This window comes from Pieris brassicae, chromosome 8 (assembly GCF_905147105.1).
Source record: "Pieris brassicae chromosome 8, ilPieBrab1.1, whole genome shotgun sequence".
Taxonomy (NCBI): domain Eukaryota; kingdom Metazoa; phylum Arthropoda; class Insecta; order Lepidoptera; family Pieridae; genus Pieris; species Pieris brassicae.
In genome coordinates, this window is record NC_059672.1 from 14,563,613 (window position 1) to 14,685,225 (window position 121,613).

The following is a 121,613-nucleotide window of genomic DNA, read 5'->3' on the forward strand; positions in this document are numbered from 1 at the left end:
TAGATATGGTAAACTATTCCATATATATGTACGCCATGTTATTATAATTTTTTCTTTATTTTGCTACACTGTTACTGGAAAGACTTAAGAACTGAAATACATTTTTCCCTACATCAGGGGCCTGGGACATTTATTTGTTATGTAACCTATGTTACATAACAAATAAATTTCCTGAGCGTTCATGTATATAATAATAATTTATTGATATCTCATAGGAACCGTTTAATTATTATAATATTTAACAGTTCGTTGAAAAAAACAAGTAAAATTTTAATAATAATAACAACGGAAGGCCTTATAGCTTTCTAGTAATATCGTCCACATAACTATTTTAAGGACAAAATTAAATATATAAAGAAACAAGAAGTGCAGAGCTAAAAGATACACAAAAACTTGAAGAGGTATGTGATGTGAGTTCAAAGATTCTTTCAAGCGTTGGCTTTAGCACCCAAGAACTTAAAATCGTTTTTGAGAAGCAGTTTTAGAATTGTAGAGGATGGAATAGATGATGTGGAGACCATCACACCGCTGACGAATGAGTAAGCGCTGGGAAAGCAGAGAGTTTCTTAGGCAAAATATTAAACGGATATAGAAATATATATTATGTATACACATTCTTTGAGCACATATACGTTCTAGCTTACAATCTACGACACATAAAAAAACGAAGTAATGGCTGGAAACACTTATTAAAATAAGTCCAAAGATGAATCTAATAATAACAGATTTGGAACAGTCTATTTCGTATTCGCAAACTACTCAAAACAAATTTCCCTTTGAAAAAAGTAAAATTCGTTAATTTAACATTTTTAATCTGAAACTTTTAAGCCGTAAATAAAAGTCAACTTTTCGACATGGTTTTACACTGTTCGAGCCTCTGTTTTAATTGAGAAGCAAAATATTTGCACTTTGCTTATATTTGATTATTTTATTTTTAATTCTTGATGTTAATTAAGGTTTGTTAAATGAACATTTTGCATGTCTTAATTGCACGCACAAAATCATTCAAAGGGAACTTTACTTTACACAATACGCGATTATTTCTTCCGGGTTTGTACGCTCGGCTGTTAAAGTATTGTTTGTCTCTTTGTTTAACCTGGAAAATGTGGGAATTGATAATGAAAATAATCTCAAGAAAAAATATGTCCAAGGTAATAGAATAATAGAAAAAGAACGGTTATTTATACTTAGTAATATAATAAGTACCAGTAAAGGTTCGAAGACCTGGACGACTATAAATGATCATCATCAATGGCTATACAGCTCCTTGTGAGTCTTAGCCTCCTCAAGTATATTTCGCCATTGCAATCTTTGTTGTGTTTTTTTGTGTTGAACTTCTATTGTTTCGAGGTCCTTTCCAACTCCATCTCATCAAAGCAGCCGCGTTCTACCGGGTTTTCTGGTTGGTTGCCACCAGGAGCCGAGTTCAGTAAGGACCTTGTGGAAGCCTAGCCATCCTAGTGTATACGGTGATACTTTAACCAAAGTTAATTTATTAAAATAAATTGTAATTAGTTTACTCTTACGTATAGATGAAACGAATAATGACATAAATAACGAATAAATGATACCTAACCAATTAATAGTTTAGCTATCAAAGTACATACAATACAAGTAAACGTCCGATCTTGGAAGCTTCAGGTAAGATATTGAACACTATATTGTACAATACCAGCTGGAGACAGGAGGCTATTAATACTCTGCTTGCAACGGATAGATAGAGGAAAGTGCATCGCTTTGATATTCTAAGCTATTGACCGCTTAGCATTTCATAGAGATATAGGTACATTTACGTCTTGCTAACTCACAAGTTGGGTTCACCTGGGTATAGGTTTGAGTTTTTAAATGTTGCTGTCAGACAACAATTCGACATAGGTATTACCAACTATATGCTAAACACTATACACAAAATGTGAGGTATACATGAACCCGAAGCGGTCAAATAAGAAGTTAATGTTTTTGTATCTAATCTCCCAGCTACGTTCCTGAGACTCAGTATACCCAAACACATTTGTTCCTTACCATTTAATGTATATTTACAAATGTTTGTTGTTTTGTTTAATATTATTTGCATGATTTATATTAATTTTCTACTATGAACAAAATCCTCGGGTACTCGTATAAACAAAATTCTTTGCATCTTTATTGCACTTATCGTTTCAACTTAAGTATGCACATACAATATTTTCCAAATCATCTTTGCTTCATGTCTTAATATATTTATAGAACAAAAAGAGATATAACAAAACTTTTATCACTTACATTTTCTTGGGTTAAAAGAGGGGAAATTTACTGATTAGTATAGACAAAGCGGTACGTCATTGCAACTGTTCAAGCTGTTTTATTTCCATCCTAGTGTATCCAAGGTATGTTAACCTAATTGAATTTTTCGAAATAATAGAAATGAGAATGAGACAATGTTAACGAGTTTTTCTTGTTTTGAGTTTTTAATTTAATGCTCCCAGCGTCAAAGGGCCACAGGGACCAAACTTTAATTTTCTTATTATTTATTTTTATAATTAGTATGTAGGTTACAAATGTAAATACCATATACTGATTGCTATGTTTAGATTTTAATAAAAGAGAAATTCTAATTAACTTAAGGTCGTCACTCGAATTATAAAATCCAATACGAATCATATCACAATTTATTACCGTTAAAATATATTAAACTATAATTTACTCACCAGTTTTTTATCGGTTCAGGTTAATAAAACCATTATTATATACATAACCATATGTATATATTAGTATATTTTTATATCAAGTTTACCTTATATTTTTATATACGTATGTATAGATACGTCGGTAGGTACAATTTTATTTATATATATTGTCTAACAAGCGAAATGGAAATTCTTGTTCTGTTTTCTTTCAGGAAAATAAGGGGAAAGTTTGTGTCGTGAATTCAATGCTGGTGTCTAATTTTAAATGTGTTGGAATGGGAAGTTTTAAGAGCTTTTTTATTGTAAGAAGTGGTAATCTTTTTATATGAACCTTTATTTTTATACCTTAGAAAAATACAAATGTTTTATTGCTTAAACAGCGGCACTATAATGATGTTCTAAAACTTTAAACGATTTTGCAGTTTAATATAATTTAACTAACATCCTCTAAAATTTTAGTACATCATTATAATGTCGCAGCTTCTAAATTAAGCTAAATAAATAAAGCTGTATATTATGTTACCCTTAATTTGTACCTTATGCTGACATTTAACTTGATATAAAGATACTGGATTGGATGTAACCATTATAAACGCAGTTAGTATTGAAGCATATATTAATGCGGTGGTTGATCGTTAACCTCAGAATACCTATCAACCTAACGTTTAACGTTCGTATCGTAATCGTATACATTAATTATTAAATTGGTTTAGTAATTGCTAAAAGTCTGGATTTAAATCCCAAATACTTACCATACTACTGTGTTCAACTGTTTATAAAATATATTATTGAACTACAATTATAAACCAAGTTACAATGTCACACGTAGTTAGACTGTACTTGAGGTTCTGTGTTCAAATCTTGGGTGTGCACTAATAAATTTTTACGCTGTAAGCTTTTGCTCGTATGGTGAGGCCCATAGCGTAGCAAGAGTGTATTATTCTTATTAGTAAGAAGTAATATTCGTAATACATGTAGGCGGTTTATTTAAACCAGGACCATAAAGTATGTTTTAATGAAATTAATGAAATATAAACATGTTCTTAAGAATCGTAATAGTCCAGTCGGCATTAGAAATAGAAAATAAAACTGGCTGTGGCACATGCGCCGAGCCAAGGTGACACCGCTCTTTAAATACAGCCTAAGTACACAAACCTATCCACTTGTTACACTTTTTCTCCATTCATCAATATATCATATACACCTATTGACACCTCTTTCAAATATCAAAGATGTGGTTTTTCATATTCACTTTTAACACTCAAAGGTCACACACTCGTTTTTCGTTATTGTAGCCAGCTCATTTAATTCCTACACCGCGAATGCAAGTATCACATGGTCGTCGGCATTTAGGAGACAGCTCCCATTTTCAATCCCCGCCCATTCTCTTTGATATCTTTCTGACAGTTATCTATGAATAGGCTAAATAGCAACGGGGAGGTAACACAACCCAAGGACTACAGTGTTTTTAAAACATTATTACTTAATATCAATATAATCTTTATGATTATAATTATAAAGGACACGTTAATATGTAACAAACATATTTTTATTACGATAAAAACGTTTTTTATTTAGTTTTATTAAAATTATTGAAAAATACATAAAACTCAACGTAGTACAATGAATAAAGTGTTAAGTACATCTTGAAATTATATATCTTGGTGAAAATGGCCGTAAATCCATATAATTGGAGGGGTCCGATCCAGGTGAGGTGGTGTGGTGCTTATGATTTTTTATGACCAACTTTATTGCTTCTTTCGTATTTATTCCTTTCGGATACCTTTGTTTTCTGACTTACATTTAGATGATATGGTTGAGGCGATTCGAAGTTTTGTATGAAAAATAATAATTATTAACGTTTTTGGTTTTTGTTTACACACGCGGCCTATCAATGGTGACAGAATAATTGTTACGCGTTGGTAGGCTTACAGGTAGACATAACTGACTATATCACCTACAGCTCAAAAAATTACTATGAAATCTCATATAATGTATAGAAGATTCCATCAAGACTTTAACGACAGAGTGAATTCTCAAGAATTCAGTATCGGATTAGTGGTGTGCCCCTGTCATCCCTGAGGTCATCCCGGCTATACACCAATGGACTACCAATGGACTGTCAATGTTCTATATAATTATTTATTTATTTATTTACACTTCGTTACACTACAAAATAAAAATAAAAATTAACATAATTAAATCAAAAGGAGGGCAACTGGCGGCCTTATCGCTTACGAGCGATCTCTTCCAGGCAACCACTGTGAGTAAAGAAAAAAGAAATGTATTAAATAAGATAGGCAAGTAGTGCAAAATACATGTAATACACAGTTATTAAAACAAAAACTAAACACGCATTGAACATTCTCTCGTTTGGTGAAGGAAAACATCAAATCAATTCAAACTAGTGTAACTAAATACGCCTAATTAATTAAGAAAAAGGTTTAAATTAACATTGATTACCAGTTCCTAAATCAAGGATTTATAACAGGTAAGAACCTATCTGCCACCCTTTTCAATCGCCTAGTTTTGATGAGCTAAGAAACTGTAACCATGATCCACTTGACATATTGAAACAAAAAGTCATCGTGAGGAAACCAGGATGCCTTAAACTCAAGAAATCGACGAAGTGTGTTAGACACAGACGGCTGAAAAGCTACTTGCTTATAAGAAAAAAAACAATTGATTATGAAACAGAAACACAAATGTGAGGCCTATACCTAAAAGGTTACATCGCTGACAGGAAATCTTCAACAGTCCGCTTCACTGGGCATTTCCTTTTGCAAAGTAGAGGTATTACCTAGGCGACACGACCTATTTAAATAATAGTGTACCCGTCAAAGGCCGGAAACGCACTCAATAACATGAGATCGGTAAGATTTTAGCTTCGCTTTGCCTTTTATCGTTGTAAGCTCATTTTATAAAAAAAACAACAAAATAGGTTAGTATATTCTACCGCTTTGTTCCTTCGTTAAAGCAATAAACATTTTTTTCAGAATAAGGCAAAATAATGTTTCCTATAAATCCAATGGAATGGACATGTCGAAGTCAACTAACTTATTTAGCCGTTTAAACGCCGTTTAGTAAAGAGGCTATGTTTACTAAACAGCGCCGTTTAACTAGTGGCCTGAATGATATTCAGCCGTAGAGTTTGTTACAACATTTAATAAACTGGCTGGTTAATGCTTAAACCGTTCGTAGGATAAAGTGACCGGGTGACAGAAATAACAATGATTAAACATCTGACATAAGCAATTCTTGATGGAATATGTTTTACATATAACATATTACTTTTTAAGAAGATAAGTACACATGTACTAATAATATTGTTTGTTAACACAAACACTTACATGGCATTAGGATCCGCAAAGAACTTTGTTTTGTCCATCGATAAGTTAAAAAGTTTCGGCGCTACCCGCTAGATCGCAGAAAGTGGAACTAAATTGAAATGACAGTCATCGATCCAAGTCTTTTGCCTAGCTGTTTGATGAAATTGCTGAATATCGTTCAGGTCGCTAGTTAATCAGCGCTGTTTAGATAAGAGGCTGGGCTGTTGATTGAACGGCTAATTTAGCAAGTTGGCTGCGACAGATATAATACATTTGATAGGTCTATCGATGGACGCTTACACTGCAGATAGTAAACGACAAATAGAAGGCTCAACAGAGAGAAAATAGCCAAAAAAATCCGCGACTCTACTCGGTTTATTATTGTTAATCACTGAATTAAAAGATATTGCACATGTCAAGTCTGTTTATCTGATAGAGCTTAATGTTTAGTGTCATTTGAAATATATTCTCGCTAAATTAATTTCATACAAAGATTCATCCATTCATCCATATCCACATCTTGCAATAAAAACAGCTCTTAAAACTTCCCGTACTAACACATTTAAAATTATACACCGACTTTGAATTCACGACACAAACTTTCCCTTTATTTTCCTGAAAGAAAGCAGACTAAGAATTTTCATTTCGCATTGTAGACAACATATATATTATAAAATTGTACCTAGCAGACGTCTGTACGTATAAGAAAATGTTAGGTTAAATTTGTATAGATATTAATAAATTTTACTTGTTATCTGTTAAAATGGTGTTTAATAATGGTTGTGTTAAATTATTAATCTTTACCTTCTATATTGTGAGATAAAGACATCTTTAATTTTGAGACCCCCGATAGGAATACATTTCTGCATCTGTTCAGGCAAAACCATTTATTCACAGAATCTTTTATAATAACGATAAATAAATAAAAGGCCTTAAATTGTGCTTTCGCGGTTATAATCTATTGTTAAATAAGTACACGCAAAGTCGCGGGCAACGTACAGAATAAAGGCGGTTTAAAACCGATAACGGAATCAGCTGAATCTAAACGATAAACAGAGATGTCTCGAGATATTTATCGGTAAATTATCCCCCCCCCCCCCCCTAAAAGGATCATAAAGTGGGAAATCCCCTTTCTTTCCTCTTTAGTCTTTTGCATAATGAGATCGGCGATCTACAATGGATTTAATGCTGAGATGGTTAACCTTTAGAACGCATTGAAATAAATACAAAGATACGTAAGTGCTGAGGGAATGTTAATCTATAGACAAAAGATATTTTTCAATACGTTATCAAATATGGATATATTCACTATGGATATTTTTCTATGTATAAGTCTTCTTTTGTGTTGTTTCAAGTAAAAATCGTCTAGTGTGGTTCGTAATATAATAATAGAACAAGTTTGTACCAGACTGATAGCTCAGTCGTATCCATTTCCATGCTGCTTTTCACCCTCTATGGCTTAGTATCCCGGAGGTGCTGTAAGGTAAGCCTTTCTAACTTCGTCCTGACCAATGTCTCTGATCGTCGTGCGATCTAAACTTTTGCTTAATTAAAATCATTTTTTCCAAGCCCGCGAGTGAGAATATTTGAAGCTGGCAGCTGTCTTGTCTAAATGACTATAAAAATCAAAGTTATTCCATATAATCATCAATTCTCACAATAACTCTTTCATAACTCATAAACAACTAGGGTTTAGATAGGAAATGGTATACCATATAAAATGTAATAAATATACGAAACAATAGTTCACAGGGTCCAGTATATTGCATGATGTTCCGGAGGAAGAACGTAGTTGAACAAAAGCTTGCCACAAGGTAGACCGCGCTTCATCTTGATATACTACATATTTCTGATTGTGGAAAATATTCCACTATTGTGTTCTGAATTATTATAGTTCCTTTGTTTTGAACGGACGAGCATTTTGTGTGCAGCAGAGCCATATCAGTAACGATTGTTTTTAATTACAAACCCTATCTCTTATCAACATCACCTAAATCTTATAATTTACTATCTAAATTTGTATCAATAACGTACACTAAACAAAATAACAGAGAACTACGTCAAAATTGGACTTTTCTTGTTCATTTGAATGAAAAAAGATGTATCAGAGTACTCAATAGAAATTAACATTATTACTCAATAGAAATTAACAAATTAAATTAACATTGGCAACATTGTATCCTAGGACTTTGAATATACAATTGTATTTATTGGCTTATTTTTACAGTAGCTACTAATACAATGGAAAATTTACTAATATAAAAATTAAACTAAAATCATAATATATTAAAAAAGAAACAAAAAACTAAAACATGCAAATATATTCATGGTGCGCTTCTATGAGTAAATTTGTACGCTTAAATATCTTAAATATGCAAAAACTAGTGTAAATATACTTGTAGCACCTACAAGTAATTAGTACCCCTAATGTATGTATGGTGGTTGTGGCCCTGCAGCGGCCTTATAAAGTGGCTTTTGAAGAAAAGATCCGCTATTTTGACATTCTTTGGCTTCTCAATTCTCCTAATCGTTAAATGTGTTCCTTAAGTTTAAAATATAGTTTCATGTAGACATAAATTTACTACAAAATAGTTCTCGGAACAAACACAAGCATTGAAATTACGTTATCTGTAACCAAATTTCAGATAGATATATATAACGCTTGCAAACCAAGAATTCTACACTTATATAAGCTATATTTCGCATTTCTGGAAATAAGACCAACAGATAATTGATAAAAATTTTGTTTACTTTACTAAATGTTACCATAACAGTTTTCACGTAAGCAATAACCACATACGACATCGAGTTAAAAGCTATTGCAATGGGGTCGTGCAGTTTCACCCACGTAAATGTTATGTTAGGAATATTTTAAATTACTGTGAACATTTTCATTGAAATATAAAGATACTTTGATGTCCAGTTTAATAATGATTTAAAAGGCGAATTTGTGGCCTTAGAAACTAATGTGTAATGTAAATGTAATAATAGATCTAATCATAAGTTTGAATAAAAAATTAAAACATTTCGATCGAGTTTTTTAATTATATAATAGTAAAAATTATTAATATAAATTAAATCTAGACACGAATATTACAATTTTTTTAACTAATTCATAATTTTTATTTAACTAATTACCTGAGGCGTCAACATAATTTCTTATAAAAATAATCATAGAATCTACGTATATGCTATTCTGAAGTACCGAGGGATACCAATGACAGTTGCAGATATAAAGAAATAAAACACTTTATTACACAGTACACTAGCCCGTACACCTGGATTCCCTGTGTCGTGGGCAGCTAGTCTCTTTGATTTGACATATTATTTCCATAGAACTAATTTAAATACGCCCCTTAAATAGGCCATGTTTGTTCACTTTAGTTAAGGTCAATGAAATTTTGTGAAAAACCGCTACTCGAATACGTCAAATATTAAATCCAGCGCCTACATAAAAGATTACTCGGCAAAACGTGACTAAGTACACACATATTTGCCTCTGAATTAATATGCTATCATTTTTAAAAAAACCTCACTGAATTTATTCAATGAAAAATGTGGAAAGTGTCATGATAAATGATGTTCATATACTGAATTTATGAGCCAAACTGAAATGAAAATAAAATGCTGTAGGTATAGATGAATTTAATTCATAGTTTATATTTGGATACCACCACTACAGATTTAAGACTCTAAAATTTTATATCAAATAACGATTTAAAATTTTACAAAAGCTTTACACTTTGGGAAAGGTATAATCATCAGTTGAATTAATTAATATGCAGTTATTTTATGGTGGTGAGTTAGGTTGTATGTCCTACTGAAATCGGCAACTTATGAGATAGACTGTACATATGTGTAGTAGAATGCTCATACGACACGAATTAGGGAAAACTGTTATCATGCCACCCGTAGCGAGTTGATGGGTCTGTTGGATTTTAGGGGGCAGGTTTTTATTGCGCCACCCGGACAGTTGCCCTGGCGCGAGTGTCTATAGATGGATTTCCCCAAGAACGTATTGCTGTCACAATATCTAATGAGTGTTAAAAGTCAAAGATACGTATGTTTTAGTGTTTTAGATTGTTACATTGTACAAATAAGGGATTAATATGAAAATAATGAAACAAATAAAAATTATTTCTTAAAAGTTTATTATTTTTACGTGTCAATTGCACAAAAATGACTTTAGTCATGTAATAAAAACCGCACGCGCTCTCAACTAAACTCCTAAACTATCAAAACACATGAAAATCAATTCCGTAACAGATTAAAAAATGTGAAGTGATTTTAGCCTAACATATTGCAAAATATTTAAATAGTTCAAGGATTTATTTCCTATTTTTACATAAATGTTCAGTAGAGTGTATTAAAATCAATTCCCTAAAAGACAACACATTAATGTTAAGTTCTTGTTTAAAACTTCTCTCTGTAAGTAACATCCGTTTTACATACATACTTATTTTGGCACTAATTGCTTATACAATAATAGTCATTAACACTTCAGTCCTCTGAATTCCATTAATTGTTAAAACCTATGCTTAAAAAACAATATTGTTATCTATGATGTTGTTTTTGGTATCAATGAATACTGCCTACATAGAACTTGTTCTATCGGATTCCTGCTCCTCTTTCAATGTGTATACAGATCGACGGAACGCACCGCCATTAAATTTAGACCTAGAAACGTGGTGCAAAACTTCTGGTAATACCTCTCCGTCTGAAGAAAGCATTGAGTCATCAGTTAAGTTCCCACTCTCATCCCGTCAGGATCTTTGCAGGAATTCCGGTGTCAAAACTTTTTGAGTAGCACTCTTCATAATTTTTTCATGATGTCTCAGTCGATGAACTATTTCATCGTGAAGTATATTAAAACACATAGCAGTCAGAGCGAGACCAGTTATAATGTAAATGGAACAGAACCAAACTGTTCCTGATGATGCACCGTTTCTTTGAGTCATACCAGGAGCTAAGTGACCGAAACCGATTGTACTCAAGCTCATAAAACAAAAGTAGATTCCATCTACTGGGCTCCAACCCTCCAGCTGGTAAAGAATGAGGGCACCGAAAGAAATATAAGTGAAAATAGCAGCTAGGCATAAAGAAATTGGAGCAAGAATTGAAAAACCACTTAGAGAAACCTTTGAATCAGTATCTGTACAACTCATAGAATCACAATCTCTGAGAAAGTTTAATCCCACATTTTTATCTTTTATAGAACTTGTGCTATTAGCTTGGGATGCTGATATAATTGTACCTGATGGTGATCGAACGTAATAAGGTTCTTGTAGGTGCAAGGTTTGAGTTCTATAATCTTCTGCTCGTCTTACTTTTTCCTTCCTTTCTTTTGATGTGATTGTATTTTCGTCGAGACAGCAGTACCCACACTTGACACAAAGACAGCAACACAGAGTTCTACTGAATATGCTTCTGGCTAATCTAGATAGGAGAGCTCCAACCACGGATAAATATAGAAGTGTTAAAGGTATACCTACAACGGCATATCCTATAGTGACTATTTTGCCTAATGCAGTTTTAGGAGCCACACTACCATAGCCTGCAACAAAAAATATACAGATTAGAACTCAAACATATATAATTTTTCTTTGTTAAAATTTAACATATAGCAAAATACTCACCGATAGTAGTAAGAACAGTTAGTGAATATAAAAATGCTTTAGAAAAGTTCCATTCGTAGTCATCTGAAACAAGAGCCGGGGCTGACTCCAAAGCTCTTGCACCTCCATATTGTTCAGTTACATCTGCAGTTACTCTGGCGACCAATTTATCTTGGAATCTTGCAATTTCTTGAGCTGCCAGTCTTGTCCAATTTTCTTTGTATAATATGTTTAGTGAAACCGTTATCTCCCATATACTCTCTACAGTTTGTGATCTTAATTCAGCTGATGCTTGTGCGATGCTATTATTTACTTTAGACAGGGTAATAGGTTTCTTACTTTCAGTAGCTTGGTAAGATGTAGTTGCTAACGTTTTCTGGTGTATTTTAGCAGCCTCTCCTTCGATAGCTAAGAAAATAAATGCCCCCAATAATGTATAAATGAGAAGAACTATGAATATTCCGAGATTTGTAATACATCCAGCTATAAGGCTTTTCTTTTTACTTTTTTTAGTTTTTATACAAAAACAGCACGTTGTTACAGTATCGTCACAATTATCTGGTTTAGTTTTCTTGTATTTTCCATTGACCTGACTCTTTTTCTTGGTCTTGTCCATGTCTTTAATTTATTCTGAGATCATTGTTTACGGTGTGTTTTACATGCGAATTCTGAAACAATGAAACACAATTTAAATAATAAAATACTTCATACGTTGTATACGTGTATAAGTCAATAACAACGTATGTTATTTGATAGAGGTAGGTAAAAATAGAACATAGACAAGAATAGATCGCATAACATAAACGTCCTATCTTTTAAAGTATGTATAACACTAAACTTATGCAATTAATATATTAACAAAATAAGTGTAATTTCACGTCACATAGAATAATGATTTAGCCCAGTATAATTCGTAAATGAAAACACATTTTTCTCAAAGAAAATAATCCACATGAAACCGTGTCTCACGTTACCATAGAGAAGAAATAATTCAAAGCATTTTGAATATTGGTGAATCTCGAATATCTTTGATGTCCCTTATACATTGCTCATTCAATCGTCTTTTACATTATTAATATTAAAATTTATTTCGCAAAAAAACATGAACGATGCTTAAATTTATTAAGCTTCTTAAATTTGATTCTACTTAGAGAAAAGGTGAATTTTCTATTAACAGGAATATTATGGTGGCGAATTTAACTCAAACGTATATCTAGTACCAAATCAAAAATTTACGAACATTTTCGATGCCAAATATAAATAAAAATGTAATTTAGTTAATGTGCATAAACGCAAAGAATAACTAAATTCACATTCACAACTCAAATCAAGGGAGGTAGAACGGACGACAAAAACCGACTATAAACGCCAAGTTAAAATTATCATTACCCATTAAAAATCATTATAATAAATTATTGCCTTTTCAATCACACTTGCAAGAAGTAATTTATTAAAATTGGTATATATTAATATAATTCAATTCAAAATCATATATTATTATAGGTAACACAATGTACACTTATGAACGTCAAAAACATAAATGTATATAAAATGCTTCTAATTTTACATTTACTGTCAGTTCTCAAATCAAGGGCGTAGAACGGAAGAGAAGAACAGGTAATAAACTCTCCGCCACTCCTTTTAATCGCCATGTTTTTGTGTTTCACAACGTTTGTAAGGAGCTGCACCCTTATAGCTTAAGTAATTAATAATAATAAAATAAATTAAAAACAAAGATTTGTCCTCTATCAGCTGGAGGTATGGTAAAATAGGCACGCACTTACATTCTCGTGAGAACAACACGCAAATACGTAGTCAAAATAACTACCATCAAACACGAATTCAAGTACGACCAGTAACCACAAGAAGTTCGCGAGTATGACGCATGGCCAACCATCGGCCCCCTCGCCATATTTTAGGGAGAGAGGCAACCCGACGCATGGACGAAATGAATAAATAATGAGGTCACTTATTGATTTTAAAAATATATGTAATAAAGTTGTTTAATTAATTTATCAATAAATAACAACAGTATGAACGTACCAATAAAATTCCACAAACAATATCGTAACTCTGCGTTGAAAATTTAATCATAGCACATTCTCAGAATTGCAAAACCGACTAAGTGCAGCATAATGTATAATTATCTTTGCTACAACTTGACCCAAGTACGTGGAAGTTTTGGTTAGTTTCCACTAAGAGAATACAATTGTATAATGATCGATTCTCTACTTCCTACAGACAATCATGTTCTGCATAACTATTTATATATTATCTGTACCAATCTTTAATTCTATTTGATATTATTGTTTGTACGGAATGCGGTGAAACTCATGAAATACTTAACGTAGTATTGATAATGAAAGCTTCTAAATGAATTCGTGATAGTGTATTGTTAGAATTATATTCATTCTATCTATCTATAATACATTTAGGACATGAGTAAAAAGAGTAAAGATAAATCTATTAATTGGAATAGATAAATTAAACGCACCGATGTGGAATTAATGTCTAGACATCTTTTAATATACTTTGATGTCGTTTACATCGACACATGAATGATATCTTGAATTCTTGAAATGCATCGAAGGACGAGATTTTGAGAGAGATTACAATTACATCCTTGCACCCAATTTCATGTTAGCATGGTAGCTCCAAAAAAGGCATAAGCGTCAAATTATAAATTTTATATAAATAATAAAAGTTAATTGTAAATACATACTTAGTATGGCCATAAATACTGTTACAAATGAATATTAACAAAATATTACATTTGAATTTAGAATGTAATTTTTATATCATTGTTCATTGGGTTTTCTGATTTTAGCGCCAATACTTTGTACAATATTTTGCAATATTAAAATGGAGTGTGGTGATATAGACAACCGGATCGCTGTGATTACACAAAGTAGGCAAATGCAATTTTTAAAACTCTCCATACGCTTGGGAGTAAAATGTTTGCATACCGGGCTATTTATAGGTACAACGAGACCTCCTCTGTTTGTGATAATAAATGATCTGGCCGCCCACGTAGTGTTCGTTTGAAAAAGGTGGTTAAAGCAGTAAGGGAAAACTTCGAAGAAATCCTGTCCGAAAGCAAAAGATTTTATCTCAGGAGATGAAGATAACTCCATGATTATGACCATATTTATGCTCAAAGCTCTAAATAAGCTTTCCAATTAGTCGACAGAGTGCAACGTGGGCTCTATCCGACTACAGTGATGGTTTGGTGGGGTATTAGCTATGAAGGAGTGCCTGAGTAATACTTTTATGAAAAAGGTATCTAAACATCAGCCCAAGTGTATCAAGGAACCATTCTTGAGAAGGGAATGAAGCCCCGTGTTTAATAACCAAGAATGGTCCTTCCAGCAAGATTCGACACCGGGTCATAAAGCTCGGTCTATGCGGTCTTGAAATGAAAGTTTCGGAGTTCACTGGCCATCGTCTACTCCCGATCTTTATCCGCTGGATTATGATTTATGGTCAGTTTTAGAGAGTACGGCGTGCTTTAAACGCCATGATAATTTGGAGTCCCTTAAAAAACAATCAGTACGATTGGTAATGAAGAATTTTCCGATGGAAAGAGTGCGTGCTTTTATTGATAACTAGCCTCAACGTTTAAACGACTTCAAATAAGCTTTTATATGATTTTATATTTATGTATTAAACTAATACTCTGTAAAAGTAATAAACGTTACTTGCGATAGATTTTATTTACTTTGTTTCAGTATTTATGGCTATACTAAGTGTACTGTAATCAACGACTTACTTTTTTTAGTCTGTCAAATGTGGTGACATTTCCAAACAACTAGATTTTAAACATTCCAAATTTTAGCGAAACCGTAGTGACTAAGATGGAGGAAGACCAAAACTAATAAAGGCCGCGAAACGAACTTCCTAACACTCTGTTTTTACCCTTTGGATTGCGACACAAGTGCCCCCAAGTTGGAAAACAAGAAACTTTGTCGACGTGATTACAGTCGCTAACTATCACTGTGATTCCACTTAGCAGGATTGTATTTCCTACATGGGAAAACGTCTTTATGAAAACTCGGGGGCATCTTGTTATTAGTTTCTGTAGGAGTAACACGATTCTAAATGTACCTCCTGACTAAGAATTAGTGCACGTACATTTTTATTGTTCGAATTTATTACAAGAAATGTGTCTCACTATGTGTTAGATTGGTTTCTAGGTAGTATAGTATAATGAAGCGTTTAGTTTAATATTATATACTCGTAATAGCCTAAAGCCTCGATAAGTTTACTATCCAACACAAATATAATTTATATTGGAAACAGTATAATAAACAGTAAATAGTAGGAATAAGCTTTATTCAAATAGATTTTAAGGACGATATAGTTGTCAAAATAAAATCCACATTAAATCCGTTATGCGGTTACTTGAAAAATATTATTGTGTAGAAAAGTTTCATAAAATGATATCGCACAAGTAGATAACAATGTTTGATTCCTCTTCTCCTTAGTAACACGTACTTTCATCTTTTGTTACACGTAAAGTAATGAAACGTGTTATTATGGATTATGGAATATTTAGACATTTACAAGTAATAACATTACATACTATCTAATCTAATCGATATACAAAGATATGTACTCGTAAACGAGAGGAAAATAAAAATTAATTTAAATAGGGTAATAAAATAAGATTTGATAAATTACTATTGCCAATCATGATAAATCAACGACTCAGGAAACGAAATAGAACAAAGTCAAACAATACGCACTTAATCCTTTTCACGTTCAAATTAAAGAGGTTGTGAATGCAAGTTACTAACGTCGATCGCTGGTTAGTCTTAAAAAAAGTGTTTTGCTTGGAAACATACAGGAATTGATTATTAAGTCGGAGTAATGGAATAGTTTGTATCACGAAGATTTCACGAGGTTAGTGGTGGAATTGCCTTTCAGGTTTTCAGGTTCAACCTATCTTTAAAAAAAAAAACATCTTATTAAAGGCTGGTAATGTTGCCACGAATGCTGAGGGACAGGGGGACAAGCAGGCTCAATAATCCCAAGTTAATATAAAAAATATCACAGAACGGGATTCTTTGTTCTGAATAAAAAATCCTATTTCAACAAATTAAAAAAAAATAAGAATATTATTTTCTGTCTTCAAGTATTCTACGTGTTAGTATTAACTGTGTTTACAAGAAAGTCTGTTTCGGTTAGAGTAGACCATTAGGAACCATTCACGAAGTAAAATTTAATTAATATAAGTGAGATATTAACACTAGCATAATTATTGTACAGAGCACACCATTACATGGCTGATAGAAAATAACAAGCCCCGTTATATCCTACTAAAATTTTATTATCAATTCGGAAATTTATGCTCACGAATCTCGCTTGAAATCCATTCGGGCGTACGCAGAGTAATGAAATAAGTCATTTAAATTGGAATAGAGATTTCAATGGGAACATTAGGCGTGGAAGGAGGCTAAAACGCGGTAATATTGGATTATATCACTGATTTATGCAAAATCTTTATCGGTGGCGACACTTGGAATTGGATTTTGGTATCGTCGCGATGTCCGCGCCAGGTAAGCGGGACGTGAATTTTCCTTTTTACTGAGGGATTTGTAATTTATTTCAGTGATTTTGTTAATCTTTATACCTTCTAAGAGATTTTAATCCGTTACAATTTCCGATTTAATTTAAAGTATTTAAAAGAATACATCTCAAATTAATTGTCAAATTAAATGTTTAAATACACAACAAATTCTATGTACATGAACCATTACCAAAATAATATATATACAACAGGATAAAATTGCTATTGACAACGTTAAAACTTATCAAGTTTCATTATCAATTTTGAGACTTAGATAGTTTTGAGACTTTGACGACTTGAGTATAGTCGTTGCTGTTTACGGATTTGTACTTTAAATCTTACTTATTATCGTTGATTAAAAGTGAACAACTAATCAAGCCATTCAAAATTTGAAGCACTTGAAAGAAAAAAAGTTTTCTACTATAGACCTACAATCGATCAATGATAAACTAAACAGACCATAGAAGACGACCAAGAGTACTGCGCTTTTTCTTTCGCATTAAGTCGCGTAATCGCGTCCGAAATAATCACAAAAGTTTAAAAACGTTTTCTTCCTCAAAAGCTGTTATTTTCTAAGGTAAAGCAACTTTTATTGACTTTAGTGAAAATTAAAACTGTTATTAAAGTTTCAAGTAGTTTCTGGGTAGCGATGCGCCAATTGAAGCGGAAGGCAGTTTTTGCGATTGCAATACTCGCATATGAATCGAGAACGAACCATTATTGCCTTGCGACGTGGGAAGTTGTTCTTAGCTATTAAAACCTTCTAATATTATGTTCTAATGGTAAATTACAATAATTAAATGCTATGTTCAGTCAAATAACAATTCACTTGTTTCCTAAGTGAACAATATTAAACGATTATGAATCGTAAGCCTACAAATTATTTATTTTGAACAATGAACATGAAGCTAATTTAAAGAAAATTCAAATAAACCTATTTTACACATGGAACAGCCACGTAACTATGAGTCATCATTCAAATCGGTTAATTCGACAATCACTATTTATATCGTCACACAACATTATTTTGAACGACCATGTTCATGGTAATTTTAATCGGTTAAAGCGTTACAAATATCGGTCTACAGACGGAGAAACTATGCTAATACGTACAAAAAATATACGCTACGAATCATAAAAGAAAAACTGGTTAAAAAGGCAACTAAATTCCTCTTCAAACAAACATAGATTGGAATATGCAAAAGGCTTCGTTATATCTACACCCGATACTGCACTCGATCAAGTCAATTAAATCAAGTTTTTACTTGAATAACACTCGTCACTTGTTTTTAATTAAAGTACTATATCTATGAAATACTAGGTAATTTGAATATAAAAGAAACTAAATCAGCTGTCATATATTGTTGTCCCAGTGTATTGAGCGTTCGTCTGTCAAACCTGAGGTAATGCGTTCGAATCACAGATCATTGAATTTACTGTGGCATTAACGCCCTTACATTGAATCGAATCATCGTGAGAAAACCGGCATGCCTGAGCCCCAAAAATGAAAGGCGCAGAAGGCTGATCATCTATTTGCCTAAAGCGGCACCGGTATAAATTATCTGTCAATGCAAACATTACCTCTAACTTACTAAATCAGTATTATTTATCTTCTGTAACTAAAGCACTGAACCATCTCTATCCATAACAATACGTAATTACACACAATTTGACTGAATGAACAAAGTTTGCTGACCACGACCGCTGCAAAGGACATTAGTAATATAATTTTCCTACTCCGTCGTCGTAGACTTTTTGGTTGACGTACAACAGTAGTGGTATCAATCAAATTATTGATTCTACAGTAGTCATATAAATCATCAACTAAATTAAAACATTCAGTTGCAAATGGAGGTTACTACTTAATTCCTTACTCTTAATAAATTTTTCTAAGACAGGTGACTGAAATGTTTCTTGATTTTTCCTCAAGTTAAAACGTTTTCAGTAAGCTGAAATGGGATTAATGGCCGTTTCAAGAGATTGTCTATCACGTAATAGAAAATTGTAATTTGTGTAAGTTACCCTCGTTTTCAAGAGGCTGAAATTTGTTTTCAGGCAGGTTCAAAACATATGTACAGTTGTACAAAACAAAAACTGTACAAACAGTGGTACAGTTTTCAGAAAACCCGTTTTCGGGCGTTTTCAGGACTAGTTATACCTCTTTGATGAAGGAATATTCTAGACCGAATATTCTAGGTGTGGGACAAGGACGAAATGATACATGAGAGAGAGGGAAGATCGGAACCTTTTGAAAGCCAGACTGAACACTCTAGAACGCCGTGCCACAAGGACAGAACAACGTGCGAAAGAGACAATAGTACGTACGTTCTAGAATTGTGCAATCGCTACTCAGTAGCAATTCCGCCTAGAGAGTTCTCAAACATCGTTCAAGATTATTCCCAGGGATATACCGAAACGCGAACAATTAATTCAGTTTCGAGAGCGATACCAAGAGACTAACATCGAAGTGATAATGTGTGGAATAGTGAAGACAAATGAAAAAGTACTGTGTGTATTTTTTTAATTGGTGTATTTTTTCGCTTTATTTGGGTCTTTTTAGTGTAAAAAATTCCTCGTTGATTTATTGGAAAATAAACACTTGATGAGATCTACGGTGTTTTCTAATGGATCCCCTATCTCGTAAGATTATTAATATATGTATGAAAATCTTTCACCCATACATTTATTAATGTTAGTTACATTTTATAATAGTACGAGTAAAACTGGCTGTATATAAATTTAATTTATTATAGCCATTTATTTATTAGAAGGTTAGTTTTATTAGGTACTTCAATTTATCGATTTTCCATTGATTTCATTAAAGTCTCCAATTTTACGAATCATAGAAATTGTAGATGAATTGATGAAAACTTGAATTGTGTTATTAGTCCGTAATCCTGTTGCAAGTTAAACATAAAGCTTACTCATTATGAGTCATAAATTTATGTACCTTATATGCGTAAGTTCTCCTCGCACTATAATCATAAAAATCTGTTTTAAAAATTGATACTTTAATAGCTCAAGGGTTAGTTTGATAAAAACGCGTTCATCTTAAAAGCAACTGGCTAGAATTAGGAAAAAAATGTGTTGTCCATTTATCAAGGGAGGCCAAATAGCATGACACTACTACCTACAGGAGCGCAGCATCAATGAAAAATGTTTCAAATACGGGAAAAATTATTCCGTTCCGTGCGCTGAGTAAACAATGAAAGGTTATCTTATAACAAAGTTTTGACTTCAATTTATGAGATTTAAAATATAAAACAGCATATGCGTATGCTAATTAAACCACAACAATATAAAAAAGCTAGTGGTTAATATTAGTTTTGCTGCTCCTGGGTGACAGCTATGTCATAACGTAACTATCGGCCTACGCGGCCATACTTCGCTCAAGAGTCTTTTGTTTCCGAGTACTTCGTCAACCGCTGGGCTTACTACGTTAGATTACGTATATTGTAAGCCCATTCTTCACAGTGCCTTAATTAAATGAGAATGTTCTAAGCTTCATCTAACCTTACCATAATATTTGATAAAGTTTTTTTTTATGTAATAGCAGGCAAACGGGCAAGAGGCTCACCTGATGTTAAGCGATACCGCCGCCCATGGACACTCACATTGCAAGTGCGTTGCCAGCCTTAAATTTGCTTATAGATTATACAGGACATTTGAAATTTTGCGTATGACGTTCCACTAAGAGAGTTAAGAAATTGCATTAAAAAGGTATATAACGGTTTAAATGTCTTATTTAAATATAAATAAGAATCATATCGTGAAGTTTCAAGATATACTTATGCGCTTCCTGTATAATAGAGGAACTGTAGTTTTACGTATCCTAAATCTTTTATTATGTAAATTAACGTATTCTTGATTTTTTGTTTATTTAATTTGCTTGCTTTAAATTAGAGGTTAATACGTAGTAGCAGTAAAATATAATACAAATTATTCAGCTAACTTTGAATAATGAAAATATTTTTGAAAATTTTCAGTGTTAGGTTGATATGTATATTACAGTGAAATTAGGTTTTTTCGTTCAACGAATGCAAACGAGAAGATAATCGAGAACGCTCTATTTTTAAATTTGATGATTTAAAGAGTTTATGGTACGCAAAACAATCTTACCTGGCCTCTGACAAATGCATAGTTTTTTAATCATAATTATAATTTCTCATTCCATATTTAAATGTATCTCCCTTGTTCCATTTATATTTCATATCAATCATGTAAGAAACTGTAACATCTTCAAATTGTCACTCTCATCTGTCATCACAATTATAATTCACAACGTTAACATAGTCTTCACAAACGCGTTTTAGTATTTAAATATAACTGTTGTCTAGTCTCCAGTTCTTTATAATTACGAATTTTAGTTCAAATAAATCGCCACACACTAGTCGTGTTTTCCGCCATCTTTCATTTTTGACGCATGCGTACTTATTATTTAATTGACACATGCGCTTTGCAAATATTTTTCACAGTAAGACACCATAGAGTATAAACGTAAAATTAATTCAAATAATTTTTCTAATTGGCCGAGTCTCAATACAGTTCTCTACATAGTCATCAAATGGGTTCAGAAATATCTGTAGTATTATGATTTGTATATAAATAAATACTTTACGTCAAAAAAATTAAGCAGAAAATATTTTCACATTCGTTACTTATATCAGATAATTTAAAAATTAGAACAATTTATTTCAAGATATTTAGTTAAAAACTAACCATGTGAATGTTATCACTACCTATTACTATAGTTTACACGTTCGAATTCATTGTCGAACTTTTCATGGTGGTTCAAGTTTTAAAAAAGTATCGCGGTTCATGCGGGACCACAAACCCTTTTATTTAACCAATAAAATAATGCAGAATTCTACCACTTTTTAATATAACATTTTATTTTATAGCAAGTAGGAGAAAAACAGTATAGTGTACCCGTTCGAAACCTTTATTTTTCGAGAATTTTTATTTTTGTAGAAGAAGATTAGAATAACCATACAGTTTTATGCTTTATTTCATGAGTGCAATTTACAGGTTTCTCTAGAGAACCTCTTCAAGTAGAGCTCTCAAGGCAGGGCACTGTCTCGATCTAGATCGCCTTGCCTCTTACTGCGATAAAGCGGTCAATCAACTACGATAAAGTTATTTAAAAGCTAGTTTTCCCGCCTTGTCTAAATGTGTGGGAGACAGGTGCGTATTATATTTCATGCTTTTTATTAGGATTAAAAATATTAAATTACGAAATTTACCTGGAAAAACAAGTTAAAACCCATGTTCAAAGACATCAAAAATAAATTCACTAGATATTGTTTAGGAAACCAATTGACGTATTAGCGCAATTGCAGAAACATTTGACGGTTCTGTTAAGCAGGTTTTTTTGTGACTTGTTTTCCATATCCTGAACATATGTTATATAACCACAAGTAATAGCTTCTTCTACGTCCATTTTCTAAGCTTTATCGAAACAGATTGACGAGCACTCGCAACGCGCATTAGCGCTTGTTATTTGAACTCTTTATACATTTTATCGCGAGTTTACCTGCGTTAAGGCGCGTTACATGTGAACAAGGCCTTAAGGTCAGCCTCATGTTCACAAGCCATAAAGTTTTATAATCACAATCAGCGGCTGTACAACCGACCGCTGTAACTGGCTTACTATGGCTACTTTGGAGACTCAAAATATCGATTTGCTATAATCGTGTGAATAAAGTAGAAACTATATGTACTTTTAACAATGATAATATTCAGCCACTTCAGCAAATCTTCGATGACAAAACATGATTGCTAAGCAGATCAGGTTAGCGACAACAACAAAACACGACAGATAAGCGATAACATTGAAACAATATATTGTGATGAAATATACAACCGTTTTATAAAATTTGCTAGGTGTGTATTCTATGACAACTTTTTAGAATTACCGTTTAAGATATTTACATAGATAATTCTTGAACATTTCTCTAAATATAACAGTTGTTTAAAAAAAGCAATTTTATTTAATTTATAACAGTGAGCCTATTATCAAGAGAGAGTGTGATTGGTGATATTTTCTTTATGTATTTTTCAACGACATCAACGTCCTTGCCGACAATCTTGAAGTCTCGTCCATGTTTACGTAACATCTGAAATAATGTTTTTTCATTTGTTTGAAACTTTCTAAAACATATTTTCATTCATTTATTTTTTTTTACTCTATAAATAGATTAGATTGACCTTATCATTACATTTACTATGTGTCATTAACATAATGGTTATGTGTATACGTTATATCTTGAATGTATTAAAATTAGTTCATTAGTTATAGTCGTAATATTTAAAACTATTAGGCAATATGGCTAATAGTTTAAAACATTACATCGCGATTTCAACAAATTAGCATGTAGTATTGTATTTCATTAAAATTACTTTTACACATTTAAAGAAAACACTTTTTCAATGGTCACGGTAACCACGCACGCTGTAAAACACGCGAAACGTCGGAAAAAAAATATGTAAAATAATTGTAAGTTTATAATAATACATAACTTCAATCCGTTTGTATGTTATGTATTATGTTTAAATGTTTTCTTTAAATTAGCATCTGTAAATATTTCTATAGGATCAATTTACGTTCTGTAATGTTTTACAAATCTTTCATAATAAATGCCAGCTAATAAATATTAACCCAACGTTAGAACTATATCAAAAGTCATTAACATTTATTATAAATCATTTTAATTTTGGTCAAGTATCAATGGGACGAAGGCATATAAACTAAAAGAAAAAAATACTGGTTTCCATTAATCATTTGGTGCCGTGTAAATACTTACGTCAAAAGTTCCTCCCTCCTTAATTACGAAATTTATCGTACTGAGCTGGTACTCCTTCTGTGGGTCTAACAGCTGATAATCGCCACCTTCCTTTACTAACACCTCCACTTCCGGTATTTCACCAGTTAAATTCAGTGTAAGTTTCAGGCCTGAAATATTGTATTAAAAATACATACTAAACCAATGAATAGTAAGATAACTTTATGTTGATATTAATACACGGCCACAGCACGACTTCTTCGATACTAAAATTTTCCACCAAAACTCGGAAGTTACTGAATATCCTGCAATATTGCGGGCTACTCGATTGTTATGACACTGGTTGTATCATGTAATATACACACGTGTATGTATTTTTAAAAATATATATTTGATCTACCCCATTTTAACATGTTTGTTGCTTTAGGACATAACATAATAAAGGATGTTTTTACTATACAACGTGTTTCAAACCTAATCACATTTATTTTTCTATTTAAAGGATATCAGTGCCAATTATATGCATATTAAAGTCTAAGTACAAGGAAAACGTTAATAATTAAAAAATCCATTTTTCCATACAAACAAATTGAGGTAAATTGAATAGCCTTGCAAATTCGTTCATACTGTCGTCGTTCATTCGTTCGTAGGATGAAAAGAATATCTACCACCGAGACGTAAATATAGCTAAGTTCAAGTGTGCCGAATGTATAACAATTTGTTTATGAATATTTTTCGTAAGAATATTTCAATAAATCTCAACTATATTTAATGTATGCCGTGTAGCCAAATAAATGTATCTTTGTAATACTTTCAATAGGTCTACGTTTGATTAAATTGGGTCACGTTATTAAACTTAATGTAAGAAGTAAAAACCGTTCGTAGCATTATGACTGTGAAAAAGCGGCGCTCGACAAGCTATGAACTACAGCTGTCGGTGACATCAAATAATTTTCTGCATTGTTCAAATTTGTTATAATAGTACAGATACCGGCAAACATCTTGAACAAATGTCCTTGCCTGCGCAGAAGCGATTTTTGGTATCATTGGCGGCGGGCGGTGGTGCGCGGCGGCCGGAGAGTGACGTGTCGATCGCGTGATTGGTAAATCAGTTGACGTTGCTGTCCCACGCTGCGCAAACTTTCCCCCACTCCCTTGTTTAATGCTCAAGAAGTTTGCCGGTATCTGTATAACCTATCTTAACTAAAGATTGTTTTGTGTATGGAAATTATTATTTTATGACGAACGAGTACTTGTTAAATAAAACGTAATCGTTTTTAGAATAAAATCAAATATGTACAATGTACATACAATATTTAGGTAAGAAACATACTGCTGTTTCCTAGAAGGTTTTTACTTTTTTTTGGGGGAATTAATTCATAAGTTTGTGTTGCATAGGGTTCCCTGAAATCGTACCCCTATCTAAGCGGGTCATACAGTAAGTACATTTTTGAGGAAAAGACTTAGTATCCAAAGTATAATTCGCACATTATAGACACGCATTTATACAGAATGTGTAAATGCCGCAGTAAAGTAGTTAAATCAGAGAGTTAATTGAATCTCTAGACAATAAATTTATTTAAATCAAAATACTAGCGACTTGATTGAATATCGATTTTTAATTAATTCTCTAGAGATTCAATTAACTCTCTGATTTGACTACTTTACTGCGACATAAATATGTTATTTAAAGGTAAATCGACTGGACCTTCGTGATGCTAAGTTCGTAAAGATAAAGACTGAACATTAGAAAGTTACTTCATTTGAGTTTGATAACATTTAAATGAAGAACATACCTGCTACCTGCGGTAACCAGGGTCCTGAGAATGGCTTTCTCACCCACGCGCTGGTTGTGCATGTTTTAAATGCCTCCAATATGTATTTACCAGGTATAACGAACGTCACCATATCGTTTGTAAATGGTAAGGTGTTGATTAGGTCTCCTCTCGATATTTCTGCAAGAAAGCAAATATATCGAAATAACCTTATGCTTATTAATTTTGATATAGCATTTAAGACGTTCATTTCTAAAATTTTGACTTCGTTGGACACAGATTATGTATTAATTGTTATGGTCGAATAAAATTTACATAGATCTTTATAAATTTATTAATTGGTTGTACAAAAACAATTCAACGTTAAGTTACTTAAAATATAGCAATATGAATTGACATACCTCCTTTGGAAAGAGATCCTCGTATCGTGTTCCTAAGTAAAAATGCTACATGTGTCAAATTACTATCTGCTATTTCTTTTCCCTAAAAATAATAATAATTAGGTTTTCTAATAGGCGGTGAGAATATTAGCATTGATACAATGTTTGCTTCATCGTTACTTAATTTTAATTATATGGCCGCCCATTGAAAGTGTGAAATGGGCGGTAGAAAGAAAATAATTTTTAATACCGCTGTAGGCCATTGTAGTTCGTATAGTATAAGATAAATAAAAACACTTATTTTAAATGTGAATCAGTAAAGTTCAATCTGGGTGACAATTCATTTCATTCATTGGTTGGTTACAAATTGATGGTTTCATAACCATCAATTTGTAACCAGTCAATAGAGAACAAGGATTACTAGAATATCAATTCGTAACCAGTCAATAGAGAACAAGGATTACTAGAATATCAATTGGTAACCAGTCAATAGAGAAAAAGGATTGCTAGAATATCAATTTGTAACCAGTCAATAGAGACCAAGGATTACTTACAATTTAAATAATACTTACAGCACTTAGCACAGCATCAGCAAACATATCTCCGATGGCACATTCTTGCCCACCGCACTCCGTCATGATTAAGTTATCATTTGCTACTCCAATGATTTCTTTCACAACAGAGTGGAGTTGTTCTTGATAAGGCTTTAACAAGGCCTTTATAGCTAGATCTAAAAAAAAACAATAGAGTTTAGTATATCTACGCATCTTAAAATACGAAATTAACTGGAATTTTGAATTTAGAAAAAATATTTATTTTTAATTTAAATTATTCTTAACTATGTAAAGTGGTTTACTTTTTAATTGTCTTTATCTGGAAATAATTATTTACGAAATACCTTCAGGAATATCTCTATCAAGAAAGACTGGCGTTCCTTCGAAGTTAAGTAAATCGCCGTTTCTGTTAAAATACGCTGTCAAATTTCCAACATATTTTGTGAATGCTGATGCAGTCACGATAGGAATCTATAATTAACATAAACTAAAATGAAAAAAACATCTTGAGCATTAAACAAGGGAGTGGGGGAAAGTTTGCGAAGCGCGGGACACAAACGTCAGTCGTCAACTGATTTTCTAATCACGCAATCGACACGTCACTCTCCCGCCGCCGCGCACCACCATTCGTCCCCCCCCTACCTACCTAAAAATCGCTTCTACGCAGGCAAAAACATTGGTTCAAGATGTTTGCCGGTATATGTATCAAGAAGAACCTATCTTCTCCAATAATATAGATTATATAATATCTGAACTAAAATTGATCGGCCTAACTAACCTAACGGCCTCGGATAAATAACTAGAATATAAGAAACAGAATTAACCTTATGTCCAGGCCGTAGCTCCGACTCAACAATAACAGGATAAGGCCCTGCAATCTCTTCGTGACTCGGAGATTCTCCGTTCCAAAGAAGACTGTGCGAATGACCACCAACAATTATGTCTATATTCTCACCTACCTGCTTTGCTATTTTCCTAAAATAAATATCATTGTATTGTCTTTTGTTAACATGGCTTTTACACATTAAGAATCCGTTTAAAAAGTATTTTCTTAAATATCATTATTTACTATCATTATAGCAACTTTTCGACTAAGTGTAACACTAACATAACGAAAAAAGCATAAAATATACAATAACTTAAAAGATGCAACATTGAAAACAAATAAAAGAAGGCTAAATCATATCTAAACCATAACAAATAATGGAATTTGCTCTTTTGTAAAAATCAATGGAGCTACAACCTTTTTAGCTCTGGGCCTCAGATTTCTGTATCCATTTCATGATCAGTTGTTAAACTAATAAGCAAGTAGGTGATGCTTCTGTGCCTAACGCATGCCATGTGGACTTTTTGTGTCTAAGGCAAACCGCTTTTCTCACGATGTTTGCGCATGAAATGCGCATGCAGAAAGAAAGTCCATTGGTGCACAGCCGGAAATAGAACTTACGACCTCAGGGATGAGAGTCGCACACTGAAGCCACTAGGCTAACTCTGCTATATTATATGTATGTGTGTATTATATACACAAATAAATATATATTTTCTCATATCGTGGTATGTTTTACTCTAGGTAGAAAACGATCTTTAGGTATCTGCATTACGCACAGACTGGTACTTTCTAAGCTATAAAATGAAAAAGCTCCAAACAAGTTAGGAATTTAACTCAAACAGTGCGTTTTGGGGCAGTTTAAAATACATAATTTAACGTGTAAACAATTTAATAAACCGCCTCCATGAATCAAACGTGAAAATGTCAATCAACCTTTCAATCTTTGTATTACGGGCAGAGAATTAAAAATATTGTAAAAAATATATATATATATATATATGATAGGGAAACATATATAGTGGGAGCAATGGCGTTAATGTCAGCTGTCATTGTCATTATGTCACGGATCCTTAATAACGTCAAAGTCAAATGAGTTCAAAACCGTTAATACTCGTAGTTAATTTGATTTGCCAATGTTGTTTGATCTATAAATTAACGACTACTTAATGATCAATAGTAATAGTGATTCCATAGTCATTAAGAAATTAAAATCATATATCTTACGATAATCTCTTTAGTAATTAAAGCAAAATAATAGTAATTAATTACTCAGTATAGCAACAATGAGCTAGTATTTAATAAAAATATTATGATTCGTCACAATTCAACACATTACATTGAAATCTTTCCGTAACGAAATTGATTCTAAAGGCATTTAAACAAAGTGTGACCTTCCGTAAAATATTAATTTCCAAGTGTAACATAGTGGTACTTTTTTAATTAGAATCATGTGTTAATATGAAAACGGTGAATTATATATTATCCTTATAATTTGGTCCTTATTTTGTTGCTAAGTTTGTTTACATTTTTGCTAGGCGGTTGATCCTAAGGCGAATCCAGGTTGTGGTCATGGTCAGCCTATCATAAATTTTATTGATGATTTTACAAAGCAGCTCCTGTTACTGAATATTTACAGATTCTGTACAAACTATCCTAATAAGTCCCTTTATTTGGGACCCGTGCAGTGAACTACAGTCAAAATCTGTTATAACGACGAAGGAACTACTCATATTTGGTCGTAAAAACCGATAGTCGTAACAGCCGATGACGTTTTTATTAAGTACCTAATACTTTTACCCGCCGGGACCTTTGATCTTGGTCAATATAACCGATGTGTTCTAAACGATGTCGTCGTAATATGTGTTTATTTTTTCATTTGACTAAGTATTAGTTCCAGCACTGGGGCTAGCTGCCAAATAATCACCTTAAATTTTAGCTTATAGGTTATTAAATAGATATTTATTTGATTGATTTTAGCGTATAAAAAACCAATGAGGTTGCACTATTTTAGGTCTCAGGCCGCGGATTTCTGTAACAGTTTCTGTTATGGTACAACAACCGCTTATATTGTTGGTAATGAGTGGCATTAAGTGGTCTGTGTTTTATTAGGTCTTGGTACAATTACAGTCCCTGATGCAATTACACTCTTAACTTACTTACCTTTTATAACCGACATATTTTCAATCCATGAATAAATTATATAAGTGATTGCAATAATAACAATTATTATTATTCTGATTAGGTTAAAGAAATTAACAAGTAATAGAACGAAAATAAACAGAATTAAGAGATAACATGCCTCGTGTACTTGAAGATTTTATATTATCCTTTCAATAGTGAATTGTTAAAATGTCCCCTATAAGTCGAGAGTCCCGGCTGGCATGTCGAGTTAGTAATTTGACAGGTTTATTGGAAAATATCGAAGCACGCCGCTGTCCTTGCATTTAAATCGACGATAAGTCAAACGTATGAACTTAAATATAATTTATTTTCTACATATTTTATCTGGTATATTCAAAACGATTTTTATTAAAAAAACATATTTCAAATATTACGTCCGCATTTTATTAGTCAAATACAGTACAATGGTAAATTTCGTGAAGGTAAAAGCCTTGAAACTAGATTTAAGGTCATTTTTAAAAATAGAAACCTTTTATTCCTAAAATAATATGCAGTCTATTTATACTCTAGTGACTAAATAAGAGACGACCAAGACAAACAGATCGTCCTGTCTCAATTGTTGTTATGCTGTGACGAAGAAGAACAGAAGCGTTAGTACAAACTTTACTATAGTTTCCTCATGATTCCAATGTATTTAAGTCTGATTTATCAATATTATGTAAATGATACTTACTTGTCAACATCCAACCCACAATGTGACAAAAGTATTATTATATCAACTCCTTTCTCAGTGAGTGCATCAGCCTCTGTCTTAGCAGATTTTATTGGGTCTAAGAATTTTACTTTACCGGGAGACGAAGACATCTGTAATTTAACTGATTGTTAAAAAAATAATATAATCTATCGGTGCAAAATCCAAGCTTCGAACACATGATCTCAACGTTCCATCTCACACTTATGCCAGCCGCTCTTAAATAGATATCGGATAATTTTTAAATAAAACGATAAAATTTTAGACATAAGAGTAGCTCAAAACCTTGATCGCGTTTATATCCGTTAAAAAAGTTTTCAGTAATATTGTACTACATAATCAAACCGCGCGTACTAGCTTACGTTTAATCGCGTATTATATTTACTTTACTCACTTGAGTTTCTGTCGTTATAAGGCCTATGATTCCTATCCGTCTGCCTTTCCTTTCAACCACAATGTGTGGCTTATAAAGGTCATTGAGAGCTGGTTCTTGACTGGTGTCGATGTTGGCTGCGACGACTGGGGCATGGAGTGCCGCAAGGTATGGCGCGAGTCCCGCTATGCCATCATCAAACTCGTGGTTCCCGATTGCCTGCAATTTGTTTCATTAGAAAATAGTTATTGTTTAAAATAATTAAAGTAAAAAGTAAAAACAATTTTTTACGGTTGACCTATGTGTATTGGTAATTTTTATTAAATGTTATCAATTTGACAGTTGACATTTAATCAAGTAATTTTTTAGCCATAACAATTGATACTACGCTCTTCGCGCCAAATGGTTTACCTTTCGCGCTTAGAAAGTGTTTTCAATTATGGTATACAAGTTTTCACATGTTACATTCTTTTAATTCGTAAATTTTGTTGCATATTTAAAATATTGATTTAAATGTGAGTGAAATCTCGAGGTTTAAAGCTGATTGATGATTTTAAAATAAGTTTTGTTTTTACATTAATACTTGTGTAAAAATTATTTTTGCTCAAAGAATATAAATTTTATAATAATAGATTAGTTCCTGAACTATAATCTTTTAAGACACCAATCGTAATAACCTATCACAATTGGTATGTAATTGTATACGCAGTAATTAGTTATGTAATAATGTACATAATTATTGTAATACTAACGTGAGCATCGTTAGGCAGCAAATTAATGAACTTCTGGGTAATGTTCCATTTCAGGAGAGTGTACCAATAAGTCCCTTGGAAGGTGTCGCCAGCATTAAGTAGCAAGGCCCCAGGTTTCTGTGCCAAAAGAGTCTTTATTTCATGGTACAATCGGGCATAGCCACCGAGACATTGTGAATCGTTCGTCGAGCATATTGGGTAGTGCACTGTAGTTTCTTCGAATCTGTAATAAATTTATAGTTTTTAAACACGACTCAAAAGTGTATGCAATAACTTATTACTATAATAATATAGATTGATAAAGTTAAAAAGTTATAAAAAATTTATAATTATGAGCTGAATTCGTCTTCATTTTTGAAGTGAAACTTCTTTAGAATCGTTGTGATTTCAAACCGGATGCAACGAAAAAACGACAGGTAAGAGACACAAATACAAAAATGTGTAGGATGAAGCCAGGGGAAAGAATGAGACAGAAATATACATACAATTTGTATATTATCGGTCTCTCCTCTTTGTGCCATACTTCGTAGCGTCCCCACTCCCGTCTTCTAAGCATAGTCGCCTGTAATTTGTGAGCCAGAGCGAGAGAGCAGATGTCAGTGTGTATGTATATTGCACACTGTTTAATACGTGCTTGTATTTGAGCATTTAACGTGTGTAGTGCATGTGAAAACTACGTGAGCTTACTGTACACTGTATGCGGCTGCGTATTACAGCGTTTTAGTAAGATAGCGTGGTGTGTTATTTTTTTAATTAAAAGTTTTATCCTACTTTTAGACATTGAAAAACGTCCAATTTACATATTATTAATAATAAAAACATTGTTTTTGAAGGTTTCACTTCTAACACGTGTGAATTGCACACATGCTTTTTTTTTCTTTGTGTTCCTTTCTTCGGATTATAAGATAATAACAACTATCTACCGTTGAATCTATTTTTATTAAATACGACATTTTTAAAATACAATACGCGTATAACAAAAATAACTATATTTGCACTAGCTTATTTATAAAAGTGAATACTACTCTTACAACTACATTACAATGGTAAAATAATAACAATTTGATTACAAATAATTATATATATATACAAACGTTTAATTAATTTAACAATTAATTTAATTAGCTATAAAATAAACTACTAATAATGGTCGAAGTTTCAAGTGCAGTACGAGTGATTATAAACGTATTGCATAGGGAATTATCATCACAGATCAAAATCATATCTATGACTGTTCTTGGAAATGGCAAGAGGAAATAAAAATGAGGAAAAACAATACAATCGAACCGATAGCCTCATACAAGTCCTTGATATGTCTTGTCGAATCTTGTATCTCTGATGATAATTGTAGTGTATATCATTTTTAACTTCCTATTGTCTTACATGTAATAAGATATCATTTCACGGCTTATTACTTGAATAGATATTTATTACTTGGTAATAATTAAGCTAAGAAGGCTTGATTTAAGAAAACTTTTTGTTTGTATATTTTCTCGTATTGATTATATAATAACAATGTATTTAAGTAAATACTTTTTATATATATTAGCGACAGTTATATGTGTGAATTTTGTTTCACTAGGTATTTACTAACAATCATTGTCTTTCACGCCTATTGTGTCGTTTCCAAAGAATATTTGAAGATGCAAACAAAAGATGTTTAAGAAAATATAATAATAATATCAAGCGGCGCTACAATCCAACGTGTCTTGTCCACAAATTGCATGTCTTTCTTTGATGATTACGATAAGCAGATGATTAAACTTCTAAGCTCAATGTCAACATGACATTCATTTTTGGATACAAGAAATTCCAGTATCCTCGCGATGTTTACTTTCACTGTACGAGAAAGTATTAAATGCACGGTGAAAACGGAATTTGAACGCATGACCTCAGAGTTGAAATTCAACACTTAATCCAAGCTTACACTTCTCTACAAGAACTAGTAATAAGCACAAACATATGTAGGACATATATTATAGTTCTATACATGATTGATATACGTAAATTTATACATGTTTTGCCGCTTTTTTCTCCATTTCCATAAAACTTGCTGTATCCGTACAATATCATTTAGGAACAATGCAGCTTTGTCGCGATGAAATACTTTTTAAAACCGGTTCAGCTGGTCAAAGGTTTTATCTGCCAACAGTCCCATAAACTTTACCACTATACAATATTAGTGAATATAACCTACCATAGTTAAAATCAGTTCGTTGATTTCAGGAATGTGACGAACATTAGAATTTATTACAGTTTCATAAAACAAATTGCCATATTTAATAAAAATGTGGAGATTTTCACACTTATTTAATAAATGCACTTTAATTGATCTCGCATAATAATAAAAACATTATTAAACGTAAATTTCAAACTCAGCTTTCCTATTATCATCTGATATGCTTAAGGTCAAATTCATGATCAATTACTGTACAATCAGCTGATTGTCTTGCTTTTACCGTTAGCGTAATATCGTTAGGTCAGAATACGATAAAATTTAAACAATGTTTAGTATCAATAATTTAATTTTACCATTATATTTATGGTTTTTTTATATTTATGTAAGTACTAACTGTACCTGGCATGGAAGTCATTGTAATGCACAATATCCAATCTAAATACTCCACTATTTATAACACTTGCACTAACACTACCAAATAAGGCACACAGTAAAACGTCCAGAAACATTTTTAATTCGGAACGCGTTACATCTGTCACATATCTGTTGATAAACTGCGCCCGCGTCAGGTCAAAAGGCAGGTTTATGGCACACTAATTTGTCTTTGCCTATTCATCTGCATATAAGGAGTGCAGGCCGTCAGCTCCGCCATTCAGATATATACTTAGTTCCTTTGAGATAGAGTGATATTAAATCAATATAGAAGTCCAAGGGTACAACGCAGACAACTTTTCTTTAAAGATTGCATCTGATTTATAAATTAAAGAACTAATAGCGTTGTACTTTTTAATATCATTTTCAAAGGTTGAAGTATTCAGAAATCAAAGTTCGTTTAACTCCCCTGACATCTGACTTCTAGCGAAACACCTATTTTTGATATGAAGTTCAAAATAAATATATTTGACTCATGAGCTATAAGTCTGTATTCAGTTCAAAACTAGGACTTTAACGCTTTGGCCTCTTTATTATAATATAGTGTTTTAATATTTTTAATTTCAAATTGGTAAACTAAATCTTACTTAACAAGAATGATTACCAAAATTATATCAGTCACGTACATTAGAATATTCAATTGTATTCTTAATGATATCTATAATTAGCTAATGACCGTGACACCGTACTGTGTTTAAGTTTCTAAAACACTTTTCAATAGTACGTGACTTTAACTACTTTTATCTTATAAGCACTAGCAAAGACATTGTTATAGTTTTAGGTACTGAATTTGATTTAGTAAAAATCCAAACCAAATGTAAATATAACAATAAACGTAAATTGAAACGTTCTATTGTTTCCACTATATTTGTTATATCGCAATCTAAATAAGCCATTACTAGTTTTAAACAATTCTTTGAATTATAACTGCCATAAATTTCTTAGCAAAACAGTTTCTTTATTATTTCAGTTACTATTTCTTGTCTGTAAGCCTTTTTGTATTCAGTATGACTATGGTAAGATCCTATAATTAAAGTAATGTTCAATCATATGACTTGATATTAAAAGGGATTTGTATGTCTTTAAAAATAATAAAAACAGTAATTACAAGTCGAAAATAGAGAAAGATTAATGCAAATGCCTTAAAAAAAATGATAAACATGGATTTTCATGGAATTCCGATCCTGAATATAAATACGTCTTAAAACTATTAAATGAATTTTGGAATATAAGTTTATATACATATTAATAAAAATATTATCTCTCAACATTAATTAAATATCACACACAAACCTAGACTAAAACATTTAGGTTAATAAACACAGATGTTCGTAATGTTTTTGTAACGCAAAACACAATCCTCCCTGAGATTTGCAGTCACTCTCATTATGCTTCGTTTCATTTGCCCGTTCCATTTAGTTCTCACTCTTTATTTTCAGCGAAGCATTCACACATTTCAATGCGACTACATTTTTTTATTCAGGAACAAATTTACTTTTATAAAGGATACATCGGCTGTTAAATTAATTTTTGTAACAATATTATTTTGAATTCAATCGGATAACCTTTTTTTAAATTTGTGCTAAATGTTTGTCATTCAGCATGCCTTTGAATATCAGCATAATTATAAACACAAGATCCATTATACACCTTCAACCGTTAGGGTACTTAATCTTGAGTTTTAAGTATCACCTAACATGAGTACTAAAAATAATTAATATACTGATTCTACTACAACAAACATTATATTTCCTACATTGTCACGTAAAAATTAACCCTTTTCATCATACTATTGGATTTGACAAACAAAAATTAAATCATTAATTACTATAATAAATATAACGTATATCTTAATATTAACGTTATTAGAGAAAGGCATAAAATATGAATGCCAGTCATATTTCATTAATTCATTCATAGAATGGCGCCAAACTTGCTTATCGAACACGTCCACAGATTGAAATTGTTATAAACCATAGATAAATAATTGGATCGAACCTATGACCAGTATAAATGGACAATATGATATTGGTAACTTAAATTATGTTATCTTTGTGTGTTATATATAACTAGGTATAAGTTCAGCCATAAGTTCTGTTACAAATGAAAATGCATTTTTTATTGTAATGAAATATTATTAAAATTTATACCTACATAATATTTATTAGTCTCAGCAAAAATAATAATCTATTCGAAATGGCCACCTTTGGCAATTAAATATTTCTGATGTTCATAACTCTGTATATTAATGATGTTTTGATTATAGAAAACATTCAAAGCACCTTTTAAATAATAAATCTATTAATGGTTTGCATAATTTCTTCGTATTATGAAATGTTACTTCTGTCCGCTCCGTTCGCTTAGGAGATTTTCGTCAGGAGAATAAAATAAAATCTAGAATCTTACCATTTATTATTTACATAATTTACAATATTTTTTATCAATTTTATTCTACTTAACATTGGTTTAGTTTATGATTTACCTCATAAACTCCACTACATAAACCTACAAATTCAAAAGAGTGTTTGTTATCGCATTTATTGTTTAATTAAAAGACCAAATCCATCAAAATGGGTTACATCTATTTATCACTAAATAAGTTTAATTATGTTGGTAATTTGCAAATTCTTGATATTTCGATATTTGAATCTATCTCTAGAATGGTTGGCCACTGCTTAGTGTCCATATTTTCTTAGTATGTCATATTAACTAGCTAATCAAAATTCGTCCTTCTATTTTTACATTAATAGACTTGTATGCTTTGATATATTCCCTCAAGCGATGTTGATCGTAGCCGAGAATTTCTACATTTTTCAAGTTATGCGAGATCATCTGAAAATAGTTCATTAAAGTATTTAGTAGCATATCTTTAAAGATATGACGTGTCTCGGAAGTATATCAAATAGAGATAAGTACACAGAAACAAGATTAAAATCAGTCGAGCAAAATGATTGGATTTGAAATTAGAATACCATGATTTTTCATATTTAGAATGTATTGCCAGACAATTAAATTTCAAATGTATTTAAGAACGGCAACCTTTTAGGGAAATAATTGTATCTTTATCCATATTTATGGACTGTGTTGACGTTATGATTTTACATATAATATTTTGATTGCCAATTGATCTTGGCCTTATATTATATGTAAGTGTTTACAGCCTTCTGAAGCTGACATCGTCGACTTTAGGGTTAAAATTTTTACTGGTTATTTTTTTATTGGTTCACAGTCACTAGACTATATTTAATTTATCCGTGTATTTGGATAAATTAAATATAGTCTTTAATAAGTAATTTACCGTATATCCATCTCCTCCATTAGCTAAATATATGGGCGCTACAATTTGGTATATATTATCCTTATCCAGAGGTACCGTTGAGAACTTCTTCTTAACATACGCCGAAGCTACCCTATTACCCACTGGCCGAGATATGTTGTATGTTACTTGAAGTCCTATAAAAGTATATAAAACATTAATTTATAAAAATATCTTATTGTATTGTTTTAATATTTTATATTCCTGTTTTAAAAACGTTATGTTAAAAAACCTGTAGGAAACTCTCAACAAGAAAACCGATAAGTAGCCTCAGACTTTATCCATTACAAATTAAAATTCAATTCTTTCATAAAATATTTAATTATTACAATTCTTAATTTATTCTCTTCCTCTTATTGTAAGCAATTTTATCTTAAAGGTATTTTTTGGGAGCTATAATAATACAAAACACGAATTAATTACCTGAAACCTGTAAAAGCCAGGGTCCCGTAAATCGCTCGCCTTTTATCAAATCACTTGCTGACCGTTCTAAGGCTTGATAAAGGTACTTTCCTTGTAATTCGAAGCTAGTCAGCAGATCCAAATATGGAAATAATTCCACTATGGAGCCTTCTGTTAATTCTGAAACATAATATTTTTAAAAATTTATTTCTCCCTGTTAGCGAAGTCATAAATATGCGTAATTAATTTGGCTTATGAATGTTAAATAGCTATTTATTTGTGTGTGTTTATTGTATAAGTTTCTCAATTTTATATTTTAACAAAAGCTTGCCAACGCTCGACACACACATTGATATTGATAGACAGATGAAAAATAATTATTAAATATTGACATATTGATAGACAGATGAAAAATAATACAAGGTTCAAAGTGACAAGTACTTATATTATGAATATTGAAATGAAAACACATTATAAGTATGAAAATTCACGTGGTTCAAATGAGGGGAGGAACTATGGATATCCTCGCTTGTTCATCAGAATGCTCAATCCAGCCATCGACAAGTTTTGACCAAAACAAAAGGTTCTTTTGAGAGGTGGGATAAATGCGGTGTCTGGACGCTTTGGGCATCCACGAAATTTTAATTTAGCTAAAAAGTTGCGGCAATCAATCTTATAAATACCTTAAACGGTATCGAATGCAATCAATTATCAACGGCCACAACATCTTGATGTGCTCTGCTCTATCGTTTGAAAGAAAAATTATAATACCTGTCATATTCGTTCTCGTATTTGTTTATTCGTTCACATTCGTGTAAAAAACTATTGATATGGAGTTGATGTGTTAGGCCTTATATTGTGATATATCTACTTACCACCTTTACGTATTATAGCTCTCATATTGCTTCTTTGTATTAGTGCAATGATAGGATATAGAGTCTTTATGTTTGATTGCGCCTGTAAATAATATTCAATACATTATACATTAACACTTTGCCCATACAGGATTTTAGTTATATGGAAAATATATATAGTTTGTGTACATTTATTTCCCTATTTAAATACTTCCAGTACATAATGTTTTGTTTGGTATACTGGACTACATTATCGTATTTCTTAATATAAAAGGCAATTTATTACACTCTGCTGTGCCCTAATATAATTTATTCAATTCCATTATCAAATTTTAATTTTATTTTAATTAAATTTTTTACATTCTTTTTTCTAGTTTGCTTACTTTCTTAAAATTAAAAAAATATTTTATTTGACTCAAAAACCATTACATTTTGTACTTACATTCTAAAGATTGTAAACATACAATAGGCAACGAAACTATTAACTTTTAATATTATTATTATTTGTTTCTACTGAATATTAGTTTCTTATTTGTTTTTTTTTGTGACTGAGGCGCAAACTACCTGCTGTGGTCTCTGGCAGAATGACCAGCGCTGTGGACAACTCTGCTCCTCAGCATAATGCTGAGCCAGGGCCAATTACAACCACAACATACACGCATTACACAATTAAACCTTTTTCTTAAAAAAAATTGTTATCTTTCTATTATTATTCTTATTTAATTATTTTTATTGTATCTGTTTCTGTGTGTGTGTTTTGTTAGTAATAAATGTTATGTATATCTCTATCATAAACTTACCGTATACCTCATCACATCAGCCAAGAAATTTCCCATCACACATTCACCGTGAACGCAATCTCTATGATCCATGGTTTTATCTATGTGTCCAATAACGTTGGCTGCAGCTGTATGTACTTGTTTGGCATAGGATGCAAGTTTTTTCTTAACGTTTTCGTCTTAAACAATATAGTTTATTAAACAAAATCCGAATGCGTTTATAATCAAATATATTTTTTTAGTAATTGTTAAATTTGTATCTGTATTTATGTTTACTGAAATTTTATTTTTGAAGGAATATCTTATTATTTTTGATGTAAATGGTTTGAAACGGTTATCCTTATCTTGGTGTCAGTTATGATTAAACATAAAATAAATGTGTATTTTAACTTTTTACTATAGAAAACTGACTTAAAAACCAAGTATATTTTTTGAGATTCTTATAATACTTGAGATTAATACATTTACAAGAATCACATAATTAAATTGTAAACAAATACTTCGGAGAATCGAACAAACTTATTACCTTCAGGTATTGAGTTGTCCAAAGCAATTGGCTCTCCATGCCAATTGAGAATATCGCCGAAACAATTAAAATTAATTGTAATGTTTCCAAGGAATTTAGTGAACGCATCCGTCTGGAGGACCAACACCTGTAAATAAAAACTATAGTGATATAAAACATTGCTTTTGTTACAAACAACAACGAAGCATTAGAAAAAAAAAATTACAAGAGCAGTAGATTTGTTAACATAATTTTATAACAACTCTATTATTAATGAGCGAGTTTTTCATTTAAATTTACATTTACGCATTGTGCATTAGAATTACTTCCCAAATTAAATGATTTTGAACCTATATTGATTAAATACCTAATTAGTACAAGTAAAGCTAATATGTTTTTAATATATTCAATGAAAGTCATCAACTTTTAAATTTATGTAATTGACAAGTATTTTCATTATAACCAATTGTTGTATGGATTCATTAATAAAGCTTTAATAATAATATTTAATTTTAATATTATTTTCATTAGGAACATATTTAGAAGCAATACCTGATGATTATCATCCCCTTTGCTGTTTACGACAGTAAGGTAAGGAAACATCACCGCTTTGTCTCTATGTGAGTGACCACCCACAACCAAGTCGATATACTGGCCATAATCTTGTGCTATTTCCCTGTTAAAAACGTATCAATCGATTTTGTTATTTATTAGGCAACACAATGATTTTAGAAATACAGTATATTATTAGGATATTTATTTATTAAAGTTTACCACATCACACATAGTACTAAATCTACTTTATTTGTTACAAATTCTTTTATCTTAAATGTATGACAATTTAGGTAAACACAAATGGTACAAAAAAAAGTTTTTTGTTAAAAAATTACCAGTAAAACAGCGGACTAGGTTCGACGTAGGCACTTAACAATGCTTTCTTTAAAACCGGTCAGGCCACCACCGAATATATCCAGATAAGCACCGTTTCATCCGTTAAAATAGTAAAGAATTTAAAAGAGAGTTGCCTGAACTCTAATGTTGGTTTTTGTAGAAAGAATTTGGAAACAAATATTTTAAATTAGGTTTTCCTTTTATGCTTTTGCATATTTAACTATATTGGCTTCATGTCATTACGATAAATAATATGTTCTGTGGAGTGTTATAAACTAAAAAAGGACTTACACATCGAGTGTGTACCCACAGTGTGATAGGAGTATGATGATATCCACTCCCATGTCACGAAGGTTCTTCGATTCTCGGAGCGCTGCCTCACGAGGGTCAGTGAACTTAACACCACCGGTTGGTGCTAGACCCTGTCGAATAGAAAATACGCAAAATAAACACGAAGGAGAATAAACTTTATTTAAACGTAAGCGTAAGCCGACATTATAAATTGTTAAATAGATCGCTTGAACAGCTGACAAGTCAACCAACCAAAAATTACTTATACTAGATTGAGAAAAATATAATGTATGGAAAATTTTATAATATTTATGACTTGTTAATTTCGATAAAAATGGTACGTCTTTATTCCTATGCCTTATATGGTTTTACGTTGGTAACACTGAAAATGTTTAGTTCTGGCAAGTTACAAACATTGCTTATGAAAACTTTTTTTAATTTCAATTTTGGAACTCTTCGGTAGCCTATTGTAGTATATTGCATTCATTTGTAATTTGTTTTTGTTAATTGGCGGCAAATCGATCAAACTCTTGTTACACGTGAAAATGAACCTAACGCGAGAAACTTTTCGGTCAATGATTTATTTTGACTTTCGCTGTGGGTTTACTCAACAACAAAACTATGATAGGCTTCGATTAGCATTTTCATTTACATATACATTACATTTCATGCCACTATTTACAATTGGTGTAACGAGTTAAGCATGGACGTAGCAATTTCAATGATGATCCGCGTGAGGGACGTCCTTTAACACCGACTACTGAAGATTACATCAGTGCTGTGCGACGCATGATAGTGGAAGATAAGAGACTGACCTATTAGCAGATACGGGCAAGTCTAGGCATTGGTATGAGTCATTAGGTAACATTTAGGCGTCAGGAAGCTTTATACCAGATGGATCCCCCATATTTTAACTGACGACCAGAAACACCTTGGACTGGTGTCGCCAAATGTTAGATAAGTTCAAAGGCGGTGACGCAAACGCTGTAATTGACATCGTCACAGGTGTTGAAAACTGGATATATTGCTACGAACCCGTAACCAAAAAACAATCAGCTCAGTGGGTGTTTCCTTTCGAGGATCGGCCAACTAAGGTAAAGAAAGGAAGAAGTCAAGGAAAAAATATAATTGTCTCATTCCTTGGTCGGAAAGGTCATTTCGCGAAAGTTGTGCTAAAACATGGAAGGACAGTTACTGCAGACTGGTATGTCCATCGCTGTTTGCCTGTTGTCTTGGAAAAAATTCAACAGCAGCGCCCTCGAAGCAGGATCCTCTTTGACCACGACAATGCTTCAGCGCACTCCGCAGAACGGACTGTGGAATATTTGATTATGGCAGGTGTCGATATAATGAGTAATTTGCCATATAGTCCTGACCCTGCGACTCTCATTTATTTCCAAGAACTAAGGATAAAATTTGATTTATTCGCTTTACAAGCCCTAAAGATGCGGTGAAATCGTACGAGAATGCCATAGAAGAGAAGGAAGAATGGGCCCACTGCTTTTCTCAGTGGTTCCAGCGAATGTAACGATGTGTAGAGAGGAACGGAGATTACTTCGAAAAACAATAAAAGTATTGGCAACTTGCTACATTAAGCCGTTTTTCATTTTCTAAACATTTTCAGTGTTTCATCTAGGTATTAGTAGTAAGAGGTGGCTCTTTATATTAGAAAGTGTAATATTTTCGACTTAAAAATTCGAGTTAATATTAGAAAATTAATGTTATTAAAATATACACATTAGCTTCACAGCTATATATCTTAATGCGTTCCGGTTTTCCACAGACAATAAAAAAGTGATAAAGTAGAAAATTAGCCAGCAATTACGATATTAACGGTAAAAAAATATGGATTTTTTCTGAATATTTTGTAACTGTAATTTATTTTACTGTAGTTATGAAGAAGTCCAAGAAAGATGTAAATTCAATGATAAATAAATAAAGCAAGCTTTTATCTGTTCCGGTTGAATTTCATGACTTAATTTTTTTTTGATTAATATATTTAAAGATTCCTTTAGTTTAGAACCTACCTTAGTATCCGTTGTAGTCACTCCAACGATTCCAATCATCTTTCCTTTTCTCTCGATAATTGTGTATGACTTGAACAACCCCTTGAGTCTGGGTTCTTCTGAAGTGTCTAGGTTAGCAGCCAACGCCGGGGCTTTCAAATTGGCTAAATATGGCGCTAGGCCATCAATGTCATCGTCGAACTCGTGGTTTCCGATTGCCTGTATAGATCCCAATGTATGGATAAATTGGAGTCATTTAAATCATGGAGTAAATTGATATCATTGTCAAAAGAGTTTAGGTCTCTGTAGTTATTGAGATATACGTCGAACTCGATTTAAATATGTATGAACGATAAATGCAATATAGTGATAACGGCTGAACAACAATATTTCTTGCTAAGTACTTGTACGGTGAAGGACAACAATAGAGGAACCAGAATGTGTATTTGTGTATAGAAGACTGATAACTTATTGCATATTAAGAACGTGAATGAACACGAAACAGATACTGAAGCTCTAGCCTAACAGGTTGTAGCGCTACTGGATTTTTAATTAGTAGTGAACATTTTCAAGTCACGCTTCACTATCAGTACAGGGAAAAAACCCTAATGTTTGCTGATTACTTATCAATTCAGCTCTCTCAAAACGAAATGTAATATGAATTATTATTTATTAATTAGTAAAAATTATTATCTACATACCATTATTAATTTTAACCAATTTGAATTATTAAAAAATATAAGAAAATGAGACATTATAATTATACACAAAAGATGTGTATTTATAATTACGACATTTACGACAAGAATTAAATGCAATTTTAAAACTAAGCCTTAATTAGCCTTATTTAATAACCCTCTTGTTTATTGTTGTAACAAGAAGCATGGACTACTACTACTACTAGCTATTGTAGTATATGTGTCATAAAAAGCAATATTTTATCATCATACTCACATGCGCATCATTATTCAACAAATTCAGAAAATACTGTGTCGCATTCCATTTGAGCAGTGTGTACCAATAAGTGCCTTGGAAGCTGTCTCCAGCATCAAGAAGCACAGAATCGGGGTGCTGTCGTCGTATCGCCTCTATCTCATAGAGAAGACGGGGTAGACCTCCATAGCACTTTTCTTTATTATGGTCACAGAGCAACGAGTCATCGGAGGTTTCTTCAAACCTAAAAAGCGGGGGTTAATTTAAAAAAAATCAACTACGGATATTTTTAATGGTGGTTTAAAAACGTAACGTTACACTATTAATCAAAACATAAGTATAAATATTCATACTTATTCGCTTTAATTATATATAGAAACAAGATGTTTAAAATAACACAAAATATAATTTACATACCTTGCATGAAAATCATTATAGTGAATCAAGTGTAGGGAGTAATCCTTACAATTGAACTTATAATTACAACCACAGTTAAACCACGCGAAACATAGAAATATAATTATTTTTCTCATCATTAAAACACGATGACACGCGTAATAGCAACATGAAGAAATGAAAAGGTGTTTTTTTCTTCACCACCTATATTTATTTGTTACCATTACATTAATGCAATTAAATACTCGTTTGAAGTATTTTGTGTAAGAGGCCTAATGAATATGTAATATGTTTACGCATTTTTGCATATTAAGGAACTAAAATATTAGGCACTTTACGCGACTCAAATTTAATCAGCGGATACTAGCACCCTAAATCCCAAGGTCAGCAACAAAAGCTTTGCCTTAAAAATTACTAAGTTTTGTATAAAGGAATGAAATGAAAGAATGAATAGCAGGTTGCCTATTTTTATTTATAAGACATAATAAGCAAACCAGATACTAGAAACCACACTAATTAAAATTATATTAGTAAATTATCGATTTATGATCTATTTTGATAATTAATTTATTTTCCATCAATGACTGGCGAACTAAAATGGCGCTCTACGGGAAACATAGAGTCAGGATTAACTTGAATAAAATAGTGTATTCTAATAATTTTAAACTGTTACAAATCCAAATAAATTGTTAATCGATCGTGTCCACGAGGGAGTAATAAAATTTTATTACAAGTACCTAATAGTAAATATATTGATTCGAGAAATCAATAACTTATTAAATAATCATTTTCATATATTTATGTGGTTTTTTAATACGATTTGAATTTAAGCCTCATAAGGCGTTTCAACTAGTTCGGCTCCAATCTCGGAAGGGCCAACATAATAAAGAAATTTTACAAGATCATTTCTAAGAAGCCTTAAACTTAGTATTCGATCTCTAAACTTTCAAATTGGCAATCTATAATTTTGGAAATGGCTTAAAGATTTTATCTTCTGCATTAACATAACATTCCAGGGTGATACAATGAAAGACAAAAACAGTAATAAAATAGTTTAATAACAATAGGAACTATCTAAAACTGAACTGATTAATGACTATCCGTCCATCTGTAGTCACATTTAAAGGCGAATGTGTTCTGATAAATACCTCTAGAACTTTCTCGTCACGTCCTATCACTTGCACGTTCTTTCGTCCTTCTGAGAACATCTGAAATGATTTTGAGAAATTAACCAACGCTTTCGTAATTATTTATATTTTTTCAAACCCAACCCACTCTATTCCAAACTAACAAAGATCATCTATAACCGGACGGACTAACGTTGATCATTTACTTGCTTTGCCTCATACTTTTGTAACTCTACCCCTATAGTTCGACGAATATACGGTACGATTATAACTCCGCAAGTTTCATTTTGCAGCTACTATCGTGCTTAAGAACGAGCCATCGTACGCATCGTGCGTACAATACGTAACATCCTTGATTATCCTAATAGAAAAGTAAATATTTTTTATGGAAAATATATATATAATAATATATAAATATTTTTATGGAAATTTTACAAGTAAACAAAAAGACGAACGTGCATCGTTAGAAAAGGGTTTGTACTATACCAAATATATTGAATTTGAATACGTTCGAGCTGTCAAAGTGAAATATCGTATTGAAGTATACAAACAATTGACGATCGTAACGTTCGCGTTAAGGCCTTAGGAGTATCTTGCGCATCTTACTACGAGGTGTGAGAGACAGAGACACTACAGAAGCATATTTGAATATCTCTAAAGCGAGCAGCGTCCCTTATTCCTTAGACGTAACATCCTTGTTAGTCCCCATCTCTAGTTCTCGAAAAAAAATAGTTTGGAAAAGAAGAAACAAATAGAGAGGTTCCAAGTATTCGACTATTTTTAAAAATTTTCATCTAAAATAGACTAATAATATAAAGAGATTTACCGAAAATCCATCTCCTCCATCAGCTAAATACGCTGGAGCAGTGACTTGATAGACCTGTTCAGGATCCAAAGGTTTCTTTGCGTCTCCAACTAGGACTGACGTCAGCCGTCCACCTTCAGGTTGCTTCATATCGTATGTCACTGTGAGACCTAAACATGGGTTAATAATATTAGAATTATGAAACGAATTCAGAAGTAAAAGTTATGGAAATTTTATTTAGAACGCTACACAATTCCCGGACATGATTGGTATTTAAAATTTAAGTTTAAGAATGTATATAAGTAGATATGTAATGTAAATGTTGTGAATGACTAATTAAAGTTTTAATAAAACAGAAACTCATACATCTTTTACTTGTAACTGGCATAAAGTTAAAATTATTGCCATGATATAAAAAAAAACTCATACATCTTTCTCATCCACAAGTTAGGACTGTTGGCAACTTTACTTATTTCAAATACCTAACATGCACCAGATTAATATAAAATAAGTATTTTATTTATTTATATTATAGCTTTATATAAGGGTGTAGAAGTGTGGGCTGAGGATGACAAATCGAAAGACGCAAGACGAAACGTTGCTCTCAATTGTGATTGGTCAAATGGACGTATCACGTCACGTGTCAACGCAAGTTGACCAATCACAATCGAATGAATAATCGTTTCTTCTTTCTTCTTCTAACCGCGCATGTAGATGTGAGACGGGAGATGCGATTATTATTACAGAGATCCATTTTATCCTAACTATTCAAACACAAACAACATGTGTTATAGTTAATTTTGTGATTTTCCAAAAACGTCTACGGCGATTAAGAAACTGTGGTTATGTGGTCAATATTAAAAATCTGTGTTAAGTAATTTGTTCCTTAGTTGGTGTTTTTTTATTATGACAAATAAACCAAGTATTAAACACGATACTTTTGATGACGTCATCAGCACATACCTAATAATAAATGCTAGTCAGAAGTTTTACCTGATACTTGTAAGATATAAGGCCCCTTAAAAGGATCCATGCTCCATCCATCTATGACACTTCTTTCAAGGGCTTTTACGATGTATGTTCCTTGCAGTTCGAAGGTCTGGATACGGTCATTAAAGGGAAGAAGCTCGAAGAGCTCACCTTTTGTAATTTCTGATAAAATATTATAACGACGATAAGTAGGTTAGAGTATGTAGACGTTTTTCACTTATGTTTTAATAAATTGAGGGTAAACTGCTATGTTATAGGTACATATACAGTGTATGCTATGTTTAGTGGGTACGTTGCCGGTTTTTATATAATGCTGTGTGCATTCTGCAATTGTGCTTCTTATACTTAATTTTTTCTGCATTTTTATTTTATTCATATTATTAACTTAAATATTACCTATTAACCTAATACTTATAATTAGTGGCATGGTATTTGGAAGGTGAATTTTTTAAACCTATCAGAGCTTATGAGCTTTTGATTGTGATATTTTTTTCACAATACTACATTATTCTAGTGAGACAAAAAAATACTCACGGCCATTTGGTATAGTCGATTTTATATTCCCCCGCTGAATGAATGATATGTAACTGTTTGAAGACTTATGATTCACTTTTGCCTGCAATATATTATTATTTTAGAAATTTTCTTAAAAGAGCGACAGATTCATCATCTGATCTTAATGTCGCTATTGACTAGTGCATTAAAAAAAATTATATATAAAACATTGTATACATATAGTCTAAAACCAAATACAAACGTAACACACGTAACAAGTGATACCTTCAGGTACAAAAAATTGTATGATGTGCTAACATTTTACGCAGTTGCACAGTTTAAAATGTAAAATTAAAATTACTACGAAATAGGTTTTATTGTGTAAAATAAAAATCTAAGCCTTTTATACATTGGATGAGTATTTAAATGATCCTAATCCTTGGGATTGATTTGCGTCAAACAAGTTGTATGACTCAAAACTTATCGATTAAAAAGAGTGGCAGTTCTTCATTCCCGCTCTACGCCATTCACTTGCGAACTGGTAGTAAATATAAATTTAGAATATATTTAACTTCTTTTCTGACGTTCTTGTTTACCTATATGAATAGTTATTTTGACTTTGAGTTTGACTCTTAATAACAATTTTTTATTTATTTATTAACACTTCGTTACAATACAATATAAAATAAAAAATGAACATAATTAAATCAAAAGGAGGGCAACTGGCGGCCTTATCGCGGCCAGGCAGCCACTGTGAGTAAAGAAAAAAAAGTATTAAATTACATACGATAGGCAAGAAGTGCAAAAATACATGTTATACACAGTTTAAGACAAAACTAAACAGGAACAAAAAAAACAAACTAAACTAAAAAGATGATTACATAAAAGATGATGACAGACTATTATTTATTTTAAAACTATTTATAAACCACTGAAACGTTATTTGTGGTACAATAATATATCGTATAATAGATTTATGATTTTTAACTGTAATTCCTTGATACACAATGATCATGCGCATATAATTTTATATTAAGTTAAGACTGGGACGGGACGTAAACAATAAAAAACAAAGAATATGTTTGAAAGAAACTACTTTTAGCTTACTGCTACCGCCTATTTGCATAATTTTATTATTCATTCGTTTTGTGTTATTATGATGTAAATAAAACGTTATTATTCTACAAGCGATACGCACAAACACGCTGCATATTACCAAGGTGTTAATAACTGTTATTATTATCTCTGGTTTACGCGACTACTAACTATTACCACTACTAAACTTTGTAACGAAAAATCGAAACTTGATACGTTTTTTTATATAACTTAGGGCAAACGGACAGGAGGCCTCAAGTGATACTGCCATACACAATCACATTCCCAGAGGGCTTGCTAGTGCGTGGCTGGCCTTTTATTAATTGATACGCTCTTTTCTTCAAAGACCCTAAGGTAAGCTTAGGTGTAGAACGACCGTCGTCGAGGTGATACGGGCGGAATGTCGTATCTTGTGATTTTCACCATAAATCGATAACCAAATTGTCATTATAAGAAAACATGTTACTGTCAACACATACGAAAATAACCTAATTGAAGAAATCATTATAAACAAACATGTTTACTTTTTTATAATAACTGAATTCAAGATTCGTACCGATTCATTCGCATTAATCGATGTCAAACTGACAGATGTCATGTAAATTGTCACTACTTAAATAATATCAAAGTCAATTGATTTTATTTTATTTTATAAATAGGCGTTTATATTCTTACATATTCATTCATAGCATCGACAAGTAAGTCTCCAAGCGCACATTCTCCATAGATACAGTCATCAGCATACAGAGTGTTCACAGTTTCACCGATCACCTCTTGCTCAGCTCTGTGGACCATTTCGGCGTATGGCTTTAGCCTGGTCTTGATATCCTCATCTGTAATAAGTACAGAAGTAAATTGAAAAACTTGTCAAGAAACATTTTCAGTTTAATATAAATCTGTTGATATTTTAAAGTACATATAATAAATGACCTATAAAAATTGTCGAAGTAGTTACTGTAACACATCTTTACGGGCTCTCAATAAATTCGCTTTTTATAATTACTTCTATATCATAAATAGAAATACTGTCGTAGATATTAGACACGATAAATAAAAAAAATCAATGGTTTGAAGAAGGTTATTGTGTCCCCCAACCCAAAGGAACCTCCTCCAGTAAAAAGTCTGGCCCAGTGTCTATGATCAAGAAGTTTATTTATTTAATATTCTTGTATATATCCTTAGCGATGGGAATTTGTTAGGGTATATGAGGCAGTTACCGAAGTGATTGTAGCCGTAAATTGTAGGTGTCGCTACAAAATCATGTTAGAATTAGAGTTAAAAAACATTTTTAATTCACAATAAATTTTTTTGTTTCAATCCTTCAGGTCTTTTAAAGTCTAAAAGACCTGAAGGATGATTATACCACCATGCATAGATTTTTTATAATATTAATAGGGACAGAATTTTTTCCATAACCCATGGCAAATTCTCTCAAATAGCGATAATAATTACCACTTATGAAAACAGATAGCGCTAGTTACACTTACTGCAGATATACAACATAATTTCTTTCATAGCTATAAAATACAATTACTAAATGTTAGTTTAATAAATCATAAATAATTAGAGATATTCTCTCTCAAGAGATTTAAACAAGGGTCCAAGGTTGTTTAAATTTTGCCATTTGACGCATGTCGCAACGCTGACTACGGTTGTTTGAATAAAAATATTTAAAGAAAACACATCATGGTATTGCTATTGTTAATTAAAATTATTTTATTACATACCTTCGGGCATCGATCTATTCAGGAATATAGGCCCTCCCTCCCATTTGACGTATTCACCGCGGTAGTCGAAAAACACAGACAGACTTCCCATGTACTTTGTGAACGCTGATGCTTGAACTATCAGCACCTGAAAAGTAATAAATATCTTTTTTTTTTAATACCACGGATTTCAGATAAAACAAAAATGCTGTTATGTGCATGTTGTCGTAATAAGCAATGCTTGCAAGGCAATACGTATTTGCGTATAACAGGAACGTTAAAGGTAAAAAAACTAAGATAGTACTATTGGAATTAAAACCGATACACATATATTATACAAATTTATGCATCTATGACATACTAATTTCCTTAAAATGTTTTTTTGAAAATTAAGTTTTGATTGTATGTAGTTTTGTACGTGTAGGTTTGAGGTGTATTTGATAGTATTGTCTTTTGTTAAAACCCCAAGACAAATAATCCACGAAAATAGAGGACACCGTGAGTCATTTCTGCAAAACCCATCATGTTTTAGTCGATATCAACTCCGGGGAAATAAATACTGGTAACACAACTTTCTCTACAGCTGTGATACTTTTGACATTCAACACCTTTTGTTTGCAGTCACCCTGACCATGCACGCTGTAAAGCACGCGAAACGTCGGAAAAATTGTAATTTATAATTATGTAAATAATTATAAGTTTATAATAATAATACATAGGTTCAATCCGTTTAAAAAGTGCTTTCTTAATGTGTAATTGATTTTTTAAAATTAGTCGCACGATGAAGTTAACACTGCTTAATAATGCACCTTATGTTTCTGATCAGCAGATTCAATGAAGACGGGGTATGGGCCGGCAACTACTTCGCCGCTCGGTGACGGCCCGTTCCAAAGCAATGAGTGGGTATGTCCACCCACAATAATATCTATGTGTTGACCGTAGTTGCGGGCAATTTCCCTGAAATCAAATGAATTGCGATTTTCTTTGAATATTCTTGTGTTTTGGAAAAATATACATTGTTTTCGCTACCGGAAAACCGATTTATAAGTGTAATTAATCCATCATCATAGTGCAAAATTTTAATATATAAGTGAAAATCTATTGTAGTTTCTCTTACTTCCATTTGAAGCTTATTCTTTAGTAATAAGATATAGGTATAAAAGGAGAAAAGTAAAAAAAGTCTGTTATTCTCTATTTTATAATAAAATATTATGATTCTTTGTTGTGTTTTGTGTTTTCAATTTATTTGTAATTTTAGATTCTCTACAATATTTGTGTGTATACGTGGGTAACACTGAAAATATTTAGAACTGGCCAGTTAGAAACATAGCTAATGAAAATTTTCTTGAATTTCAATATTAGAACTCTTTGGTAACCTAATGTAGTACATTGCATTAATTTCTCATTTGTTTTTGTGAATTGGCGGCAAATCTCTTGTTACACGTGAAAATGAACCTAACGCCAGAAAATTTTCGGTCAATGATTTATTATGACTTTCGTTGTGGGCTTACTCAACAACAAAGCTTTGATAGGCTGCGATTACCATTTCTTAATGAAGCCCCATCTCGTGCCACAATTTACAATTGGTTTAAAGAGTTTAAGCGTGGACGTAGCAATCTCAATGATGATCCGCGTGAGGGACGTCCTTTAACACCGACTACTGAAGATAACATCAGTGCTGTGCGACGCATGATAGTGGAAGATAAGAGAGTGATCTATCAGCAGATACGGGCAAGGTTGGTATGAGTCAAGTTCAAAAAATATTACAAGAACATTCAGGCGTGAGGAAGCTTTGTAACAGATGGATTCCCCATACTTTAACCGACGACCAGAAACACCTCATGGACTGGTGTCGCCAAATGCTAGATAAGCTTAACGGAGGTGACTCAAATGCTGTATTTGACATCGACACAGGTGATGAAAGCTGGATATATTGCTACGAACCCGAAACCAAAAGACAATCAGCTCAGTAGGTGTTTCCTTTCGAAGATCGGCCAACTAAGGCACAAAAAGGAAGAAGTCAAGGAAAAAAGATGATTGCCACATTTTTCTGTTGGAAAGGTGAACACAGGACACCGCCGCCAATAGCCCCTTTAATACCAGAGGACTCGCGAGTGCATTGCCGGTCTTTTAAGAACTGGTATGCACTTTTTCTGAAGGACTAAGTCGAATTCGTTCGGAAATACTTCAGTGGGTAGATGGATTCACATAGCGGTAGTACGTGGCAAAAACAGCCTTAAATAACACTCAGTTGTAGAACGAAAGACGTCAAGGTGATACGGAATGTATTTATTAAGATTCGGTGTTCCCTTTCTTAACATCAGTCGTGGCTAACGAGAGACCGTAATAATTATGTTAAATCATGAGTGTCTCGCGTTGACGGACCTTTATATTCACGGAATTCACATTAGCAACGATATATGTTCACTGTCTGCAAGTAATATCGCACTTCGGAGCCAATTTAGTTCACAATAGCGCTAAAAACGATTTTATAAGACGACCATAATTGCACCATTAAGTAATTGTAAGATCTACTACATCCGGTATTAATTTAAATAATACTTAGACCACTATGCTAGGATGATTCAAGGTCAAGGTATTAAAATATACTAGAATTATTTTTAAACAAATGAATATTACAAAACCTATATTAATTATTTTCAATTAATTGTGTATACAGTAATTATTCAGTCGGAAGAGACGATACTTATGATTGAACTCATTTATTGTCTGAGAATGCAACATTATTTGAAAAAACATGCACTAACGATAAAATGAGCAAGTTATGACTTGTGTATTATAAAAATGCTTGTTTGATGTTGAGACGCGATATATACTCTACTCTATTAAGAAATCAGTTTGACTTATAATATACCATTTAATCTATTTCATAATATTTGAATTTTTATTTTATTTATTGTGTAATATTTAAACTGGCCAATTGGCGTTGACATGTCTGTATAATATAGAAAATTAAAATAGATAGGTCTTGTAATAGTAAAAAAATATATTATTTTACGCCATCCACTGTAATCTGTTGATGGAAAGTGATAAAACCTTGAGTATTAAATCCGCTATACAGAGGCAAATAGTGGAGACAAGAGCAGGGTCTCCACGTGGATGGGCAACGCTAGTAACTATGGGAGAAAATGTGTGTGTGGATTGTGCAGATCAACATTCTTGGCAACTCAGGAATATGTACATGTAGGCGATATGTATGCGTAAACTACTATAAGATTTCAACACTCATAAATAATATATTTAGAAGATAAAAATTATTATTTAATGGAAAACCGTTATACGAAAAAAAGTTTTCGTTTTCGACAACGGTATCATTATTATGCATATTACTAAAGAAATAAATGTCTTACTTATCAACATCAAGGCCACAGTGTGACAGTAGTATGATAATATCTACACCACGTTCACTCAGCTCTCGAGCTAATCGTGACGTCACTTCCCGTGGATCTGTGAACTCCACTTCACCAGCCGACGATAGAATCTAAAAAAACACTGCTAGTAATTTCAATTAATTCAAAGTGCACTTTAAAAAATCTTATTTATTTATACAAGCTTGCCAACGTTCGGCTAATTGATATATTGGTACAAGAAAAATAAATAGTCCATTTATATAGTTAACTGATCTAATAGCAGACATATTCTTCGCTTGCAAACGACCATTCATTACGGTCGATCTTAGTCACCAGCTGTCTGGCCGATCGCCACGCACACTGGGCCATCGCCACTGGGACTCCTTAACGGCTTGGTTCGTGTAAAAATTGTTTTAATATAATCGGGAACCTATTTTTACAAACATTATGTGTATTATTTTAGTTTTTTGCAAATAATTAGTGTGATGCAACTGCGTTCGACCCGCATTACATTAATCTTTATCCAATTTTCTCATTCATTGCTTGTTCATAACAATCAACACGTATGTTTTTTACGTTTATATGGGACACACCAAGTACCGCGTGTCAAAAAAACCCGAAATAAAATATCACTCGCTTTAATGGTAGTTGACTTAGAACCATCATTTGATCTCATTGGAGACAAGTACTCGTAGATAGAACTTACAATTTACGCATTTTATCTCTATTTAGTGATTAGAGTAAGATATCTTTATGGCTGCTACACACCAATAGCAGTGTGTGTACACAAAAAACACACACATGCAATCGCAAATGATGGTATTTACTCAAAAAGGGAAATTGTATATAATTTTAGTTAAAATAAATAACAAAATTAAATTGTAAGGTAACAGATAAGCAGTAAAAGAGTTCACCCTATCGAGGCTTTATATTACAGTTCAACTTTCTTATCAACATAGTTCAATGGCAACGTCTCTGTCCAATTACATTGGGAACACAAAACATCGGAGAAACCAAGTCCAAAGGTCGAATAAAATATATGTAACACGAAGATAGTTTTACAGACTACGAAAAAATGCCTGTTTCAGAACCGATTAAGCATACATAAAGCAAATTGAGTAATACAGATTTAGACCTTAAGCAGAAACAAACTTCAAAAACAAAAAACATACTTTTAAATAAATAATTTAATTGAATTGATCCATAACGTAGTTCAAATAATTAGCGATTATCTGTTAGATACCCGTATATACATGTGAAGTGAAATGTTTTTTCATTTATAATCAGCAAGATGGCAACATAAAAAAGACATGGAAATTAATTTAACTCATTACGCTGATACATATTATATTGTATTTTTTTTACTTACGTGTGAGTATGAAAATATATCCTGACAGTCTGGCCTGATATTATTGGGTAGAAACAAAACATTCGAATCAATTTAGCCAAGAAAGCACCTTGTAATAAAATATTTATAAATAATTCGAGACGATAGATAATTATATGTAAACAAAAATTTGATAACAGTCTGACAAAGCAATCGGTCAGATCGATAACCGTATATTTTTATATAGTAAAAAATATGCGGTACTGAACGGTACGGTTTATATTAATATTTTATGTCCAAAAATAAAATATATAGGGACATAATTATGTATGCGCATGAAAAATTGAATGTGTGTTGACTGATGGTGACAGTCACGGGTTATCCACGGGTTGCAAACGTAGTGATATATTTTATAACTAATATATTTTTAACTATTATCGAAGTTCGTTTTCTGAACTTAACAAGATTATCGATATTTCTTAAAATAAGCTTCTTGTATCGGAAGAGATACAATATTAACAAATCGCCTGTTTACATAACGGTACAATTATCGCTATTCCTACAGATTTCTATGCAAACTAGGTGGTAATTAGAGTGAACGCTATTTAACAATACAACTATTTTAGTTCATGAGCACAATTTTAACCTAAATGATTATTCTCAAGCCTGAGGTCGTGTGTTCGCGTGCCTAATCAGTTCTTCTTATGCGCAATCAACAAGCTGTTTGATGAAAGAGGAAATTGTATAAAAATATCAATGAAACTAGTGATCTACGACCAAGGCACATAAAACGTGAAGAATTCATACCTTCGTATCCGTAGTAATTAGCCCTATAATCCCAATCTTCCGTCCTTTTCTCTCCACAATTATATAAGGTTTATACAGTCCTTGTAAAATCGGTTCTTTGCTTGTATCCATATTGGCTGCCACTACTGGAGCTTTCAAACCTGATAGATATGGCGCTAAGCCTGCGGGACCATCATCAAATTCATGATTACCTATAGCCTGAAATGACTATAGTTTTAAAAGCTCCGGAGTATCTAGTAAATGGTAAGAGGTGTCGTCTTTTATGCAAGGACAACATACAAGTACATCTTATAATTGAACTTTAACTCTAGTTTCAGAAGCTGTCAAATTATTTCCGTATATAAGGTTTGACATGTTTGTAATAAATGTTATAGTTAAATATTTATTCACTATTAAGAAAAATACAATCTTATCTGAATCATATTACTTTAGATAAATGTATAACTGATATCGTAACGGCATTGGATAAATGAGGCGACACATTATTGTGTGGTCAAAGGTTACAAACAGACATTGAAGAACAGCAATTGCTATTTCTAAATAGGAAACAGCCAAAGTCATGCGTAATTATATCAAGAGTAAACTAATTATTTAAAGTAACACATATACTTAACCTTACATGAGCATCATTTGGAAGTAAATTCATGAACTCCAAGATCACTTTCCACTTAAGGAGCGTATACCAATACGTCCCTTGGTAGCTGTCACCTGCATTTAATAGAATGGAATCTGGCTTTTCCTTTTTCAGAGTCATAATTTGCTTGAAGAGCCTCGGAAAACCGCCCAGGCATGAGGCATTGTTGAACCGGCATGTTGGCGTTTCTACTGAGGTTTCTTCAAATCTATACATAGGAAATAAGGCAAAATTGTATTTGATTGTTTAGTAAGAAATCCTCGACCTATGATTGGTTCGCTGTAAAATTCGCAAAAACCAAATATACAAAGAACTATAAAAAAAAGTTATAAATATTGAACCTGCATTCAAAAACTTATACGTCTTTTTTATTTCTTACATACATATTTAAATATATAAAAAATATTTTATGAATGAGAAACATGATTCATTAACAGTAATTGAAATTTTTAAAAAGAAATGGAGTGAAGAGTGTTGACATCGCACTGAAATAGTCTAGACTAGGTTCAGTTATCCATACTTATGATTATTAAAACGTTGAAAACATAACGGTTTTAGAAACTAATCAAAGCGAAAGAGTTATATATTATAGCCTCTGTAATTTAATCTGTAACATAATATTAATTTATAATTAGGAGCATATTAATTAACCTTCTGTTGTAACGCGAAAACAATGCAACATCTGTATATAATTAACTAAGTATTTACGAATATGTGAGTTTATAATAAAGATAATAACTGACATTGCAAATAAAATAACAATGTTATGTGTTGTATTATTTACTATCCGTAACAACAACGAAATCATTATTAAAAATATCAATATTAGTGTGATTTCAAATTGGTAAATTTTAAATGTCATAAAAAGCAAAACGTACCTCGCATGAAAATCGTTGTAATGAATTATTTGCAACTCATACAGTCCTTCGAAAGGTAGCGCGAAACCATAACAATAACTAACCGATATAAAAATCATAAAACATTTTAGCGCGAACATTTTCCACTGCAAAAACGCACATCCAATGCGACAATTCGCTGGACACTAAGTTACATATGACATTGGCATTCAGGCTTGACTAATGACTTCTGACATTTAACATAAACATTACGAACACATTTCCGTGGGTCTTGGTTATGAATTATGGGATAGATCATAATATATCGCAATTTTACACAAGTGGTGAGTCGGTTTGTTTGTTTTTATAGAAAATGGAAATAAGTCTCGGATTCTACAGGAGAAAGCTTACGCAGTACTTTTCTTACCGAACGCAAAATCAACTCATTCGATATTGGTATTCAGTAAGGTAAACATCCGATAAACGTACTAGTATTGACAAAATTGCCCACCGCAATTAAAACAATGATAAAACTTTATAATTTTAATACCAATATCAAGTCATCAAATAAATAACACAAATAATTTTACAGAAATATATTTATTAACGATATTTACAAAATTTCACATTCATATTGGAGGCCAAAATAGGCTGACTTCATTATGCGCAGACTCGGGCAGCCATTTTAAATATTCATCAAGAAGATCTGAAAAAAATGTAACAAAAAAGGTTCTTAAGTTAACAGTTAACTTGGTACTATATAGGCCTACAGCTCTACCATACGTTTCACATATTAATTGTAAACGTTTTACGTCTGTGCCAATTGTATGTCTGATTTATTGTATGAAGTATGTACGTTTAGTATAGGCATTTTAAGTTTGATATCAAATTTCTTTAATTGAAGTAACTATAATAAAATATCAAATTCACTTACATTTGGATTGTTCCTGCCACATTATCTTGGCCTCATCCCTCGTACCACAATGCCTCGCAGCGAGGGCTTTAAGCAGTATCTCAGTCCGTGGCTGCAACTTCGACCAACTTTTGATCATGGTAGAGGGTGGAGATAAAAGGGACGGCGCATACTTCTTTAGTTTAGGAAATACGGATCCTTCTAATAGGAATTTGGCGAACCATCTAAAAATATATAGGATTATTCATCACGTTTTCAATTCTTAGGAGTATCTGTCAACTCGCACTGACATTTTGGCAGTAACTGTTGTTTTTATTTATTTATTTATTACATAAATACATACATTATCCTTACAGACTATGCCTGTACGATAAGGATAAGAAAAAGTTAAATAAAATATAATAAAGTATATAATATAAAACCATTGTGTTTAATATTATATACTACATCGCTATCGCATCAATATCGCTACCGTGAATTCACTCTGCAAACATATAAAAATGTCGATAGTTTCGGGGTAGCATTCAGTAGGCGCAACGTCTTTGATAACAGGGTTCTGTGCAACAGACTAAGTTCTGGCCCTGGGTATCGCAATATAACATAGGCCTTCGCCGTCGCACATATCGCATAGACACAAATCACTCGATTTTAACACAGTTCAAAGACGTGTTATCTCATACCTTAAGAATAAAAGTTTAAGCTTCCATTTTGTTATAACTTAAGTGTGAATTATGAATAATTCAGAGTTTAATGTTGTTTAACTCTCTGGCCCTATATTACGCGAGTTGCTTAATAGGACTAATAATTCAATAAAAACATCCAGTTCTCAAAACACATATCAGACAGGCCTACTATAGTTACAACTTACCTATATCGGTCAATTTTATCGGGAAAATCAATTTCACTGGATGGCAACTCCCAACAGGCTTTCCCAAAGGTTCCTTTATAATGGCCTTTTACTCGACCACTCTTCTCATCAAACCTAGGCTCCGGTTCCGACAAGGGCTCTAAAAAATATAATAATTTAAATAATCCGAAAAAAAATTTTTACATAATTATCATCACGAGATTGTGTGACCATCTCAAAACATTTCTGCCTCATTTCAATTTTTGTTTATGCCAGATATAAGTAGATTTTTGGGTCGAGGTTTTTTTGCAGGTATTTGATGTGTTCTGTATTTATGTGTACGAATATCCGAGCCATTATTGATTATGCCACGTAAAATATCGTCATGTACAGCAATGACTAATCGATATTATTTTCAAATAATTTAACACACACTTAATAACTTGAACCCACAATAGAAAATTCCAGATATTATCAATATCTTCAACAACAGAATTGTTTGTCAATAAAGTAATTAGATAATATGAGCGAAAGCATACTTCAATACACGCGGCATGATCCATCGTTCTGTTTGACTAATCATATCAAACGAAACGCGCCATCGTATTTATTTCACTTTAATTAATCTATCTTCTTTATAATCCGAAACATATTTCGTTAATTCAAAAAAATACCAAAACTGTTGAATAAAGAGCGCTTTAAAAAATATTACTCACCCAAATTACACAAATGCGGTACATATATAGGAAGCCACTCCGGTTCAATCGCAGCCACATTTCTCATCACCATCTTTCTCTTCTCTTCCCCTCCAGTCTCATACAACTCCTGGTACACCACCCACTCGGGTATGGTCTTTCGTAATATCGACTCGGAATGGAGATGCACTGGTTCCTCAAGCTCACCACAGTGGTAGGCGTATTTGTATTTTCTTTTATCTTCACCTAAATATATGGGTATCATAGTAAATTTATTTTGGTTTTTCAATTGATGTTAATCTTAAGTTTACACTAAATGTATTGCCGAATCAAATAAAAATAACATACGTTATTAACGTCCCCAAGCACAACTGTTACATAATACATCTGTACTTTCATTATTCAGTGTAAACTCTATGTAACGACACTGAAAGCATTTTATGGCATTATAGAGTTGTCGTTAAATGCTAAGAAGAAAAACGTGTAGATAATCCATGATTCCTACCTATTAGCCAGTCAACAGTCTACATATTCAAGCAATCCTAATTTGTAAAGAAAAGAACGAATTTCTTAGAAACTTCGTATGCATGACGACAGTCGAGTTTATTGCGGGCTAGGATAATAAAGCGACAAAAGAACGAACTCAGCTGCGAAGTTTTAACTAATTTTAGCAACTTAAAAAGTACTTTATTACTCAATTGTTGTCGTTATTGAGTGTGAGTGTAATGCTATGTAGATTGTATCATTGTATGGAAGACAAGCTAAACCAACCAAAGCCAATTGATTTCGACGCTTTAGGGAGTTCGTCGTTAAATTGAGGGACGTTTGATAGATAGACGATTAATCCAATATTTAATTTAACACGAGTTATAACTAGAACCACAGTGGTTAGTATGTTCAAGCACTAAACAAAAAATTAAGAGTCTGAATTGATCGAAGAAGAAAAACTAAAAGATAAAGAACTCGAAACCTGCCTGCTAGTAAGTCTGCTACAATATGGAATATTTTAAAAGGTATTAATTGCAAACAAGTTCAAAAGCTTTACCTTCTTTAATTTCATGTAAGCCAATCTTTCTTCCCACTTGGTCGCCCAGACCACTCAAAAGCAGCTGTCGCAATAACCTAGCCTGGCTATCTTCTGGCGGTTTCATTTCTGGATCAACAGACACGTTCACGCCAGACACGCTTAGATTTATTTCACTTGTCAACTGTTTCCTTATTTTGCGGATTTCTTTCACGGCCTAAAAATTTATAAACTTCAAGGTTTTAAAGGTTAATATAATAGATACCAATACTATAGATTTTTTTACGTACATCTTGAATTTCTTATATTTTCTTTCTGACATCACAAAGAGAAAATATCGATGTTGTTTCTTAATGATAATAGTTATGTTCTATAATCTTTGTATATTTTAGATCATGCAGATCTTTAAATACTAAAAACTAAACTTTAAATACTAAACCATTATTATAATAAATATCTTGTTTGCTAATGTTACAAACCTTTTCTCTAAGCCCATATTTGGCACAGAACAATTCTTCTTCCCCTTTCACGTGGGCAAATTCAGCCGCTCCAACAGCTCGCAGTAAAATTCCAGGATCTCCCAATAGCAAAGTGTTGCCAGTAGCAGGCCAACTGTCGGGCTTACCACTCATGACCTGTGAAAAAAAATAATACAAAGAGACTACAAAATACTGAAGAAGTGGTTACTTATTAAGGATTTCGACAGTTTAAAGGGGAAATTAACCTTAACTGTTTATCATAATTAGAAATTCTTACCTCTGGTACAGTGAGTGCAGCCACCAGCGCAATGGTATAAGGTAGTAAGTTCTGTTGATGACTGAGCGCTAACATCTTTCCATAGCGGGGTAAAAGGGGGAAAGCTGATACTGCTTTACCTAACGAAGTCACTTTTAACACCTGTATAGAGGCATACAATTTAATGGCATTTTTCTCGTATAAAACTTTGGAACTGGTGCTTTAATGACGTCATTGAATATGATGATATAGCGATCGCTAGTTATTCCAACAGGTATCTTCACTTGTGCATTGTCAAGTACGTCATACTTCAAATAAGTATAAATCATTTAGGGAGATACTTATAGAATACGAACTTTAAATAAATAAATCAATGGCGCTACAACCTTTTAGGTCTGGCCCTCAGATTTCTGTATCTGTTTCATGATCGTTTTGTGAAATGAATAGGCAAATAGGTGATCAGCAGTCTGTGCCTGACACACACCGTCGACTTTTTGGGTCTAAGGCAAGCCGGTTTCCTCACGATGTTTTCCTTCGCCGTTCGAGCTAATGTTAAATGCGCATATAGAAAGAAATCCATTGGTGCACAGCCGGGGATCGAACCTACGACATCAGGGATGAGAATCGCACGCTGAAGCCACTAGGCCAACACTGCTCTCAACGAATGAATACGAACTTTAGTGTTTAAAAAAATGGTTGGCATACAATTGTTTGCGAGATTTTGGTAATCTCGTATAGCGCAAAATTTAAACAAGTTATAACTGAAAACTGAATTCTATTATCCTAGTACAGAATACATTATTAATAGCATTTTATATAAAAATATACAATTATAATACCTCGTCATCCTTCCTGTTCTTCGACACATGCTTTTCTAAAATACCCAAGATTTCTAAGCGTTTCTCTGCCAACCGGAGTTGCAGTCTATCTGGTGCAGTTGGGAACGGAAAATTCACGACCTGGATTTTATTACTAAATCAATTTCTATATAAATATTATCAACAACCAATTCATTATTAGTATAAGAATGTTTAAACCAGTAGCGCCACAGCCTTTGACGTTCCTCGATTTTTTTCACAGGCAAGTCTTCTTTACCTTCTATCATGCCGTCGACTTAAGAATGTTTTTAAAGCTAAGACTGGATTAAATTAATTTATTTTCACAGTGTCTTTCTACTAAATACTAATCGACGAAAGTGTATGGACTACAAATATGCTAAAAAGATATTTTAAGAAAACACTTTTTTAAACGGATTGAAGCTATGTATTATTATAAAAAACTTATAATTATTTACATAATTTAAAATTTTTTCCGACGTTTGCGGATTGTGAGGACACCGTGAGTCATTTTTGCAAAAACCCGTCATCTTTTAGTCAATATCAACTTCGGGGTAATAAATACAGATAACAAAACTTTCTCTGCAGCTGTGATACTTTTGACATTCAACACCTTTTGTCTTCAGTCACCGTGACCACGCACGCCGTAAAGCACCCGAAACGTCGGAAAAAAATGTAAATAATAATAATAATACATAGCTTCGATCCGTTTAAAATAGTGTTTTCTGAATGTGTAAAAGCTATGTTAACGAAAGAAAATACAATAATATATTTTCAAGTTTTAGTCTCAAAACAGCCTTTTCGTATTGGACTGTGCCGGATTCTCTATATAATGAGAATTTTTAAAAGAGTATCTCTTTTAGAATATAGATTTGTATCAATAGAAATAGTATTTGTTTATACCAGGAAAACTATACCTTATCAATGCCCATACACTTCATCTGAAGCAGCAGGTCATCTACGGGTCGCCTGCAAAGATCTGGAGGATGATGAGACGGACAATCGTGTTGAAACACAGCAGTACTGTATAACCGGTAGGCGTGTCCCGGGCCCGTACGTCCCGCTCGTCCGGCGCGTTGTTCCGCGCTCGCTTGCGACGTCCACACTATACGCCAGGCACTCGCACCCGTTGTATGGTCGTAAACCCTAAGGATAAGTGTCTTCGTTTTGTATACATTTTGCTTACATAAGTGCAACATGCAAAACATATTATAGTCCATGTTGTATTGTCTTTAGTCACCGTGACCACGCACGCTGTAAAGCACGCGAAAGGTCGGAAAATTTTAAATTTATAATTGTGTCAAATAATTATAAGTTTATAATAATACAAATAGCTTTAATCCGGTTAAAAAATTGTTTTCATTCAATAGTCCATGTTTTAATACGTATCGCACAATCTTGTTGTTAAATATGTCAAACTTTATAAATAAAAAATGGTTTGACACTTTCTGACGTTCTGGAATACGAGCATATTTTTAATAAAGTTATTTATATACTAGGGTTATTACCGGTTTGAAGTAACGCATCGAACAATGTTAAAATACGATTAACGTCAATGTTTTAATAAGTATATAAGAAAGTAGAAAGACTATTTATAAATATACTTAGTAATTTATAAGTTGCCCAATTAAATAGGAACCTTCAAGAACATCCTTATAAAGCATTTTATTTTATCGAATCACTTAGTACGTTTTATATCCTTGCCTTTACAACTATTTAAAAGAGTAAACATATCCTCGTTACGACATCTGTTCTTGTACAAAATAATGTATATAATAATGTAAGTATAAAGCAATTGAATGTTATATGTCTATTTCATATATATTAAAACTGATAACTTATCATATCAAGTGCCTACGTAAACTGAATGGTCCTTCGATCCGGTAATTAATTAGAAACAATTGATTGGTTTCAACATACGGCTGTTTAGTTATACTTACTTCATTTTCTTCTTCCCCGAGTCAACCACATACTTAATAGCCGGTATGGTAAGAGATGTTTCTGCCACGTCAGTGCTCACAACGCAAAGACGCGCACCTATTGGCGGCTGTTCGAACACACGGGCTTGTTTCGACGAACTTAACATCGAAAATAGAGGCAACACCCAAAGAGGTTGTCTACACGATTTGATTTCAGGTGCTAGGATGTCGTCTTCGATGTCTGAAAAATACAATTTAGTTTACTGAAATACCAGTATGATGTTCATTTGCCTTGTTCATTGGTTTAGGTACACATTTTCAATAAGAAAACTCAAGAGACTCAAGCTTACAAGCTCAAGAATGTTTAAAAAATTATAAGATATGTAACATAAGGGAATATATGGGCAGTATTAGTGAAATGGTGAAATATTTAGGTTATCGTTTAAGAAAATTATATTATTGTTTGAATGTACCAAATCTCTCTTACTTATTTATAAGTAATAAAAGTTTAGGTTTTATTGTAATAGTAATGTTTCTATATTAAGAGTTTATATAATTTCGAAAATTGCACACCGTACATATGAAAAAGGGTTATTATTTTATAACTTGGTTTTAGCATAATTCTAGATATAAGATTTTATTTGTAAATAAATATTTTTTTCTCTTATTTTCATAGTAATGGCTAGTTGAAAAGTGTGAAGAAAACATTGTATAAACTAAAATATAATCCCCCTACTATAATAATAAATATGTAGATTTTTATTTACCTGAATCACTCAAGTGACCCTCACTGTCGTCATCATGACCCACCAAATCTGCCTGGCCATCATCTTCTGGTATATCATAATCGTCCAAATTTATTTTTGGTAACTCCTTTGCTTTCTTTTTTGCCTTCCTTCTGGCTTTTCTTGCACGCTTCATTTCTTTTTCTACCTAAAATTATATAAGGTACGTGTGCTCACAAACATCGAATGCTTTCTGTCTTCTTCAAACTTTATTGCTACTTTGAAAAGTAAGAAACGAAATCCCGTTGAAATCAATATTTAGGGCGAATTGTATAATAGTACATTTTGAAAGCAAGCAATTACCTCATCATCATCAGACTCTATGTCTTCTGGTTCAGAATCCAGGGCCGTATCTGATTCAGCGACCGGTTTCTTTGTTATTAACTTGGAGTAATCGACATCTTTTTTGTACGGGAACGACGCTTTCAACTTACGCACTAAATAGTTGACCTGAACAAATAACAATTGATTAGAAAACACGCATGACACCCAGTAAATTTATATATTTAAGGCTTAAGCGTGCATATTAAACCTATAAAATAATGTCGAATTTTTTACCAATATTTTGGATTAAGATATTTCTTCATAAAGGACATTCAAAAACACAATTGACTAACAATATTCGACACAGCCTATCAATGCATGTTTGTTTGTTTTGGTGACCGTCAAAAGTTTTAAACAACCTACCTCTTGTTGTCCAGTGACGAAAATAAGTATACCACCTTCCGGCAGCCGTGTATGTATTTTCACAGCCTTCTTATACGATTCTTTGAGATAATTGTCATATGTATTCTTATTGAAATGTATTGTTACTGGAAACTGCCTTGAATCAATCTGGTAACAATAATTTTAGTCCATTGTAATGTAACGTCAGTCATACTATAATCTGGTTTCAAGAGCTGCCAAATATATGTTCTATTTGAGCTTTGTACCCAAAGTGAGATCGTGAATTGAGATACTTTAATATCCTACATAGTCTTTAACCTAACTATAAAACATCACAGTATGAGTCATGAGATGGAGTTAGGCATTCATTCATTAATTCAATTTGAGGACCTCCTCAAACCCATCAAAAGCTGGTAACGATTTTCCTCCTACCAGAAATCAGACATGAACGTAACGTAACGAGACCCTCGTTATATAAATTCATGTGTGGAATATTAATTAGTTAGCTTATAATTTATATATTAGTTATGGAAGAGTTCAAGTATTACGTCACGCATTTTTTGAGATTCTCCCCCCCCCCCCCATGAAACGCGCCGTTTCTGTTTCCAATAGTAAAACGTTTCGTAACCAACCCCAGGGACTCTTAAAACCTAAAACTTACTAATATGTGGTGTTAAGTACTGGAAAGTAGAAAATAATATTAACAATAACGCGTAATTCAATCCCCGTCCCGAATCGTAATGTTTTACAAAAGAAATCCCCCCCCCCTCACCCAAAATTCGTTACGTAACACTTGAACGCTCCCTATACAGGAGAGATAGGATCAATGTCCCAAATTCGAGTTCGTTATTGGCTGCACAATTTAAGAATTCACGAATTTAACACAAAAAGATAACTGAATTTCATTGTTCCTTTGTTTTTTTAACATCATCAAACTTCACTCTAATTTCAAGAGCTCTTAAACTATTTATCCGTATGAAGATTGACAGCGCTCGAGCCGAACTTGAGATACCAATTAAAATATGGACCTCAAACTCCACCTACATAACTAACATATTGCCGAAATATATTTACATTGTTTTATTAGCTAATTTTGATCATAGCAAAGTACAACTATTGTAATACAATATTGTTCATCTCATTCCCATACGTACTTTAACCATCGGTGGTGGTTCCTTAAACAATCTAGTGTTTTCCGTAAAATCTTCAACTCTAAGCGTGGCAGACATAATTATAAGCCTAAGTGGACTTCCTCGCTTCCTCCGTAAGGGCACAATTCTTGACAACAACCCCAATAATATGTCCGTATACACACTTCTTTCGTGAGCTTCATCAATTATAACCACTGAATATTTGCTGAGAAGAAAATCTGACTGAATTTCTTTAAGGAGAACACCTGTAACGCAAATTAAAAAAAAACTACATGTTGAATAAACCTTTTTTGTGCTGTCAATTCTAGTCAAAATTAAATCTATAGAAACTAGGGCTGCCAAACTACGTTTTCTGTATTTGACATCGTGTAAGCTGGTCTTACATGTGTCTTTAATTTAATGCAGGCTTTGTTTCCCGGTTAAACAAGAATGGACAATCAGTAAAACAGTCAACGATATGTTCTATTTATCAGTATAATCCACTCGGGTGTGACAGAATTTCTTGATATTTAAGAAGAAGTGTGTTAATAGATTGGAAATTGGATCGGAATTTGGAAAAGGTACAGGTATAAATTAGGTATATAATAAGTACATAAATGATTATAATTTTATATTGTTATGAAAAATGAAACTGGCTATAATTTTATATACGTCACAATATTTATATTAGATGGAAGGACAGTAATTGAAGTAGGAAAAATATAAATAACTTTATCTCATATGTATTATTTAAATTTCGAATTCTTTAATAAAAGCACTTACCATCAGTCATAAACTTTATCTTCGTATCCTTAGTGACATTACCCTCAAACCGCATGAGATATGAGACCTCTTTACTCGTAAGCGCCAATTCATGACCGACTCTCGCCGACATAGCAACAGTAGCTACTCGCCGTGGCTCAGTCACTGCGATCATTTGCTTCTCAGCATATCCCGCCTCATAGAGGAACTGGGGTATCTGAGTAGTTTTACCGCTACCTATTAAGAAATTACTATTAATGATTTCTAAAAGAAAGTAAAACAAAGCTTGGTCTATCATTATATGCAATGAATACGGTTAAGTCAGAGTCAGGTCTAGAATCACTTTGAAGCAACAAAATCAATCATTTTATTGATTTTTTACATCTAATTTTTTATCAATAAATACTGTTCAAGAGTTTGTATGTTATTCTTATACACTAATATTGCTCTTAAATTAAAATACAACATTTTATAAATGGAGAAATGATTATTATCCTTTCCTAACGACAATAAGTGAGAAAAATATTCAATAAATAAAATATAAAAATATCGTAGTATCAACAAGATAACAGTTTCCTCGCGATGTTTTCCTTTACCGTTCGAACGAATGCTAAAAGCGTACATAGAAAGAAAGTCCATTCTAGCACAGCCGGGGATCGAACCTCAGGAATGAGAGTCGCACGCTGAAGCCACTAGGCCAACACTGCTCGATAATGATACAGCATGTTAAATTATGAAAGAAAATATCAACTTACCAGTTTCTCCTGCTACAATAAGAAATTCATTTTCATTTATCAATTCCATTATTCTTTGTTCTTCACCCAAAATGGGCAATTTCAATCGTGCTACTTGAATTTTAGGATCCCTTTTCACTTCTATGTGTATTGTTTCATGTGTTAATGGGATTTTAACTTTTTCTTCTTTTGTATTTTTAATTTGAGTTTTCACTTTAACATCCTGTGTTAAATCTATCCTGCTGGCTTCATTAGGATTTTTAGGCTCCTTAGCTATTTGTTTACCAATATTTGTATTACAATCTATAGAGCTTTGGACTGTATCTTTATTAAGCGTTTTTGGTGCTATATCTTGACTTTCTGAGGGAGCTAAATGAGGTTGTTCATCGGTTTCTTCATCAGAACTCTCTTCTGATGATTCTTCTAAACTAACGGTATTAGGGTCATATTTCTTCTTCTTTATTTTATCTGAATTCTCTAATCTTAAAAGACGTAGTCGTTTTTTTGCACCTACAAAATAATATAAAAGATAGGTAAGTTTGCATATAATTATTTAATGCAACATACATGCGGGAAAAACTTTCATTACTCATTCTATATTTTAGTTAAAATAATTAAGTCTAAATGTACCTGCAATACTGCTTAACTTTTTAGTTTCATTTATTTCAGAATTTCCTTGTTGCTTAATTTCAACTGTTTCAAAGTTAAGTTCATTTAATTTTCTTAAACCAAGTGTTTGAATAGCTGAGATAGTAGTGAATTGACTAACTTCATCTTGACTTGCTTGTACTTGAGATAGGGACTCTAATAAATTTACCCTCTGAAATATTAAACAACATATTAAAAATATATGTATTGTATGAGTTGCAGTGTAAATTTTTAAAATATATATTGATTAAGTATCATACAAAGATGCTACATAATCTAGTATACTGCATTACAATGGTAAATACATTTTCAAAATATGTTTAGCACACAAAGATTTCTCATACAACATATTTTGAATAATAGATTTAGAAATTGATATTTAATAAAATAAAATGGGTAAATTTTTTAAAATCATATTATTATATGGATAATATCATAAGAATATATGTTCTTTATTGGTATTAATGCAAATTTATTTCAATATTTACATGTAAGTGAAAGTGGTTGGTTCTTGGTTGAGTTTGTATCTGTTAAAAAAGTTGTATGTAAATTTGTAGTAGTTGTGTGAACCAAATATTTATCAATAATATAATTTTAACTTAAATATTACAAATAACTTACATTCTCTTTTTTCTTCTTTTTGTCAAGGACTTTTTCTAATCTCTTCCTCTGAGCCTTAGAGAGAAACCTAGTTTTCTCTTTCTTTTCCGATATTATCTTAGTTTGTCTTTTTTTAGATGGCAAAGCCAAGAGATTGCTGAGGTCTTTAGATCCATACTCATCATTTGCAAATTCCAATTTTATCTAGAAATGTTAATTCATACAAATTTAAAGAACAGTGACATTTTTTTTTTAACTTTTACTCACTTAAATTAATGGTATTGATCAGATTAATCCAAAATCTATGTGAATAGCAACTCACTTATAATATTAGCCTATGTTATGGGTAGGATTGCAATTACAATGGAATTGTATTGGAAACAATGCACAAAATATAGGACATAAAAATAGTGCCTCTAATGAGAAAATTTTTTTGGTCCTATCTATCTATTGATAATAAAACATTGTTTTAAAGAGAATCTAATAATTGAGACGAAGACTAAAAGTTTACATTTTTTAAACAAAAAATTGGTGGTTTCTTTTTATAAATAAGAATAACTAAAATCCAAGGCACGTAAGTACTCACCTCATTAGTTTTAGAGTTATCAACATTCGTTTTTACAACTTGGCGCGCCTTAGCATTGTATCTTTTTTTGCCCATTATAAAAGTTTAAAAATAATTTAATTGGAGGGCTTTCATTGATGTATTGCGAGAAATGAACTTTAATTGTATTTTAAAAACACGTGCCTTTGTTATGACATTTCTCGGAGTCGGTGACGTGACATAAGATTTTCCCAAAATTAGTTGACTGAAAAGTGACATTCCAATACAGACTACAGAATTTAGCTTATTCATGTTTTGACTTCAGACTTATTATTGCATTCAAACAATGTAGTTTCTATTTAGTACTTATTTACACTTACCTTCTAAACCAACGAAAACCAGTAATAATACTCATGAATAGTGGGTCATACGTGTCTTAAATAATTATTTATTAGATGTCATGTTGTACGTCAATGTGAACTAGTCATATTTCAGGTGTTATTTGAATTATCCGTACATCATTCACGGAACTCACAGGACACAGAATCTTTATCTGCATTCACATTTATAACGTCAAATCAGAATACTATGTAAAAGTGTAAATTAGAAATTTGTAATCTTTATTATCTACATGAGTAGAAACAATAAGTATAAGTTAAACATAAAACTAATTATATTTATTGCAAATATTTAACCCTACAAACAATTTCTAAATAATGTATCGAGTGAATACAGTTTATACAGTGCAAAGCAGGCAATATTGAGTTACTAATAACAAAAACATAATAGCTGTTTATTTTTTAGAGCGTTATAATTAAGGATACTACAGTACTACTAAAAACACATCAGAATTACATCTAAAAGAAAGAGCTTGTACCTCAAAATGTTGCACGAAATAACCCGAAGATGCATTAATGTCAGCAAACATGATGACACCATCTTTAAGCAACACAATTGTTTACTTGCATTGCGTGGAGATAAACAATTGCATATACTAGAGTATTCATACAATGTGTTATGTTTAGATAAGAAGTTGGATTTTGTGGAATCGTCAATCGTTTGTCCAAGAAGTAGTGCTACATCTGAGTTTTCTAAAGAATATGCAAGAAAAGGAATCAGTAATATAGAACTTGTTGAATTTGTAACAAACCCTTATTTCTGGCCATATAGTAATGACTTGAAACAAGAAATGACTAATATTATTGCATTTGAGTGGTCACCATCAGATCTTATTTATAATAATCAAAGTGTACTTGCCATTTTAAATTCTGTTGGTAATGTGGAATTCTTTGGTCCACAACAAAAAGTTTGGTGTAGTATTGTGGAATTTTCAGATATTATGAAACACTACTTTATATCTGAATTACAAATAGATGTGGGTGAAAAATGTAAGACAATAGAGAAATTAAAGGAAGTAGTATATGGTATTGGAACTAGTGCAATATGTTGGGGACCCAGTATTAATGAAGACAGATCAAGTATTTTTGTCACAGCACAAAGGAATAGTACTATTATATTTTGGTCAATTAAATTTACTAATACTGACTTGAGTGTTGATGTTTTGGGAAAAATCTATGCTGATGTTGAAGAAATCAAAACCTTAGCATGGATACCTTACTCAGATAACTTGTTTTTATTAATTTATGCCAATGTATTGGGAGAGGTGGTTGGAAAGGTTTGTAGAATAGAAGAGGGAAAAATATTAGAACAAGCAACAATTGTTTTATGGAAATGTAAAGATAGAATGGTACCCAAAAACATTCAGTATATTATTGATGACAATTGCTTACTGATTATCTATCCTAAACATAGACACTTGGTGGTGCAGATGTTTGATACTGATTTTAAATTACTCACCGAAGTTGTTAATGTTGTCAATGATGAGAAAATTTCAGTATTGACTAAAACATCAGCAGGTCTATATATAGGAACAATAAATACTAAAATATATAAATTAATTTACACAGTGACAAGAAATGCCCTCACTATTGAGTTTGAAAGTATAATATTAAAAGACTCTTATGTAAATCATGATCTATATGGTCTTGCATTTTCACCGAATGAAATAATTTGCCATCTTGTGCTTGCTAATAGAAGAGTTAATGTCAGAAAAGAACCATTGCATATGTTAGTTGTATCTCTTAGTTCTGAAGAACAAATTGAAAATGTATTGCTTGATAATCCTTCAAAAAAGTTAACACATATGTGGGACTGCATTGAGTTATTAAGGTATAAGACTATGAAAAGCAAGAAATTACCTTCACTTGATTATGTAAATCTCTATAATGAGACTAACACAGATATATATAAATTAAAGGTTTATTTGATCTTAGTAAAGCTGTACAATAGTTTAGAAGAAATATTGAAGAATCAATCTAAAGGATTATTGCCTGAGACATCAATTGAAGTTGTTCAAGATAAACTTCTGGCTGCTCATGCAAAGGAAACTATCATAAATAAATATGAACAGCACAAAAATCCTACATTAAATGGTTTTGAAAAGGAATGGTTATCAGGATGTTGCAAATACCTAGAATATTATAGTAAAAAATATGAAATTCCGAAGAATAACATAATTTCAAATAATACTTGGGAAAGTCTTATTGCTTTAATAACTAAAACTGAGTTACCAAAATATAATTGTCTTTTTTGTGATGATTTGATTGAGGATTTTGCCTGTGCCAATGGGCATACAAGTATGTTCTGTTCTGTGACTTTTACCCCAATAGACAGTGAAGAATACCTTGCATGTAATTGCTGTGAGGTGACTGCAAGAATGGAACTATATCAATATAAACCCTTATGTGTGCTCTGTGATGGTCATCTAGAGAGTTATAATGTATCATTATAATACTTGTTGTATTGCTTATTGTTTAAGTATATCTTAAAAAGTTGTTGCTGTACAAAGATTTTTACTATAATAAATGTTTTTATTAAGTTAAATTTACTGTCTTTTGATACATATAAATGCAACTAAAGCAATCTAGGTAGATAAATGTAACACACATGCATTTTTTTAAATTGTTATGCCTTAATTTGTTACCTTCAGTAAATAAAAACATAAAGGTATTACTTTTATTTTAATTAATTAATGCTTACAAATAATTTTTATGATTCATAATTTACGCAACATAAATCCTCTTCGCTGTGCCGTTCCAGAAGCTTGCTGTGATAGTCTGAAAAAAATGTTATGTTTAAATAAAATATAACATTCTTCTTAAAATACACATATATGGTGTCCCATAATAAACGTTTAGCTAATATCGAGTAGTGTTTTTTTTTTCATATTACCATGACTAAATTTTCTATAAATGACAGACAAAAATTTATACTGTGAAGGCACGATTTTTAAATAAAATAGCTACCTTATAATGTACTTGGTGGCCATTATTACATTCAACTTTATCCGACCTTGTTGAATAATGTGAGATAACATTACGGATAAAATGGATGCCATTTTTGAAAAAGTGGAGCAAGATCGCATATCAGTAGTTACGACGTAGCTGAAGAATTGGGAATTGACCACAAAACAGTTTTGGCGCATTTGAAAAATTTGTGATTCTTTATTACGACGTAATGAATCCGAACCATTTTTGTTGAAGCTGATAACTGGTGATGAAAAGTGGATCACGCACGACAAGAACGTGCGAAAAACGTCGTGGTTAAATCCGGTCAGGCTTCACAGACTGTGGCGAAACCCGTCTTACCTCGCAACAAAGTGATGATGTGTGTATGGTGGGATTACCGCAATAATTGATTTTGGCAGTCTCGTGGTATTAACCTGACACTGCCTCAAGAAGTGGCTAAAGATACACTAGAGATGGCACTCAGCAAAAAATAAGAGGGCTTGGCTGAGAGGTCTTAATGCATCCGCCGTATAGTACTGCACCTTAAGATTTCCACATTTTTCGGTCTCTTTAGAATTCTTGAGGCAGTGTCAGGTTAATACCACGAGACTGCCAAAATCAATTATCGCGGTATTGTGATCAGAAGCCCCAAAATTTATATAGCAATGGGTCCATGTCCCTACAGAGATAACAAATAGTTATCGAACAAAATGGAACCTACATACTTTAGTTTAATGTAAATAAACTATATTAAGGAATGTTGTGAATTTTCTTAAAAAATGCGAAGAAACTTTTTCCCCAACCTATTATTATCAGCTACGCCCGATTTGTATATAATAACATACATTGTTTAAATTATGGATCAAAATAATTGATCAAAGATTTAAAAAAAAATGAACCGCTCCCTTCAATGAGTTATACATGAGTCACATGCGTATTTTACTATCTCCTTTAAGATAAGCAGGACAATTAAATATTTTTTCAACACCAAAAATCCAGCGGTGCCACGCAGGGATTTAAGCAATATGATGTTTTGATAGACCTGACAGCTATAAGGGATATTTAGAAATCTAGAAGGTAGAGAAGGCAGCAGAGTTAACCACTATATTCAAAATTGGTGGCCAGGCTTGACTTACCACAACAAGTTTGTCTGGTGAGTATTCCCTGGCGAAGGTGATAGTTTTGCCATCAGGTAACTTTTGAACTTGAGTCACTTTGTTGCCATGTACGGTTATTGTGTTCTTGCCCTTAAGAAATCATATTTTGTAAATAGTTATATAATTTCATACATTTGAATAATTTTAATAACGTTGTCTTATTGTAAAACTCGGACTTGTAACTGTAGGTAGTCCTTACTACGTCCATATAATTGGTCAGAAACATGAGTGATTTAGTTGAAACCTTTAAATCCAAAATCGAATGAGTTACCCAAGCTGGTATTTTTTATTAACTTAGGAAGGTGTTAAATGTTGAGTTCGAGAAATAATAATCAAAATTAAATAAGGTAAGACACTTACAATAACTTCAGCTGTGATTTTCTCGTCAAACTCAACGCCGCTTTTAAATCTCATTACACTTGGTCCCGATGGTTTGTTGGTGGTTAGAACGTACTCGTCTCCGTCTTTCTCGATTTTCTGAGAAATCTTGGAATTCAGGTAAGCAGTAGCCTGTTCTTCTGGGAGATCTGGATTAGGTTTATAAAAATAATATTGTACAACTTATTATTAAGTATAATAGGTATTAGAATGTGCACGGCCACATTTCAGATCTAAATATTGAAATATTGCGATTGATCAAGGGTCGACTTATTTAAAAGCGTGGCAGTAAAAATACTATTTCACACACATTTCTTAAATACCACTCACACACAAGTATCTTAAATTTTAATTAAGCTTAAGTGTAAGTAAACACTACAAGGCCGGCAATGCTCTTGTGGGCTTTCTTGTAGTGTGAGTGAGCCTCCGTTTTCCCCTGTACTATAAAAATAAACGTAAAAAATGCACCTTCTCAGTTTTCGTAGTATTAGTAGATACTTGATAGCTATCATAGTAGATAGCAGTCAAATGATAATATTTGTAAATTACCTTTTATATTTTACTTAAAACCCTAATTATACAGATAAGATTTAAAATCTGGTATCCGAAGGTTATAAACAAATGTTGCAACAACGTGGTTATTATAAATTATTATTGTGAATTAATTTGCAGTTTCAACTGAAAATTAAATAAATGCAGATAAAAGGAAGCTGAATCACAATTTTAGCTATGATCCTACGATCCACGGCAAATAAATTGAAAACTTTTACATAAACACATTATAAAAATGTTGGAAGTAAGCTAATTCTGCGTAGGGTATATTGCCGAAGCTTATACCCAATGACCATAAATGGCAAAAAGAATAAATTAATGAAAACACTCACTTAAACTATTAACGAAATCGTCGAAGTTCTCGTTGCTCTCATGTGTGTACAATTTGCCGAAGAAAGCCATTTTGGATTTGTTTAGTTTTGATTATGGATCACTACTATAAATACTTTGTTAATTCACTGGCTTATATATAAATGACCAAACAGTTAGGGTTGTGCTTCGTACCTTTTATATCTACTCATACTATAAACCAGTCTTAATATATGAGCTAAGAATGTATATAGATAGATAGTTTTAACCAGTTTAACTTGAGAACTGCCTTAACTTGATTTGAAAAAAAATAACTAACGTGTTTTGTCCGATGGTCTGATTATTTTTTTAAGAGAAAAAAACTATGTTGAGTCTGATTTAATCCTGCAATGATTTGCTCCAAAAGCTTCAAAGAAATAATTCAATATTGTAAATGACATATTGCATTTTCCACATTATATAATGAGGCATTTTCTATAAGATATAAACTTTGTCAATTATGTTTTTCTAGTCGAGTCTATTTTTTACTCTGATCTGTTTTCGGCGCCAAAAGTTAGTATATGTGTGTGTGTCAATTAATTTTAATTCTTAGAAATATCAAGAAAATAATAGAATTGTAGTATCCCAAAGTATTCCACTTTATAAACATAAAATGTTTAATACCTACCAATGGTTTGGTTTACTGAAGTCTAATTATATCATATCCGACAGCCCTATCGATTCATCGCTATCGCTAGGTGTGTTCCTTAATCGTTTCTTATCAAAAACCAAAAAATAATCTTGTTGTTTGGTAGAAAGAATACAGTGATACTTGACTTTCCACATAGTATTATTTCTATAAACATTTAACCACATTTACTAAGATTCTTAAAATTGTATGTCATGTTTTTAATCTGAACACATGTATAAATTTCTCCTATTTACTATACCAAATATATAAAAAAATAAGAATATAAATATGTAGGTAATATCTGGGTACGTAATAATTTTACTTTACTTACGTACATCAACTTAGTATTTGTGTTACATTTTCTTTTGTACTTAATAGTTTTAGTTATATATACACAAATACAACAAACAATCAGAGAAAGCAAACAGAATAATTCCGACATTATACCTTCTAGGCTTCTTTATTATTTTATATTTTTTTTAGGTCCAATAAAGAATTTTGGTGAGTGTAATAGCATAATGTAATTTTTTTCACTTTCTTAAAAAGATACTCAATATTCAAATATACATCCATTCTGTTTTATAAAATATGGGATACTAAATTAGAAATTAAATAAGGTTTCAAGCTTTAATGCATTTTAATAAAATATATTTAAGCAATTAAATTAAAAAGCTAAGATTACCTAAATATCGCATATAGGAATCGCATGAAAGAAAATTTATTTAAATGTAATTTTTGGAATTGGAATTGTCAACCAGTATCAATATGAATTAACAATTATATTACTAACATACTCTTAATAACAATATACATTATAAATAACAACAGATATTAGCAGTATTCCTTTGGTAAATATTAGTAACTTATACGTAGATTCTCTTGGCTACGCCGTCCCAGAAGTTAGAAGTAATTGTCTGAAAATTGTAATAAAATCATTTTTAGATACTACATTAAATTTGTGCCTCAACTCATAAGTTACACAACATACCACGACCAATTTATCTGGAGAGAACTCTCTAACAAATGTAATAGTTTTGCCATCAGCCTTCTGCACTTGGGTAAACTTATCGCCTTCAACAGTCATTACGTTCTTTGTCTGAAAATGGTCAATATTGTCAATACAAAACCTGTGTAATGTTGTTTTCTTAATTTGCAGCATTATTTTTATATGTTTTTCTATTATTAATTTTATATTTTTATAGCAAATGGATAGTTAAAAAAATATATGCATACTTCTCAAAGAACGCTCGTGTACATCACACTTTAAAATATTACTTATTTTGAAAGAAACATAATTACGATATAATTCGTTTGAGTCTCAACAAATAGGTTCGACAGTTTTTGTCAGTCTAAAGTATAAACTTTAAGTAAAAAAACATCCAGCCAACTAATCCAAGTCAAGGTTAAATGTCCTTACTACTATCTCAGGAGTTATTTGTTGATCGAATTCCACCCCCGGCTTAAATTTAATTTCTGTAACCCCCTGGCTAGTCGTAGAAGTTATAATATAACCATCTCCATCCTTCTCTATCTTTTGGGAAGACTTGGACTTCACGTAGCTGTCTGCTTTTTCTTTTGGCAAACCTGCAAAATACTTTCTTTATAATATGTTATATGGCGTTTTATTTTAAAAGGACAAAATTTAAATTTGAATTTAACGGAACTCGTTTCTACCTCAGTAAGATCTGCATTCTGAGTACAATTTGTTTACGAATGCAGCGGTACAAAATGCGATAAATTTACGTTTGATGATATTTACCATTTGAAAAAGTGTTTCTTAGCCATTATCTAGTATGTAATTTGCTTTTACAGACAAACGCAACAGGTGTAGTAGTAAAAACATTTTCACGACATAAATATTGAATTGCAGACTGACGTAATCCTATTACGAATGTTAGAATTAGCTTCATAATATGCAAAGATACACAAAAGTACCGAATTAGAACAAAACAATTATCTGTTTAAGTCATGTAGTACTAATAGCTTAAGAGTTTCTTTGGTTGAACGCGCTCGGACGCCTTCAGTTCAAACTGAAAAATTATATTTGTACTAAGGTAGGCTATATTAACATCGCTATGACTTTTTTCACATGGACTCTAGTTAAAGTAATAAACTGTAAAACCTACCAATTTTTTTTCAAACGAATAATAGCATTTAATTAATTTTAAAAGTGCTTATCTACAATAATTAGATTAAACATTTGATACATTTGCCCTCAAACAAAGTCCAAGCACAGATGATTCATCAGTTACTAATGGCTAATAAAAATGATTACTTTCTCAACAGCAAAATTTATCATTATCGTTTCATAACTTTTATATATACGATAAACTGATAAGCAACTTATAAGTATCTATGAGATCTAAACATTTGAGGAAGTAATTATTTTTACTTATGCAAGCGTGTAAACCTTTCTGGCTGTAGCTTAACAGTGGTAAAAATAAACGTGGTATACAATGTTATACCAAGAATAAGTTAGCAATAAGCACTTAAACCTAGTATAACGTCAGCGTACCTAACTGTTCACACTAGAGTTATTTTTATTCCTAGTATAACGTCAGCGTACCTAACTGTTCACACTAGAGTTATTTCTATTCCTAGTATAAGGTTCGAATAAGTAAGTTTTTATTTGTACGACTATTAGAGTTCTGCACTTATTTCGTGTTAAGAATGTAAGACAAGCTGTTTTTTTTCCGATATTCTTTCATTATATGTGCGAGCTGTTCTAAAAACAACGGTGAATTGTTGGGATTCAAAAACCCGACCTACTTAATATTTTCTTATGTCAATGATACGCTTATATGCACAAAATAGTTTTATCGATAACTTTTTGGCATTAACATTCGTATTCAAACTTATCCAATTCATTACATAGGACAGAGAAATGAAAACTATAGATAATATGTAAAAGCTTACCTAAACTGTTAATAAATCCGTCAAAATTTTCATTTTTTTCCAAGGTGAAAACCTTTCCAAAGTACGCCATGGTTACGTTTTAAACAAAGTTCTAGACTAAATTACGAAAAACTGATAAGTCACAGTCTTTTATTTGTAATTATTGGCAATTAACTGATAAAAGTGTTTGCTCATGCGTTATCTTTATCGGTTGATAGTTCTGAATCTTAACCCTAAAACAACTTGATGAACATACAACAATCAAATTACTCGTTTTAAGTTTAATTGTGAGCATTACCTACGTCTGTTTCACTGTTTAACGTCAGAACATTTCAAAGTATAGGTCACCCTAGGCGTATAATAAGAGGTTGCGAGAACCATATGTTTAAAAAGCTGGATGTAAATAGAGACCGTTAAATATAGAATATGTTAAGAAAAAAATCTGAGAAATTACATGAATAAATTATAAAAAAAGTGTGGCATGAGCTAGGATAAAGACGATATTTTCTTTTTAGCTCCTAAAATTAAGAAAAACGATTTCAAGTATTATTTATTAAAGGAAGTTAATATATATCCATAAATAATAGAAAGTGAATACTGCCTGGTCTGCAGTAGTTGGTTACACTTAATATATCAATATGCGGATGACATCAAAGTGTTTATTTACGAAATATTCATTTAAATCGATTAATGAAATGAATATATTCAACAAAAATATGATTGATAACAAATGAATAGATTTTTTTATATATTTTAAAACATTCATTTTTATGGCAGAATTATAAAAAATAGATCAAATTAGAGCTTTGTGGTATCGACGGGAAACATCATCCCATAAGTGTCCGAAAAAAATCCATAAAGTAATGAGGATTTATTTATCTAATAGCACTTGTTATTTACAAAATATTTTTTTAAATGAAATCTTTACTAAGACTGTCTTTATTAAATGTGCTTCTTAAAAACCTAAACGTTCGTATGCATAATTGAGCAGTGTCGCTGAAGCCTTTTTAGTGACTCTCATCCCTGAGGTAGGTTCAACCCCATCCAGCACCAATGAACTTTCTGTTCGCGTTTAACACTCTATGCATAAGACACACCGAATAATCACGAAACATATTCACAAATCTGAGATCCAGACCTGAAGATTTTAGTGCTACAGTTTTTAGAGTGGTATAAACTAGATGCAGGTAAGTGTTATCCTTCTTATTTAATAAAAATACTAACAACGACAACTGACTTCATTCTGATTCTGATATGTATTCAGCACGAAACAAGGGATACCTAACATCTGGATATATTGTTATAATTTTATAAATTACCTAGCTTAAAAAAAAGATTATCTTGTCAGTGTCTGTCAAATCGATTCTCTTTAGTAAATGATCTAAGGATTTAAACCATACAGGTTGAATAGATATCTTAAATTTTCAAAATCTTGCTAAAGGTGAGTACTAATGTTATCATAGAATATTTTGTTTGAGGTATTATAAAATAATAAGAAATCTATTAAGAAGACATAATAGTTTTGGTATTGTTGCGATGGCATAAAACTACTAATGGAACATATAAGTGATTTAGAGATAAAAAATGTGCTTAGATTACCTTACATTTTTAATAATAGGTATAAACAGTGTGTTTGTTTGATGACAAATTTAAAGTCACAAGTAAAAGATTAAGCTCAAGTATCAAAACAATGTTGTTAAGAATAATGAAATAGTTGCTTAAAAAATGTGTTTTTAAGTGTTACTTACATCCATTCATCTTATTTTATAAAAAAGTATTAATTTTATACACTGATTTTTAAATGTTGAAAGTAACATTGCCATAACTTATTTTATGCAATCAATATTTAAGGAGTAGTTATTGCTGCCAACTACAGGTTAGCACTAAACATACCGTATACCATATGTACTTGGATTTGGATTTTCGGAATCTAAATATTAGTTACCTCAAAAAAGAACCTTGTAGTCTCAAGAAATGTATGCGAAATTAACATGATGCTTAGGTTACCATAAAATTGAAATAATATTTGGCTTATTTATTATATTATCGAACATGTCTTTCAAGATATTTTATTTAGAAGTACAAAACTATCCCATATAGTTTTTTTAAACTTACACTAATATACACCACTACACTTATCTTTATCATAATGAAACTAGTTTTATGTCATAATTTACGTCGTTTACAATAATTAAATTGATACGCCATGTTATTGTGTCCGTACAGATGCTACCTACCACATCATACTATTTACGATTTAAACAGATAATCATTGTATTACAGCCATCAGCGATAGTCGTCAAGAATTAGGAAGAAAATGACCAATCTCACTTGCTGAGCTTACCATCCGGTCAATTACACCATTGTAAAGAAGGGATATTAAACCAAGAACAGAAATCGATTTTGAATACAGTTCGGACAACTATGATCTTTATATGAAAGTTTTATTACCATATTTAAGAATATGTGTAGTTGATATTTATTTTTTTGTATGTAATAATATTATTATAGTAATAAAATGACTAATTAAATCTACTATTAATTTAATGTTTTATGTTTCATTTTGTAGTATATCGATTTATGGAGAAACCGGCGTATATATGGCTAAGCAGAAATTAAAAATATATAAGCCTTGTTAGTTTATAGGTTAATAAATTTAATAATTATAATAAACATTCAATACACTATGTCAGTAACTTAAAGTCAAACTTAAGTATAATAAAAAAAATGTGTGCGTTCTTTAGGACCTTGTTTTTCGAAAAATGATCGACTATTTGCAACTTTACAGAAATTCGTTAAATAAAGTTTAACAAAAAGTTTTTATAATCATAGGCATGAATATAATAATACAATTATTTCATTTTACCTTATTACTACTAATATTATTACAGAATTTTATTAGAATTAGAACTATTACTATCATTGTTATAGTAATTATATATTTTTGTTATTAATGGCTTATGGTAACTGAAATATGAAATATATTATTTACATTCCACAAAATTTTGTAACCAAGTAAAAACTCCATCAATTGTAGTGTCGGATCTTGTCAAATAAATACCACAATCATACTCAAGTTACTTTTACACTTACTTTTTTTAGAAATTCACTATTACAAATATTAACAACTAAATCAGTGTAGTTGTACAGTGAACTAAAGTGCATATCTGTCTCTTAATATCACAACATTAACAAAATGTGACAAAAAGAGAGAAAAGAAATGAATACGGATGTAAGTTTATAAAACCTGTCTGTATAATACTGGATATACAAATTTCTATTTACATTTAGAATTAATTTACGCAATTTATGAAGTCATGAATTACATTTTTCTTATAAATAAATACAAGTTATTTGTATACCTTAAAATTTAGGACAAGTTCACATATCACTTCAGATTATATCTCCATAAGAAGACAAAAACTCAAGGTCTCATATCATATTCTTCAGGCTTATCAACTTCCACATTGGAAAGTGGCTGGTATTGTTATTGTCATCATAAACTTTGATTCCAGAAATATATAACTATCTGTAAAATTATTACTTTTGGGAAGTATTTTTGACTATTGACCGTGGTTGTTATACCACAACCACGGTCAACCACAAACCTGCTTATCTACTTGCGTTCGAGACTATTCCTCTTGGACTTAAGCAAACAAATAAATTGATAAAAATAAAAGGAGTGGCATGCCAAATTCTAATCTTGTAATAAGTTATCGTTCGACCTAATTATTGTTCTGTTTATTTTGCCACTAAATAAATAAATGAGTTAATTCGTTACGTTTCATTTTATTTAAATTATTTAGTTACCGTATTCCAAGGTATGTGTTTACGAAATTGAAAACAATAGACACAATACAAAAATGCTCTTTTAGTCTTCAATATTTGTATCAGTGTCATTGATAAATTTCATTGTACCGACAAACATTGATTTTCAAGGTCTTATCACGATTTTTGCTTTATTTTCCGGCCAGTATAGGGAAATTGAATTGTAGAAGGAAGGAAAGCGCTGCTCTTCCTCCAACCTGAAGAGAGGATCCTCGACCAGTCTCACCACTGATTGCCCCTAAAGCCCTAGTGGCTAAGGTCGATTAGTTGTATATATGCTTAGCGGTCGGAATAACTTAGCGCGTTTTAGGGTAGGTATAACTGAGTTTCATCATTGGACGTCGAGGAAGAATACGAAATTCCACCCATATCACCACGACATCCGTCGTTCCAAAACTGAGCGTTTTTTAAGGCAAATTTTGCCACGCACCATAATGTGGCCACTTAGGGTCCTTCAAGAAAAGAGCGTACGAATTCTGTAAGCCGTTAACGCACTTGCATGTGAGAGGTATATCAAATTACGACATCATATTGATTTGTAGAGGTCGCCACAAAATGTATCAGAAATCGTGGTTAGCGAGAAACTAAATAATACTACCGAAAATCAAAGATAACATTGTGTTAGGAACATTGCAACTGATTTATATATGACTACTACCGGTGCCCCATGGTTTAACCTTCGTTAATTCAGGGTTGACGTAGTAATATGATATAGACTTCATTATTAATAGACAATCGAAGATAAAAACAATTATTGCTTGCAGTTGCTGAAACGAGCGCGTTAAACGAAAAAAAACACTCTTTAGCATTATAATTTATAATGTATAATTATCTAAGTGTAGTATATTATGTTATTTATATGTATTGTCTTATGTATTATTTCTGCCACGTTTTTTTACACATTTAACAAAAATAAAAATTGAAACCTGAAAATTATTTTTATCTATATTTTTAATGAGAATTTACCCTATTTTGTCATGTAATTTTGGGTAAATTATTCAGGTCCGTATACCAACAAATAAAACGAAAATTTAACTGATTCCGCTATTGGTAGTATCCTTAATTTTGTTAACTTCATTAGAATTAAACACGCTTTAACTGAGGTTAAAAAAATTACGTAGATAAAGGAACATAGTACAAGTGTTTATATTTTCACAATTTTTGACCGTACATGAGTACGGGTACGAGCTAGGAGTGAATTTTCATCTACGAATCTTAAAACATAATTTTTAATAAATTTATTAGTTAACAGCTTCATAAACTCTTATACAGGTTCCGTCCCAGCCGTCGGCGGTCGTAGTCTGAAAAAGAAAACATTATTTTAATAATAGAATTCATAAAGGAAGTTTTCTTCTTTTAGTTTTCGTAAAGTTCTTGCTTTTACTAAAAAATATTTATTATCTTAGAAACATACATTTGTTCTGTAAGCATTGATTAAATGCAAGTAAGGAATTATTGTAGTATTTAATAATTACTAGTAGCTAATCTCTATTGAAACTGGCTGGAGGTACTACACAAGTGTGTGAGCAGAGAGGCACACGCTCTATAACTCTAGATTCAAGACTAGATAGACTCTCAAACCCACAGTCATACACAGTCTGAGTATGACTTCCGTAGTCCCGTAATCGTCAAGTTCAAAACGGATATAACATATTACTGTCTCTGACATTTATAGCTTTATGAAACAGATGTTTACGACACCTGGGAGGAAAACTGAACTAAGTTGAACACGTTTCGTTAAATTGTGATTGGTCAGAAGCATCTCCAGGCACAAGCGCGTGGAAATGCGACATGAAACGTCACATTACCTCCAAATGTCCAATCACAATCCGACATTGCCATTCTTCGTTTTACACTCTCCCCTCCAGAAGTTAGCCATGTATTTCATTTAGTCTACATATAAGATTTAGTTTAATAAATTAAATTTAACATACCACAGTTAGGGTAGTGTCAGTGAATTCTCTTATATGTTTGGATTTCTTTCCACTTGGATCGTACTGGACTTGTATTAATTTATTCCCTTCTATTGTCATCTGTGATTTAACCTGAAAGTGAGATTTTAACTGTTACTTTTGAATTATTAGATTTACTTCAAGAGAAACTATAATTTCGACTTAGGGTCCTTTAAGAAAAGAGCGTACAATTGGTACGCTCTTTATTAAAAAGCCGGCAACGCACTAGCGAGCTCCTGGAATTTAGAGTGTCCATGAGCGGCGGTATCACGTAATATCAGGTGAGCCTCCTGCCGGTTTGCCCCCTATTCTATAAAAAATATAATCTTTCTCACGGTTTAGAAAGTAAGGAGTGCTGATGACTTACTTAAGTCAATAAATAAAACTTTAAATGGTATCGTATATAACCTACATCACTATCGATATGGAATAGTCTAGTATAGACTTCCAGTATTGGTACCAGATTGTTCATTTAATTTGACATAAGTTTACTAAAAAGTGACGCTTATATAAAATAGGATTTTACATTTTTTAATTTTAATAATTATTCAAAACATTCTTAGAATCATGAATACATTTTTTATATTATTGTTAGGTTTCACAGCTGAGTACAATATGATTTTATTGTTGAATGAGTTTTTTAATTGGAACCGAGGGCCCAGGGCATGCAGGTCATGTACCACACGGATTAGTAAACAACTTACCTTCTAAGGAACTTGTCTCGTAAATTTGACTTGTAGAAATGTTGTTCTTAGTACTTTCCGATCACTTTTCAAATAGAAACGTAATAAAATATTATTTAATGTTCGTATTACTTATAAAATATACTCTTAAGTACCGACACAGTACTACTGGATTCGCCTATTCAGTTACATAAGTTACCTTAACACCATCAGGTCTGTCTTCTTCATACTCTTCGCCCAATCTGAAAGTAGTCGTAACTTTTCTTATCGAAGTTGTGTGTATCAGAGTGTACGATTCATCTTCATTCTTCGTTAGTTCTGTAACTGGTGATACAGACATCACCAGCTTCCTGGATAATATACCGACGCCTGGAATTGCACGTTTACTATTACTATTTAGAAAAAGTAGGTTTTTAGAGACGTGTGAGTCAAATTAAACGCCTCCTAGGCACAGCCCCAGGCCATACCTAGCTGTTCAATTGGCCACTGAATTTCATAATGTGTTAAATATAATGGTAAATAATAATCCCCAGAGACGCTACAATTCCATATCCAGGGGCATCCGTTTCATCATCAGTTCAGCTATCTGGGCTTAACTCATGACGAATATTTATTAGTTTTATGACATGCCGGATTCCTCACGATGTTTGCCTTTATCGTGCGCGTAAGAGCAAGTGTCGATTGCGCAAATAGAAAAGTCCATTGGCATAGCCATGATTCGAACGCACAACTTTAGGGTTGAGAGTCGCTTAAGCCACTAGGCCAACACTACATGCTTGGAAACATGCTGGCCCTGCTTCATAGGACATCATACAGTCATGACAAAATCAAATTGGTTGTTGATCTAATTTTACATATTTTAAATACTATTTTCTTATTTTTTTATTGTATATTACTACAAACTGTAAATATTTTATTATTGTTAATGTATAATATTCTACGGTTTCATTATATGTAAATATGTGATGAACATGTACACTAACAATACTATAATTGACCTATCCGCCTATATCCTATTAGTATAGTAGTTGTATTCTACCAGTACATTGTCAGAAGTCAGTGTCTATTTTTAAAGAGTAAGTGTCTAATTTCTTGCCCATTCATCTCCACACGAAATTACCTTTTGGAAGGGGCAACTAGAATCATCTTTATATTTTATTTAGTAAATGATTCGACTTTAACATTGACTCTTACTTCGGATTATCAGGAAATGAGTCGCTTGATGACGATGAAGATATCTTCGACCCCAGAGCTACGATTAAAATTGATAATGATAATAATCCGTTAATGTCCGACAAACATTGGAATTTTTTAATGTGTAACAGTCCAGTTTCGCGATGTTTTCCTTCACCAGAGATAATAACGGAGATAAAAAAACCTATTGGTACTCTGCCGGGTTTCACTCGCTAAGCCTTACGTCTAGTGGATACCACAAAAATATGCATATAATCTTATACTTATTACGTCATAAAGAAATCATAATTTTAATTACCTTACCAATAATAATTATAGATCACTTTCTTACTTTAACCGCATGACTATATTGATAACATTTTGTTTTTATAAGTTCAAATATATATTTGTATGATTCCAATAGCGACCAGCTCATTAAAATCTGTTAAATATGTATTAATTATAAGATCCTAGATTATTAATCTTCTAAAACTAATCAATTAATATTTTGACTTCTTGACTGTAATTAAGTTTTACCCATACATAAAAGATCTTACTTACGGTGAGACAAATATTTTTGTGTTTTTACGCCATTAAATTACACCTTATGTGAGGCAGCATTTATATACATATATATATTTATATATTTCAGAAAAAATAAATCTGAAAAAGCTCAACCATAAAACAATATAGCCACCATCGATGGTATGACAAATGATAAGACAGTGATAGTGATATCATAATGATACCAGTGTATTAGTAGAAACAAAGTTGTTTAAAACGACTATGGTGTCATTGTCACACCATTATCATACAATTGTAATATCACACTCTGCTAATATACCATTTCAGTTAACTACTAAAGTCGTATTTTTTATGTTGCATCGAATCTCTTTTATTTAAAACCGGTTTTAAAATTTATTTGTGTTGTTTGTAAAAAATTTATTGTGTATACATGAGTAATAATTATGAGAACCAAGGTTGTTTTTTCTAAAAAAAGAATCCATCATGTTACAAATTGCTGACTAATTTAATTAAAACAGTCAAACAACAGGTACCACGAACTCGAGGAATTTTTGACATTTTATTATTAATACCGACTTTATTTCCTTATTGATAAACGGCTACTTGTCTTGTTCTTATAAACTACGCTTTAACGATGTTATATAGGGTTGAGAAAATAATAAAAGTATGATTTATAAATAAAAACTATACAAGAAACGTAGACTTTATTCACAAAAGAGTTTTTGCGAAACCAGCAGTACCACTATGATTGATGGCAGACAAATTGTGGAATAAAGACTTTTTTTATCTAAACTCAATTGAATTTACTTGTCTTATTATTCAACATTGTCGTATTTATTATCTGATACTTGATATAATTTATACATTAATTCACAATAATAAATATAAGCGTTTATATGTATAAATGTATTAATGTTTACAGCGAGGAAATGCTGCCAGCGTTATAGGTGCACTGCCACAGGGACCAAACTTTTTAAATTTGTTTTGATTTCCTTTTTAATTATTACTACAAAGTATACAAATACTTGATTGTATTCCATATAATTTATGTATTAACGTCTGTTAGGTATTTTTACTTAAACAGTTCAATAAGCATCAATATGTACTATTAGTATTATCATAGCACTTTATAACATGTTGTCGGCCTTGTTGTAAAAAAATGTGAATGATTTCCAGTTTATTAACCATAACTTGCTCGATAGGTACAATTGTTCATTATGTATGACCTCTATACCAACCGGTTCATTGTTTTACGTAATTGCGTATCAATTATACAAGACAACAGCTCATTAAATGGAATACATGATTTATTTGTCTTATAAAACGTAAATTAAGCTTGAAAGCGTAGTCATTTTCAGTTTCGTCGGCTATATTTGGTTCGATTTGTCGGAGATTTTATTAGGAAATTACGAATTGCATTTTGTTCCTATAAATATATAGCATACATTTTGAGTAGAAATGTCAAAATATCTTTGTAATTCGACTTTTATAAATGAAGTTTTAAATATGAAAATAATTTTAACTCGTGCTGGGATACTTTAAATTATCACTAAGCAAATTTTTCGCTTTCACTCAATCAAACTGTATAGCCATTAAATAATTAATTAACTTTGTCACTAGAAGAATAATTCATGGACACTTATTATTAAACAATAATAATCTGACCTAATAAATGGAACGAGTGTTAATAAAATAATTAATTATAAATATATTTTACTTATTTTAAGACTTAAGAACATTCTGTAAGGTTGAAAATTTGTAGCGTTTATTAAATTAATTTACGCCTAGTGAATCGTCTGCACGTGGACAGATCTTATATGTATGCTAATAAATTCCTTAAAAATACAACCAAAATGGACTTAAAGTATAAATGTTTATTTGAAATGGGCCTATAGTGAGGTTATCTACAAGTTGCCAAAGGATCGTATGAACCTGATTTTTAGGTCGCATTTACGGTAGGCGTAGTTATGTGTTAAAATCAAAATGTAAATAAACTGTTAATGACTTTTGTATTTATTTAATTTTAAATTATATGTTTTGATTATACCAGTCACAAAGACTATGTATCATATTAATATCTAATTTCAATCTCTCTCAATCTTTCAATTTCTCTTTAGTTGTAAAACTATAACTATCAATGTTATATATACGTAGATTTTTTTTAAATCAGCCATATGGCATATCTGTCAATATTATAAATTTACCTTAAATTTTGTAAAATAGAACAATCAGCCTGTTGTATATATAATCCACGATGATCGTGCATTATTTATATATATCGTTTATTATTATTATCTAGTCCCTTATCGTTCTTATTCAGAACTAGATAAGTTCCAGAAGCAATTAATAAAACTGTCTCACTAATGTAGATAATAAATGAAGTTAAAGCAAAATAGGGTCATACAAATATGATAACAATCTTAGGACTGCTAAATGTTTAGTATGCGTCAAGCATATAACGATTCCACACCTTCACTGAAGAGGGTTTAATAAATAACACTTACCAATAAACTTCAAATAGTCCTCGAAGTTATCTGATGATTTTAATTTATATTTTTTGCCTATAAACGGTTCCATTTCTTCAAGTACACACGTCCGTGACTGATCGCGTCCAATTTTAATATACATTTATTAGTAGGTATTAACGCATTCATAGCTAAACATTTAGAATATAGAATTTTGTAATAGCAATGAAATTAACACATCTATATTAAAACATTTATTGAATATTTTACTTAAACGACTTGCAGACTTAAAATATTTTACTTTCAAGAGACTGCCAACGCATTTTTGTCGAAAAAACTTGTTTAAGTTATTGAGAAATAAATACATTTAAGTCAAGCCTTATAAAGTACTTGACAACATAGCTTCAATCTAAGATTTTTACTAGGCAATGAGATTGAAACAGCGAGCATTTAAGACTCTTACAATATTTTTTATGCTTTGCGATTGGCGTAGCTATGTTCTGTATTGAATTCGAATAACGGATGTCCAACAATGCAATGTGTTTTGTTATTAGAACTTGCTGGTGAAATAAGGAAAGCGAGAAAACCGTCTTAGAATAGTTGACCGGGGTTGTGAATGACCATTAATTGTCGAGCTACATACCAGCAGAGGTGTGCAGTGTGGTATAAGTATGTATCCCCGTATGTCAATAAATTACCTATGATAATTCGACTTGACTTGAGATATGAATTACATTTTTAAGAAATTAATTGTGTCGTTATCATTTATTAAGGAAATTACAGCTATAACAACAAAATATGTACCAAATATAAATAATTTGGTACCTAGTTCGTGAATATAGTTCGTTGCGTTGACACACATAATAAAATTGTAAGTCAGGCTAAATGTTACAAAGAAAACTACAAAATAAATTAGACGGGGAACACTCAGGACAGTGAACTTTATGATACGATATTTCCCTATAGAATTTAGATGTCAAAGCTTTCCTAGCCGACATGTCAATATCAACAGTCAAATTGTTAAACTCATCCACTGCTCTTACCATATAGCTGTTCTTTGTTATTATTGTATACACGAATAAATATCATTAATATGGACTTAGGTCTCGACTTTGTTTCTTACTCGATTTTCCACATTTATATATATACACGAAGAACTTAAATGATTTTACAATTACGCGCGTCATTTCCTCTGATTCAGATTCTTACTGGATTCAGTAACCGATAAAAATGGTAAGTGATAATTGTTTTTTTTCCTAAAGTTAGGGTTTATGTTAGCAAATAATGCCATTCATGTTTATCAGGCGTTAAATTAAGGTATCGAGCTGCGCCTTGGACACAAAATTGCTTATTACATGCGATAAGCTTAAGATCATTTTTTACAAATCGGGAAATAAAATGTTTTCAATGGGCGAAAAGCAAGACAACGAAAGCAAACAAAAGATTTTCGCTAAATTTGAGATAAAATTAAGTTCTAAAAAGTGATTTAATAATGATCTCCGAATCAAAACTGACATAAAAAACCTCATATTAGTCGAGATCTATATCCAAAGTCATTTGAAATCGGTTGCTTCAAAGTAAAAAACTATTTTTCGCATACGGAACCTCAGTTTTAGCACGCAGAGATCAAGAAAATTTTGAAAAAGTTATTCTGATTGGCGGAGTGGAGGGCAACAGACCTTGAGGCCAGACTCGCTGGATTGATCAAGTAAATGCCCTTACAGGTCTTAGCGCAGGCGCAGAGGCTTGCCGAAGATAGGTGGAGTGGTTGTGCGACGCCCCTAACACGACCTTCAGAAAGATAGAAGATAGTTAATAATTGTTTCTTCACTTGTATTTAAAAAAGGCATTACAATAAAAGCTTACATCTAGGAATTCATAGAAATAAAAAAAGGAATTGTTCACCATTTTACGTTCATTCTGAACCAATCAAATCTTTGAGGGCGGTTAAAATTAAAACGGGAAAATGAAATGAATCATGGTTTAGGAAAAACAAATGCACGAGTAAAAGTTGAATTTGGAATTCCTAACCAAATAGGTTTTTGAGTTCAAAGTGGGTAGTACGACAAAACGTTAATTTCATATCTGTCCGTACCTAATATTATTACGCAACGTAGACAGTCAGTACCTTGAACATTGTACTTAATTATCATTATATTTATCTATCACATATTAAGAATAAGGAAGATTTTATCAGATATATAATTTTAATCACAGTAACAATTAACAAATAATTTAAGAAATTTTAAGATTCACGTTAAATACGTATATAAGAAGTGACATGTTACGTATGTTCCTGTTGCTTAGTGAGATTTGGTGAGATGTTGCTATGCTACAGGCGATAGATGAATCAAGCGATTTAGTTTTCAAGGCAATTTTCTAATGATAACATGTTTTCCTTTACGAAATTGATACCAATATTTGTAGAGGTCGCTATCATGAGATGCCTGAGAAAAACATAGTTAAGTTAAACGTCAACTCGGAAAGGGATTGACACTGTATCACCTCGAACTGGATTTGTTTTTGTTGTCTTTCAGGGGCCATAAACATGAGTGCCTTTGAATAAATAGTAGCAAAATTAAATTTTTAGTACTCTTAATTCCCTATCTGTTGCGGTTGTAATTATTAAATACAATAAATAATTTCGAAATATTATTAATACGGAGTTTATGTTCATTACTTCAGAACTTAGCTAGACACAAAAGTTATACTAAACATTTTTTTTTTACTTTCAGTGGTTGCCTGGAAGAGATCGCTCGAAAGCGATAAGACCGCAAGTTCTCTTCCAGTCCTTTTCATTTAATTATGTTCAATTTTTATATTGTAATGTAACGAAGTGTTAATGCTTGTACGCATCTGATCACTATGGTCGGTGAGAGAGAAGTGACACGGAAGTCGATACTAAATTGTTAATTTATTGTATACCTACAAGATATTTTCAAGTAACTAGATCTGAAGAAAATCATTGCCAGAACAAAAGACTGGTAAATGTAAGCGGCGAATACGTGCATCACTCTCGCTTTGAAAACAGAAAGTGACAAATACGAATTTTATTACAGATTTATTAATAGGTATACTGATAAGGTCAGTCAGCAGGCATATTGTGTAAAACGTGGATAATAATTCACTAGCGCGATATTAAAATAACGAATTATTCTTGGTGATGCGTAATGACCTAACCCTGAGAATTATGCTAAGAAGCATGTACAATATCCTTATTTTGTAGTTAACGTAATAGAATAATAACAATAAATGTAAATACCGCGCTATGAACGTTAAAACAAATCGTAAGTATGCACATCGTCGTAGCGTTGCATTTTAGCTATAAGTGGTTTACGTTGATCGATTACGCTACCCCGCGGTGGGCGTAAAAAAAAAGAAAAGTACGCCAACTGAATTTTTAAAATTAATACTTAACATCATTCTCAGCTGAAAAATCTTCAGCTGCATAGTGGTGCTATACGTCTGCTGCGAATTTACTATGAATTTATGTATATATTTTACGCCGTTTGAAACTTGACTTGATTGTTTTGAATAAGACAGGCCTAAGTTTTTTTATTTACGAAAAAATCTTTCAAATATATTAGGTACCATATAGTAATGGTGTTTTAATTACGAATCTGTGTTTTTTTTCAGCACGTCAGGTTTTCAGGAAAAAAGTGTTGGAAAGTTTTCATAGAAACTAAATATAGTGAGCAAAGCAAAAATAGTGAGAAAATATTCTTTGTAAAATTACACTGCAAAACGGTGTGGTGTTCAGAATCATGGAGTAGAAATAATAATCTACGATAGACAATCGTTGTTTTTTTTATAAAATCGTTCTTTTTCAGTGAAAGCTGAGTTTAGTAGTTTTCTTTTCGTTGATTTTTGATCATGCTACGATCCCATCTTTCTTTCTCTCCAAAAAAGCACATTGTTTCGTTCCATTTTTCATCATCCTTTCTTGAAGTATGACAAATGGAAAAAGTATATGGTGAAGGTGAGTAGTTTTTGTATCCATTTTGAAAAATCGATACACGATTTAAATAACTTCGCTCGATAGAAAAAAATTCGTGCTGGGATGGGGCCTTAATGAAAAGAGGCAATGTAATGAAAGTTTTACGCTCATATTGCATCCTGGTTTTTTATAATTTTTGACCATGATGGCTACAATTGCTTTGTATAATCTGTCTGATATTTAGGTTTTTATTTAGGATTTGAGGCTTTACAATAATTCCTTTTTTGCTCGTGCGGGAAATTTGTCGCACAGGTGTTAATTAAAGTTTTAACGTAGGTACTGCTTCATCACTTCTAACTTTATGTGAAGGGGTGGCAAAAGAACTTATTTTGGGTCAACTAATGTATCACGCTGCACATTCCTCAAGTATTTCACTGAGTGGACATTCTTTCTTAACATAATGTAAATTTCGTGCTTGTCCAACTCGCACAAAAAACATGCTTACCCAAAAGCTTAGATATTATTTTGAAGTCCCACACGGTTGCAACAATATTAGCTAAACTTTATTTTATTTAGCAACAGCTCAAGATTGTAACACGTTTCTTTGAGATGAACGGACTTTGTTCAACATGCATCAAGTTACCTTTTGTGCAATAAAACACCCTACAATTTTTTTTTAGAAGTATCAGTAAATAATCTCCATAATATGGAATCGTAATTGTGAGATTCCAGTTTCATACTTCAGGAATATTATTACACAGTGAACCCTCGTCAAATAGATATTCCGTCAAATTTTTTTCACGATGCTTATATCATGACAATGTGGTTTCCAGAGCCAACAATTTTTTGTCTTTCAATCGTGATCCTAAGTTTTGTACTTTGATAGGTCCAAGTCTCTCACTAGTCATTAAGTTCGGCATGAATACATTTTTGACATCGTCGTGAGGATTCGTCGTCTTAGTCGATATTTTCGTTTGAACTTTCGTATGATTATTGCTGTTGGATGGTATAAAGAAAAGGCGGAGGAATGGATTGCCCGATAAGGTGCTTCATTGCTCTAGTAAAAAATATCTCACAAGATTTTTTTTATTTTGTGAAAAATCCTGACGTGATTGGCCATGATCAAACCAATCAGAATCAACGTACCCGTATTAGCTAAGGACACTTATCATCATCAAAATCATCAGCTGCATGTGTAGCGCTGGAAAGCCGTCAGTTGATGCAGATTATTCAGTGCATATATAGATGTGTTTGTCATATTTCATTTCATGTATATATTAACGAAATTCAATAATAATACATATAATATTTATAAAATGTAATAATACAAAACAATTAGAGCGTATAGTGGTCATAAAACGAACTAGGTAAAATGAAAAATAGAAATTTAGGATTTATAATCTTTAGAAACTCCCTTCCCTAATCTTTAGAAGCAATGTGCATTGTAATTTTTAGATCGGATTATTATATTGCGAAACATTACCTCCCGGACTAGAAATACAATCTAATATAGTATGTATGTAATTATCACATCGACGTAACGCTTAATGGAAAAGTTTTTACTAATCCTCGACATTTGCGTGTGCAAACTCGAAATTAATATTTAAATATAGTAAAGTGTTTTAACATTTGTGATTTGTTTTCCTTGACAATTGATACCTTGTTATAACATCCACTTAATGCAAAAGTATTTCCATACTTCAAACTATACAAAACACGTGATACCTGTCATGTACAACAGTCAAAAAATAAAGATGACAACATTTACAATTTTAAGTTATCTTGGATTTACCTATATTGTATCGGCAATATGAGATATGATACCTAAATACGATTATATCAAGACTATGATCTGTTTATTAGCCTTGTGTCGTTACTGGGATAAATCTGCTTTATTATTCTATTAGTTTATTTATTTCCAATAATATACATAACCTTTAATAGAACCTTATAGTAGCGTATCGTTAGTTTAAGACTTCCACAGTATTGTAATTGCATCTAAAATATGTTCATTCTTTATAATATTAATAATGCAGGCTATTATTAATAAGTCCCAATATTACCCGTGTCTTTGATAAAAAGATAAATAATGAATAAATTTTGCCTAGATATCTAATAGAAACCGAAGAGTACCCAAAATGTATTTTTTTCGAATTGTTGGTGAATAGTATTGTCTTTTGTTAAAATAGCTTTTACACATTAAGAAAAACACTAAATTTTAATTTTTTTCCGACGTTTCGCGTGCTTTTCAGCGTGCGTATTATTAAAAACTTAGAATTATGTAAATAATTATCAGTTTTTAATAATTATACATATCTTTAATCCGTTCAAAAAGTGTTTTTCTTAATTGTTGGTGAATGACAATTTTCATCATACACGTATGCTCTGCTGATAGAAAGAGAAGAATTCTGGCCTAGGCTATTACAGTTTCGTTTATATATGTATAAGTTCTAATAGAAAACATGAAATTCCTATGTTAAACCTTTTTATTTTTGCATATAAATAGGGATATTTTATAGGGAACTATTTTAACGTGTTGTTTTAATGAAAACTTATTTATCGAAATCGAAACAAAATGTTCTGTGATCGGGAAACTGGCAGAGCATTTCATGATTTAAAAAATATATTTTCTTGACCTAACCGTCCAGAAGTCTTTCTAAAAAATCAGGAACTATAGAACTATTGTGTGTGCTACGAGAACTATATTTTTTGTGCTCTGCTAACTTCAGAGGTACTATCAAATGTATCTTCATTTTTTTTAACGCAGTTAGATTGTCGAAATCGGCTTACTCATCATGAGTAACCAACAAATCTACAATTGGCTATTTAAAACTGCGAATAATAGAAAGTTTATATCTTTGTCACATGTTTTGATGCGCCATGAGAATATATAACAAGTTAGATTAACTAATTGTTTTATTTAGTTGAGTGGCCGGTCAATTACATAATAGACGTGTTTTGTGCGCTCTGACTTTGTAAGTATGATTTTTAAGCATTGATTGTGTTCATTTAAACTTTTATTGTAATTTATGACTTAAAAAGTTTTTATAAGAATAGATGTCTGGGAATGTATCTTCTAGTAAATATGCAATAAAAATATCGTCGTTCATATTAAATCAAATAGAATAATTAAAAAAATATAGTAAAACGGTTCTTGTATACTATACAAACTATTTCGTAAGGATATTTTTATAAGGGAGTTAATGTACTCGTCAGTAATATTGTACAAGAATGTTATATACTCATATATATGGGATGTAGTACTGAATTTTTTAAGGAAATTTACTTTACCGTAATTAACATATAATTAAATAAGAGTTGAAATACTAGTCCGACATTTTACGTCGTGGATAAAACTGTACCTACTGAACTTTATTTTTAATAATTGTATTAAACACGTTAAAACGAGTAAACTTTATTTTATTTTAAGGGATTCCGAAATTTTGTCTAGATGGAAAAATATATTTAAAGTACTTCAATTCCATGCAATATAACAAGAATATCCAACACTATCTCACATTATCTGTGTATGGCTAATTTGATAAAAACAGACAGGGTGACTTAGCATTTATTATATCTAAATTGTAATAAAATTAACACATACACACAAAACCTTTCAACTTTAATCCCACACGTAGCCGTTATAAAACCTCACCTCATCATCATCCGCCTCTGCTTCATTATTTTCCGGATATAGGCCTCTTCCATTTTCCTCCAATATGCTTTGCATCCACTAGGAGCCAACCTCCTTGACGATGTCGACCGACCATATAGTCGGTCGCGAGGCCTTATGTTTAGCCGTGGTCTCCATTCAAGGATAGGGAGCCTGCCAACTAATCACATACACCTATCTAAAATAAGAATCAGATACTGTCGCATAAACAACCTAATTCAAGAACACTTTGCCCATTTTTTACGTCTGACCCCTCAATGACTTACGACATAGTTCCTTCAGAATATACATTGAATAGCAACGAAGGCAATGTACAACCTTGATGAACACCACGGTAATATCTGATCGGTTTCCTCGTGATGTATAGTCACGGTTGGTTTCTCGTCTTTACGCTGGTTTCTGATTACTCTTTGATCCGTCTCATTGAGACAATTGATCAATTTATGAGAGCGGCACGCTTAACCTTGTCAATATATTTCTCATAGTGTGTAAAGTATAGAAAGACGTCATTCTGCATATACTTATTATGAAGCAAAACTGGAATCCGATTGTTCATTACACTTATTTCCTATTCGCTTATGGACGATGGTCCAAAGTAATTTTAGCAAGTAGCTCATAATACTGATCATACGATTTGCATAATGCGCGACAAAATCCTGCAAATCCATGGTTATGTAAGACTCACTACTGAGCATACCCACTAAAACTCCACGAATTACCCGTTTTAGTAGAATACGGAGCCTTGTCCGCTTAACAGCTTGCATCCTTAGCGTATTCCAATTTTCACGCAATTTAATCAATTATTACAACGACGTCGACGTCAATCAAATTTGAAATATAACATATATTTTAATTTGATATAAAAAACACTTGTATGATAGAAAACTATTATTTATAGAAATTGTAGAAAATATATTCCATTGGTAATAATTGTGAAATGCGAGATGGCAAATCCTGGGCCCGCGCCTAATTAATTACTTCTGCTAACCGCAGCCCCGGCCCCGTGGCGTCCTCTTGCACCATCAGTCTCACCCTCGGCACAGATGTATGGACGTTTAAAATCTTTTACGAATTAAGTTTAAATTTGTAATAAGACCCAATTAAATTCATGAGTGTTGTAATAATAGTAATAGCTGTACCCAGGAAATATTATAGATTTATAAACATTTTTTGTGTAAATAAGTGTTGTTTTCGAGAGATATGAGTTGTTAGGTTTAAGTAGAAGTTTAACAGATAATAAGTGACGCAAATACACATATGTACTTAATAAATAGGTCTGGTTTTAAGCTAAAAGTACACATTACACACACAATTGCCTTGTTTCAAAAATAAAATAATCTAATAGATACATGCAATATGCGATAGCATTGTGCTGGCCGGTAATGTTTTCTTTAATAGCCTGCCAGACTACAAAATACAATACATTATATAATAAATATAGTGTATTGTATTAAAAATCTGATTTTACAAAAGTTTAATAATGTTTTTAAATAAGAGTCGATTTGAAGTCAATAAATGCGCGTATTTTCGTTTTATTTTGTTAATTATTACCGAAGAAAATTTGTTTATTACTATAATATATAAAGTTTATTTAGCTAATATATAAAAACCTACTCTTCCAACAAAAATTTTAAGGTGATCTGAGTTCCGACAAGTATGTTTGTTAGCGACAATGCGAAAACTCATCTCTAAAATAAATATATATTTTTTTCAGATTATAATGGATATTCGAAGTGACGCCGTACAATGGTATACTGAAGACTTATGGTATCAGATGGTGGCTGAATCGGGGAATCCAAGTGACAGATATCATCTTGGGAAGGCCATATTGCGACGATTTAAGGAGGACCCAAATTTTTTATTACAAGTATGTCACGTTAAGGTTGAAAGGTTTAAACAGACCAGTGGCCAGCGCGGCCGCTGCCTTCGGAACATAAAGTCTTCTGAAACACATATTTCGGATAGACAAATTAATTAAAAATTGCTTAAAATATTAATGTCAACATGTTAAATCTGTCTTTTTCCCCAAGATAGGTTCCGCGTGTTTATGATTGGACTAGAAATGCTATTGACCAATCACCCAGTCATGCCAAATCCTACAGATATTTCCCTAGGACAAACTTCAAACTAAATTTTAGTTTTCGTAGCACACTCGGTTTAAAAGCTAATTTCAGATATGCATTAAAATACTTTTAAGTTGTGTTAAATAGTTGTTTAGTGGAGTGGAAGTATTATAGTACGCCTTGGCGTATTATAGTATTAAAATATTTATTTATTTATACTTTGTTACCATAATATACATAATTATACAAACAAAAAGTTAGTAGGTTACATAAGTTATTAGGCAACAGGCGGCCTTATCGCTAACAAGATATTAAGGCGAATAAAAAAAGAAACACCTACAGAGGGTAAAGTACAAGAAGTGCATAATTAATTAAATCTAAATAACATGCAACTATAACTAAAATCAATAAAAAGAAATCCAAAGAAATAATATAAATAATAATATGTGTAAACAGACGTGTAAAAGCTCTGCCAAAGGTTAATTGATTCACAATTAATATATATAAGTACATAGTAGCTAATTACGAGGAAGAAGAAAAATGATCAAAAAGAAGATTTTTAAATAAATATTTCAGTTATAGCCACGAATTAAGTTCGGTTGCCGTATGGACATGCTCAAATAAAACACTTTGTTAGAAGCTGAATATTAGCTTATAAATATCATAAAACTAAGGGAAGTTTGGTTGCGACGCTAACAAACACTAACTTGTTATTGGACATTTTCGGAAACGAAAATTTAAAATACAATTTACGAGTGAAGTAAAAACTAAAGAGCTTATATTGCCTTCAAATGTGCGTTGATTATTTACATTTTGTTACTGCTCCTAATTATTAACTAATATATATATATATAAATTAACTAACGTTAGGTAACATAACTCACGCGTTATATTATTTTTAGATTGTTGGATGTGTTCCAAGCCTAATATAAATTGTATGCATTAAAAAAATCTTGAATCTACAGTCCCCAAAAATAAATGTACCCCCTCAAAAATGAGGTTGGTAAACCCCCAAGTTGGCATCACTGCAGTCAAAGGAAACGTTCGTTTCGTTTTACATTATATTCACTATAACACTAGAATTCCCAGTAAATAATAAAATATAGTTTTGTTACCATATTACATTCACAGATTGATGGAGCCAACGATGAGAGGGACACATTTGGGTCCATGATGGTCAAATCTATACGATGTGCTGAATCTTTCCGTAGACTAGGCATTAAGAAAGGTGATGTCATCGTTCTCATGGCACCAAACAGTTTAGACTTGACGGCACCCCTATACGCAGCATTTTACCTTGGAATCGCTGTGGCATGCATAGATATGAATTTACTCAAAGGTAAATTTTTACATCTTCATACAATACCTTATTATTATATATTTGAGGTGGCGGAAACAAAGGTGTACCTGACCGCAGAAAGATGTTAAGGCACCAGGTACCCCTAACTACGACATTGCGTTTGGATTGTGTCTCTCAGAAACAATCTATATTTTTTAATATACAGAGCCAACTATTGTATATATATAAATTATGTATTATAAAGTAGGTATTTATATATGCGTATCTCCTTTATTAATTTAATTTATAAGATAATTGTCATTTAATAAGATCAATAACTATCGCATTGGTAACTGTTAAGATAGTTGAGTAGTTGTAAAAGAAAGCGTTACTCAATTTAAGTCGCAACGTCTTATGTTAACTTCAAAGATGGAGTTTGAAGTGAGTTTCATTTTAAGATACCATTTCGTACAACCTATTCGATGTTTTCTTCCCTCGGTAAAATACTTTGCGCTGGTTCGGCTGTCGCGTGTCAGTATAATTAAAAAAGGAATTAAAGAGTTGATCAGACTAAGACTAGGACTTTTGGTAAACGGTAGTGTGTCCTACTTCAAGCACTGGATCCTTTAATAATAATAAAAAGAAAATGCGGTACGGTATTCGGTTTAATGTTAGTCCGCACGTGACAGCGGTAAATTTTCAACTACTCATCCTTGCCATTACGCCGGAATACTACCTACCATTTTCGGTTCGTGAATCACAGTAAAAATCGACACATGTCATACTTCTTTAACTGACATCTATTTAGCGTAAACAGTAGTAGTATGATTTTTATTTCAATTGTAGTTGTTTAATATCCTGAGAGCAGTTCGCTGATATGTTTTTATTTTTTATATAAACATATGAGATTTACGCGCATAAAATTGGAACAGTTGAATAGATAATAAATAGTTTTTAGAACAGAAACAATAATGTATTAATATTATCAAAATAATTTCACAAAAAAACGTCTTACATCGGGTTGCTATAGAAGTCTTTTATGTTCCGTAGATTCGTTTTCCCCTCTAGGTAGGTAGGTAGGTAGGTAGGGTGGACTCAAATTTCCGCACTTAGACACGTAGTCGGTCCGTTGTGCGTAGAAGCCCTGGCTAATTTAGCCAGCCCAACTCCTTCCAGAAGCACAGAAGTCTCCCGGGCACTTCACAGGCTTCGCGGAGCGACCTCACTGTTCCGAGGATTTTTGTACGTTGATTAGCCACAGCCTCGCATTCCAGGACTACGTGGGTGACTGATTCCTCTGCGCTGAAACAGCCTCTGCACAAGGGGCTGTCTGTTGCGCCTAGGACGAAAAGATGTTTGTTAAGGAGACAATGGCCCGTGATTGTCCCTATGATTGTTTTGAGATTGGTTCTGTTCAGGTTTAGAAGTTGCTTAGTAAGTTGCGGGTTCACAGCCGGCAGAGCCATTTTGGACTGTTTGCAATCTACACTTCGCGACCATCGTTGATTCTGGAGTACAGTGGATCTCTGGCGAATCCAGGTTCGAACTAGCGAGAAGGGCAAGGGGAGGAGCGGATGCGGGCCAACAGGCATCCTACCAGAGCAAGCTTCTCGCAAGCTCGTCGGCTGCATCGTTGCCGAGAGAGCCACTGTGTCCCTTAATCCACTGTAAGGTAACTCTATTTGTTAGAGCTATTGCCTCCAGTGCTTCGTGACACTCCAGTATTAATTTGCTGTTTGTGTTTTCGTTACCGAGCGCCATCAGCACGGATGCACTGTCCGATATGAGCTTAATGTAAAAGTCATTGACTCCCATCCGCTGTACGGCTCTGGCTGCTTCGGTTAGAGCGACACATTAACATTGGAAGATTGTGCTTTGTGTGCCCAGAGGTAGGTGTATGTTGATGTTGAGATCAAAGGAGAAAATACCAGCGCCTGAGCCACACCCTGTTTTTGAACCATCAGTGTATATACGTAGTTCATTCAGGGGCGACTGATCATGCTCCTCTTCTCTCAGTTGTATAAGATATTTCTTGTTGAATATTAATTGATTAGTGATTCTGTCACATGGCGCAGCTATAAGAGGTTGGTACTCTATTGCCCTGTTGAGAATCACTGTGTGTGAACTGTAGTGGTTTTTTCCCCATAGGTCCAATACCATAAGCCTGATGGCCGCTAGTGCTGCCTCCTGCTGTATGTGTAGGTCTAGAGGTAAGATTTGCAGGGCTATCTCCATTGCTGCGATCGGAGTTGTTCTCATACAACCGCTAGCAGCGGACAAGGCAAGCCTTTGGAAGCGTCCCAGTTTCGTGATCGCCGTTTGAAGTTCAGATCTTGGCCACCAAACCAGGGCTCCATAGGTCAGCATTGGCCTGATTATGGCAGTGTATAGCCATAATGTTATTTTAGGCGATAAGCCCCATTTCACGTCTAGCATCTTTTTGCATTGATAGAAGGCGATCGTTGCTTTGCTCTGTTTGTGTTCTAGGTGTTTGTTCCAGAGCAGTTTACTGTCCAGAACCACACCCAAGTACTTTATTTCATTTTTGAGTTTGAGTTGTGTGTTGAAGAGTTTTGGAAGCCTGTGTGGTCCCAGAACCCTCCGGTTTGTAAAGAGTATTAACTCTGTTTTTGATGGGTTGACAGATAGCTCGTGCTTGTTGCACCATCTCTCAATTACTTTGAAAGCCCTTCCCATGAGATCGCATAGGGTACTTTCAAAGCTCCCCGATATCAAGATAGCTATGTCGTCCGCATAACGCACTGTATAGAGGTTGCCAGCGTTGAGTTCTGTGATGAGCTCGTTAACTACGAGGTTCCACAGTAGCAGCGATAGGACACCACCTTGCGGACAGCCTCTGCTGACAATGCCCCGTGTTGTGGAATTAACAGTGAACTGTATAGCTCGTTGTTTTAGCATGTTGTTTATCCACCCTATCAGGGTTGATGATACTCCACATGTAACGAGTGCTCTGGTAATGCTCGTGAAGTTTGTTTTGTCAAAAGCGCCTTCGATGTCAATAAATGCACCAAGGGTTGACTGTTTTAACTTCAGGGAGTCGCCAATGCGAGACACAACGTTGTGGAGTGATGAATCCGTTGATTTGCCTGGGCTGTAGGCATGTTGATTTGGGTGCAGGAATTTGGATAGCGATACCTGGCTACGTATTTCCAGATCTCCAAGCCTCTCCATTGTTTTTAACAGGAAAGATGTGAGGCTTATGGGTCTGAAGGATTTCGCCTGGGTATAGTCCTCTCTGCCTGGTTTTGGGATGAATATTATTTTCACTTCCCTCCATTTCAAAGGTATGTAGCGGTGGGCTATACATGCTCGGAAGATTGAGACAAGATAGTCCACCAAAAGGTTTCCACTTCATCTTAGTAGGCCTGGGAAGATGCCATCCAGGCCAGCCGCTTTGAATGGTAGGAAGGAGTTGATTGCCTATGTTACTTTTTCATTTGTAATTATTTTGTGAGCTACATTCCAGTCTGAGTCGGTGGTGGCTCTTTCTGAGTAGGGTTGCCATGCCTGGTCGTTGGCAATTATGCAGCCTGGAAAGTGTGTTTCCATCAGTAGTTCACATGTTTCTGCATCGGTTTTTGTAAATGATTTATCAGGTTTTTTAAGACAACCGATTGAGTGATAAGGCTCACTAGAGAGGCATGATTTCACTCTGGTTGCCTGGTTGTTGCTTTCAATGCTGGTGCAGAAGTGTCTCCAGCACTCTTGCTTCCTAGAACGTAAAAGTTTTTTGAATCGTCTTCTCGCGATTGTGTACTTGTCCCAGTCGGCAGGTAAACGGGTATTGCCTGCTCTATTGAACAGCTTCCTGACCTTCTTTCGGTGTCTTTCCAGTTCGGGGCACCACCAGTTATGTCTACTCCCCCACCTAGGCATGGTAAGGGGACACGACCGTTCAAAGCTGGTCAGGAGTAGGGACGTTAGGTTATTTACATGTTTGTCTATGTCTTGTACATCAATGGTGGTTGGTATTGTTAGTTTGCTTACCTCTGAGCCGATTATACTGTAAAATTTTACTGAATCAGTTCTCCGAGGTATGCGTCGTGGTTGTGGTTTAGGTAGCTCCCCTTTGATTGTAAAGCGGATCCACCTGTGATCTGAGCATGATAGCTCTCTGGAGACATGCCAATCCTGTATGTGATCTGACAGACCAGAGGTCACCAATGTTAGATCGATTATGGTTTGCGAGCGTGCGTTGATAAAGGTTGGTTCAGAGCCGCTGTTTGCTAAGATAAGATTATTGCTAAGAATGAAGTTAAGCATATTCTCACCTCGAGCGTTGGTATTTGCATTACCCCATAGCGTGTAGTGCGCGTTGGAGTCTGCTGCGATTATAAGCTCCAGTTTCTCCCTCTCACAGTAGTCAGCCAGAAGGCCGAGTTCTGGAGTGGGCACGTCCTCGTCACCCGGTAAGTAGGCGGACTCCAGGACGATGTCTGGATGTGCGTCCCTAGGTAACCTAATGGTTGTAAGGTCCCTTGAACACAGTTCGTTAATTAGGTATGCTGGTACATGTTTAGGTATGATACTGCAGGTTCTTGGGTTACTTACTGAGGTATCCAGCAAAAGTTTACCACCGGTGTTACCCAGGCCGTATACCTTGCCATTCCTGATCCACGGCTCCTGGATCGCGGCAATGGTCTTCGGGTTGGTCTCCAGCAGTCTGCGTAGTGGAGCCGACGCTGTTTGGCTGTGCTGGAGGTTGGTCTGGATAAGGTCAGTCCGGTTAGGGGGAGGAGCGCAAACAGCTGTCGCTGAATTCACTCCCCCCTGTCTCCTGAAAGAACTCGTCATCCGAGGTTAGTTGCACCGGTGAGGGTGGTTGTTTAACTGTCTCCACGGGGACGTTTGCCTCGGCAACCGCGGCTACCTCCGTCGTTGACGAGGGCGGCTTAGGCCCCGAGGATCCCGTCCCCGATGTACTGGCAGTGGTTACTGTGGCGGCAGCTACCACTGAGGGTTCATCCTTTTCCAGAATTCGGATATAGATGTTCCCCATCAGATAGTAGATGCGGCGTTTGTGTGCTTTGATCTTTGAGATCTCATATTCCGGAACACGAAGGAACAGAGATACGCCTGTCGGGTCCTGTGTTCTACGTTCGTGAGTCAGGGTCCAAGATCTGATGTTTAGGTGGCGGTTTTGCCTGGTGATCAGTTTCCGTAAAGTTTCCGTGCTACCAGTGAACTCTGGAACATGCAGTAAGCACGGCACCTTCTTCGGAATGTCTGACTGAGGCCGTACCACCAGTTTGGTGTCCGGTATCGGATTGTTGATGACATCGCATGCTCCGGTAAGCCATCCCAGCGTGTAGGTATCCTCGCACCAAGTTTTGAGGACACCATCTGAGAAGTGGGCTCTTCCCCGGAATCTGATGTCGTTGGGTTCAGTTGCTAGGGTAGCTTCAAGATCCGCCATGAGCTCATCTTGGATTTTACCCTCGATTTGTAGGCGGATGTTATCTGCCTGTTCTTGTGTCATGTCTATAAAGGGCTCAGTCATCACGGCAACACAAAGCTCGTTGGCTTTGTAGGATGCAGCCGCTTCCGCGTAACTGGCCGAGGTCCCTGACTCCAGCTGGAGTTTGTTAGGTTTAACCCTTTTACTCTCCCCAGTCGGTGTCACGGTTTCCTCTGGCCAATCGCGTTTCTGGCCCTTTGTTTGTTGTTTGGTTGATTTTGGGTTTTTGGTTTGGTAACCCCCTCTAGGTTCCTTACCGCACCTAGAGCCAATAGGCTTGAGCGCGGCAGAGGACCTAGTCGGCTTCGGTGCCCTTTTCCCGCGTCCTGCAGTTGTGGTAACCGCGGGGGCAGTTCCAGGATTCTCAGGTATCCTCTGAGAGCCGGTAATCAGCTGTTGCTGTTCCGTCGCTCTTTTGGCCTTCCTGAGCCGTCGCCTTTTTGAGGAGCTTAGGACCATTCTGGGAGTCGATTCCTGAATCGCTGATTTCAGGGCCGACATGTCCATGGTCGAGGTTTGTGCACTGGACGTGCTCACCGTCGCAGCCTCGGTCTTCCGCATCGATCTTGCTTCGGATGCCCCCCCTATGGACGCAGACATTGCTGTATCATCCTTCGGAGTTGCTATCTTCTGCTCGACCGACGCAGTCAGCCTGGCCGCAACAGTGGACGCATCCTTGTGTGGTGGTGTATGAGATACCATTGGAGTGGGCACGGTTAAGGGTGCATCCCGGTTTGGCGCTTCCTCAGCCGCTGCCCTCTCCTTTGGTGCCTCGGACGCTGCCCTATTGGGTGCATCCGTTTGCGAGATAGGGGCATCAGAGTATCGTGTCACTGGTGACTTGCACCTCGACGCGTCCTGCGACGCAACCCTGTTTATGTTAGTTTTAGGCGCATCTGTGGATGCAGCCTTTTGTTGGTTTGTGTGTTTTGCCTCTTTATCCATGAGGTGGTGATGAAATAGATTCACCGTCGGAGCTCTCCACCCGCCACGGAGCCCTCAAGTTGGGGACGTCCCTTGCTTAGCAAGCGACGTCAGAGCTACTCCTTCGGTATAGAGTCAGCGTGTAGAGGGGCAGGCGCGTCCGCACGCCGCAAGAGAGTACGGAGCTGTTCGCATCCCGAGACGATGACGCAAACTCACCCCGAGTCCCGTGCCACGCCGACGCTGTCTTACTGTCCACCGTCCTTTTATTTTGGATGATGAACTCGCAAGGACATGACCTCTACATCCCTACAAAAGTTCGCTTGGTGGTTTTAGTTACGTCTAATACGTAGGGTATTAGACCAAAAACAGGGTTGGCAACCTCGGGAAGGTTAGTCCACCAAACTTGCCTAGGGGATCACAGCGACCTGCGCTACCCCCAAGACCACGCCTCCCTACCCATCAGAAGGATGTGGTAGGGTGGGTTTGCACCTATGCCACCATGCTAATGCAAGCATGTCGTGCTGGGAACCGTAGAAGCATAGATCCAAACCCAACCCCCCCTATCCCCTCTATCATACGAAAACTATCATGAATGTAATTCAACGCCATTTTTCTAAAACGAAATCTAATATGTATGTAATGCAAATAAGTGGAAGACAGAAAATCTAACGATTTATGTGATCTTTCGTGGCAATGGAAATTTGATTAGTGGACTAAGATTAAGATTCGTTGTCCAGGCTTATCCTTAAATACGACTCCCTTATACCGTTTATAAGCCACCAAATAGTTTATTAGAATTTCAGTTAATGTTTCACGCTCGTTTGTTTATCTAATAAAGGTGATTTAAAAAAGAAATTAAATTCTTTAACGATAATGCATAATATCTACTAAACTGTGTTCGATCGGACTTAAGCTATATTAAAATAAGAGAATTGGTGGACTGCCTGAAATTTAGTAAGCTGAATAAGCATACTAAATTATCCAAATCCCATATATCACAAACAGCTCAAACTAATCTCTCCTTTCAATTAGTTTAAAATATAATATAGACTTTAGTAAAATTAAGTTTGAAATAGCTCATTCTTTAGTTTTATGAGAGATGTATTAATTAACTTTTGATTTTAGTGGAAATACAGCAAATATTCAATGACACTAAACCAAAGTTTGTGTTCTGTCTCGCATCGAAAGCTGCTGATGTGCAAGACGTACTGACTTCACTCAACGTAGATGGACATATAGTAACATTTGGAAAAGATAAAAATTTTAATACTTTCTCAGAGTTTTTGGATACATACTGCATTGATACTAATACTGACAAGTTCCAGTAAGTTTCTTTTTTCATTTTCTTCCATACTACATAGATTCATATAGCTTGTGTACTGGAATTCACGTTGAAACTTAATATGCGCCACTAGGGGTTTAAGCATGCGACTCTGAACACTGAGAGTGTTCGCATCATGGCTATGCACCACAGTGAAAACAATGTTAGGAAGTCAGTATATTCTAAATAAAAGCAAAAAAAACCATCTGGCTGGTTATAGCCTTTCATAAGGCATGTGAAGGCCAGAATCAAATTTTTAACCTGTCAGAATCAAATGTTTATATGTTTTTAGAAGTTAGTTCGTTAAAATTTACAAAATCCGTGAAATCGGGAACGGCCTGCACTGTTGTTTCTATATCGCACAAACAATTTGTTAATTCCATTCCATTCACATGCGCAATCCATGCGCAATCCGTTTGTACTTCTCGATTATAGCTCGAGGTTAGCCACTAGGCAATTTTTTTTTTATTATTACCTTACTTCAGCTTGTAATATTGTTGGTATATGATGTTAATTAACCAACACAATTCGATTCGAACCAACTTGCTGATTTAAAAATTGTACCATAGTATGGAACACTTCAGCTTACAATATAAAACAGTATAGATTAATATACCTTTATTCCACTTCAGAGTTGAGGAATTCGATCCTGTAGAAACTGAAGCCATACTGCTATCCACCAGCGGTACAACTGGTCTGCCAAAAGTGGCAACATTGACGCATAAGAACTGTACAATCGGACTTCTACATTTATGGTAACACAATTATTTTATTACTTAGATTATCATAAGCAATAGATTATAGAACCAAATTGTACTTCAAATCAATTTATAACCTATCCGTGCTCTGCGGTACCCGCATGACGTATAACTCATAGCGTTTAAATATGGATTCCTATTTTTTTTAAAGTATTATATAGCCTTATTCATTCTAATGGTAAATGTAATCGGTCCAGTAGTTTAGGAGCCTATTAAATATAAACAAACATGTTTTTTCTATTTATAATAAAATAAAAAAGAACATACTTGGAACTTCATTAAATAGTTATTAGTATGAATAAAATAATAAATTAACTTCATCATTACTGTACTCACTTGCTTATATTGAATAACGTATCTTATGTTTAATTAACTCAAGATCTATTCCTGATTGTCAAATAGAACCCGAACTCGACCTGTTTTGATAAATTATTTATGTTTCAGGTCCATGATAAAAGAGTTTCCTGCCACGGACCTATTTCCGATAGTGATATCTCCAGTGCAATGGCTCTCGGCGCATATACATTTCGTATACTCGCCTATATTAAAATACACTAGACTGCAGACTTCCATGCCACTTACTTCAGATCATGTATACGACCTTATCAACAAGTACCGAGTAAGTTGGGATGAAATGTACATTTTATAATGAATGTGAATTATTAGAATTACTTTCGACATTTAGAGTGCAGTTACGAAAAATGTTCATAACAAACGTCTTCCGCTGATATTTTGTTTTTCTTCGGACTAAACAAACTAACTGAAAAATTAGCTTATATCTAGAATAAATTCCTCGTTATTCCGTTATTCTTTAAACTTTAACAATTTCCAATATATTATTGCCTTTTGTTAACTTTTACACATTTAAAGAACCTTTTTATACATAGCATGTATAAAAACTTATAATTATTTTACATCATTTAAAAATTTTCCGACGTTTCGTGTGCTTTACAGCGTGCGTGGTCACGGTGACTGAAGACAAAAGGTGTTGAATGTCAAAAAATATCACAGCTGTAGAGAAAGTAATTTTATCTGTATTTACTTCCCCGGAGTTGATATCGACTAAAAGATGACGGGTTTTTGCAGAAATTACTCACTGTGTCCTCTATTTTCGCGGATTGTTTGTCTTTGGGTTTTAGTTAGCATATTAGGATTAGGATTGTTGGATTTTGGAAAAATTATCATGATAATTTTTATTTAAAAAAAAACACCCCAATTTCAATAGAGAAGACCTCTATTTAAATTGGGGTGTTTTTTTTAATTTCAATGGCTTCGCGAACAATTTAGACTCGTAATTGGTCCGTTGTGCTTTAAGTCCTGGCTAATTTAGCCAGCCTAATTCATTCCAGAAGCCAGAAGTCTCCCGGGCACTTCACAGGCTTCGCGGAGCGACCTCACTGTTCCGAGGATTTTTGTACGTTGATTAGCCACAGCCTCGCATTCCAGGACTACGTGGGTGACTGATTCCTCTGCGCTGAAACAGCCTCTGCACAAGGGACTGTCTGTCGCGCCTAGGACAAAAAGATGTTTATTAAGGGGACAATGACCCGTAATTGTCCTGTTTTGAGATTGGTAGAACCAGGTTTAGGTTTAGGTTTAGAAGTCGCTTAGTAAGTTGCGGGTTCAAAGCTGGAAGAGCCATTTTGGACTGTTTGCAATCCATACTTCGCGACCGTCGTTGATGCTGGAATTCAGCGGATTTCTGGCGAATCCAGGTTCGCACTAGCGAAACGGATAAGGGGAGGAGCGGACACACGCTAGTAGCCATCATTACGAAGCCTCTTCTCGCAAGGTCGTCGGCAGCATCATTGCCGAGAGAACCGCTGTGTCCCTTTATCCAACTGCAAGGTAACTCTGTGGGTTAGTGCTATTGCCTCCAGTGCTTCGTGTCACTCCAGTATTAGTTTGCTGTTCGTGTTTTTGTTTCCGAGCGCCATCAGCACGGATACATTGTCGGATATGAACTTAATGCAAAAGTCATTAATTCCTAACCGCTGCACGGCTCTGGCTGCTTCGGTTAGAGTAACACATTCACATTGAAAAATCGTGCTCTTAGTTTGCCCTATGTAAGACAGGCCACAGTTACAATCCAGTTTGTATATACCTGCATCTTGCAACGGGGTGTTACTTTTGATTGTTCTTAGGAATTGCTGAATCTTCTTGTGCGGCTTGAAAATTGTATTAATAGAAGCTCGTTTTAGGATCCAGCTAATTATATCTGTAACTCCCTTTACATATGGCAGGTAGGCTGGATGTAGCCTGGGGATGCGCAGCTTCTTTCGGTGTAGCACCTGTTTGACATCCTGTAGTTCCTCCTCCAAGTGAGCAGCATCACAAAGACATTGGTTTCTCTGAAATAAACATTGACCAACAGAAAGCAGTTGTGACGGGTGGTGATGGGATTCACCATTGAGGTACCTATCTGTGTGGGTTGCTTTTCTGTCTATTGTGTGACCTAGTATGCCATCTGCTTTGCGTATAATTAAAATGTCTAAAAAGGGCAGATAGTTGTTGTTGACTTGTTTAACAGTAAATTTAATGTTATTGTGTATTGAGTTTAAATGTGTCATTGGGGAGTACTACACATGTGTCATCGACATATCTCCTGTACAGTCGAGGTTTAACCGGGGCATTGGTCAGAGCTCTCTCCTCAAAGTCCTCCATGAATATGTCAGCGACTATAGGTTACACTGGAGAACCCATGGCTACTTCATCAACCTGCACATAGAACTCATCTTTCCATATTAAGTATCCTGATGTGAGACAGTGTTTTACAATATCTACATAATCTGGTGACATGTTCTGTTCCTTAAGTCTTTTTGCAATTATATCTAGGCAGTCATTTAGTGGTAAGTTAGTAAATAGTGACTCAATGTCAAAACTCACCATGGTTTTATTGTGGAGTAATTTGGGATCTCTCAATGTTTCCACAAAATGGTAAGAGTCCTTAACATAAGCACTATTGTGCCCCCTGAGAGGGGATAATATTGATACTACGTGTTTGGCTAATTTGTATGTGGGTAGGAGTCGTTATATAAAGATTTAACGTCTACTGACAGTGTTTTAGAATATTTAGTAAGGAGGCTAGATTATTGTTTTATTACCTTGTTTGTGGGTTCTTTATCGAGTTTTTATAGGTATTGATATCGTTTAAGAGGAGGCTCTCCTCTATCTTGCTTTCGTAGTCCGATGTATCCATAACAACGGTTGCGTTGCCTTTGTCAGCTCGGACTACTACCAAATCTTCGTTCTCCATTAGCTCCGCGAGTGCCTTTATTTCAGCGAAATTGAGGTTCCTTTTTGGCGGTTTGCTTGCTCGCAGTATGCATGAGATGTCTTGCCGTATGGTTTGCCTAATCGTTTGATATCTCATTTTTGAATATACATTCCTACACAACTAACAATTTCTTCGTGAAGGATTTTTCGCGATTCCGTTGCAAAATTTAAGCCTCTATATTTTTTTCTTGTTTATGGCTTTTATTTAGCCTCTATTTAATACATCGATAGTTTGTTTATCCAAGTGGTTTTGATAGATTGATGACAGTGACGTTTTGACAAGTATCGGGTGTGTCATTTAAATTGGCGACGTTGGTTTGACTGGTGTCTATTGTTTTATTGTGCACGCGAAACGTCGGATTTTTTCAACAATAATTATAAGTTTATAATAATACACTTCTACACTTCTAATTATAAGCTTCAATCGGGAAATATGTGTTTTCTTTAAATTTGCAATATCTTATTTCAGCCTACGTACATATTATCCAGTCCTACATTTATGGTAAAGCTACTGACGCCCGGGGAACGAGATAAATGTGACTTTAGTTCATTTAAATGGATTTTTCTTGGAGGAAGTGCTGTGTTCCAGGAAGTTATTGATTTGATCAAAGTAATTAACAATAGAACTTATTTATATTATTATTTAAATTATTCGTTTTTCTTTATAACTCATAATCTTTAAACTTATTAGATAGGTTACATTTTACAATTTACCCGAGTCTTATGCTCACTTCTGTCGATAGAGATCACGTATATCAATTGCCCCGGAGAACAAAGTCATAAAGCTTTTAAGACTGTTTTAATTTTTTCACATTATTGTCAGCTTTGGGTGATGTATTTTACTATTTAAAAAAACACGTGGCTGTCTTTGAAGGTATATTTAGAAAGAAGGGTATAATGTGCATTACTATTATTAGCTGTGTATAGGTAAAAAAGCTTTGCTTTAAGATAAAAATCCGTACGCCGCGAAATAAAGTAAGTAAATTGTAGTTTATTTAGTAATATTTTGAGTTGAGTATTTTGCTGTGCAATTAGTAATTTTTATGGGAATTCGGATTATTTTTGCATACAAAGGTTTTTTTTATTTACGTTTAAATACTACCCATAATATATCCCTGTGTCACCAAGGTCACAATATTTTCGCGAAAAAAGTAGTAATAAATTATTACGTAGGTACTAGTACCTACGACGAATCTTTAGAGACTTTCTTTTGACGAATGTCTAGACATTCGTCAAAATTTTCCATCGTAATATGCGGTTACTTTGTCGTCCGTAATTATGTTTAAACAGTGAGACAATCTTAAACGCTTTTACTCCTCAGTCTAATTAGATGAATTACTGTAATGCTTATTTATTTTTTAACTATTTACACTAAATATATACCAACAATGTTCAAATCGTTGAATAGGAAATAAATTGCTTTCATTTGATTTTTATTGGCGAACAGTGAAAATGTTTAGAACTGGCCAGTTAGAAACATTGATTTGAACTAATGAAAACATTTTTGAATTTCAATTTTAGAGCTCCTTGGTAACCTCGTGTAGTATATTGCATTCATTTTTCATTTGTTTTTGTGAATTGGCGGCAAATCTATAACTCTTGTTACACAAGAAAATGAACGGAAAACTATAAAAGTATTGGCAACATTCTACATTAAACCGTTTTTCATTTTCTAAAAATTTTCAGTGTTACTTCGGTATTTGTATGTGTAAAGTGTATTATTAGTATTTACCAACTTTTTTTTCCTCGAAATAAATATGGTAGGTAATGCTATTATCCAATGATGACTATTTTGCTTTTACGCCTTTGTTCCGCGGGGCAAGCGATATCTTGACTACTTTATATATAGCTTTTAAGTTTATTGTTTTTATTCGGAATTCGAAATAAAGCCTTTCGGCATAAACAAATGGCTTAATCGTTGATAAACCGTGACCGAGGCGTTATTAGACGATTTTACATCACCCGTGGCGATTTGAGTTGCAAAGAGAATTTTCTGTCTATTACTTTGAGCACTGGCAGTTAAGTTGACAAAAGTTACATAAAAAATATATTTTGAATATTACATGATTAGGGTTTTGCTCTTAGCTAAACAGAGTTGGATAGCTTCAAAATTCGATCGAAAGCATATTTTGTCTAACATTCTCTATATATTTTTAAGTATGAAATTATAACAAAAATTAATTAATCATACTGAATTACAGACTGTAAACAATACCGCAAGAATATACAAAGGATACGGTTTAAGTGAAACAACTGGTTTATGTTTAGACTTGAATGGAGTTTACCGGAATTCCAGTGGAAAGCCTTACGGTCACCTACAGTATCGAGTAAGTTTTACTGACTAATTTTTCAAATAAACATCAAAATTGTCTTTTGTTAACAGCTTTTACACATTAAGAAAACACTTTTTAAACGGGTTGAAGCTATGTATGGAAAAAAAATAAATTTAATATTATGTAAATAATTATAAGTTTATAATAATAATACATAGCTTCAATCCGTTTAATAAGTATTTTCTTAAACATTAAAATTTTTAGCAATTTGACACTGATGACAGCATAAAAGATTTTGCCGTAATTTTAAGTACAAAATCAGCCTTATTATAAATATGTGAATTTTGTATGTCATTTCAATAAAGAAATAATAGAAACCATGGTAGCAAGTAAACTTAAAATACAACTTGAAACCACTATATATAGCAGTAAAAACTTAAATTTATAACACTATGTTATATCGCTTTTATATGCTAATCCGATAAATACACTTTACCCCTCATTAAAACGAAATCCAATAACTACTACTCTATCATCTCTTTCAAATTGAGAGTCAAATTGATTGACAAACAAATTGTCTTTACGCGATCTGTGAAAAGAGACAGATGAGTGTTTTAGTTAAAACAAATAAGTTATAGTGATTAATATTAGTAATAGGGGTCAGAATTGGGGGAATATGTTTCGTCCTATCACTCTTGTGTCGATTTGATTCAATAAAAGTGACAAAAGTGGTTTATAAGCCTCAAGTGGCCAATAAATAAAATCAAACATTCATATTACGAGCGTTTCAACATGCGAATATATAATGCTAATATGGGCGTAATACCGAATCATTAGTAGGGACGACTTTCCTACCTTCTAACTTTGTAATTTTGTAAAATAGTGAAACTCATCAGCGAGACGCATCAGTAGGTACTTAATGAACATCTCTCACTAACCACGTCTAGTTAAAAGTTCTTTAAACGTCTAGTTACGTAAATTACATATAACATTTCTATATAAAGCAGTTTTATGACCTCGCGTTAATCAAACACACTCTAATAATTTTTACTTCAATTTACAGATTGTAGACGTGAACACTCAAAAAGATATATACGAATGCAATGTGACTGGAGAACTATGGGTAAAAGGACCGACTGTATTTAAGGTATGTATTTAAACAACTAATGTCTCAGTAGTGACTGTGACTAGCTATTTACATTTCAGAGGCTTCAGCGCGAGACTCGTTCAGTATTCGTATACATCAATGTATTAATTTTGCTATTTCACAGGTTGAATGTTTCGTACTTTTCAATATACTATAATATTATTTTTAAGCATATTATCCGAATAATACATGTGGGTGATACCATTTAGTTTTATAATTTTTAAAGTGAAAGCTTTATAATTAAATAAAACAACGGGCGTGAGTTTGCTTAGTATCACCAACACAACTAGAGAATCTACGTTATACAACATGGAATTATCTTTAACGCTCATTAATAAGACCGTATATTACGACGAAAAGACCGTATACTTGGGTAGCAATGAAAATGTCTAGAACTGGCCAGTTTGAAAAGTTGCAAATGAAAACTTTTTTTGAATTTCAATTTTAGAACTCTTTGGTAACCTTATCTGTTTTTGCGAGTTGGCGGTAAATGTAAAACTGAAATGAACCTAACGCGAGAAAATTTTCGGTCAATGATTTATTATGTCTTTCGTTGTGGGCTTACTCAACAACAAAGCTATGATTGGCTGCGATTAGCATTTCTTTATGAAGCCCCATCTCGTGCCACTATTTACAATTGGTTTAGACTACTGAAGATAACATCAGTTTTCTATACGATAAGAGAGTGAGTTCAAAAAATATTACACGAACATTTACGCGTCAGGAAGCTTTGTACCAGATGGATTACCCATACTTCAACGGACGACCGATCTTCGCATGGACTGGTGTCGCCAAATGTTAGATAGGTTCAGAGCTCAGCTCAGTGGGTGTTTCCTATCGAGGATCAGCCAAAGGTAAAGAAAAATCGATGTCAAGGAAAAAGATGATTGCCTCATTCTTTGGTCGGAAAGGTAATTTCGCGACAGTTGTGCTAAAAGATAGAAGGACTGGTATATCAATCACTGTTTGCCTGCTGTCTTGGAAAAAATTCGACAGCAGCGCCCTCGAAGCAGGATCTTCCGTCTCCACGACAATGAATGTTGAATATTTGGCAAGTGTCGAGATAATATTCGAGGTATTCGCTTTACGAACCCTGAAGATGCGGTGAAAGTGTACGAAATTACCAAAGAAGAGACCCTTAAGGAAGAATGGGCCCCCTGCTTTTCTCAGTGGTTCCATTGAATGTAACCATGTGTAGATAGGAACGGAGATTCCTACGGAGCATCGGAATACTTGGCGTTGACATATCGAACGACGTTCAGTTTCGCGGTCATTTGGAGGGAAAGGCTAAATTAGCCTCCAAAAAGCTTGGTGTGCTCAGCAAGGCGAGACGGTACTTCACTCCGGGCCACCGCTTGCAACTCTATAAAGCGCAAATACGGCCCTACATGGAATACTGTTCTCACCTCTGGGCGGGGGCTCCCCAGTACCAGCTCCTTCCACTTACGTACGATACGGTCGTATCCAACGAAGAGCGGTTCGAATCGTCGATGACCAATCCCTCTCCGAGCGGCTCGATCCTTTGGCGTTGCGTAGAGATGTGGGGCATCTTATACCCTATATATATACCCTCTGCATCTTATACCGCATTTACCATGGAGAGTGTTCAGAGGAGTTGTTCGGATTAATACCTGCAGCTGAGTTTCATCATCGGACGTCAAGGCAGAATACAAAATTCCACCCGTATCACCTCGACGTCCGCCGTTCCACGACTGAGCGTTTTTCAAGGCAATTTTTGCCGCGCACCACCGCTATGAGGAACCAGCTGCCCACTGAAGTATTTCCGAACCAATTCGACTTAGGGTCCTTCAAGAAAAGAGCGTACAAATTCTTAAAAGGCCGGCAACGCACTCGCGAGCCCTCTGGCATTGAGAGTGTCCATGGGCGGCGGTATCACATAACATCAGGTGAGCCTCCTGCCCGTTTGCCCCCTATTTTATAAAAAAAAAGATTACTTCGAAAAACAATAAATTAAGCCGTTATTTAGTTTCTAAACAATTTCAGTGTTACCTAGGTACAGTAGAATAAAACATGTGGCGCTAGTATGTATGTTGTCTCAATTTGATACTTACAACAAGTATCAAGGAACAAGTATATGTCTAGTGGCCAGGGTTGGGAGCAACGTAAAGCCTTAGTTTAATATGTTTATGTATTGGGTGACTTGTACGTCAAAAATCATTAAATTTACTTACTGTTAGTTCTTAAGTTAAGGGCGTAGAACGGACGCGAAGAACTGGTAATAAATTCTATACGACTTTTTCTTCGTCAACTGATTTATTTCACTAGATACTTTTAAATCTCACCAGACATACAATGAATAATTAGCAGCAGCAGTAGTATGTGTAAGTAGTGATCAGTCTTAAAATAAAATCTCGCCCTTAACTTAAATTCACACTGCTTAGCTGTCCTATTTTATATTGTGTTTATTCGATGGGGAAACAATGTATACGTACTTCTTTAACGCACAATAACGCAATTCCTATAAAAATGATTCGATCTTTAATCAGCAAGACATTGCTGTCGAAAGAGGAACGTTATGTAATAATTTAATTTTGCGTAAAAGTGACCCTAAGTGCATGGGTTCGTTCCATATTTATTAATTCTAATAATAAATAAAAAATAAAATAGCCCTAAGAAAAAGTATTTTTCTTTTGCTATATTGTAAGGTACATAACTCTATGGTATGTCTTTAATATTTTCAGGGTTATTGGAATAAACCAAAAGAAACAAAAGAAGCCCTAACAAGTGATGGATGGCTTAGAACCGGAGACTTATTTTACAGAGATGAAAATTATAACTTTTACTTCGTAGATCGCTTAAAATTATTACTTAAGTACAGGAATCATCAGGTATATATAATCAAAGACAGTTTTTTTCAGGTTTTAAGACAATTAGAAGTCTAATTTCTTTTTATAAGTAATTTAAATATAGCACTATCTACTAACGATTCTCATTATGCAATCTGTCTGTATCAAAGATTTCGAAAGTTTGATGAAAATATTATTTGTTAATAAATTGTTTATGTTTTAAAATTATAAAATAAGTTTTAGAAAAAATCGCAGTTTATTATAATTCCTTAGATTCAATAATACATTTTCTTAGATTAGATTATATGCATTCTGGCTATCACTAGCGCCGCTAGTCCCCAAATTACAATAATTTATTGTTAACAATATCTTGACATTTTCCGTGATTTTAACCTTAACATTGTCTATCGGTGTTTCCACAGATATCACCAACGGAAATAGAAAATGTAATCTGTGGTTACCCAGGCGTCTTAGATGTTGCTGTGACCAGTATTCCTGATCTGGAGTGTGGGGACTTGCCCGTGGCTTGTGTGAAAACCTTAAAGGGTGCTCAGATCTCAGCTCAGGAGATTAAAGATCTAGTTAAGGGTAAGTAATGACAATGAATAATTTGGCATTGATATAATTTTCCTCCATAACGTTACCAAACAATTATGAATTAAAGTATGGAGAACTTTAAAAAATTTAAATCCAATAGAACTATAATTCTATATCAATTAATTTGTTATCTTTATAAATATAAAAGAAAGTCGTATTGGTTACACTATTTTTAAATCAAAAACGGCAGCACCGGGGACGGATATAGGATTTTTATCCTGTTTCCGAGAGATGTGACATGAAACGTGGTATAACAAAACGCAACAAACAAAAAACTATAAAAATCTGTCATATCATTAGTCTAGCTGTTTATTTGTTGAAAATGGTATAAAAAACGCAACTGATCATACATAACATAACAAAACGCTAGTGAGAGATAAACGTAATGTTATCTATGATAAAATATGATTGAAATTTTTACAATTAGAAGTTTTGGTCTTGATCTGTTGATGTGTTTATTTCATTTCTATTAGCTTATCGAGCCGATATTATCATTGATTAATCATCAAATACGATCGAAACTTTCCCGATAAAGCCGTCATTCAATAAATGACTGGCCAGATTTTAAAGTGTTTGAGTGGATTCGAGAATGGTTCAAATTATTTACAATAAATATTATATGTACGTTTAAGGTAAAAAGTGTAAATATTTTTTTTCAGCCAATCTCACTGACACAAAACAGTTACGAGGTGGAGTGCTTTTCCTTCAAGACTTTCCGATTACACCCACAGGCAAAATAAACCGAAGTTTATTGAAACAAGTAGTGGCAGAATCTAACGATATATTATGAAATAATTTTATGTTTAAATTTGTATAAATTATTATATTACTTTTTATGAATAAATTTTTAAGCGTTTATTTCATACGAATGTGTGAATATGATAAATTTATTTATACATTATTATTTTACTTAAGTACTGATTTTAATAGGTTTAGTATACCAAAACAGATTAATAACCGCAAGTCATTCGTTAACATAAGTTAAAATCTACTTATGTCATATTATGTTAACGGCCGAGAGGAATACCCGGTAAATGAGGAGCTTATGACCAAAAATTGTCCTTTTAATTTTTTCTTTTTTCTTAGTAAATTGAGAACATAAAAATGTCAGTGAGGTGTCATGTATCAGTTAGTAGCTGGATTTTAAAGTATTTATGTAGACGTTTAAGTAAAGAATTTTTTGATATGACACCTTTCGATCCTACATTTGATTCGAAGGAGTTGTAAAATGTCACTTTGAAAATCACTGAAGAAAAAATGTTACCGTATGAAACAAACTAGGTAAGAAAAAAAAAAGGTTTATTCAAAATATGTTCAATTAAATGTGCAATTCTCAACAATACGGTTCCAGAGAGTCACAAATAGAGTTTTCATGAATTTCAACATAATTGTCAGTGACATTGTTTTCATATAAAATGTCACGAAGGTTCATTTTTCCAGCCTGCTCCAAACTTTTGACGTCCTTTTTCTTCGTACCTTTGATGAAGTAATTATTTCTCTTTTAAATTGATATTGGTCAAGTTGGTGTTGCGCTTTAATAGATTTTTACCCTGTTCTTCTCCAACGCTTTGAAATTTATAGCTTCTAAGTGTTGTTTCAACAGATAAAAAAGTCTATATATAATCAACGTA

The 121,613-nt window shown here is 33.1% G+C and overlaps 10 protein-coding genes across 10 annotated transcripts; 2 read left to right on the forward strand and 8 right to left on the reverse strand.

Annotated features, from left to right (window-relative positions):
• Window positions 1-10,165: 10,165 nt before the first annotated feature.
• Window positions 10,166-21,639, reverse strand: LOC123713799 (potassium channel subfamily K member 18-like). Its single transcript, XM_045667660.1, has 3 exons — window positions 21,299-21,639; window positions 11,632-12,278; window positions 10,166-11,549 (listed from the first exon to the last, which is right to left on the reverse strand). The coding sequence occupies exons 2-3, from the start codon at window positions 12,224-12,226 to the stop codon at window positions 10,759-10,761; spliced, it is 1,386 nt and encodes a 461-aa protein (XP_045523616.1). The 5' UTR covers window positions 12,227-12,278; window positions 21,299-21,639; the 3' UTR covers window positions 10,166-10,758.
• Window positions 21,640-22,998: 1,359 nt separating this feature from the next.
• LOC123713076 (apyrase-like) lies at window positions 22,999-34,295 on the reverse strand. The gene is made up of 11 exons (XM_045666568.1): window positions 34,075-34,295; window positions 31,497-31,719; window positions 30,766-30,963; window positions 30,354-30,484; window positions 27,495-27,645; window positions 27,015-27,141; window positions 26,689-26,846; window positions 26,138-26,219; window positions 25,758-25,916; window positions 23,983-24,131; window positions 22,999-23,295 (listed from the first exon to the last, which is right to left on the reverse strand). Exons 1-11 carry the CDS (start codon window positions 34,182-34,184, stop codon window positions 23,170-23,172), a joined length of 1,614 nt encoding a protein of 537 aa, XP_045522524.1. The 5' UTR covers window positions 34,185-34,295; the 3' UTR covers window positions 22,999-23,169.
• Window positions 34,296-36,567: 2,272 nt separating this feature from the next.
• On the reverse strand, window positions 36,568-44,643 carry LOC123713046 (apyrase-like). The gene is made up of 11 exons (XM_045666529.1): window positions 44,502-44,643; window positions 44,106-44,328; window positions 43,173-43,370; window positions 41,146-41,276; window positions 40,516-40,639; window positions 39,985-40,111; window positions 39,480-39,637; window positions 38,701-38,782; window positions 37,847-38,005; window positions 37,406-37,560; window positions 36,568-36,939 (listed from the first exon to the last, which is right to left on the reverse strand). The coding sequence occupies exons 1-11, from the start codon at window positions 44,618-44,620 to the stop codon at window positions 36,817-36,819; spliced, it is 1,599 nt and encodes a 532-aa protein (XP_045522485.1). The 5' UTR covers window positions 44,621-44,643; the 3' UTR covers window positions 36,568-36,816.
• Window positions 44,644-45,519: 876 nt separating this feature from the next.
• LOC123713045 (apyrase-like) lies at window positions 45,520-57,868 on the reverse strand. Its single transcript, XM_045666528.1, has 11 exons — window positions 57,716-57,868; window positions 56,823-57,045; window positions 56,204-56,401; window positions 54,070-54,200; window positions 51,508-51,655; window positions 50,720-50,846; window positions 49,668-49,825; window positions 47,937-48,018; window positions 47,406-47,564; window positions 46,434-46,582; window positions 45,520-45,688 (listed from the first exon to the last, which is right to left on the reverse strand). Exons 1-11 carry the CDS (start codon window positions 57,832-57,834, stop codon window positions 45,551-45,553), a joined length of 1,632 nt encoding a protein of 543 aa, XP_045522484.1. The 5' UTR covers window positions 57,835-57,868; the 3' UTR covers window positions 45,520-45,550.
• A 386-nt stretch (window positions 57,869-58,254) lies between these two features.
• On the reverse strand, window positions 58,255-70,736 carry LOC123713241 (probable ATP-dependent RNA helicase kurz). Its single transcript, XM_045666824.1, has 19 exons — window positions 70,554-70,736; window positions 69,989-70,171; window positions 69,350-69,539; window positions 68,741-69,229; window positions 68,007-68,222; window positions 67,248-67,489; window positions 66,115-66,261; window positions 65,731-65,877; window positions 65,410-65,575; window positions 64,664-64,883; window positions 63,641-63,869; window positions 62,727-62,846; window positions 61,909-62,049; window positions 61,632-61,787; window positions 61,174-61,369; window positions 60,150-60,374; window positions 59,455-59,593; window positions 58,608-58,810; window positions 58,255-58,379 (listed from the first exon to the last, which is right to left on the reverse strand). Exons 1-19 carry the CDS (start codon window positions 70,626-70,628, stop codon window positions 58,303-58,305), a joined length of 3,561 nt encoding a protein of 1,186 aa, XP_045522780.1. The 5' UTR covers window positions 70,629-70,736; the 3' UTR covers window positions 58,255-58,302.
• Window positions 70,737-70,968: 232 nt separating this feature from the next.
• On the forward strand, window positions 70,969-73,454 carry LOC123713512. Its single transcript, XM_045667219.1, has one exon. The coding sequence runs from the start codon at window positions 71,395-71,397 to the stop codon at window positions 73,360-73,362; it is 1,968 nt and encodes a 655-aa protein (XP_045523175.1). The 5' UTR covers window positions 70,969-71,394; the 3' UTR covers window positions 73,363-73,454.
• Window positions 73,455-73,578: 124 nt separating this feature from the next.
• Window positions 73,579-76,382, reverse strand: LOC123713191 (fatty acid-binding protein 2-like). The gene is made up of 4 exons (XM_045666746.1): window positions 76,278-76,382; window positions 75,376-75,542; window positions 74,995-75,105; window positions 73,579-73,687 (listed from the first exon to the last, which is right to left on the reverse strand). The coding sequence occupies exons 1-4, from the start codon at window positions 76,345-76,347 to the stop codon at window positions 73,634-73,636; spliced, it is 402 nt and encodes a 133-aa protein (XP_045522702.1). The 5' UTR covers window positions 76,348-76,382; the 3' UTR covers window positions 73,579-73,633.
• Window positions 76,383-77,542: 1,160 nt separating this feature from the next.
• On the reverse strand, window positions 77,543-79,952 carry LOC123713189 (fatty acid-binding protein 2-like). The gene is made up of 4 exons (XM_045666744.1): window positions 79,841-79,952; window positions 78,342-78,508; window positions 77,913-78,020; window positions 77,543-77,838 (listed from the first exon to the last, which is right to left on the reverse strand). The coding sequence occupies exons 1-4, from the start codon at window positions 79,908-79,910 to the stop codon at window positions 77,788-77,790; spliced, it is 396 nt and encodes a 131-aa protein (XP_045522700.1). The 5' UTR covers window positions 79,911-79,952; the 3' UTR covers window positions 77,543-77,787.
• Window positions 79,953-84,879: 4,927 nt separating this feature from the next.
• On the reverse strand, window positions 84,880-90,633 carry LOC123713518 (fatty acid-binding protein, muscle-like). The gene is made up of 4 exons (XM_045667225.1): window positions 90,485-90,633; window positions 86,482-86,651; window positions 85,582-85,692; window positions 84,880-84,948 (listed from the first exon to the last, which is right to left on the reverse strand). Exons 1-4 carry the CDS (start codon window positions 90,606-90,608, stop codon window positions 84,889-84,891), a joined length of 465 nt encoding a protein of 154 aa, XP_045523181.1. The 5' UTR covers window positions 90,609-90,633; the 3' UTR covers window positions 84,880-84,888.
• Window positions 90,634-97,279: 6,646 nt separating this feature from the next.
• Window positions 97,280-120,872, forward strand: LOC123713009 (luciferin 4-monooxygenase-like). Its single transcript, XM_045666467.1, has 12 exons — window positions 97,280-97,357; window positions 99,770-99,922; window positions 101,250-101,457; window positions 108,929-109,127; window positions 109,757-109,879; window positions 110,327-110,501; window positions 113,628-113,768; window positions 115,360-115,485; window positions 116,495-116,578; window positions 119,281-119,427; window positions 119,808-119,973; window positions 120,642-120,872. Exons 2-12 carry the CDS (start codon window positions 99,776-99,778, stop codon window positions 120,770-120,772), a joined length of 1,647 nt encoding a protein of 548 aa, XP_045522423.1. The 5' UTR covers window positions 97,280-97,357; window positions 99,770-99,775; the 3' UTR covers window positions 120,773-120,872.
• The last annotated feature ends 741 nt before the right edge of the window (window positions 120,873-121,613 follow it).

Bases quoted from the DNA above. Each gene is read 5' to 3' on its own strand.
- LOC123713799 (XM_045667660.1), bottom strand. From the start codon at position 12,226: ATGGACAAGACCAAGAAAAAGAGTCAGGTCAATGGAAAATACAAGAAA. The intron at 11,550-11,631 runs GTGAGTATTTTG...TTTTTGTTGCAG, and splicing joins AACTGTTCTTACTACTATCG to GCTATGGTAGTGTGGCTCCT.
- LOC123713076 (XM_045666568.1), bottom strand. From the start codon at position 34,184: ATGTTTCTGGACGTTTTACTGTGTGCCTTATTTGGTAGTGTTAGTGCA. The intron at 30,964-31,496 runs GTTAGTATTACA...AACAAATTGCAG, and splicing joins TGCTGCCTAACGATGCTCAC to GCAATCGGGAACCACGAGTT. The intron at 27,646-30,353 runs GTAAGTATCATT...TATTTATTTTAG, and splicing joins TGTGGGTTGGATGTTGACAA to GAAAATAGCAAAGCAGGTAG.
- LOC123713046 (XM_045666529.1), bottom strand. From the start codon at position 44,620: ATGATGAGAAAAATAATTATATTTCTATGTTTCGCGTGGTTTAACTGT. The intron at 38,006-38,700 runs GTAAGTAGATAT...ATTATGTTTCAG, and splicing joins AGCTATAATACGTAAAGGTG to AATTAACAGAAGGCTCCATA. The intron at 37,561-37,846 runs GTAATTAATTCG...ATACTTTTATAG, and splicing joins CTGGCTTTTACAGGTTTCAG to GACTTCAAGTAACATACAAC.
- LOC123713045 (XM_045666528.1), bottom strand. From the start codon at position 57,834: ATGTTCGCGCTAAAATGTTTTATGATTTTTATATCGGTTAGTTATTGT. The intron at 57,046-57,715 runs GTACGTTTTGCT...TCCTATGTATAG, and splicing joins TACAACGATTTTCATGCGAG to ATTTGAAGAAACCTCAGTAG. The intron at 49,826-50,719 runs GTATGTAATAAA...TACTTATTACAG, and splicing joins GAATAGATCGATGCCCGAAG to ATGAGGATATCAAGACCAGG.
- LOC123713241 (XM_045666824.1), bottom strand. From the start codon at position 70,628: ATGGGCAAAAAAAGATACAATGCTAAGGCGCGCCAAGTTGTAAAAACG. The intron at 62,050-62,726 runs GTATTATAATTG...GCCTCTATACAG, and splicing joins AGAACAGGAAGGATGACGAG to GTGTTAAAAGTGACTTCGTT. The intron at 61,788-61,908 runs GTAAGAATTTCT...TTTTTTTCACAG, and splicing joins CTGCACTCACTGTACCAGAG to GTCATGAGTGGTAAGCCCGA.
- LOC123713512 (XM_045667219.1), top strand. From the start codon at position 71,395: ATGTTGCACGAAATAACCCGAAGATGCATTAATGTCAGCAAACATGAT.
- LOC123713191 (XM_045666746.1), bottom strand. From the start codon at position 76,347: ATGGCTTTCTTCGGCAAATTGTACACACATGAGAGCAACGAGAACTTC. The intron at 75,106-75,375 runs GTAAGTGTCTTA...TGATTTCTTAAG, and splicing joins AAATCACAGCTGAAGTTATT to GGCAAGAACACAATAACCGT. The intron at 73,688-74,994 runs GTAAGTCAAGCC...CATTTTTTTCAG, and splicing joins CACCAGACAAACTTGTTGTG to ACTATCACAGCAAGCTTCTG.
- LOC123713189 (XM_045666744.1), bottom strand. From the start codon at position 79,910: ATGGCGTACTTTGGAAAGGTTTTCACCTTGGAAAAAAATGAAAATTTT. The intron at 78,509-79,840 runs GTAAGCTTTTAC...AGTATTTTGCAG, and splicing joins CGGATTTATTAACAGTTTAG to GTTTGCCAAAAGAAAAAGCA. The intron at 78,021-78,341 runs GTAAGGACATTT...GACCATTTTCAG, and splicing joins AAATAACTCCTGAGATAGTA to ACAAAGAACGTAATGACTGT.
- LOC123713518 (XM_045667225.1), bottom strand. From the start codon at position 90,608: ATGTATATTAAAATTGGACGCGATCAGTCACGGACGTGTGTACTTGAA. The intron at 85,693-86,481 runs GTAACTTATGTA...TCTCACTTTCAG, and splicing joins ACAGACCTGATGGTGTTAAG to GTTAAATCACAGATGACAAT. The intron at 84,949-85,581 runs GTATGTTAAATT...TTTCTTTTTCAG, and splicing joins CTGACACTACCCTAACTGTG to ACTACGACCGCCGACGGCTG.
- LOC123713009 (XM_045666467.1), top strand. From the start codon at position 99,776: ATGGATATTCGAAGTGACGCCGTACAATGGTATACTGAAGACTTATGG. The intron at 113,769-115,359 runs GTAATTAACAAT...ACTGAATTACAG, and splicing joins AAGTTATTGATTTGATCAAA to ACTGTAAACAATACCGCAAG. The intron at 115,486-116,494 runs GTAAGTTTTACT...TTCAATTTACAG, and splicing joins ACGGTCACCTACAGTATCGA to ATTGTAGACGTGAACACTCA.